Below are 133685 nucleotides of genomic sequence, written 5' to 3' on the forward strand. Positions count from 1 at the left end.
AATTGCCCTGAACTGTGACAACATGGTCACATAGCCACCGTCTCTCCAGCTTTTGCCACGGCCAGGCTGGGCTGTTTAATTCTGGGTAACTTAGAGAAGAGGAAGGAGCAGGGCTGGCTGCACCATGCAGAGGGATAAGGGGTGAGACTAGCCTCACATACAGATCTCAGTTCCATGCAAAGCTTCCCATGGTCCCTAGGGAAGGGCTCACGGAGGCAGCACCTGGCTGGCTGGACACCCTGCAATCAGATAGCTGCCCAGAGACCAATTCCACTGCTGCCTCCAGCACAGCTCAGCCTGGGACTCAGCAAGGCCAGGCTTTGGGTAGCAGAGAGAAAAGGGCAGCTGCTTGTTTGCTAGCCAGGGGGTTGGTTGGAGGGCCCAGCCTCAGACAGAGTATGCCATCTAGTGGCTGCAACATGGGCTTTAGTCACTCTCTGAAGCAGCCCTGTTGCTGTGGCTCAGCTGCTGTCTCCAAGAGCAGGTTTGACAGGAGTGGGATGCACCTCATGCCCACTTTAGCAGCTACTTTGATGCTTTAGAACAGGTTAACTGCAATTGGGTGGCCAGTCCTTTTGTAACACCAGTTGGCGGCTGGCAGGATTGAACCTGGGGCCTCTGGTGCTTAGTGGATGAGCCTCTACTGCATGACCTAAAAGCCAACTAAGGCTGTAGAGCAAGCTCAATCTCTCTCTCTTTAAGTGGTCTCGGTGCCACTGGATGGGGCAGAACACCACACCCAGGTATGTGGGTTACTTTCAGCAATCAACGTGGCTACGCTGTGCACAGCGACCCTGACAGGGCTTTGGGGGTGGGCATTTTGCATGGACTCCAGAGCAAATCCAGGCCCACGGCAAGGAAAAAGGGAAGCTTTGTACAAGCACCCTGGGATCAGAAAACAGTTGGGTTCCTTGTGCCTTGCACATGGCCAGGCTGTGTGTCAGGACTGTGTTGTGCCACAGATGGGCATGATGCTTTGAGGGTAAAGATTCTGTCTGGGAACTTGAGCTAACAGTTCTGTGGCCATGCGAGCCAGCAGAGTATTGCTCTCCCCGTCCCCCCAGGGTCCAGAGCTCTACCGCTTCAGCTCTTTCATCTCCTGCAGGCAAAGGCAGAACAAGAGCCACTGGCTGGATACGGAAGCAAGACAAATTGAGACTAGAAATAAAGGTGCAAATTCTTAGCTCTCTCCACACAGATCCAGGTCACAACTGGCCCACATAGCAGCCGCAGCAATCGCTTCCATGCAGCGATTCCCCACCCCCAGCTCCTTGCACAGGCAGGCGTCAGGGGCTCTTCTTTATAATGCAGAGCCCATTAGCTGAGGGAGTAGCAGGCCCCACTGAAGAAGGAGACAGCTTAACCTGCCAGGCAGTGCGTTCCATCTCCCTCCCTGCCTGATCCCCACCCGACAAGCCCAGTATCCTCAAGACAGAGGTTGTCACACTCGTTTCACATGAGCTTCTGGCTCCCCTGGGTCACCAGTGAGCCGCCACCCTTTGGGCCGGGCTGCCCAGCTGCAGGGCTACATGTTGGGGGGGAGGCTCAGAAGCATGCCCAGATCTGAGGAACTAACAGTAGCTCAGCACATTATGCTCCCAGGTCATTTTGAAGCCCAGACATCTGGCAGCATGTCTGAACTTCTCAGAGGTGTGAGCCAAGTGCCACAGCGCTGCCAGCAAAGGCCTTAGTTCAGCCTCAGCTGTGGTTTTACCCTTCGCATGGCAGCCATAAGATCTGCCAGCAAGCAGACAGCTTGGCCAGGCTAAGCTAGGTCCCGCTAGGGCACCAGCAGAGCTACATCAGCAAACGGCTCCCGGTAGAGACGAGGCCTCGATCTTCCTGCTGTCACATCTCAGCAGCAGTGTGAATGATCACACAACACTCAGTGGCTCATTGTCCTTAGCACCGTTTAATGTAGTGGGTCCCTCGCTAGTCGCCTCCCTATGCCCCCGAGGTGGGAATACATACCTGCGGCCAGCGGGCTAGGGGACACTAACAAGCTCAGTAATCAACAGCTTAGAAAATACACGTAACATTGTAAAAAACACCGCTCAGGGATGCTGTACAGAGCCCACTGCGCCTTTAGTGTGTAGGAAGAACAGTGGTACACAAAATGTACATTAGCACATCCCTGTGCTGGGCCAGCAGTTGGGCTGGGCCATGCACATCAGGCAAAGGGGATAATGTTGTAGGCTTCAGGACTATAATAGAACAGCCGATGGTAGTGCCTGGCAGTCAGGATTATACACCAGGAGACCAGGCAGTGCGTGGCCAGCGGGGGCTCCGTGCTGTCCGACACTCACATCTGTGATTCCAAACACTGGGAACGTTCCTTCCCTCCTGTCTCACTGCCACAGTGAGGGCTTCCTGGCCTTCCTTAGCACATTCCTCACCCTACCTGCCTGCTAAAGCCTGTAGGCTGCCCATTGCCCAGCAAGGGCTCTGCAGATCCACTTTCCCTTCCCACTTGGACAGCAGTCCTAGGGCTGGTCTACACTAGGGGGGTGCTGATCTAAGATACGCAACTTCAGCTACACAAATGGCATAGCTGAAGTCAAAGTATCTTAGATCGATTTACCTCTTGCCCTCATGGCACGGAATCGATGTCCGCAGCTCCCCGTCGACTCTGCTACCACTGCTCGCTCCAGCGGAGTTCCTGAGTCGATGGGGAGCGCGTTTGGGGATCGATATATCACATCATGAGACGCGATATATCGATCCCCGATAAATTGATCGCTATCCGCTGATAGGGCAGGTAGTCTGGACATACCTCTAGTCTCTGCTGGCCAGGGGCTCCCACATCACAGCACAGAGCAGCAGCCATGGGAGTGAGTCCCTGCGTGTGATTTTCTAGTGGGCAATTGAAATAAGGCTCCCTGCCCCTCAGGGCTTTTAGTTAGGGTTATCTGAAGGCCTTTCCCTGACAGGCTCCTGTGCTGAACACAATTGCACATGGTGGGAGTGGAGGAGCTAGCCTAGGGGCTGTGGCCAGGGCCTGGGGTGCAGCGGGAAGGAGCAAAAGTGCGATTTGAAAGCCAATGGAGAGCCCTTTCCAAGCCCCGGGGCCTGCATGTGCACTGCAGGGACTGGAGCCTGGGGCTGTCAAGCCACTGGCCAGGAACATCAGAAACTGACTAGCAGCCAAACCACTACACCCACTGTACACAGGCACCCCAGGCTATCAGCAAGGGCACCCGTGTGCCCGTTGGCTGATAACGCACCACAACTCTTCCCTACACCCATAGGGAAGCCATAGGCCAGTGGCGTGGCACTTTGAGCTATACCTCCAGCTGCTCAAGTCCATAGCATGGAATTGTGTTGTGGGTCATAGCACCCTATGGCCTGTTTTTTTTACTGGGCCTTCAGGGAAGGGCAGACCACTAGCCTCAGACAAGAGCCTGTCTCATATACACCACATGGGGAAAGGACAGGCTGCAGGGGGATGAGGTGAAACTAGGCCCGGTCACTCAGCATGACAAGGATTTAACCAGATGGCCCAGCTGGGGCCTATGTGATTTGACATCATGCAATAAACCAGTGGTCTCCAAAGTTGGGTGCACACACCCCAGGGGGTGTGCAAGAGGATCCTTCAGGGTGTGAGGCAGGAGGAGCACTGCTTTGACAGGTTGGGCAGCTTTTTTTTTTTTTTGCTTGGGGTGGCAAAAATGGTAGAGCTGGCCCTGCGGCACGGCAAGGGGTGCGCGATCAAAAAATGTTGGAGATCACTGCAATAAACAATCACGTTTGCTAGCTTGTACACGTGGGTGTGTGTTGGGCTCTGGGCACATAAATGATTCATTTTCAGGCTCCAAAGGCTTTGGGTGGATTTAACCTTCCCTGTAGTGTTCGAAACTCAAATCAGGGCAGCCTTGGGTAAGTGCATGAAAATCAGGAAGTGAAATGGACAGTGTGTGATCTTGAGCAGGCTAGTTCCACTGTCTGAGATGAGTGAAGTGAAATGGGTCCAACAGCCTAGAGGGTGAAAAGTACAGCAGAGCTTTTAAATCTGTGTAGTGTTAAGGAGGCTTCCTCACTGCATGTAAGCAGTGTCAGAGATTATTGTTAAGTGGTGCCATGGCCCAGTTCCATTTCTGAACACCCTGGGGGAGGAGACTCTTTAAAGGGGGCTGTAACATAACATCTGCTAACTGCTCAAAAAGGATTCCAGGAATTTGATTCACATCAGAAATCCAGAGCCCAGCATGAAAACAATGGGATTTCCAGTTCGATATTCCTGTATTATTTCAGGAGTCTTCTCATCCCATGGCTTTAATCACCTCCTGGAGGCAACAGGATACCCTGCACTGAAACGCTGAGCTCCCTTTGCTGCATTTTCACATAACATTGTAATTACTCAACCTGAATTATTTGCAAATCAGTTGTTTATTTTTCTAAAGCAGCTATTTCCTCTTTGGCTACAGCCAGTTTTATTCAGGTTCCAAGGCTTGATTGGAAAAGATGCACGTGCAAATTCAGCAAAAAGCTTATGTCAAATTTCTTTTCAAGGGTTTAGTACTGGATGCAAGAGAGACCGTTGCAGGAGTGGCTCTTACTGCCATGAGCATATTGGAAACATCCCATCCTTGCTACAGTCTCTTCCTGGGTGGAGAATGTCAAAAGTTTAGCGTAGTTACAGTTAGTGTTAAGGAGCATTTGAAGAGATTAGTGTTTTAGCTATTCCCCCCGAATCGCTAGCTCAAAATCTTCCCCTTAAAAAGAGTGTGACCCAGATGAGTCATAAGCAAATGACCCATCCCTTTTTAAGTGCTATTTTTGTATCGACAAGGGGTTAGGTTATTTTCAATGTATGTCTTTGTTTTTATGCCTGTCCCCGGCCCACTCCTGGCTGAGGGGTGAGGTATCTCACTTGGTGCATGATCACATGAGGAATGGCACGTGATAGGGTGTCTGGCTACAGCTAGCTGCCCACTGCATGCCCTGCAGCTGAGTGGGAAGGGAAGGGCACAAGCCTGGCCCTGCTCTGACGTGGGGCCTGATCCCCCTTGGGCATAGAGCACCCAAAACCCATAGTGCAATGAGAGCTCAGCACCTCTCCAGTAGTACCGAGCCCTGATCTGTGTGGTCCCATTGGGCACACAACGTGCATCGGCCTATCCCAACCTCCCTGGATGGCACCATGCCAGGGAGAGTCTGGGAATGCATCAGGCAGGGAGGTGGGGCACTTTAAATGGGGGTTCCCTCACACTCTCAGATCAGAATATAGGCAGGACCAGGCTGTCTCCCAGTTTAGCTCCATGTCCTCCGACCAGCAGCTGCCCAAAGCTGTGGCCAGACCCTTGCACTTCTCTCTGACCCATGGTGAATGGAGTTGTGCCCCCTGCATGGGCTCTGCCTAGCACAGCTCCTGCCCATGGGAACAAGTGCTGTCATGCTCCTGTCTCCCTAGAGTTCCTCCTATACCCTACTCAACTCCAACCCCACTAGCATTTGCAGCAGAGCTGCCATCCCTGGTGTTCTGGGAACGTGCCCTCCCACCCCCACCCAGCTGCAGAGCTACAGCAGGGATCTCCCCCAGGGGCTGCTAGTGGGAGAGGCAGCCCACTGGTCAGGTTCCTACTCAGCTTCTAGAGGAGGGACAGACCCTCTGAACCTGCCAGAAAGAGAGAGATCCCAAGGGCTCTGCCCGGGCTTCCAGGAGCCAGCTGGGAGGCAGCATCAGTCTCCTCTCTGTAGTAATAGCCTAGGCTGGCTAGCGTCACAGATAGCAGGGCAGGGGCTCTGAGCCCAGGCGTGGGCCACGCCCAGCACAACACTGAGAGATTTAAGCAGCTAGTGGGTTTAGACTATTGTTCCAAACACAATGGAGAGGAAGAGGATGTCGGGGGCTGAGAATTTGTGGCAGGTCCCCAGCAAATTCCTTTGGTTACTTTAGAAGCCATGTGTGTTAGAAGAAGTGATTAACACTTTACGACCAGAAGTGCTGGAGTGCAGGGGCCGGGAGGAACAGACCAGCTCAAGTCCTTAATGCCAGGAAATCCCAGCTTGAACCTGCTTCTACAGAACTATAGGGTGCCATCGTGTCTCTATAGCTACAGTCCAGGTGCAGTTCTCAGGGAGGTAAATCCCAGAACAATGGCACAGGGTTTGCACCCAGGACAGACTAGGGTCTGGCTGCTTGGGCCACACTAGATGCCCAGACCCAGAGAGGGCAGCAAGAGGCTTTGGTTCCTGGGTTAGTGCTTTCTCCTGTTGCCTCTCATCCCTGAGCTACTTGCTCATGTGATATGATGTGTTTATAAGGTACGCTGGATGGCCAGAGCAGCTCCTATGGAGACTGGCAATCAGCAAGACAAGGGGGTACCCAACTGGGAGGCCTGTAGGGTCTGCAGCAGCACATTGCATCAGCAATCACACACTGAGAGGGAGACACGCTCCAGAACCCATTCCACTAGGGCATAGAACTCCACTCCGTGATCCCCCTGCAATTGGACAAGGGGAGCAGATGCCACCTGGATAGGCATGGTGGTGACATAGGGTCCAGAGCTGGGGGGGAGGGGGACAAAGCAGTGCCACACCTGCACCGTGCAAGAGCACTGGGAGGCTTGGAGACAGGAGCAGGGCAGGTGCAGATGGGACAGGTGCCAAGGGCAGCAAAGGAGAGTCAGTGCCCTAATGTGAGCAGGTGTGACAGCAGGGCCCGGACCCTCCCATCACACACCAAAGGCACCAGAGCTGCTGGCCACAGGCGCCTAAAGCTGCCCCATGGACAAACAGATGGGTCTCCAGCCCTCACATGCCCCAGGGCAAGGTGGACGCTGGGACCTGAAAGCCAGGGCAGGTGGCCACTTGGCACCAGGTGTCTGAGCTTATCAGAGACAGGATGGTCTGGGGAACGGGGTTTCTGCACAGAGCTCCCAGCTGCTTGCCAAGATGCCCAGGTGGCATCACCCCATCGTACAGCAGGCATGAGGAAGGCACAGACAGGGAAGTGCATATAGTCACACACAATCAGTGGGTGAAACGGGACGAGAACCAAGGAGTCCTGGGCTTCCATTCCCATGCCCCAGCCACTGCCCCACATGGTAATAGCTAGGGATGAGTCGCAACTGCAGTAGAATGTGGGTGTGAGCCGATACCAGGTGACCCTGGCCTGGGTTCTTGGACCCTCGTGGAATGGACTCAGAACAAACTGTAGGCAAGGGGCCCACACAGGGGGGAAGTGCCCCTCAGCTATACCTCAGGGGAGGGACCTGTACTGGGGAGCGGTGCCTCCCCAGCTAAACCCTGGGCAAGGAGCCTGCAAGGGGGGGGGGGGGGGGGCGTGCCTTCTCAGCTAAACCCTGGGTGAGGGGTCCGCACTGGGGGGGGCAGTGCCCACTCCTGGTGTGGAGCTGGTCTTGGCTACAGGAGGGGGAGCCTTCAGTGAAGAGCATCTTGAACCTGGCAGGAAATGCGGGATGTTCAGAGCCCCCCGTCCCCCTCATAGCCCTCACTGTTTTGGGTGAGGAAGAGCCAGGCAGTTTGGCAGCCAGCTAGAGGGCCAGGGGCTCATCCCATTCCCTGTCCCTTGGGGACTACTGGTTCCAGGCCCTGCTTTGGGTGGAACGTACAGTCCTAGCGCCATGGCTGAAAGCCAGGGCTGGGCAGGAAGTTGGCGGGGACAGGCTCTCCCTGGCGCTAAGGTCCCTGGCTCCTCCCCCACCACATGTGCTCCTCCCCCTTCCCGCATGCCCCTCTTCCTTCCCACAAGGCCCCTCCACAGGAAAAAAGCAACTTAAAAATACAAAAATAAATAACATTGGCAGGGATCTCACACACACGGATAAGGCACTGGTGCGAGATCCTCTTTGGTTGTGCCACCTGGGGTCATAGCAGTGGGGCAGCAATGTCTTCTGCCCCACCCTGGCACCGCACAATGGAGAGGGAGATCTTTGGGCAGGCAGCAGTGGGGACCAGCTGTGGGGCTCTCCCGGCTGGCTGTAGAACCTGCTGCAAACCTTGGCAAGGGCTGGGGAAGCGAAAGCAACATCCCCTTTGGCGTGTTGAAGAGTCCAGTTTCCTCTGGCTTCCAGTTCAGCTCCAGAAATCCCGGTCCGCTCTCCAGCAGAGCCCCTCCCACCCGGAGCGCTGTTTGCTTGGCTTTGGTGGCCCGGCCCATGACAGCTCGGTGCTAGAGGAGATAGCCAGTGCAGCCTCCCCCTCTTTGGGGCTTCAGGCCGTGGCATCCTGGGAAGGGCTGAACCCCCCTTTTGTGCCAGTGCCCTGCTGGATCTTGCCAGCTGGAAGGCACGTGACGGGCTCCCACTGAATCAGTGCATTGATGGAGAGGGAGAAGAACGACGCGCACTGGCACTATTCGCTTGGGTCACCAGCTGGGAGGCCACGGGGGGTGGCGGGATGCTCCCACACACCCCTCTCTGCTCCAGGGTCCTCCAGCAGCAGCCTGTGAGAAGGCTATGGCTGTCAGCTCTCGGCCGCACCACTGTGGAGGAGACCGTGGCCACATAGCCACCAGGAGGGTAGCGCTGGCGCTAATAATCTCTGGGCCCAAGCAGGAGGCTCTCCCTGAGACACCTGAGCTGCTCCTCCCCCAGCTTGATCTTCTCCTCCAGCTCCCGCTGCTCGATGATGAGGGCCGACTTCATCTTGACAAAGTGCTGGTAGTCCTGGAGCTGCTCGGCTGGCAGGGAGCGTGAGATGGTGCCGAACACGGCCCTCTCTCGCCGATCCACATGCTCCTTCAGATCCTTGGCATCCTCCAACTGCTCTGTCAGCTGACGCTTCTTCTCCAGCAGCGCCAGCTGTGGGAGGCAGAGCGGAGAGCAGTGAATGCACATGGCAGACCCACCACGGACTTGGGGGGTGAGACCCCCCCCACATCAGAGCAGTGTCCAAGTGAGACCCCGCACACAACAGAGCAGTGCCCAAGTCAGACATCCCCCAACATACAGAACAGGGAATTGCCCAGGTGAGACACACTTCCTCACACACAGACACAACAGGGCAGTGCCCAGGCCACATAATTAATTTAAAAATATCAGAGGAAACTGGATGTGGGGGGGAGACAGCACAGAAAGCTGGGGAAGCTTCCCCTCCAAACACTGTCAGTGTCTGTTTCAACCCACAGTCCCCTACTACCCCAGCCCTGAATTTCCATCCCCCACCACTCTGCCGCTGCCCCTCACTCCTGAGCCACAGCCTCTCCTAAACAGAGACAGAGCACCTGTTTGACCTGTGCTTTGCTAATGCAGCGTTGGGGTCAAAGCACTGCTAAATCTTGACCCATAGCCCTGGTGTTCCAACCACACATTAACCTGGGTAACCACAATCTGCTCCAGAAATTCATCCTGCGGGTCAGCTGAACACAGGATTCTACCCCACTTCTGCCTATAGAACGTTGCTGTGCATTATTAAATGCCCTACTTCAGAGGTGCCTGCATGTCAGCTAAGGGGGTGGAGGAGGACAGATTCCTGGGGATCCTGTAGGATCAGACTTTTGTTGCTGCTTGTGAACCACCATCCTGGTGCCCAGGCTAAGGGGGTGACGTGGACGAGCTGGCACATGCATACCAATACAGAGGATTGTGCCCCTCCCCAGAGCATCCCCCCACATACCTTCTCATCCTTGGTGGCCTCATGGTCCAGACTGTTGAGGGCATTCTCCACCCGGGCCAGCCGCCCCGAGAGTGACAGCAGCAGATTTACCACCTTGTCCAGGTCTCCGATGAAGAGACGGAACTTGTCAAATTCATTGGGTTTGCAGACGCCCTTCACCTGGCACTCCACCTCCTCCCCCAGTGCTGCGTTGGCGTTGATGTCCTCCTGGAGGCCCCGCTGTGCCTCCTGCAGCACCGTCAGCTTCCTGCTGATGCTCTCGATGAGCTGCGCCTGCGGAGGGAGAGAAATGTGGGGCATGGGGCAAGAGCGGGGATTAAAACCCAGGGGTCATGTCAGGTGCCATGTTCATGACAGGTGGAGTAGGGGAGTCTGGGAGTCAGGACTCCTGGGTTCTGTCTTTGGCTCTAGGAGGGATGTAGGGGCTGGTGGTTAGAACAGGAGGGACTGCGAGTCAGGACTCCTAGGTTCTATTCCTGGCTCTGGGAGGGACATGAGGGCTGGTGGTTAGAGCAGGGGGGCCTGAGAGTCAGGACTCCTGGGTTCTATCCCTGGTAATATCAGGTCCAAGAGACAGTGCACAATCCCCATAACCTCTGTCCCACTTTACCTTCTTCTGTGCTAGCTCGTGATCCACCTCCTCCTCCTCTGAGGTCCCCTCCGGCAGCTCCTTCATCTTGTTGAGCAGCTCAGCTTTGCCCGCCGAGGTGTTGTAATAGGCTGAGTAGGAGGTGGGGCTGACAGCGCCTCCCAGGGGAGAGGAGATGGGCTGGAACTCCTCCCTGCACACATACAGCACACGGGGTCGGACACAGCCCAGAGTGGAGGGAAGCTGAGCTTCCAGTTGCAGAGTGGGGAAAATTACTGTCAGGGACACGCAGGGCCACCCAGAGGATTCAGGGGGCCTGGGGCAAAGCAATTTCAGGGGCCCCTTCCATAAAAATATTGCAATACTATATTCTCGTGGGGATCCCTGCAGGGCCTGGGCAAACTGCACCACTTGCTCCCCCGCCACGGGTGGCCCTGGGAAAAATAAACCTTCCGCATCTCGGCACAAATCCAGTTTTAAGAAAACTTCTTTACAAGGTATCACTTGTTCTCAGCATCAGCTAGTGCTAAAAGGCACTAAAGCTCATTAAAAGGGTTGGACAAATATTTTCCGTCCAAACTTTTTTTGGATCGAAAACTAGGGGTTTTTAAAAAGCAGAACAAAATCACAGACAATGCCTGCTTTCCTTCAAAATTTGTTGTGTTTTTTTTAAATTGAAAAGCTGAAATTAGTCTGCCAAAACCTGAATATGGTTTAGGGTTTCAGAAGTGTGTGGCCAAATATTTGCTGCTTGCTTTGTTTGATTGCTTAAAGAAACAATAAAAAAAATTCTGCTTAAAAAAAATCCAAAACTTTTGAACCACCTCAGCTTGTGACCAAACGCCTAAGCCCATCCAGAGATTTTTCCAGGTTTCTGATACTCTGCTGGCTTCCTTGACTCATATCTGTCTCCATACCTTTGGGTTCATTTAGCCTAGAACATAAGAACGGCCATACTGGGTCAAACCAAAGGTCCATCCAGTCCAGTATCTGTCTACTGACAATGGCCAATGCCAAATGCCCCAGAGGGAGTGAACCTAACAGGTAATGATCAAGTGACCTCTCTCCTGCCATCCATCTCCACTCTCTGAAAAACAGGGACTAGGGACACCATTCCTTACCTATCCTGGCTAATAGCCATTAATGGACTTAACCTCCATGCATTTATCCATTTCCTAGACTGACTCCATGGGGTCCCTCACAAACTGGAGACGGTTACTGTGGGTTTGTCTTTAGTATAGACTATGTACTGTGACAAAGTTCCTCCTCTACCTTGGTGGGTCCTGCGCTTATTGGCAGATTTTGCTCACCTCAGTGATCTTCCCAACTGTCTGGATCAACTCCCCCTGTGTCTGATCAGGAGTTGGGAGGGGACCCGGGCCTGCCCTCTACTCTGGGTTCCAGCCCAGGGCCCTGTGGATTGCAGCTGTCTATAGTGCCTCTTGTAACAGCTGCATGACAGCTACAACTCCCTGGGCTACTTCCCCATGGTCTCCTCCAAAGACCTTCTTTCTCCTGGTGTCTGATAACGCATATACTCCTTAGTCCTCCAGCAGCACACCCACACCCTCTCAGCTCCTTGTGCCTCTTGCTCCCAGCTCCTCACACGCACTTCCTCTCCTCTGGCTCCTCCTTGCCTGACTGGAATGAGCTCCTTTTTAAACCCAGGTGCCCTGATTAGCCTGCCTTAATTGGCTGCAGGTGATCTAATCAGCCTGTCTGTCTTAATTGGTTCTAGCAGGTTCCTGGTTACTCTAGTGCAGCACCTGCTCTGGTCACTCAGGGAATAGAAAACTACTCATCCAGTGACCAGTATATTTGCCCTCTACCAGACTCCTGTATCTCACTGGCCTGGGTCTGTCACAGTACATACTCCACAAAATGAGCATTTGAGCTTGTTCCAGAATCTGCGATGAGCCTATGTTGTGAAAACTGAAATGCTCAAAATAGCACATGCATGTGAATGGACAAAGGGTGTTAAAATTAAATTAACCCAGGGGTTCTCAAACGGGGGGTCGGGACCCCTCAGGGGGTCACAAGGTTATTACTGGGGGTCGCGAGCTGTCAGCCTCCACCTCAAACCGCTTTGCCTCCAGCATTTATAATAGCGCTAAATGTATAAAAAAAGTGTTTTCAATTTATAAGGGGGCAGGGGGTGTCGCACTCAGAGGTTTGCTGTGTGAAAGGGGTCACCAGTACAAAAGTTTGAGAACCACTGAACTAACCCCTCTGAAGCCTCAGGGAATGCAGGGGAGGGGGGGTCTCCCTTGGTAGGGTTGGGCAGGATATTGCTCTTCTCATGTGATCCCTCCCCTAGTGGCTAAAGAAGCTACTCTCCCCTGACATGAATCTCCCTATGGCACTGAAATTAAATATAGACTATAATTTGGCATTTGAGAAGTGAAAGGGATGGTAGCCCTAATGGAAAAGCTACCAGCTTGCTCTTCTGCAAGCCTCAAACTGCTGAATGAGCTTTAGGGTAGGGAAGGCTGTGCCTCCCAAACAGCCTGGCCCTGCCCCCTATCTGACCCCCACCCACTTCCTGCCCCCCAACTGCCCACCTCCCTCAGAATCCCCGACTCATCCTGTTCCTTGCCCCCTCACCATCCCCCCGAGACCCCCCACCACCACCACCCTGGGACCCCACCCCTGCTCCCTGTCCCCTGACTGCCCCGACCCCTATCCATCCCGCCGAGTCCTGACAGACCCCCGGAATGCCCACAATCCAACCCCTTCATTCCCTGTCCCCTGACTGCCCCCCCAACCTCTGCCCCCTCCCTGTCCCCTGGCTGTCCCCGGGACTCCCTGCCCCTTATCCAACTCCCCTGGCCCCGGCCCCAGCCCCAGCCCCAGCCTCTTACCCCGAGCTCCTCCTATCACCAGGAGCCTCAGCGCGTAGCATCCAGGAGCGTCCCTAAACAGCGGTGCAGCGTGGCTCCGGCTGGGCCTGAGCTCCCAGCCCCACTCCCTTACCATGCGGCTCTGAGCAAGGTGGAGCTCAGGCTCCGCTGGAGCTTGCAGCACCGCCCCCTTACCATGTGGCTCTGAGTGGGGCAGAGCTCAGGCCCTGCTGGAGCTCACAGCCCCGCCCCCTTACCACACGGCTCTGAGTGGGGCAGAGCTCAGGCCCCACTGGAGCTCACAGCCCTGCCCCCTTACCACACGGCTCTGAGTGGGGCAGAGCTCAGGCCCCGCTGGAGACACGCTGTAGCTGTTCAGGGAAGCTCCTGGATGTGCTGAGGCTCTGGGAGAGGAGCGGGGTTGGGCCGAGAGCCTCAGCTGTTCTCCTGGGGGCCGCTGCGGAGCCCGTAGCCTGGGGCAAATTGCCCCACTTGCCTCCCCCTCTGGGCGGCCCTGGGGACAAGGGGGAATCTGCACCTGAATCCCAATGGCTGCTAATTCCACTAGGCTCTTTGAACCCTAAGCATGCAGTCTCAGGGCACCAGATCCCCCAATCCCTTGGCTCCAGCTTGGGGACAGAAGCGGCATTTTGCCAGATGGGGGGAGGCAGTTAGACATTAGGGGCTGAGATGCCTGTCACAGCCCGTGGGTTTGCTAAGCAGCCTCAGGAGAGCAGGAGCTGGACCTGGCCAGACCCCCAGCAGGCTCTTCTGGTGCCACATGGTGCAGGTGGGTGCCAGCACAGACGGCACTTTCTTCCTGTTCTGCCTCCTGTGTCAGAGCAGCAGCAAAGCGCTGATAGCTGCCTGTGCCCAGGCCCCATGCCCATCCCTGTCCCTGCCCCTGCAGGGTCCAGCCCAGCATCTGCTAACTGCCTGTGCCCAGGCCCCGCAGCCGTCCCTGTCTCTGCCTCCACAGGGCCCAGCCTAGCATCTGCTAGCTGCCTGAGCCCTGGGAGCGGGTGTGAAATTCCCTCTCCCCGCATTTAGAACACAGGGGGGGATCCCTGCAGTGCCCCCATGCCATTGGCACCCCACTATGGGCGCCCTGGAGTGGTCTCCTGTCCCCAAGACCACATGGAATGACCCGCAGCTGAAACGGTGCAGAGGTGACCCTGCAATGTTCAGCAAGCCCAGGGGCTGCTTGGCTGCGGACACAGGGAAATGGGCAACCGTGGGACAAAACCCAGAAGGAGGGAAGACGCTGTGATTGCTTGGGGCCGTGCAGCCACCCCGAAGGAACGTGCACAGAACATGCAACACCCCCAATGCCCCAGTGGTTGCACCAGCACCCATGAGCTATTTACACATCAAAATCCGGGCCCACCCAGGAAGAGCCAAGACAACTCCTACCTTTCCTGAGCCTCAGCCTCACTCTGCTTCTCCAGCCGCCAGTCCTGCTGGAAATGGTCCTTCCACGAGTGGCGGTCCCCCACCGAGAAGAGCTCTCCCATGACCTCGGCGGCTGTCACCATGCTAGAGGCTGGGCTCAGCACACCTGCCAGGGAACGATCCCTGCCCGCCACGTCTCGCATCAGTTCCTCTGAGGTCATTCGGCAGGGCGGCTGCCGGCCCAGCCGGCAGCTCTCCACCTCTGCAATCTCCTGGGCCGACTCCACCTCCTTGGGGGCTGCAGGAGGAGGCAGGGAGTGAGCGGCCATGTCTGCCACATGGGCCCATGCCACGGGAATTCACAGAGAAGGACCACTCACCCAGGCAGGGGGGGCTGGGCCGCAGGCGCTCCTGGCCCCAGCTAATCACTTGGTATTGTTCATCCTTTACAGACTTGCCCTTATCCCACCGTGGCGTCTCCTTCACCCCCACCTCTGACAGCCCATCTGGCCTGTAAACAAAATCCCAGAGGAAAGGTGTTAGTAGGGAGCCTAAGTAATGTAGCAGCACCCAGAGCATCCAGCTCTTGGGGTACTGAGGGAGCTGGAACCCCCCCTACCTCAGGGGGCAACTTTGGGCCACTGGACTCAGGGAGCAGCCTTGGCTCAGGGGCCTTGCCACAAGCTTGAAAGGAGTGTGTGCTGGATCACAGCACGTTCACGGGAGCCAAAAAGGCAATCGCACCTGGCCTGGCTTTCAGAGGGTTCGGTCAATGTCAGAGGAGGCAGACGGGAGAATTTCTCCCTGCAAGCTCAGCCAAACTCAGTCAGGTCCCACCCTCCCCTGCCAGCATCCAGGGCCATGGGGACCAGGCAGATGTGACATTTAGCTTGACACGCCTTGCTGGGATTTTTGGTTAAAGAGCCCCTTGGACTCAGACATCCAACATGCACTTGGGAGAAGGGATCTCAGAGCTAAAGGTCCAGCATGCGCCCTTCAGTGGGGGACTGAGACACTTCCAAGGATCCCTCCTGCAGAGATGGGGAGGATCACGCTCTTTACTGCTGAAATACCAAACAAGCAGAGGAAAACACACCCCAGGGCCTGACCCTTCTTCTCTGGCCTTTCCAGGCACCCCTGCCATCAGGCTGGACCCAGCAGGTGATCCACCCACCTCCCACCCCTCCCCGCCTCTGGACATGGACAGCCTGGGCCAACAGCTCTTTGCTCCGGGCTCTTGTGAGCCATGATGGGCCATGGGCCAGGGAATCGGCAGGACGAACAGTCAGTCCAAAGCTGCCCCAGAGAGACAGCGATCGTGGGAAAGGGAAACCCACACCCCCCACACATGGTACGAGACCTGAGAGCTGAATGGGGGGCGGGCGAAGGGGGGGCCATTCCTCAGTCCCTGCTTGCCTCTGGTGCTATGGGAATCAGCATCCCAGGGACAAGCCTGCCCTGGTCAGCCAACCTGCTGCAAGCACAGCGGGGATGCCAGCCTGGCTCCTGCGCTGGAGTGGGGTGTGTGTGCTGGTGCTGAGCTCAACCCCCGAGCTGCACGGAGTGACCCCACAGAAGGGCCTAAGATGGCCCCAAGGGCCATTGGTCTCTTGCTCGCCTTAGCTCAGGGGTGGTGGATGGTGCAAGGCCTTGCCAGCTCAGCAGCCTGCCTTACATGTGGCCAATGCCCACCAAAGCACTCCAGCCATTGGCACAGCCCCCTAGCCAGCAACTCCCAGCGAGGATGGGGTTTCTCCTCAGCAGAGAGTGGGGCAGGTGCAGCCCCCTGACATAGGCTCAGAACAAGATGCATGCCAGGAGCCCATTACAACACCCGGGATCGGGGGCAGCATCCAGCGGCAGTCTTGAGAGGGAACAGATCATGGTACGGAGGTGAATGACACCCCTCAGGGGCAAGGGGGCAGTGACGGGGCTATGGGCCCCGCCATCGGGGCAATGGGAAAGTGGGCCTGTGGGCCCCGCCATTGGGTAAGAGGGTGGTGACAGGGCCATGGGCCATGCCATCAGAACTGGCGGACCAGGGGTACTTGCCTGGGAGTGTTCCTGGTGGCCATGTCCAGTGCCAGTGGCTCCCGAGGCGAGACGTGGCAGTAGTAGTGATGGTTGTTCCCCTGCTCTGGCAAGTGCCTGGTGTCCAGGGATTCCTGAGGGAGGGTGCCAGGCATTTGAGGCTGTGAGATGGCCACAGGCTTGACCGAGTCCCCAGGGAGCTTGTCCAGGGGAAGGCTCTGGGAGCGCTGCCTTGCAGTCTCCACGCTGCCACCGCCTTGGTAGTGAGGCTGTCCCAGGGGCACTGCGAACAATGCTGCGCCGGGCCCGGTGGGCTCCAGTGGGTAAAGGTGGTGGTGGGAGGCCCGGCGAGTTCTGTACTTCTCCCAGTTAGGGGGTGGGGGCCGGGGAGGGGGCGGCCCTTTCTTTCTGGCCGGACACGGAGGCATCGGGTGCATCTCATCTAGCTTGGCTAAGAGGGCATCTCTCATCTCCTGGCCTCGGGTGCTGGGCGGCTCCATGTTGAGGTGGCTCTCGGAGAAGGCCCTGCCCCGGAGCGGGCGATGGAGTGGCTCGCTGGGGCTCTCTGGCACACGCCGCTCGGAGTCCCAAGAGAGATCGAGAGAGGACGCGGCCCGGTAGCAAGGAAGCCACGTCTGTTCAGAGCTCTCCAAGCAGGGCCGGCAGGGACCCTCCTTCTGGAAGCCAATCTCGTAGTGTGCCAGCTCGCTGGGGAAAACATTGGGGGGCAGAAGCCCCCGAAACCCATTCAATCCCAGCCTGCTTCCTGCTTGGCCTGAGGACAGCCAGCGCTGCAACACCAGCCAGCCACAGGAGCCAGCAGCCAGGGGTCAGAGAGAAACCCCTTCTCTATGGGCCAACTGCCCGTTGCTGTGGCAAGCCCACCCTGGGGCAGTTTCCAGCCCCAGGTAGCCAGCGCCCAGAGTCTTGGCCGCTCGCTAAGGTACTTATCCGACTCCACCCATAGTGTCTGGGCCCCCCATCTGTAATGGAATAGCCGTCTCATGCCCCTGGGCAGGGGTGGAGGCAGGGGAATATTCTCCCCACGGCATGGATGGGAAAAGGAGCTGAGCTTGGATTTCCAGAATCCTAGACCCCCACCACTGAGCAGTTCCTCTGCCTCCCCTCCCGCTGCGCTGACGATGATCCCTATGATACCCCCCCATGGAAAATCCTTCCATGGAGGGCTAGACATGCAATTCTCAGCATCTCTGTGTAGCATGTCATGTTCCCAGCTCTCAAGGACTGAGAGTGGACAGTCCCTGATCCCCTGGCCACGCCTCAATCTCACATTCTAGCTACTGCCAGACCCTCCTCTCAGCACAGAGTGGTGACAGCATCTCTCCGGGCCTTCCCCCACCTTCTGCTCCGTTCCCTGCTTGCCTGGGAGCTGCTAAAATAACTGGCTTGTTTCCTCTGGAACCGCCCTGCTGCATCCTGCCGGCTGCCTTGGGAACAGGGGCAAGTTCTTGGAATGAGGGGCAAGTTCAAAAAGAACGCTAGGGGCAGGGAATCCCCGAGGGTCGGGGCTGAGATCACCAGGGCTCGGACCAGCCTTAGGAAATTCCTGACTGGACAAGGCAGAGAGCGGGCCCATTTCAGAGAGGCACGCTGACCATGCAGTGTAACATACAACAGCCAGCCCCACTCTAGCCTGCTTTGGCTGCGCTTCAACCCCCAGCTTGTGCACAAATCCAAATCCAAATCCTGCTGGAGCCAGATCAAACGCCTGCTTTGCTGGGGCACATGGAGACGTGGTTCTCAGCTACAAGCAGGGCAGAGCTGGAGAGAGGAAAAACTAACCCTTCCAGGAAAGCTAGCAGCAAGCCCGGGAACGCAGCAAGGAGGGGACACCAGCGGGGCCTACCTGGAAAAGCCTAGAAATGGAGAGGCAAAGGGACTCTGAACTCCTCTGCTGGTCTCCCCTGTCAGGCAGCCTGGTATCCTCACCTCAGCCATCTTCCCCACTGAGGCCTTGGCGACGCACAAACCTGACTGATTCCTGCCTAAGTAACCTGGCCCCACAGTCACAGCTGTAAATGTGCTTACCCCACATGGCTGGCTCCACAGGGAAGCAGAACAGCTGTACCTGAACAAGGCACTTTCTCCCAGTACAACAGTGTCACTCTAATACCAGCCTTAGTGTGAGTATCAGCCCAAATCTCGGGCACAGTACCCAGCGGCGATGCCCCCAGAGCACAACAGACTCGCCTGGCATGTGGCTTCTGTTCCCTGGATAGCCTGCCTAGCCCTTTGAGCCTCTCTGCTGATGCTGCCTCTGGGAATGTACTGTACCGCCTCAACCCCTTGCCTCATCACAGCCCAGACCCGTCCCGCAGTCTAATTCAAAACCCATGGCATGGCCACCTCTCACTAACCTGCCCCCCTCTCCTTAGTCCACTGGCTACTCCAGGGTAGGGACTGACCCACCACACCGCCTGCCGCATGTGACATAATGAGTGTAATATAATATCTCACTGAAAGGTGACAGGACCAGAAAGAGTTAATTAACTCACAGACGGACCTGACCCATGGGCGAACTTTAGAGACTTGTTAGGAAGATCTGTAAATGAATAGAGCTTTGAAATGCTAGTCTGCATTGTTAGAGGTAGAAGGGTAGATGTTTGCTCAGGTCTTGTGATGTAACAAACAAGTCTTGTCTATCCCTGTGGCTTTGATTCAAAGATCAAAAAAGGAATATTAACATTGAGTGAAATAGTATTATTGTCTATGTTGTAGTAACCTGTATCTGAACTGTTTAATGGATAAATTACTCTGTGCTAATTGCCAGGATGTTTGGGAGAAGGAGTTAAGCCTATTGTTTTCTCAGGCCAGAAGGCTGCTGGACACGATCCTACTTCATCTCAGATCTGCTTTGGATTTCAAGAAGGGGAAACCTTAAGCCATAAAGATTGAGATCCCCAGTCACTGACTGGAGTCACCCTGAATATGGACATTGGACTATAACCTATGGACTACTGCTAAAAGGACTTTTGGCAACTGCAAGCTCACCTCTACTATGTATCTGAACCTCAAGAACTGAATTCAAGTTTGTATGTATATTGATCTTTTAACCAACTCTCTCTCTCTCTCTTTTTAATACATTTTAGCTTAGTTATTAAGAATTGGCTATAACGTGTATTTTGGGTAAGATCTAAGTTATAATTGGACCTGAGTGTGTGGCTGACCCTTTGAGGTTGGAAGAACCTTTTCTTTTATATGATGAGATAAGATTTTCAGTAATCATCATCATCATCATGAGGTGTGTGTCTGGACAGAGGCCTGAGGCTGGGCACTTTAAGGGAACTGAGGTGTCTGAACTTCTAAGTAACCAGTGAGGTACTGTAGAAGCTGTTCTGTGCTGGCTTGGTAAATCTAAGTATTTGAATAACCACTAGCTTCTGGGGTTTGTCTGCCCCGTTTTGTTTGCAGTTCACCCTAATTGGGTGACCTCAGCTGGCTCCCACGGGCAGCACCGTCACACCGCACCAAACACAGCTCAGTGTGCAGGGGCCAAAAGGGCCTGTCAGATCACCTAGCCGGACCCCTGTAGATCTCTAGCCAGCTCCCCTGGACAAAGCCCAGTGGCTTGTGTTCAACTAAGGCAGATCTGTGGGGCCCCAAGGCGTGCCTGTGTGAGAAATGCTGCAAGGCGGCCAGCACTGACCAGATATGTTTCATCATTACTTTCAAACTGTTGAATATGACTTGAAAGGCTCAGCCCTGGCCCTCGGGTCTTAGCAGGGTCTGCGTGGGGGGAGGCACAGGGCAGAGGACGGGCTGTTTGCTTTGCCTTAGCTTGGCTGTCCACAGTGTCTGCCGAGCATTTGGGATTTCGCTTCCAAAACAAAATCAGATCTGGGAAATTTAGGACAAGATTTTAACCAACAGATGCCTAAACCTCAGCCCCTCCAGAGTTCGGCACCAAAGCTGGTATCTTCACAAGACTTTCAGTGGGACTCCTGCTCCTAAATCCCTAAGGACAATCTAACTCCTCAATACCAGGGCTGATTTTAGCCAGCCTCTCTGGATTACAGTCTATCATCTGCCTTGCAGGGGTACTTGGGAGGCCCTTCAGAACCCAGGCTAACGGAGCAGATTGGTGCTCTGCACTCTTGAAAATCAGCTGTTATTCAGGGACCAGATCCTCAGATATTTTGGTACCTAACTCCCACTGATGTCAATGGAAGTTAGAGGCCTAAGTACCTCTGGGGATCTGGGCCCAGGCACCGCGATAGGATTTGGGGGACTAAACTGTGGATTGCCCTTTTGAAAATCTTGGCCTGAGATGACAACTTTTGCAGTGTTTCCCTGCTCAGCTGTGCAGCCTTCATGTGCTCAGTGTGGGGATTTACTGGTGCTCATCTGCCTGGAAACAGCAATTCAGGCACCTCCTTGATGGGTGGAAGCTCGCCACAAATCACCACAGCCAGAGCTGTACTGAATGGCTATCCTGGCAGGGAATCCTGGCGACAGAAACCAAGGCCTCTTGCAGCAGCGGCACCCTGGGAAGACCCAACAACCGGCTGCCTGCCTGTCCCAGACACTGAAACAGAGTGGCCCTAGTTAGACTTTGGTGATGCTATGGATTGTGAATGTGTGTATACGGGGACATGGACTCCTCCGGGCTCCTCGGGGCTGGCAGCTGGGCCGGGGGTTAAAAAAGGCCTTTTGGAGCTGGCAGAGAGGCTGCAGGTTTCTCTGGCCATGTGCCCAGAGCTTTGTTATTGGGTTCATGCGAGAGGCAGCAGCACGACCCAGGTGCAAACCCTGTGCCCTGGCCCGTAGCGTCGCATGCAGAGCAACTCCCTGGGCACTGTCACTGCCACGGGCCAGCTGGAGATCCAGGGAGGATCTATGGGCCTGGAAGCCAGGTTTGCTGCAGTGTCCACCCTGCCACCTCACTGCTCTGGCAAAGCAGGAAAAAGCTTCCTCTGAGCCCCACAGTGCAAGCCCCACTGGCTGCCTGTGCAGGGAGGTGCTGGCTGCTGGAGCCTCCTGTGCTCTGGATTGGCCCAGGCACGCTGCTTAAGAAAAAACACCTTGAGGCTGTCAGTGCAGCTGGGCGGATCCCTGGCTTGCTGCTGCTAACAAACCCTGCTGTGCACTCCTGGCCCAGCCCTGCTCCATGTCCCTGGTCCCTGCTCCGCTCCAGCCCTCCAGCCCAGCCTCAGCTCCATTGACCCTGCTTCAGCCGGCTCACTTGGCTCCAGCCTGGTGCAACTCAATGACCTGAGTTCAACCTGCTCCTACAACATGGCACTAGCATGGGCTGCTGCTCCTGGCCTGGTCTGGCCCCCCAGCCTGCACTCAGACTGTGTCCCTTCCACACCAGGCTCAGCTCGACCCGCTCCCCACAGCTGGGGCCCTGACACCAGGGTCATAAGGGATGGCCCCTGCTCCAGCACAGCTAAAACATGCTGGGAGATACCCCCACCTCTTGTGCAGCCCCCACCACTGCCTGCAGCACATGGTACCCACTGCCTCTTCTCCTGCCCGAGCTGCTAACTCAGGAGCCCAGCACTTTCTGGGGCTTCTTTATCAGGGCTCTCATGCCCTTGTCCACCTTCAAAGCCTTGAACTACCGCAGCTGATCCCTGCTGGCCAGGAGGGAGACCTCTCCCCCAGCAGCAGCGCCCTGGAGGGGGGAGAAGGTAGGAGCCTGGGCTGAGTGATGGGAGCAGCCCCCTCACATAGCCCAACTGAGCAGGTATTGCAGGGCAGGACCACGGCCCCACCCGAGCCACCTGGCCACCACCTGGAAGTGGCAGCATCCCAGCAAAGCATCTGGGTGAGCTGAGTGCTGGGGACCCCATCTGAGGTGCATGGGGCTCTCCATGAGATCCAGGCAGCCTCTGCCCCCTTCGCTGGCCGGCCGGCCATTTTATCGGTGACCCCCCCGCCCCCAACTCCGTCCCCATATCAAAGCCAAGTAGGCTTCCCCCCCCTCCCCCCCCCCGCCATGGCTCTTACCTCACTGACTGGCTGCCCTTCCTGTTTATCACCCCAGGCTCCCACTCCTCCAGAGGAAATTCCTGCAAACAAGAATCAGAGGAGTGAGATGGCCAGGATGAGCCGCCCATCCCTCCCACCGATGCTCTCCACCCCCACTCCTCCCGGCCCCTCACATCCCAGGAGCAGGACAGGGGCAGGTCAGGGGCTCTTTTCCGCTCACAGCCCCATGGCCACAGCAGAGTCTCAGCAAGGAAACGCATCCTCCTGACAGCCAGCTTAGCGCCCGCCCCCGCAGAGCCACAAACCTGCTGAGCCTGTTTGCCCTCCTGCTGTGGGGCTGGGCTGCAGGGCTGGTTCCCAGCTGCGGCAGAGGGACTGCACTGAAGAAGGCTACCGGGGCAGCTTCGGGGGCTCGTGCTGGCTCATGCAGGCAGGTCCAGCCGCCAAAGTGCAGCAGGCCAGGCAGGTCCTGTCAGAGCCTGACAGATACGGAGCTGGGCGGGGCGCGAGCAGGAGGGTGTGAGCGGGACAGCTGGGTGGGCACCAGGGCCTCAACCCAGCCCTCAGGGCACGCCCCCCTTGGGGTCTGAGGCCCTGCCAGGAAACGACACCCCCCATCCCTCTCTTCTCCAGTCACCCCCAGCCAAGGAACACCAACGCCCTGCCGCTGCCAGCAGCCTGACAGCAGAGTGTGATGACCCCGGGAGGGACGTGTGACTCAGCAGGGCTTGGCCACGAGCAGGCCACTGGCAGGATGGTGCAAACTGGTGCGCACATGGGGATGAGACTATTTTTCGCTACTATTTTGGGTGGCAGAGGGGTGGGGGGATAGTGGGGCAGAAAAGGCACATTAGCCAAACAAAAACATCCTGCAGAAACTCTCTGGGGTCCAAGATGGAATTTGGGAGACACCAGAACAGCCAGCAGCCTGGTGGGTAGGGCATCCACCTGGGATGTGGGAAACCTGGGTTCAAGTGGCTGCTCTGAATCAGGCATCCTTGAAGGTGGGTCTCCCCGGTGAGCGTCCTGAGGCCAGGCTGCGGCTCTCTCAGGCTCTGGTTTGCAGACAGCACTGGGTTTAACGGAAATAAACACCAACCACAATGCTTCATGTGCCAGAGTCTCCTTCTCCAGCCAGCTCTGCCAGCCAGCAATGCCAAGGTGCCCAGCGGCTACATGGGCTGCTGTACAGCCCTCCCCCCTGCTCATGCCACCCCAATGGCATGGGGACACATGGCAGGGTGGGAGGAGGAAGGCTGATGGGCACAATGTCACTGTTTGTGAGTAAACCCCGGCTAATGCTTCCCAGCTGTGCCCCCAGGCCAGGAGAGACAAAGCTCCATCCTACCCTGGCTCAAACCCACCGCTGCCCTCCCCAGGCTCCCGCTTCCCTGGCCCACAGCTAGCACTCTGCTGGCTAGGAGCCTGACTCCTCACCCTCCCCTCTCCACCAGTGTAGGAGCAGCACTGAGGGGTGCCAGAGGGACACCAGCTGGCTGCTCCAGGCCTGGCAGGGGCATGTGTGGCGGGGGTCAAGGGGGTACCCGTGGCACATTTCTGGAGAAGGTTGAGTTCAATACAGATGGCAGGGGATGCCAGTCACTGTCCTGGCAGAAGTGGGCAGGTCTCAGGCAAGGGGTACATGGTTCCTCCCACACACACCAGGCATATGCCAAACAGGCACACAGAGCCATAGGCAGAACCCCTTCCCTGAGCTGGGGAACCACTGGGGATCCAATGCAGCCACACAAAACACAATTTACCCTGTTCCCTGTCACCTCCCAGGAACTCTGCTCCCAGCCGTGCTCCCCACACACCCTGCTCTGACACCCCCCACAGCTTCGAACAGCCTGGTGGGGGACTGGTGCCTCCTGGTGCCAGTGGCTGGCATGAGGCAAAGGGGGCAGGGTGAAGGAGGCAGCAGCTCCTAGTGTTTAAGCAGGGTTGGCTCCCCATCCCCAGGGACAGATAGACAGACAGATCCCTCTGACAACCTCCCCCTGCACCTCTTCACAAGCTGGTACTCAGCCAGGCCAGGCTCAGCCACGGGGCCTGCCCACCTGGCACCGGGGGCAGCTTGAAGGGAGGATCTCTTACCGGCAAGAAGGCCTTCCTCCCAGGCCAGGGCTCTGTCTCCTCCAGGGCCTTGTGGGGAACAGAGCAGCAGCAGTCGGAACACCGCGGCACCCAGGGATGGGGGTGGCAACGATAGCCATGGTGGCTGGGCTGCATGTTCCTCTGCAGCAGTGCGGGGCACATGTCACCAGAGCAGTAGAGGCAGGGCTCGCGGAGCACCGGGGCTGTCCCGGCACAGGCCCGGGCAAAGGGCCGCAGGTACTCGAACTCGCCATGATGCGGGAGGCCAGCGTAGCACACAGGCGGCTCCAGGCAGCACTCGGCATAGGTGGGGAGATTCTGCCGCCCCGGTGACAGGGGCGGGTAGGACTGGTCCACGGAACAGCGCCGCAGCTCCCGACATTCAGTGCCCAGCGGCTGAAAGGCATGCGACTCGGCTGCCTTTGGCCGAAAGCTGGGGGAATTGCTGTGCTGGGCTGGGAGGTGCGCCACGCATCTGCTGGTCTCCTCAAAGAACTTTCTGCGGTCAGCAAAGGGTAGCAGGACGGCATCCTCTGCCAGGCGCAGTGAGGAGGCGGGCGCCTCTGACCCCTTGGCGTACGCCTCCCCAGGGCTCAGGGCCCGCTGCAGCTTGTGCTCTGGAGACCACCGCCACCGGCCCCCAGCCCCCGGAGCCCTTTGCTTCTCCCTGTCAGGGGCACGGGTGCTGGGGCCTTTCCGTGCAGGCTCGGAGGTGGGGGCACTCCTGTTGGCTGGGCGGCCGGGGCTCCTGCCATGTTCCCCAGCAGGCGCCGTGCCCGGTGTAGGGCTCAGGCACTTGGCTCTGGCTTGTGCCATGCAGACAGAGCTCCTGTCCCCTGAGCTAGGCAGCCTGCCCTCTGGCGGGGCTGAGGGACTGGGGTGGTTCTCGCCTGGCTCGTCCGTCTCCTCCACTGGCTCTTCCCCACACAGCAGAGCCACAGAGCCCTTGCTCTTCTGCAGCTGGGCCTTCCTCCTCTGGATCTCATTGCGCAGGTTGGTAGCGAATCGCTCACTCCGGCGCCGCAGTTGGGCTGATCGCTGATGGGAAGGGCCCGATTTCCTGGCACTCGGCCTGCTCTGCCCAGACTCCTTCCCCTCCTCCACCAGTGCCTTGGAGCTGCATGCGGGGGTCAGGCTGGCAGACTGTGGTGGCATGGCTGACTCGCTGGGGGTGCTACAGGATCTCTCCAGCTCTGGGTAACACCTGTACGGCCCCTGGCTATGGCAGGAGTCCTGGGCCTGGCCAGGGGAGTGCTGTGCTTGTGTGGCATGGTCATCAGCACGGTCTGTGCCCGCGGCCGGATCCGCGCACGGCTGCTCTTTGGCATCCTCTGTCTGCTGGCCAAGTCCTGGCTGCTCCAAGTGCAGCGGGTTCACAGTCCATTGATGCCTGTCCTGCAGCTGGGTGTCCCAGTGACTGCTGCCCATGGCTACATTCAGGGAGCGCAGCTGGGGTGCAAGCAGCTGCTCAGGGGCACTGTGCCGGTGCCCCTTCCGAGGAGACTGAGGCGGGTCAACGTTGGCGCCTGGCTGTCCTTCATGGGCACCGTTATCCTGGCACTTCCCCTGGGCAGCCCCCTGGGGATGGTCTGTGCTCTCCCCTAACAGTGGCTCCATGCTGGGCTGACATCTGTCCAGGTGGGAGCTCAACATGTAGTACTGGTCGGCAGACAGCTGCTCCTTCGGGTGGCCTCCCACCCCCTCAGGCTCCTTGTCTCGCAGGCACAGCGAGGTGTCTGAGGTCCATCGGCCTGGGAGGTGCAGAGCATCAGCGGGGGCAGAGGCCCGGCGTCGCTCGGTGCCAGCCGGTTGGGGGTTGGAGGCCCGGAGGCTGTCCCTCCTAACGGGAGGCTGGGGAGGGGCGCCTGATTTGGCGGAGCCCGACAGGTTGCTTTCATGGGGGCATGAGGAGGGCCTGGAGTTGGGTGCCAAGTGCCCACACAGCTGGCGGGAGACATCTGCCCCCTCGCTACCCGTCTGCAGGTAGCGCCCCTCATGGGCTCGGCTGGGGCCCAGGCCCTGGAGGATAGAGTCTGTGGAGGAGGTCTCTTCAGGGCGCAGGGACAGGGCATAGTCTGAGGCATTGGAGCTGGCCGAGAAGGAGCTATAGGCAGAGTCCCGCTTGTTCTGGTACATGCTCTGGTCAACAGGCGAGAGGCTGCCCTCATAGTAGGTCTGGCCAGGTGGGTCCAGGCTCTCCATGCTTCCGATGGAGCTGCTTTTCTCCGTGCTGCAATGGCGAGACAGCTGGACCCACTGCAGGGACAGGTCACTGGAGAGAGATACACCAAGTGTGAGCAGCACCAGAAAAACACCCTCCCGCCCCCGCCCCACCGCCATGGGCAGATCCAACCCAGCCTGTGTCGTGCGGTGCCATTCACAGGCCAGGTACAGACCAGATGCTCCTTAGCCCAGTGCACCCCTCAAACACTCCAGCCCTGCAAGCTCGCACAACACTGGCAAACTCCTGGGCAGCTCCCTCGCTATGATCAGGAAGGAATCGCTCCCCTGTGGGCATTGCACTGGGGACCCAGGTGGCAGCAGAGCAAGAAGCTAGTGCAACAAGGGCTGGGGCCTCTCGCCTGCCCCCGCTGGGGACAGTTAGTCCCAGCCTTGCCCTGGCTCCACCCTGGGCAGGGGCTGAGTACATCAGGGGATCGCCCTGTACAGTGGATTCAGTAGTGGGCAGAGCCAGGTGATGCTCCCCAGAGAGGTGAGCTGTCAATCCCACTCCACTTGTCTCACTGTCCCTTTGCCCAGCCCCAGGATGCCAGTTCCTATTCTGAAGTGATGGGCGGGGGAGGGTGTTGCAGCCAGAATAACCGCATGTAAGCAAGGGCAGCATTTGGCCAGGGGGCGGAGGGTGAGCCCGCTGGGCCTGCAGTGTGTTCTCGCCTGTCCTCTGGGACTGGGGGCAATCTGGCATTCGCAGCCTCTAGCCCCTCACTTGGCCAAGAGGACTGGAATTTGTTAGCTCCATGCTCGCAGTGCAGCCGGCTCTGGCCCACCACCCTTCCTGCTCAGGAATCGGAGCTCGGCAGAACAAACCAAAGCTGGAAAAAAAGGGAAACCGTCCCCAGGGAAGAAAGGGAGACTCAGCCATGGAGAGGGGCAGCTCCTCCCTTCGGAACAGGCTGAACGGGCCCTGTGGCAGTGCCAAAGGGCCCCAGTGGGAGGCGGGGCAGCAGCCAATCAGGCCAGCAAAGAGAAGAACGTGCTGGGCTTGGAGACAACCCAGCCCAAGGCGGAAAATTCCAGGGTGAGACATGCACTTGTGCTGGGATAAAGTGCGTCTGTAGAGCCAGCAACGGCACATCAAAGGGCCATGTGGCCCTCTGGTCCGAGCCCTCCATGTCTCAACAGTACAAGGCTGCTTTCCCCACAGCCGAGGCACAGAGAACGCTAAGGCAGAGATCAGCCAGGGAACTGAAAGGCTAAAGACGCGGTGACAGGCGAGTTACATTATCCCAAGGGCTAGGGTGAGAGCAAAGCTCAGATCTAAGGGAACTGCACTCGAGCAGCTCTGGGGAGCATGGCTGGCCTTAACTCTGCCCTCTGCAGTCCATCAGGGAAGATAAATGAGCCCAAGCCCAAAATCAGCCTCAGTCAACCCGGGGCCACCAATGCCTGGCTGACAACCAAGTGGCCATTGCTGGGCCCCGGCCCGGCACTGGAGGCCCAGAGGCGGCCCAATGCAGGGGTTCTGAGGTTGGGGAGCAGCTAGATTGGGGCTGGGTTGCTCCAGGAAGGGGGCATTTTAGAGCCAGGCACCTGCCCAGGCTTCTCCACCCGGAGGGCTCTCGGGTGCCCCAGGGCAGCGAGTCCAGGCAGAGCTACACCCCAGCTGCTGTGGGACTCACCTGGAGTCACATCCTGAGTGCCAGGACAAGCTGAAGGCATCAGAGGGACAGTGCATGGTGGCAGCCTCGGTCCGGACCTCGGAGAGCTTGGCCAGGTGCCAGGAGTGGGGCCTGATGACGGGCACGTTCCTCCTGCCAAGAGCAGCACAGAGCCGAGAATGGAGAGGAAACCAGGCTGAGGCACTGGGCTGAGCTCACTTCCTGGAGAGCTTCCCGTCCCATCCCCCGCAGGGAGGCTTCCTTAGCAGGACAGAGGGGACATCCCGGAGGACTTTCCCATTAGCTCACTGGGGTCTTTGGGGGCCATCTCCCCCACGGCCACGCCTGCCCAGCCCAGAGAATGGCATCCCACGCTCCTCTGAGCGAAGGGCTGGGAGCTGCTGACACTCAGGGGTCGGGAGCAGGTGCCTTGCACCAGGAGGATGAAGCCACAGAGGACATGGACTGGCGTGAAAGCCCTTTCTCTGGGCTGCCCCTTGCAGCACTCCCCACTCCTGCCTCTTTGCCAACAGGGGCAAGGAGCAGGGATCCGCCCCCCCACTGACTGAAGCAATGCAGAGACCTCTTCCCCCCATGACATTCCAATAGGCAGAGGAGGGGCCAGCGCTATGGGGCTAAATGCTCACATCCACACACTTTGGCTGATGAGGATTTCAGTCCCCACCGTTCCCATGCACTGCACCCTCCCTTTCCAGCACAGTACCCCAAAGCCTGGGATATCCTCAAGCCCCAGCTCCCAGAGTCATGGGATTATGCTCGGCCCTCAGTGTGGGATTTTTAAAAAGCAGGTCTCTTTAAAAAGCAGGTACCCTGGTGGCTGGGGAGAAGAGCTGGTGAAGGGGCCCCACCAGGCTCAGACACCAGGAGATGGAGGAACCAGCTTCAGGTCTAACGCCTGAGTTTTAAGCCAGTCTCATGATTTCTGGGGGCCTGACTCACACTGGCTGAGTGCTGGGGATTAGCCAGGCAGCCCCACCCCCATCCTCTATGGGCATCGCTCCAATAGGTAGGACAACTTGGAAAGTTCGACTCATGCCAGGAAGCCAGGGCAGGGCCCTAAATAAAGATCCCAGCCACATAGCACTAGCCCAGGCCTGGCTCTGCTGCTGGCTCTGTCTGGATGGAGTGGGGCAGAACGCAGGCAAGCCCCCCGCTCCAGTAATTCACAACCTTGGACGATCCCATGGGGAGACTGGGAGCCCTCTGACTGCCCCTGGGCTACCAGGGTAGGTAGCCAAACTGTCACCCCCAAGAGCATCCAGACTGGAAGCACCCTGCCCCCACAGAGCAAACAGGGGCATTTTAGCTGGGCGTGGCTGCACACACAGGCTTCCCATCACCCGTACAGGGTCCTGCATCGCACTCACAGGCCAATGATGGGACTCGACCCAGGCTCCCAGAGCCAGGCCAAGAGATTCCCTGTGATGGCACGTTACCGCTGCCCTAGCTTCAGTGTCCCAACAGTTGGGGAATGAAGTAGCATGGAGGTAAGGAGTCAGGTTGGCAGGTGGCAGAGGAGTCAGCATGAACTATGCACTCACTGGATTGGCTCAGAGCCCTACACGGCAGCATCACACTCTGGCTCAGCACAAGCCCCACGGCCCAGGCTGGACTGAACAGAAACCAGAGTGAGGGGAAACTGACACCAGAGGGACAGGGCTGGGAGCGGGAATCAGTCAGGTTCCCAGCACAGGGTTGCGCGGTGCTGCTGGAGAGAGCAGCCAGGGGGGAGAATGGCTTCATGCCAGGGGCAGCCCGGCCCCTCAGGAAAGAAGTAGGCTCTGCAGAGCCATCTTCCTGCTCTCAGGGGTGAGGGATTTGGGACCCCAATCCTGGAGTCCCTGATATGTAGGCAGTGCCCCGGCGAGAAGTGCAGAGGAAGCTGTTGTGTAAGGGTCAGGGACTGCACACTGATAGCACGGCAATAACGCCAGGATTTATGGGCTCCACAGGGTTGGTGCCAGGCCAGCACAGCAGAGCTGCACAGTTGCCTGCTCCTATGGGGAGACACATGCCCCCGGCAGGCACCCTACATAGGGGGTTGGAATCACCCCCAGGAAATTCAGAGAGCAGGCTCAGTTGTACCATGTGATCCCAGTTCTCTAGAGGGAGTGTTGGGATGTCGTGGCCCCAGGAGACTAGTCAAATGCAGTGAGAGCCAATGCATCCTCGGTTCCCCTAGGCCTCTCGGCTGGTGAGATCCTTGGAGCAGTGCCCAGGGCAACAGGGGCCCAACTCCACCAGCAGTGCAGAGACCCCAGTTAGGCCTGGGGCCCTGTCTGGGTGTGGGATTCACCCCATCCCTGCCCAAGAATTCACAGTGCCCTGATCCAGCTGTCCCCTGGCTCCACAACCTGACATTGGCCGCTCCCCAGCACTCAGAGCCCCTTCTGAAAGGGTTGCAGCAACACTCACTCAGACACGACTCCTTGCACCATGGCCTGTCCTTACAGAAGCTAGTTCCAGTGCCAGGATGTGGCCAGAACACCAGGGTTACAGACAAGTCAGGGCATTAAAGTGCTCCGGGACCTTAGTGACAGCAGGTGGGCAGGAATCCAGGTTTTATCGCTCCTCTGGAAGACAATGCTTCAGCAGCACAGCGCCCCTCAGCACCACACTGCGGTCAGCTCTGGCTCTGAGGGACCAGGGCCACCATGCCTGCAGGGGCTAGCTGCAGCCTGCCATTCTGTGGCAGCCCAGTCCAGCAGCAGGAGCCCAGCTCAGCGAGGGATGGACACAGGAAACTGTGCCAGACCACATGGTGCCATGGAACAAGAGCTGGGGGCCCAGACCCGAACAGCCCTGACCAGTCCCTGCAGAGCCCTGCACCAGCACCATTAGCTGGCACTGAGCACAACCCCTGCTGGGACCTGGCCTGGAGCCCCAGTGCTGTCCCCAAGCCCCTGGCTCCCCCAGGAGCAGCCGCCTAGTCTAAGCATCTCCAAGCAGCTGCGTGCCCCATACATTGCCTTTGGTCTGATCTGTGAGGGCAGCCCCTCATCCAGCTGCAGCCCTCAGTTGATAAGGCTGGGGTGCCAAGTCAAGGGCAGCACCACAATCACAAGGGGTCTTACTGAGCCCTGCAGGCTGCACCCTGAACGTGAGGGGAGACAGAGATGACTGCAACAGCTGGCCACGGGGGAGCCACAAGCCCCCTGCCAGGCCTGAAGGGACGGGGCACAGTGCAGGGGAATGTGCCACTTTTCGGGAGACCCTGACTTCACCCGAACTGGCATCGAGTGAAACAGACTTCAAAAGCCTTAGGAACCTCAGGGACTTGGCTACATCACAAAGCTGTCCCACGACTGGGCAAGACCAGCTGCTTGTGTTGTGGGAGGCAGGACTGGGACAGAGGGGTGGTGGAGAGGGGGCCTGGGTTCTGACAGGGGGCTGGGAGAGCAGGGGCTATGGGTTGGGACAGAAGGGCACCGGCAGAGCTGTGCAGAGAGGAGCCCAGGGCTGGGACAGCAACGGGCTGCAGGTCAGGAGTGAGGGGCACTGGCAGAGCTGTGTGCTCAGCGTGGGAGTCACAGGAGGCAGACGTTCTGTCAGGATTCAGGTGAACTCCAGTGGGAGAGGGGGCAGGTGCTATGCAGGACCCCAGAGAAGAGGTGTCTGAACCCTACAGGATGAGCAGTGCTGGGGACAGAGGGGCAAATGGATGGCATGCTCTGCTCTGGCATGGGCAGCAGCACCGCAGGTGCTGGGGAGCCCAAGCTGTGCCCCACATCTCCTGGCAGAAGTTGCCACCTTCAGCAAGGCACAAGCCGTGGAGCATGGCATCCATCCTTCCCATTGTCCCACTGTGCCTGGCTCCCTCCAGGGCAAACCAGGCTGCCTCCCAGAGATGGGCTGTCAGCACTGGGAGCCAGTGGAGCCCCACCAGCTCAAGGCCCCATACTCACCATGGATGGGGGATTCCAGAGAGATCTGGGCTGGGCGACCCCAAAGACTAGAGCGTTGCGTCCCTTGTAGCTGACCTGCTGCTCCAACGCCTCCCACAGAAGCACAGCCCAAGCCCTCCGTGCTGTGGAGCCACGAGCCTGGGTGCCACGTCAGACTGCAGAGATGGTGCCCTTGCTGGCTGGCTGCACCACACCGGGCAGCCTCTGCTAGCACCGTGGCTGCTGACCTCGATCCCAGTGCTCTCCCAGAGTCTTTGCCGGTTCTGAGAGCCCCACCCCCAGGCCCAGCAGCCAATCGTCTACCTGCTCCCAGGCAACCGCAGCAGCCAGGAAGGGAGCGAGGAAGCGATGTTCAGGGGAGATAAGCTCCGGACAGCAAGGAATTCGCTGCCACTGGGAGAGAAAACAGGGAGGGAGCTGGCTGGGGCTGGAGAGCAACCCAGGGCTTCCTGGCTCAACGAGCAGTCACAGAGAGGAAATGGGATAGCAGGGCCCCGTTGGGCACACTGAGTCAGCCCTGCCCTGCCCCTCGCAATGGACTCAGATCCCGAGCATCATTGGCACCCCGGAGGAAGGGGGACGACCCCTGCATCCGCAGGCTGTCCTGGGGATCAGGGAGCGTTTCCAGTTGCAGGGGAGAGCAGGGCCTATGCCTGGCCTTAGTGCTCCCCTCCTCCCCCGGTAGCTGCACAATGCCAACGGCCGCTGGGCTAGAGAAGGGGTCTCCAGCTGGCATGCCCAGGGGTGCCTTTGCCAAGTCTCCCACAGCCATTCACAAAGGGCCATGGCTGCCCCATGTGGCAGCATGAAGAAGCCAGGTCACCACCCAGCCAGCCAGGTCCTGACATTGGGGTGCACCCAGCCCCCTGTCCTGGGCAGACCCCAGCCAGGGCTGGGCAGAGTGGGGGAGCCTGTGGGATCCGTCCAGGGGCTCGCTCCACAGTTAGTGCTGATTGCAACCAACCACAACAGCTGCAGCTGCTTCCCTGCCCTAAGCAGCTGGGCTTGGCCGTCCCCCACCCTCGCACAGGAAGCCGTGGGAAGAGCCCAGGAAGAGGGAGATCACAGGGGGGGGTAGAGATGGGAAGAGATCAAGGGGAGGCGGGATAGCTCAGTGGTTTGAGCATTGGCCTGCTAAACCCAGGGTTGTGAGTTCAATCCTTGAGGGGGCCATTTAGGGAACGGGGGTAAAAATCTGTCTGAGGATTAGTCCTGCTTTGAGCAGGGGGTTGGACTAGATGACCACCTGAGGTCCCTTCCAATCCTAATCTTCTATGAATGGACAGCCCTGCAACCTCGGTTCTGGGAAGGGCCAGGTGGGTTAGGGAAGCCCTGGCTGGGGGCTGCGGCCAGGAAACACATGGCTAGAGCCTTAAAAGTCAGCTCAGCTCAGAGCTTGAGGCCAGGGTCATTTCATCCTCCCCCAATCTCCTAGCCCCACATGAAACTCCCCGGGCAGAGCCCCCGGCCCATGTCGCTGGCACCAAGCGGCCTCACAGCCGCAACGAATGCCAAGTTCTGCGGGCTCATCAGGGAGACCTCCTGGAGGGAGGAGGAGGAGGGGCCCCGTGCTCAGAGAGCTTGGGTCCCCCGGGGCATCCCCTCCCGGCCAGCGTCTCATCTCTACAGCCACCTCCCTGCCTGCATTTGAGTGCTGGGGAATGGGGATCCAAGCTGTCCTGGCCCTGGCACGAATAGCCAATGGGCTGCCCCAAGTCCAGGGGCTCCTCTCCCCAAGCAAGTAGCCTGGTTGTTGCAATGCACAGGAAAGGCTCTGGATGGAGGTGGCTATTGGGCCAGAGATTCGGTGCCAGGCCCTCCTGGGAGTGCCAGGGTATAACCCCCCTGGGGAGGGGAGAGGGTCTGGGGCTCAGCATGAAGCCATCCCAGACACCGCTAGGGCTCTGGGGCCAACAGGCTGTACTGTCCAGGGCTGCCCACACGTGGAGGGCAAGTGGGGCAATTTGCCCCGGTCCTCACAGGGGCCCCCACGAGAATACAGTATTCTATAGTACTGCAACTTTTTTTCAGGGAAGGGGCCCCCAAAATTGCTTTGCCTCAGGCCCCCTGAATCCTCTGGGCAGCTCTGGTGCTGTCTCCCCGCCCCATGCCCTGAGTCCAGGCACTTCTGACCAGCAGAAAACAGACACATTCCAGCCACCAGAGGGCAGCAGCAGCTCAGGCTGGGAGCACCACAGGACAGCAGGGCCCATGTCCCCCAAGTCCCCGCCTGGAGCGGGTGGGAGGAGGGCGGGTTCCCTACTGAGCCAGGGCCCCCTACAGCCAGGAGCAGGGGCCTTTCCTGGGTCTCCGGCAGATGGGAATCCACACCCAGCTCAGCCTCTTCTGGGGCCCATCACCTGGGTATCTGGCATCGCAGGAGCAGCTGAAACAGTCAAAAGGCTTTAGGGCTCCCTGCGACTGCACAGCCCAGAGCCCACTGTGTCCTGGCAGGGAGCTGTGGGGGCTGCCCCGGCAGAGACCCAGCTGTGCCCCCATGCACCAGAGCTTGCTGCTGGAGCTCAGCCAAGGCTGCCTCCCAGGGGCATCAGGAGGCCCAAGGAGGCAAAGGGCCCTGGTTCCAGCCAGGCCTCCTGCACATGTCCTCACACTGCTTCCCGCGCCTGTCTGCTGTCAGCTCGACAGGGACGGGGTCCCCTGCCCAGCTCCCTGGACCCTTGCCCAAGACAGTAAGACCCCCCCACAGCTAGACTCACCCACCCCGAATAGTTGGGAGATAAACAGGGCAGGGCTCCAGGGGTCGGGAGATAAGGTGGTGCTGGGGATTAGTCCTGGGGCTCTCAGGGCAGAGAGGAGCCAGACACACCTGACTGCTGGAGGAAGGGGTGGTCCAACCCCCACTGCTTCCCCTCCCTGGGTTTGGGGGTCAGGTGCCTCCAAAGACACAGGTTGGGGACGGGGGGAAGGGCTGTGGAGAGTCCCTGAGCTGCCCCCAGCTAGCAGGGGAGTCTGGGCCTGATGTGGGGAGCCCAGTAGAACCAAACTGGGGCCAGGAGGCTCCACGCCCAGGGGAGTGGTCCCCCATCTCATTGCCCCTCTGCGAATGGGGAAAGCTCAACACACACACACACACACACACACACACACACACACACACACACACACACACACACCTGCCCTCAACCCTCTGCCCTCACCTGCTGGGACAGTCCCACTCAGAGTGTCTCCTCCCCAACCCCTGGGTGAGGCAGCATGGCAGGGGCCAGCAGAGAAGGGAGACAGGGTCCCATGGCCCCCCCTGCACAGAAGGCAGCGAGCCAGGCAGCCCCACTGGCCTAAGCTCCCAGCCAGCCCCAGATGCAGCCTCTAGCCCTAACTCTGGGTAGCGAGTGCCAGGGGTCTGAGGCTGCTGGGGAAACCCCTCTGCTCTGTTCTCTCCCTTGACTGGGCCAGACAGGGCCTGGCAAGACCCAGACATGCCAACCCGCGGCCCAGTCACCTCAGCCCCTCGCTGCCCCCCAGCACCTCTGGAGCGGGGCAGACCCTTCCTCAAACTGCTGCCAACAGGATTCTCCTGCAGCTCTCCCCTCTGCCCACAGGGTGGCGCCCTCCCCAGAGCCTTGGGACCCCCAGTGGGGCTGACTCTAGGACAATTCACCCCCTCTCCAGGCGAGGACAGCCCAGTCAGGGCCCCACGCTCCTACCTCCTGACAATCATCTTCAGTGTGCGGTAGGAGCCTTTGATGAGGACGAGCGCCTCCTGCCGGGAGCCATACAGTGGGGTGCCATTGATGTTCACCAGCTCGTCCCCAGGCCGCATCTTGCGGGACAGGGCTGCCTTACCCCCATCTTCAACCTAGGCACAGATCCAAGACAGCCGGGTGGTCAGATGTGCTGGGCGCTGTGCTCACACGTGCCCGCGCACAGAGGGGTGTGGGGCAGCCAGGCCCTTGCTTTCTGGGGATGCCCCAGAACCCTGGCTAGTGACGCAGGGAACCTGTTTCAAAACATCCGGCTGTCCAGCCCTCGCCACACCTCCCCGCCCCTGGCATCCCATCTGCCTTTGAGGGGAACCCCAGGCCCAGGTACTGCGAGACAGAGGTCTCATGGGATTGGGGGTGCACCAAACAGTGGTGGTGCTGGGGCCACAAGTCCAGAGCTTGGAACACACCATGCCCATAGAGATGTCCCACAAGGACCCTGTAAGGCAGGGAGCATGGTGCTGCATATATTGTGGAGGCTGGAAAGTTACTGTGGGAGTCAGGGCATGAAGGCCTCCCAGCACTGCTGACCAATCCGTTAAAAGTTCGTTTGGCCACCTGCAGCGGGGCAAGCAAGGTGCCTGCCCGGCTCTGCGCAGCTCCTGGGAAGCGGCCAGCATCTCCCTCTGTCTCCTATGCATAGGGGTGGCCATGGAGGTCCATGCGCTGCCCCTACCCTGAGCGCTGGCTCTGCAGTTCCCACTGGCTGGGAACTGCAGGGGCGGCACCTGCAGGCGGGGCAGCGCATATTGCTGCCTAGCTGTGCCTCTGCCTAGGAGCCAGAGAGAGATGCTGGCCACTTTCTGGGACCTGCCTGAGACTAACAGCGCCACCTGGAGCCCACACCCCACCCCTCCTCCCACACCCCAACCCCCTGCCCTTGCCCGGAGCCCCTTCCTGCATCCAAACTCGAGCCTGGAGTCCTCTCCTACACTCCAACCCCCTTGGCCCCAGCTCAGAGCCCGTACTCCCAGCCAGAGCCACACCCTCTCATTGCCCCAACCCCCTGCCCCAGCCTGGAGCCCCCTCTCCCACTCCAAACCCCACGGCCACAACTCAGAGACCCCTCCTGCACCCCAACCTCCTCATCCCTGGCCCCAGCCAGAGACCTCATCCAGTCCCACATCTCTTCCCCAGCCTGGTGAAAATGAGTGAGTGAACAATGGGGAGGGGGATGGTGGGGCCTCAGAGAAGGGGCAGGGAAAGGGCCTCGGGGAAGGGCAAGAGTGTTTGGTTTTCTACAAATAGAAAGTTGGCAACTCTACCCATCCATCGCCAACAAAATCCACACACACCCCCACATTCCTCTTCCTCCCCCCTCCTGGCAATGACATTCAGCTCCTCTCCCTGCCTCCCCACCTGCTTGCCAATCCAAGTTGGGGATGGGGGAAGACAATTTCCCGGGGTGGAGGCAGCAGCAGGGCCCCCAACCCATGTCGCCATGACACAGCACTTGGAGACCAGTTGTCTGGCAGCAGGTGTCTCGGCCTGGCTGACGCTGGGGCCTGGCTGAGCAGCAGGTAGGCAACAGCCCAAGGGTAGCTGGAGGGGACAGGGACCCCCAGCTGCAGAAGCTCTGAGCCAGCCTTCCAGCCAGGCCCCACCACGGAGCTGCTAGAAGCACCCACCCCTCAAACAAAGAAACCCAGGGGAGCCAGGTCCACAGAACGTGTCTGGAATCCAGCCCAAATGGTGCATCTCTCACACCTGGTGCATCCCATCACACTGTGCGCGCACACCCCTTCCTAGCATGCCGCACAACAGGCCCATTCTAGTCTGAAGAAAGGCACCAGCCTTGCACAGCCAGCAGCAGACCAAGACACATCTGGACTGGTTAGGCTGGACACCCTCCCCGCCCACAGCACCCCCCTCTGGCAAAGGAGTCCAGTTTCCTCTTCCTCAGCCCTAGGTTTTCCCTCAATCCCAGTCATATTTGGCTTGAACCTATCACTGAACCTGGCACACAAGAGGTTAAAAGGCACAGCAAGCAAGGGGGAGGGGCAGCAGCTGGCTCCCTCCTCCACCCAGCTGACTGAGGGGAGACGGCCCCTCTGGCTGATGGGGCACTAGGCTGCCATTTGGGGGAAACCTCTCCTCCGGTTCTGACAGGACAGGCCATTCTTGAGTGCTCCCCTGGGAGCATGGCCAGCCAGGAGCATGTGGCTCCACTGAGTGTCACTCAGCAGATCCCCTTACCACCCATGCCCCAGGGCATGGCAGCCCAGCACCAGCTCCCAGGCTGGCTGCTATTAACCCCAGCAAGCTCAGGAGAGAGGGTGCCCCTGCCGAGCCTCAGCATCCTGCCTGGAGCCATGACACAGCTGCTGGGCAAGGCCCGAGGCTCACAGCCCAGCTCCTAAAGGGGCACAGTCCACACCACCAACACCGTCTCTGGCCTCCCCTGTGCAGGTGCCCGGAAGGAGACTGAGCTAGAAGGGGCCACAGCCACAGAGCTTCCATCTCCATCTGGGACAGCCTACACCAGCCATCTGTTCTGGAGCCAGATGCCATGGTGATGGTCCACCTTAGGACAGCCTAGCTGGTGACATTCACTAAGGAAAATCACCCTGCTATGAGCCTCAAGAGAGGATTGCTGGTGCGATGGGGGTCTTGGGTCTCAACCCAGCTTTCTAGGGGATGGGGATTTTTGTGCTGGATCAGAACCCAGAGCCCAGCTCAAACTGCGGCCAGGAACAGTGGCTGAGGAGAAAGCTGTAGGAACTCCCACAGCCATCAGCAACACGCCCCAGGGAGCCTGTCCAGAGCTGGCTTGTGGCCTAAAGTGGATGGGGGTCCCGGCCGACATGGAGCTGCTACCCCCCAGCGAGCTGTGAATGCTCACATTACTTCCCTCCTGCCCTGCCCCCACTATAAGCCCCAAGCTCCCAACCAGCCCACTCTGCCACACACAGCCCTTGGGGGACCTTGCTGCCAGCACCTGACCCTGCCTGGCCCTCAGGAACCAGGAACCTGGCGGGGAGAACATGGATGCAGTGATTGCAGCACAAACAGAAAAAAAACAAGCAGCCTCAGAGCAAAGCCCAGGGCTCCCGCCCCAGCGCAGTCAGCCTGAGCCAACGTGCCGCATGCCCCAAGGCAGACCGGGCCCCTAGGCCCCCTCACTCACACTGGGTTACCCATCCTGGCTGCCATGGAGCCCCCTGCCTAACACCAGTGTGCATGGGGGCGGCTTTGTGCCCAGTCATGAGGCCAGCACAATACTTAGCTAGATGGGCATGCTTCAAAGAGCCTGGCAGCTTGGCAATGGCAGCCCAGCCCCGCATGGCACTCCCACCTGAGGACAGCAGCTCCCTGGTCTGGCTGCTGGGATTCCTGAGCTATGGATCTGATCCGACTCTGGCTGCTAGCAGCACCCAAGCTCGCTCTGGCAGAGAGAGTAACCCTGCGCTAGGGCTGTTTAAGAGGCCAGCAAGCTAGGCCCACCCGGCCCCAAGTGCCAGGGTCACAACCTTGTACTGCCTTCCCCACCCCCTGGGAGAAAGGCCATGCAGAACACAGCAGTGACCCTCCAACCCTTTGTGCCTGGGCTCAGCCCCACATGGCTCCTGGCAGCCTGGGTGGCAACACACCATCTTACAGCACCATCTTGCACTGCTAGGCACTGCCTCTGTGCCCATCACCATGGCAAGTGGGCACCCACCATCCTTCGAGTGTTACCCTATTGGCCCTCCTGACATGCTGCACCAGAGCAGCTGGGATTCTGGCAAACGCTGGAGAAGCCAGAAGGTGCCTTGAGTCCTAGCCAGGGATCGGCTCCGCGGTGTGCTCCTGCTCCCCCAGGGGGCTGTCAGGGCTCTGCAGGAGACCAGAGCATGGCAGGTCTGCTTCGACACAGCCCCGGCAGTGCCAAACTTCAGACCCTGGCACCGCCCCAGGACTACAGCCCCCTCTTCCCCAGCACAAGCTGCGCAGGTTAGACAGGGCAGGTCTTCCTGTCCCAGCCCTCGCTGTGCACGCCCCAGTCTGGCCGGATCTGCCATTTACCTGTGGGGGATGCCCAGGCTAACCTCCCCTGTCACTCCACATGCCGCCCCTGCAGGGGCACAGACCCTGCCCACAGCACAGTGCCCATATTCCAGCCTCCAAGGAATACACAGTCACGGCCCAGGCCCCTTCTCCAGCCCACCGCCAAGCAGGAAAAGGGCGGAGTTGTGCCCATCCCCCATATGCCCCCTTCTTCACTCATCAACTTGGCACTCCTATCCCCCAAGACTTTAATCTTCTTCCCTGCTGGGAGTACACCACAAACTGGACTGATCCCAGGTTGGGACCCCCCACACACACTCTACGGACACCATCGGTGCTGCTCCTTTATCTGCAAAGTGGATCAGCCATCAATGCCCCTTCTCCATCTCAATGCCCCCAGACCCAACTAAGTCCCCCTTCCCACCCCCCGACCCAACCCTGCCTGGTGGGCTTAAAAACCCCAAGCAGGAAAGCCAGGTTCCCCCTCCTCCCCCCTCAAGCAGCGCACTAGGGACCAGGCTGTTGTACAGCAGGGGCGCTCGTACCACTTTCCGAAGGGTCCAGTGCTTCCGGACCCACAAAACCAACCTGGCTACAGCTGGAGCTTGGCCTGGGGCGGCCATCGAGTCAACCCTGGGGGATCCACTGTGGGAGAGGAGGCTCCTGCCCCAGGGGGCCCAGGTGTTCCCAAGACAGACCAGGCTGGAGTGGAGGCACGCTGAGCCGAGCAGCCCAGCTGGGCTTGGCGTGGCCTCCCTCCCCCATCCCGGTCACATGCATCTCAACAGCAAAGAAAGGAAGCTGAAAAATGTCTCTCACTCTCCTCGCAGATTCCCCAGAGGCGTCGGGACAGTACAAGAGCCCATTGTACGGCTGAAATGCCAGCGCAGGGTCCAGCGCTCCCAGCCACCCTGTCCATGGCATCAGCACATCCACCTCATGGTGGGTGTAGAACAAGAGGCTCTGTGGGCGAGGGGAGCTGGGCATTCCAGCTCCTGGGCATTGCCAGCCTAGATCAGTGGCTGAAAGTGCTGGTCCTGACAGCCCTGTTCGCTGATCAGAGGGCAGAGCAGACTGGGGCCTTGGCTCCTTGCCACTGCACAGAAACCGCCCTCACATTGGTACAGACTGGTTCTCAGTGCTGCCCATCTCCACAGAGAGGCCAATGACTACATGTGCCTTGGAGGCAGGACGCCTGCCGTCTCCTGCATGGGAGCCCCTCGAGCCCAGGGCATCGTCCAGGTATGTGTGGAGGGGATGCCCATGCTGCACCTGCTCTGGGGAGGAGACTGCCCCTGGGGCTGGGAGACATGCACTGAAGTAAACGAATGTACAAATCCCTGGGCAGGATGAATCCACAGTCACAAGGTGGCCGGTGGCTCCCTGCACAGAGCAATGGCATTGGCAGGAATGTAGCAAAGGCATACTGGATCTCACCAGTAATAGATGCATGGAGCCCAGCACAGAGGCGGAGGCTAAAGGGGGGCACAAATTGGAGTCCAAACCAGGAGCATGGAGCTAGAGGAAATGAGACTGGGACAGAGCAGCTGAGAGCGTTCCCAACACAAGGGGAGAGCTGGCATCAAACCATCAGGGGTCAGGAGACAGCCCAAAGCCCTCCCCACTCATCTGGGCAAGCAACTGCCTGCTGCTGCTTCAGCAGCTTTCCCAACCTGGATCGCCTGCCAGATCCCACTGTGCTTTTTCCCATGCTGCCCATTCTGCACCAGGAAACTCCTGGATCAAACTCAAACAGCTGTTACGGCCTCCACCTTCAGATCCCTCCGTAAGGGTCCCTGCAGCCATGATGCTGACAGAGCCCTGCCTCCTGACCTTGGGGTTCAGCAAGTTCCCCTAGAGCTTCTTGGAAACGGGGTCTGAACCTCCCAAATAAAGCAATTCCAAATGCCCAGTGGTGCCTTATGGGCACTGGAGTTCACAGGATTGCTAACTCTCATGATTTCTCCCAGCGATATTTGGTGCTTTTGGTTAAGCCCCAGCACCTGGAATCCTGTGACAAAGGGAGAATCTCAGCCTTCATTTTAAACCCGCCTATGCGTCTAGCTCTCCTAAATGCAGGGCAAATCTCGCCAGACCAGCCTGGATGCTCAGCAAACAGCAGCCAAACCAAGAGAGCCCACCTTTTACTCTGCCTTCGAAATCTCCTGGCTTTGGGGGCTGACTTGTGATGTCTGAACACTTGGGGTTGGCCATGCTGCATCCAGACTACATCTCCTATGATGCACTGAGGTCAGGGGAGTGGGCACATGACAGGCACCCCTTGCCGCACCATGGGAGATGTAGTCTGTCCAGAGCACCTGATCCACAGAGAATGGGAACCAGCAGGACCTGAACTACAACTCCCATGAGGCACTGCGGTGCCATTTTCATGGGAAACGGGAGCCATATGGCTCCTCCCTGTGGCCAGCAGAGGCTTCTTGTGACAACAACAATTTGACTGGAAAACTTATTCCCGGCTCTATGTTCCCCTCCCCTGCCCCCCAGCATGACCTCCATGGAAACCGCCACCTGAGCTACAAGTCCCAGAACTAGCCAGGCAGGGCCAGGTTTCACCCAGATGCATTGACTTGCATCCCTTTCCCAGCCCACCTTTGTCCTTTGGCTGGAGGCCCGCAGCGCACCGATGGCCTCCTCTCTGCGTTCATACAGCACCCAGCACAACATCCAGCGGGGCGTCTGAGCACCACCATGCTATCACTATTATCTGCGCCCACTGCAAGCCCTGAGGCCACTGTGCCCCTGGCAGGAGCTATCATGCCCAGCATGGTGCATGTGCATCACCAGAGGATGATGTGCAGGGGAACAGAAGGCGGAGAAGCCAGCCCTGACACAGCACCATCAGCTCAGGGACTTAAAGCACCGTAGACAGGCAGGAGTGTAGCACTAGCCCCACTGCAGCAAGGGAAGCTGAGGCACAAACAGGGAGGAGCTTACCCAATGTTACAGACACAGAAAGAGTCAGGAGTCCAGTGCCCTACTCAGTTTCACGGCCTCTCTGGGTACAGCGGCCCCCACCACAGGACATCCAACACCTCCTTCCAGGTGAGAGGCCTGTGTTTTGGTCTCCGGTTCTGTTCCCCTGGCCTGCCCTGGATCTCCAACAAGCCCAGCCCCCTTTGGGCAGGAAGAGCACCCTGCCCACCCAGCCCAGAAGGCCAATTGTCCCCCAGGGTCAGCTCCATGCCTCGTCCCACGCTCGGTGCCAAAGCCAGCCGATGGACTCCAGCACAACAGCAGCTCAACTCTCACTCGCTACCCCCACCCACTGGGCTCCATCTGGAAGGGCAGGAGGTGGGGACGCCCCACGGGCCATGGCACAAATGGGGTAAGTGGGGAGCTTCTGAATGACCTGCCCATGCCCGGTTCTGGTGCCAGAGCACCCACATCAGCCTGCTCCTCCACAGCTCATTCATGGGCACTGCCAGGGAGGGACAGGCTCAGCTCCCCGCCACTGGCTCACATCTAGGCTCATCCCTAAACAGGATGTGGTTGAGGCTGAAGATCCTTTTCCAGCTGATGGAGCTGGGTAAACCAGCTCTGCTCCCACAGGGGCACCTTGCCTGAATCCATCCCGGGAGGGGCAGCACAGGGCCATTCCAACACCCCTCGCTACGGCACCCCCACATCACTGACCCCCTCAAAGTGACAGCATAGCTGCTGCAGGCTCTGACCTGTGGTCCCCAGCACTGCACTGAAGGCCAGGGCACCTACCAGGCCCTGCTCTGTCACGAGCTGCAAAGAACCTGAGCTGGGTTCCCAAGCCCCCTGGGAATGGGCTGTGGGGCCCCTGCTTGACAGAGTCCAATGCAGGGCTTGAGGATGCTGAAGGCCAATGCAACCCCCATAGAGCACATGCTCCCCACAGAGCCAGGTGGGCCTGGGGAGACCCTGCCCCAGATCCTCACCTGGTGCTGCCAACGGGGGCCCAGGGTAGCTGACTCAGAGGTACGGTGACCAGACATCCCGATATTTGGGTGGCTGTCCCACGTCCCGAAGATACTTCGCTCCACTGGCAGCACTGGTTGTTTGTTTGTTTTTTCGCTCCGTCAGCGGACACCCCCCCCCGTGTTCCAATGTTTTCTTCATCTCATCTGGTCACCCTACTCAGAGGGGAGCGCACCCCCTACGAGCTGCCCATGGCAGCTCCTGCACGCATGCCAGCCGTCCCTGGGGACAGCAACTCCCAGCCAAGGAGGTACCAGACATGGCCCTGCTTAGCTAGCAAGGCCCAGCAGGAGCTACAGCTGCAGAGGAGCCAAGGAGACGAGGTGTGTTTCTTGTCACTTCCTTCCCTGCAGCTTTGGCCGCGTCCGCTCCCCAACCCCACGGCCCCCAACACACAGTGGGCTCCCCCAGGCGCTCAGCAGGCTCCTCCTGGGGCCCCCACCGGACATGCAGCGGCTCCCCATGGGGCATCCCACAGGTGCACAGGGGCTCCCCATGGGGCCCAGCAGGCTCCCCCCACCCTCTCAGAACAGACTGGGTTCCCCTGGCCCCCTGGCACGCAGCGGGCTCCCCACAGCCCCTCCGCAGCCTCCCCCGGCCTCAGGGCCCCTGGAACACAGCAGGATCCCCAGGCCCCAGAACACCCAGGGCTTCCCAGCAGGGCCGGCTTTAGGACGTGCGGGGCCCAATTCGAAAGAGCTGCCGCTGAAATGCCGTCAAAGACAGTGGCAATTTGGCGGCAGCTCAATCACTTGCTGTCGTTTCTGGCGGCACTTTGGCGAAGGGTGCGGGGCCCCTCTTCTGGATGCTAAGGGGCCCTCTTGGGCGTGGGGCCCGATTCCCAGGAATTGGGGGAATCGTCCTAAAGCCGGCTCTGCTCCCCAGCGCTCACTGACAGAGTGCAGAAAGTCACAGCCTCAGCACAAAGTCCTGATCCACACCAACCGGGGCAGAACTGGGATTTGGAAAAGAAAATAAATATAGCTCCAGTTCCCAGTGCCAGATTCCTGCCATCTCTGGCATATTGCTGAAATAGAGTCCAGATGAGGGGACGGCCCAGTACAGCTCCCACCCCATCCTTCAGATCTCAGACAGGGAGGAATTTCAGAGCCTGGAGGGAGGAGCCAGGAGGGAGCTGCACACCAGCCCCAGGTAACGGAAGGCACCGGGCTCTGTGCAGCCCACAGAGAGGGTCCCAGCACCGCCATCCCTGGCACACATGGCACAAGGCACCAGGGTGCTGCCCCCAGGTGTTGCCCCCAGGCACTGCCCGCTTCGGCTGAGCCACAGACCAGAGATCGTAACAGCACAAGCTCCCCCCAGCCAGGCTGCCCTGGCTGAACCCCTCAGGGGAGAGAAGGGCTTGGTGGGGGGAAGATGGGTTCCCTGGGGGGATAGGGGGGCTCCAGCTCACCTACTCTGTGTCCCCCCTGCTCAGGCTGCAGGCCAGGAAGCACCCCACAAATGCCTGGAGGCCAGGAGGGGCTCGGAGATGCGCCTGTGGGCAGGCAAGCAGACACAGGGGTCAGGGCTGACTTTGGCTCATGGAAGGTGGTTTATCTAAGGTGTCTCTTCTCTTGGGCTGGGGGTGGTGCGAGGCCAGTGCCAGGCCCAAGGGCAGGAGAACTGATGGGGCTGGGCTTGGATTTCTCTGCCTGTCCTGGGCAGGGGTGGGGATAGAACACAGTCAAGCCTCCCATTCATCCCCCTACAGGGCTGCTCCTGGGAACAGGGAGATCCAAGGACATTAAGCATCACTTCAGCAGATACAGTTCAGCCACCAACTCTCCCAGAATGGCTGGAATCACTAGGGGGTGGAATGGGGGGGAAAGACATCCCACCGATTCCATAGGACCCCAAATTGGAGAAGAGGAGCCAGTATCAACACACCCAGAGGGGCTGCAGGTTGGGACTAAGGGGCAACGGTGGAGCAGGGGGAGTGGGGAACCCAGGATTGGGTTAACAAGGAGCTGCAGGTTGGGAGTGAGGGGCATGGGCAGAGCTCAGACTTTAAAACCAGAAGGGACCATCGTGACTATCTAGTTGTGATGAAGTGAAACTGTCCTTAATGTTTCTTCTGAATACTGTCTGGGTGCCTCAGTTTCCCCTAGGCATTTCTTAAGTCTCTAGTGTGCATAAATGGATGACATTCTGTATCCTGGCAACAAATGGCTGGGGCCCTTCCCCCCTGCAAGGAAATAGCTAAAGGTGAACAAAGAGATCAGGTGACCTCCTGGCCCGGGAAAAAGACAAAGGCCAGAAAGGAGGGGCTGGAGGGGGTTTCAGTTTGGAGCTGGCTGGGGATGGGAAGTGAGGGCAGACGGGGTTGTCTGCCTCGCTGGGCCCCAGAATGGACCCAGCTGAGGGGTCCTGTTCTCTGTACCTACAAGCTCTGTTTTAGACCGTGTTCCTGTCATCTAATAAACCTCTGTTTTACTGGCTGGCTAAGAGTCACGTCTGACTGCAAAGTGGGGATGCAGGACCCTCTGGCTTCCCCAGGACCCTGCCTGGGGAGACTCGCTGTGGGAAGCACACGGAGGGACATATGATGAATGCTGCAAGGAGAGACCCAGGAAGGTGAAGCCATGCGAGCTTCTTGCCTTGAAAACAGTCTGCTCCGAGGGACAGGAGGCTCCCCAAAGTCCTGACTGGCTTTGTGGGGAGCAGTTCCAAAGCATCGCCCAGGGACTCCGTGACACTAGTCTGACCTCATGCACATTGCAGGCCACAGGACCTCACCCTCCCACTCCTGTAATAGACCCTGAAACTCTGGCTGAGTTACTGACGTCCTCAAATAATGATTTAAAGACTTCAAGTTACAGAGACTCCACCTTGACACTAGTTTAAACCTGCAAGTGATCTGTGCCACAGGCTGCAGAGGAAGGTGAAAACCCCAAAGGGTCTTTTTCAATCTGACCCAGGGGAAAATTCCTTCCTGACTGCTAACCTGGTGACCAGTTAAACCCTGAGTATGTGGGCAAAATCCACCAGCCAGACACCTGCAGGGGGAGCCCAGGGTTGGGTTAGCGGGGGCTGCCAGGTCGGCGGTGAGGGGCACTGTGGGAGGGAACAGAAGCAGGGTAGATTGTTAGCCAGCAGGGGCTGGGGCAGTACCATGCCAGTGAGCATGAAGCACCCACCCTTCACTGTAAAGGCTCATTTGGCATGAACTAGCGGATGAGTGGGCAGGGGGTGAAACAGGCATCAAAGGGAGCTGGTAAATGGTGACACCTCCAGAGGGGACAGAGCCCGGCATCCTGCTGCCAAGCTCTTCAGGCTGGACATTGGACCAGTGCCCCACATTGCCCCCAGAGGTGCCAAGGGAACCACTCTCCAATAGGCAGAGTGCTCCCACAGGGTGGGCAGTGCAACTCTGTTTGTGGGCAGAGAGCAGAGACTCCCTGTCACCCCCTGGGCCCCACAGGGGATGGTTCCAGGGCATTGCACCCAACAGGAGCCCCCAGCACAGCCTGGGGCCTCTTCTGCTGTCTTGGTGGCTGTCCCCCAAGAGGCACATGCACTGTCGAGCATGGGGGCCCATGCGGGATCCTGCCCGTGGGAGAGGCCGGCTCTGAGCCCTTCACCAGCATGAGCAGCAGCATGCACATTCCAGCCCCACTGCAGGAAAAGCAGGCACCATCTTTTCTGTAACTGCATGGGGAAACAACAGCCATGCATCCCTTTGCTCTTGGTGTCAACGGGAGGCTGCTCCCCCTCCAGGGCTCTTTCAGCAGCAACCCACTGGCTGCCAAAGCCCTCACTCTCCCTCTGGGGCAGCATCCCCAGCTCACTGTGAGAGAAAGCGACTCCCAGCATCAGAAGGCTAGTGACGCAGCTAGGGACACAGCCTGGCCTGAGGCAGCTTATGCTCTGCTCTGACCACTAGGAAACAGCAGCCCAATGGCCCCATCAGCCCAGAGTTGGGAGAGGAGCAGCTGGGTGCAGCCACAGGGATGCACTGAGAGTGGCAGGACAAGGAGCAGAAGCCTAGAGGAAGAGGCCCAAGCCAGGCACTCACAGCAAGGGCAGGGGAGGGCCTGGGATGAGGAAGGGCAGATCTGGTCAGACTGGGCTTTACCGGTGCTGTTAGATCTTTAGCAATCCCCTGCCCCAGGGATCCCGGTCTCACACCCCCACCCCTCCCAGGCTTTGCATGGGTAAATAGAGGCACAGAGGTCACGTGGCTTGACTGAGGTCACCTATGAGCTGCAGCCAGGAACCCAAACTGGGATATGTGCCACTCGCTGGGAGCCATGGATCGGATTTCACCCTGCACCCCATCAGGAGCACTGCACAGGAAAGTGGGCACTGGCCAGCAGGAGCAGCTTTTGGCCTCTGCTCCCCGGCTCCCACTCCTGAGTGTCCACATTGAGGGCAGAGAGCATGAGCTGCCCTTCAGCTTGGCTAAATAGGGAGCCCACTCAGGTCATCACAGAGCCACACTGGGACACAGACTCACGATTCCTGGGTTCTTTTCCTGCCTCCTCGTCAGGCCAGCCAGCTGACCTCCAGTCCCTCCCACAGCTCTGCCCCATTCTCGGGAGCACACCTCATAAGAACATAAGAACAGCCGTACCGGGTCAGACCAAAGATCCACTAGCCCAGTATCTGTCTACCGACAGTGGCCAATGCCAGGTGCCCCAGTGGGAGTGAAGCTAACAGGTAATGATCAAGTGTCAAGTATCAGAGGGGTAGCCGTGTTAGTCTGGATCTGTAAAAGCAGCAAAGAATCCTGTGGTACCTTATAAACTAACAGACGTTTTGGAGCATGAGCTTTCGTGGGTGAATACCCACTTCGTCAGATGATCAAGTGATCTCTCTCCTGCCATCCGTCTCCATCCTCTGATGAACAGAGGCTAGGGACACCATTCTTTACCCTTCCTGGCTAATAGCCATTTATGGACCTAGCCACCATGAATTTATCCAGTTCCCTTTTAAACAATGCTATCGTCCCAGCCTTCACAACCTCCTCAGGTAAGGAGTTTCACAAGTTAACTGTGCACTGTGTGAGGAAGAACTTCCTTTTATTTGTTTTAAACCTGCTATCTATTCATTTCATTTGGTGACCCCTAGTTTTTGTATTATGGGAATAAGTAAATAACTTTTCCTTATCCACTTTCTCAACATCATTCATGATTTTATATCATATCCCCCCTTAGTCTCCTCTTTTCCAAGCTGAAGAGACCTAGCCTCTTTAATCTTTCCTCGTATGGGACCCTCTCCAAACCCCTAATCATTTTAGTTGCCCTTTTCTGAACCTTTTCTAGTGCTAGAATATCTTTTTTGAGATGAGGAGACCACATCTGTACACAGTATTTGAGATGTGGGCGAACCATGGATTTATATAAGGGTTCTCAGTCTTAGATTCATAGATTCTAGGGTCAGAAGGGACCAATGTAATCATCTAGTCCGACCCCCTGCACAAACCAGGCCACAGAACCCTACCCATCCACTTCTATAACAAACCCCTAACCTATGCCTGAGTTATTGAAGTCTTCAAATTGTGGTCTGAAGACCTCAAGCTGCAGAGAATCCACCAGCAAGTGACCCATGCCCCATGCTGCAGGGGAAGGCGAAAAACCTCCAGGGCCTCTGCCAATCTGCCCTGGAGGAAAATTCCTTCCCAACCCCAAATATGGCGATCAGCTAAACCCTGAGCATGTGGGCAAGACTCACCAGCCAGCACTCAGGAAAGAATTCTCTGCAGTAACTCAGATCCCATCCCATCCAACATCCCATCACCAACCACTGGGCATACTTATCTGGCGATAATCAAAGATCAATTGCCAAAATTAGGCTCTCCCATCATACCATCCCTTCCATAAACTTATCAAGTTTAATCTTAAAGCCACTACTCCCCTTATTCTCTATCCCCTTTTTAATGATTCCTAACATCTTGTTTGCTTTTTTGACCACCTCCGCACACTGCGTGGACATCTTCAGAGAACTATCCACGATGACTCCAAGATCTTTTTCCTGACTCATTGTAGCTAAATTAGCCCCCATCATATTGTATGTATAGTTGGGGTTATTTTTTCCAATGTGCATTACTTTACATTTATCCACATTAAATTTCATTTGCCGTTTTGTTGCCCAATCACTTAGTTTTGTGAGATCTTTTTGAAGTTCTTCACAATCTGCTTTCATCTTAACTATCTTGAGTAGTTTAGTATCACCTGCAAACTTTGCCACCTCACTGTTTACCCCTTTCTCCAGATCATTTATGAATAAGTTGAATAGGATTGGTCCTAGGACTGACCCTTGGGGAACACCACTAGTTACCCCTCTCCATTCTGAGAATTTACCATTAATTCCTACCCTTTGTTCCCTGTCTTTTAGCCAGATCTCAGTCCATGAAAGGACCTTCCCTTTTATCCCATGACAGCTTAATTTACGTAAGAGCCTTTGGTGAGGGACCTTGTCAAAGGCTTTCTGGAAATCTAAGTACACTATGTCCACTGGATCCCCCTTGTCCACATATTTGTTGACCCCTTCAAAGAACTCTAATAGATTAGTAAGACATAATTTCCCTTTACAGAAACCATGTTGACTATTGCTCAACAGTTTATGTTCTTCTATGTGTTGACAATTTTATTCTTAACTATTGTTTTGACTAATTTGCCCAGTACCGATGTTAGACTAACCGATCTGTAATTGCTAGGATCACCTCTAGAGCCCTTTTTAAATATTGGCATTACATTAGCTAACTTCCAGTCATTGGGTACCAAAGCCCAATTTAAAGGACAGGTTACAAACCTTAGTTAATAGTTCCGCAACTTCATATTTGAGTTCTTTCAGAACTCTTGGGTGAATGCCATCTGGTCCCGGTGACTTGTTAATGTTGAGTTTATCAATTAATTCCAAAACCTCCTCTAGTGACACTTCAATCTGTGACAGTTCCTCAGATTTGTCCCCTACAAAAGCCAGTTCAGGTTTGGGAATCTCCCTAACATCCTCAGCAGTGAAGACTGAAGCAAAGAATCCATTTAGTTTCTCCACAATTACTTTATCGTCTTTAAGCGCTCCTTTTGTATTTCGATCATCAAGGGGCCCCACTGGTTGTTTTGCAGGCTTCCTGCTTCTGATGTACTTAAAACACATTTTATTACCTTTGGAGTTTTTGGCTAGCTGTTCTTCAAACTCCTCTTTGGCGTTTCTTATTACACTTTTGCACTTAAGCTGGCAATGTTTGTGCTCCTTTCTATTTTCCTCACTAGGATTTGACTTCCACTTTTTAAAGGAAGTCTTTTTCTCTCTCATTGCTTCTTTTACATGGTTGTTAAGCCACGGTGGCTCTTTTTTAGTTCTTTTACTGCGTTTCTTAATTTGGGGTATACATTGAAGTTGGGCCTCTATGATGGTGTCTTTAAAAAGGGCCCATGCAACTTGCAGGGATTTCACTTTAGTCACTGTATCTTTTAACTTTGTTTAACTAACCTCCTCATTTTTGTATAGTTACCCCTTTTGAAATTAAATGCCACAGTGTTGGGCTGTTGAGGTGTTCTTCCCACCACAGGGATGTTGAATGTTATTGTATTATAGTCACTATTTCCAAGTAGTCCTGCTATAGTTACCTCTTGGACCAGCTCCTGCACTCCACTCAGGATTAAATCTAGAGTTGCCTCTCCCCTTGTGGGTTCCCGTACCAGCTGCTCCATGAAGCAGTCATTTAAAGTATCGAGAAATTTCATCTCTGCATTTCGTCCTGAAGTGAAATGTTCCCAGTCAATATGGGGATAATTGAAATCCCCCACTATTACTGGGTTCTTAATTTTGATAGCCTCTCTAATTTCCCTTAGCATTTCAACATCACTATTACTGTCCTGGTCAGGTGGTCGATAATAGATCCCTAATGTTATATTTTTATTAGAGCATGAAATTTCTATCCATAGTGATTCTATGGAACATGTGGATTCGCTTAAGATTTACACTTCATTTGAATCTACATTTTCTTTCACATATAGTGCCACTCCTCCCCCTGCACGACCTGTTCTGTCCTTCCGATATATTTTGTACCCCGGAATGATTGTGTCCCATTGACTGCTCTCAGTCCACCAGGTTTCTGTGATGCCTATTATATCAATATCCTCCTTTATCACAAGGCACTTGTCATAAACAGATAGCTAAGGGTTAATGTTCTTTTACCTGTAAAGGGTTAACACAGGGAACCAATCAGGAAACAAGACTTTTCAAATCTGGGTGGAGGGAAGTTTAGGGTGTGAGTTCTTTGTTCTTTGTCTTGTGTCTGTGCCCTCTCAGCTATGAGAGTGATTTTTCTATCTCCTGGCTTTCTAATCTTCTCTTTCCGAGTTGTAAGTACAAAGATAGTAAGACAATAGGTTTATATTGTTTTTTTTTGTATTTACATGTGTGTAGTTGCTGGAGTGTTTTGAATTGTATTCTTTTTGGATAAGGCTGTTTATTCCTTTTTTCCCTTTAAGCAATTGACCCTGTATATTGCCACCTTGATACAGAGACTATATATTATGTCCTTTTTCATTCTTTTTATATAAAGCTTTCTTTTTAAGACCTGTTGGAGTTTTTCTTTAGTGGGGACTCCAGGGAATTGATTCTGCAGCTCACCAGGGAATCAGTGGGAGGAAGAAGTCAGGGGGAAAATCTCTTTGTGTTAGATTTACTAAGCCTGACTTTGCATACCCTCTGGGTGAGGGGGAGAGATTAGATCTCTCGGTACTTGTGTTTCCAGGACTGGAAGCAGAGAATCTCCTAGGGTCGTCCAGGGAGGGGAGCCTGGGAGGAAGTAACCAGGAAACAAGGGGAGGGGGTTATTTCCCTTTGTTGTAGGACTCAAGGCATCTGAGTCTGGGGGTCCCCCAGGGAAGGTTTTGGGGAGACCACAGTGAGCTAGGCACTGTATAATTCCTGGCTGGTGGCAGCTTTACCAGGTCCAAGCTGGTAACTAAGCTTGGAGGTTTTCATGCTAACACCCATATTTTGGACGCTAAGGTCCAGATCTGGGAAAAAATGTTATGACAGCACTCTAGTTCACCCATATTATTTAGACTTCTAGCATTTGTGTACAAGCACTTTAAAAACTTGTCCTTGTTTATTTGTCTGCCCTTTTCTGATGTGCCAGATTCTTTTTTATGTGACTGTTTATCATCTACTCCGACCCTTACATTATCCTCTTCCGTCCTTTGTTCCTGACTATAACCTGGAGATTCTCTATCATTAGACTCTCCCCTTAGAGAAGTCTGTGTCCGATCCACATGTTCCTCTGCAGCAGTCGGCTTTCCCCCATTTCCTAGTTTAAAATCTGCTCTACAACCTTTTTAATGTTTAGTGCCAGCAGTCTGGTTCCACTTTGGTTTAGGTGGAGCCCATCTCTCCTGTACAGGTTCCTCCCATCCCAAAAGTTTCCCCAGTTCCTAATTAATGTAAACCCCTCCTCTCTACACCATCGTCTCATCCATGCATGGAGACTCTGAAGCTCTGCCTGCCTACCTGGCCCTGTGCGTGGAACTGGGAGCATTTCTGAGAATGCCACCACAGAGGTCTTGGATTTCAGTCTCTTCCCTAGCAGCCCAAATTTGGCTTCCAGGACCTCTCTCCTACCCTTCCCTATGTCATTGGTACCTACATGTACCACGACCACCGGCTCCTCCCCAGCGCTACACATAAGTCTGTCTAGATGCCTCAAGAGATCTGCAACCTTCGCACCAGGCAGGCAAGTCACCATATGATTCTCCCGGTCATCACAAACCCAGCTATCTACATTTCTAATGATCGAATCTCCCATTACTAACACCTGCCTTTTCCTAGAAACTGGAGTTCCCTCCCCCGGAGAGGTAACCTCAGTGCGAGAGGCAACCCCAACACCATCTGGAAAGAAGGTCCCAACTATGGGAAGGTTTCCCTCTGCTCTCATTGACTGCTCTGCTTCCCTGGGCCTTTCATCCTCCTCAACAGCACACAGACTGTCTGAACGGAGTTGGGACAATTCTACAGTGTCCTGGAAAGCCTCATTAACATACCTCTCTGCCTGTCTTAGCTCCTCCAGTTCCGCCACCCTGGCCTCCAAAGTCCGTACGTGGTCTCTGAGGGCCAGGAGCGCCTTGCACCGACTGCACACATACACCACCCGCCCACAGGGCAGGTAATCATACATGCTACACTCAGTGCAATAAACTGGATAGCCCCCACTCTGCTGCTGGGCTTCTCCCTGCATTGTCTCCTAGTTAATGAAAGGGTCGGTTTAAAGAAAGGGGTTTTGGAATATGGTTTGGAGTATAGGTTTTAAGGGGACTACAGGGGAAAAGGTAGGACCGACAAGGGACCCCCATTCCCTCCCCACTCCCCTGCCAAACTCCCTTGCGAAACTCCGTTAGCAGCCCCTGGTCACAAGCTCCCTGGTTGCTTGTGCGCGGCTTTATAAAGCCCTGGCCTGAGTGAATGCCCGCTCACTGATTAAGGCTCAGCCAATTACCAGAGGCTTCAAGCTTTCAAACCTTCCTTTGAAGCTCACAGCCTCCAACTGCCAGCCACAGCACATGCTCCTTCAAACAACCAAACAAACAAATGAACAAACAGACTGACAAACACAAGCACAACACACAGCAAGTAACCCCCAAACACAAATACACACACACTACAGATAGTCACTTACCCCACAGATGCTGTATTTGCTCCTCCTTCAGCTGGAGAACACCCTTGCGAAACTCCCTGTTAGCAGCCCGTTTGCACAGTGCTACCAGACCTCAGTGCTACCAGGCCCCTCCCTAACAGTGCCTGGCAGAGAGCAGGTCCCCTGGGCACAGTAGGGTGCAGGGCCAACACCTAAGGGCCCATGGCAAATGGAGACAGTCCCCCAGGGATGGAGCACAGGCATGTGCGGCAGCACAAGCACTGGCAGATCTCACGTGGGCTTGTAAATGGTGCTTCACACAGGGCAGCCAAGGGGGCTCAAAGAGCAGCTGCCAGAGCTGCCCATCTTCTTGGGCCCCGGCTGCTGGCGAGTGCCATCCCTAGGGTGACCAGACAGCAAGTGTGAAAAATTGGGATTGGGGTAGGGAGTAATAGGAGCCTATATAAGAAAAAGACCCAAAAATTGGGACTATCCCTATAAAATCAGGATATCTGGTCACCTTAGCCCTCCCCCCACCACACACTGCGACTGCAGGGGGGCAGAGCCAAGGAGCACCTGGGACCTGCAGCTGGCTGGTCACCTAGAACCACTCCAAGGGCAGCTCCCAATGCCCACGGACAAGGCCCCCTGACTCGGCCCTGAGCACTTGAGTGAAGACGGAGCGGCAAAGGGGGGCTGCTCTGCGGTTTGTTTGCTGCATGCAGGGAGCCAGCCATCTCCGCCAAGGTGCCGCTCACATGCCGGCCTTGTCTCTCTGGATGCTGGTGGGGGTCAGGAACTGGCCAGGGGTCACTGGACCCCCTTGAAACAGGCAGGACTGAGGCAGCCCATCCCCCACACCTGCTGTGCTCACAGGTGTTGGAGCCCCACCAACATTCGTCTGACCCCAGAGATCCGCTCCACTCAGTTCTCCCATTGCTGGGGGAACTGGTCCTCCTGCTGTGGCCCAGCCCTGCAGACCAGCCTCACCCTAGGCACCACAAGCTGGTGTCCCCGAAGTCAGATCATCCCAGGCCATCCACCACCCCCGGCTAGGCTACCTGTGCTGGCCCCAGGTGGTCATGTTGGTGCCAGCTCATACACCTCCCCCAGCCTGGCAGCCAGCACCCATCACGCCTCTGCCTGGTGTCCCAGCTGCACCGCACAGTCCATGTCCCACTCCAAACTGAGCCATGCCAGGACCTGGGGCCCTGCATCCTATGCCACAGCCCTGCGCACGCCCCACACAGCTCAGTCATCGTCTCACATCCCCCTCCATTGTGCAGGGCTCGTTCTCGGCAAACACAGCTCAGGCCACCTGGCACAGGTCAGTACAGGCTCCCCTGCACTCCCTCCACCCCCATCTGCCATATGCCACTGGCAAACACACAACCGGGCCACGCCCCTCCTGCTAGAGCAGAACTGACGAGGCCACCCAACAGGCTCTGGGGACAGAATGGCTCAGCCATGGGGCACACTGGGTCCCCAACAGGCCCCAGATCTCTGCGGTTATAGCCCTCAGGCCAGAATCCCCTACCCCAAGGCCTTGGGACATAGGGAGGTGGCTGGGAGAGTGACTGGCCCAGGCCTGGCTCTGGCCAAGCACAGCCAGTGGCAGTCGTAGTGGGACACAGTGAACAAGGCAAGTCTAAACACTGCGCTGACGTCATCACCAGGGTTTTCTCTGGTGACCTGGGAACTGTGTAATTCAATTACAGCCAGGCCTAGCAATCCTCCCAGCTGGGAACTGGGAGGAGAAAGTGGCTTTGTCTTAATTAGGGTGGGTTTAAGAGCTGATCTCCTGCAGCTCTACATGCTCCCCCACACCCCTTCCGCCAGCCAACCCCAGACTCTCAGCCACGGCTGGATTTGGGCAGCGGGGAACGTCAGCAAAAAGGGCTCACTTTCCAGGGGAGTAAGGAGCCCCAGTCGCTTCACAGCCAGCCTGGCAAGGGCCAGAAATGCAGCAGGGAGTGCTCTTCACTTCGAGACAAAAGGGCGCTGAGCCAGACGCACTGCCTTCCTGGACAGCACAGCAGGGAGTCCCTAGCGCACATAGACTTTTAAGAAACAGCCACAGGCGCTTTGCACCTCCAAAGCTCTGTTGTCTTGACCAGACTCCAACTTGGGTAGGTGGAGTCCCCCTGGATCATTCACTTCCTGTCAAACTGCTGTGCAGCATTGCTGGGGGCTATTAAACAGCTGCCACCTTCCAGCCCAGAGGTGGTTGCATTTCAGTGATGGACAAAGTGAGTCTCTGTACTGAGCAGAGAATTACAGTAGCCAGAAATCCTTCAGTACGGAGGACCCCCTCTGGCTTGAGTGACTGTGCAGGCAGGTCACTGCTATCTGCGCATGCCGCATCCCCTTTACCAAGAGCCCAGGTATAGTCCCTGCATTCACAGGCCCCGACAGGTCATTTCAGAAATGCCCATCTAAGGATTTCTTCTGACCAGCCCAGAGCTGGGCTGAGTGCATCTCAACTCAGACCCGAGTCCCCAATCCCTGCCCCATGCCCACTCAGCTCAGAGCTGCTCCTTCCAGTCCAGACAGCAGCGCCAGCCCTGCCCCCAGCTTCTCCCTGACCTGAGCAGAGGGCGCAGGGGGCTATAAGCAAGAAGCCAAGTAAGGGGAGTGGAGCAGAATCCTCCAAGCAGGCCCAATCTGGCCCTGGATCCCAGTGGCCAGAGACTCCCACAGCCCCTGGCATTTCACCAGCTCCCTAGGTGGCTCTAGCTGGCTTGTTCCCCAAACTCACTGGTCACCCTGCCCGCGGCACTGCAGCCTGCTCATTTCAGCACAGCGGATCCCAGTTTACTTGCAATTCCGGGAAAGAGCAACTTCCCAGCATCTCCGGCTCTGGGCCAGCCTCCGCCCCACTTCCAGGCCCTGACAGGCTTCAGCCATGCCTGGGGGGCACTCCCGCCCTCCACATCCACAAGCTCGCTCAGTCTGCCATGTCCTCTGAGTGAGTAAGGATCTCAGCCCTATCCACTAACCCAGACGAGCAGAACGCAGCTCCTCACGGATCCCACTTCACCCCACAGAATAGTGTGGCTGAACCGATCAGCATTCTTTGTGGGACCGCTGTCTCCAGTCAGCCACACCAAAAGCACAGCTAGGGCCGTCTAGCAAGACCTCTGCACTTCGAACCCTCGGGTGCTGGCTGCAGAGCCTGACAGAGGGGCTATAGGAGCTCACGCTCTCCCAGAAGACATGATCCCGTGGTAGAGGGAGAGCTTCGGCACACAGATCTCAAGAGATTGGGAGCCAAGTCACCCGACAATACCCCGCACAGAACCCACACACTGCCCAGGGTGCACCCCAGCCAGTGCCCCTCCCAGCCCCCGACAACTAGCCATGCCATCAGCAGCCCAGCTCGTTCGTGTTGGAGCCCCTGAGCAAGTTCCTAGGGAAAGCGAGACCCAACTCCAGAGCCAGTCCCACCCCTGGGACCCTGAACAGAGAGCAAGCTAGTGGCCTGCAGTGCTGTAAGGCTTCATTCCAGAGAGCCCCTCTCCTGCAAAGCACAGCCCCAAATGCCCTACACAATCCAGCAGAGTTGGGAGGGGAGACAGGCAGCTGAGATCTCTGTGGGACTAGAGTCAGTCAATTCTGTCCCTCCTCAGTGCTTCCTGTCACTCATTCAGATTAGCCCCCAGAGCCCTTCCCCCACCAGGCAGCTGGGTATCATCCCCCCACACTGTACAGATGGGGAAACTGAGGCCCAGATTGGGAATGCAATTTGCCTGAGCTTCCACAGCCAGTCAGAAACAGGAACAGAACCCAGCTCTTCCGGACCCACCAGTTCTAGCACTGAGCCACACGCCCTTTGCTGAAGCAGAGACGCAAGGCGGCAGGAGCCGCAGAGCTCCCAGCGGTAGGACTGCCGGGTGGGCAGTGGGGGGGGCTGCGATGCGGGTTTCTACAAAGGTAAAGGCTGAATCCTCAATACATGGGGAGATGGCAGGACATAACAATGGACAACTGGGTCACACCAATGGTCCATCCATCCCAATGTCCTGTTTTCCAATAGTGGCCACTGCCAGATGCTTCAGAGGGAGTGAACAGAACAGGGCAATTTATCAAATCATCCATTCCCTGTTGCCCACTCCCAGCATCTGGCAGTCAGAGGCTTAGGGACATCCACAGCATGGGGTTGCATCCCTCACCATATTAGCCAATAGCCATTGATGGATCTATTCTCCAGGAACTTCTCTAAGTCTTTTTGGAACCCAGTTATAGTTTTCGCCTTCACAACATCTCCTGGCAAGGAGTTTCACACGTTAACTGTGCATTGTGTGAAGAAGTAATTCCTTTTGTTTGTTTTAAACCTGTTGCCTATTAATTTCATTGAGTGACCCCTAGTTCTTGTGTTATGAGAGGGGGTAAATAACACTTCCTTATTCACTTTCCCCACATCAGCCATGTTTTATAGACCTCTATCATATCCCCCCTTAGTCATCTCTTTTCCAAGCCAAACAATCCCAGTCTTTCTAATCTCTCCTCATACAGAAACTGTTCCATGTCTCTGATCATTTTAATTGCCCCTTTTCTGAATCTTTTCCACTTCCAATACATCTTTTTTGAGATGGGGGGGACTAGATCTGCACACGATATTCAAGATGTGGGCGTACCATGGATTGATATAGAGGCAATATGATATTTTCTGTCTCATTATCTATCCCTTTCCTAATGATTCCCAACCTTCTGTTCGCTTTTTCAACTGTCATTGCCTGTTGAATGGATGTTTTCAGAGAACTATCCACAATGACGCCAAGATCTCTCTCAAGCGGTAATAGCTAATACAGACTCCATAATTTTGTATGTTTTAGTTGGGATTATGTTTTCCAATGTGCATTACTTTGCATTTATCAACACTAAATTTCATCTGCCATTCTGCAGCCCAGTCATCCTGTTTTGTGAGACCCCTTTGTAGCTCTTCAGTCTGCTTTGGACTTAACTAACTTGAGTAATTTTGTATTGTCTGTAAACTTTGTCACCTAACTACTTACCCATTTGTCCAGGTAATATATGAATATGTTGAATAGGACTGGTGCCAGTACAGAGCCAGGGGACACACCGCTATTTACCTCTTTCCATTCTGAAAATTGAATTTATTCCTACCCTTTGTTTCTTGTCTTTTATCCAGTTACTGATCCACAAGGGAACCTTCCCTCTTATCCCATGACAGCTTACTTTGTGTAAAAGCCTTTTATGAGGGACCTTGTCAAAGGCTTCCTGGAAGTCCAAATACACTATATCCACTGGATCTCCCTTGTCCACATGTGTATTGACCCCCTCAAAGAATTCTAGCAGATTGGTGAGGTATAATTTCCCTTTACAAACACCAGGCTAACTCTTCCCCAACAAACTGTGTTCATCTCTGCATCTGATCATTCTGCTCTTTGCTATTGTTTCACCCAGTTTGCCTAGCACTGCAGTTTGGCTCACCAGCGTACCAGCTTTCCAGGGGACGAGGGGTCTAAGGCAGCCAGCCCTTTCCAGGGGGCTAAGCCACACTCACATTTCTCTGCACAGCTGAGGAGCAGCAAGTTACTAGGTGGAGGCATCCAGCATACAGAGCCCATGTTCTCCTCTCCAGCCACGCTGCTTTACTGGCCCTGCCGCTGCCCCCGAAGCCAGCTGTGCCCAGCAGCAGGGGGACAGAGCCCACTCAGGAGCAGCAAGACCATTTGGCAGCTCCCCTGTTGGGAACATAGCCAGCCCGAGTGCCAGGATGGGGCACGGCGGGCAAAGGCCTCTCCTCTCACACATGTGGGGTGGGAGGAGGGGGAGTGCTCGCTTTACGACTCCCTAAGGTTGCTGCGCCAAAGGCCCCCACCCAAGGGCTATAGCAGTAGAGGAGCAGGTGTCACATGTGGCCAGCCAGAGCCCTAGGGACAGAGGGTCACAGACAGGAGGTGGGAGCCAACAGACATTCCCCTAGGTAGGGCTGCTAGCCCCTTGGGAGACAATGACCTAAAATCCCTTGGTTATCTACCAGGCAGTACTTTCCCCTCTCCCGGCTGCTGTGCCTGGCTGGCTGCTGCCCTCCACCCCAGAGGTGCCTGCATTTCAGCGGTGCTGCACTCCTACCTGGACTGGGGCTATGTGGATCTCATGATCAAAGGGAGGCACAGTCAGGTATAGTAGACACAGGACCGTCCCTGTGTTACACCTGTTCTGATAAGCAACGTCACCCAGCGACCAGTTGCAAGGGGAAGGCAATGGCCACCGTTTGGGTAGGACCTACTTTATTTCCTAGTCTGCCTGCAGAGTGTTGATGTGTGCGCACATACGGGGAGATCCTCATTTCCTGCCAGGTGCACCGTGCTCATGGAGGGCAGGTAGTCAATGGGAAGGGGCAGGTGGGAAGAAAGGAGCCCTAGTGCCTGCCCAACATTTTCCTAACTAGGGCAGCAGAGAGGTTGGCACCTGCTGGGAGGGCCAGGGCAGGCCTTATTGGAATCCTGGGAGGTGGGCGGGCAGAGAACCTGGACTGTGCCCACTGCTCCTCAAAGCAGTCTAGGGAGCCAGTGGACACTGCCCAGAGGAACTCTGCCTGGATGCGTGAGACCAGGGAGGAGCGGAAATAGGCAGGCAACTGGCCCTGCACTCGCCTCCAAGGGCACAGACCCATCAGAGAGAAATACCAGGATTCCGACAGCTGGAAATGAAGGTTATTTGTGCACAGATGGGCAGGGAGGGCAGCTGGAACCTAACGGGACTGAGTCATTGGCTGTTCCAGCAGGCTGGAGAGCCCAGCCCCAGACAGGGCCATCCCTTTGTCTGGCACGTTTCATGAGGGCTGTGTGCGCTGGGTGAGGGTCAGGGGCTAGCACCCCTGCTGCAGGGGCTGATTCCGGTACAAATGGGCTTGTTCTGCCTATGCCACTAATGCCCTCAGTACTGAAGGGAAGAGGCTTCCCAATGCAGGCCTGCTCCCCTGGCCGCCCTAGGCCAGGGAGAGACATCCCCCACCCCTCAGCCTCTGTCCCAGGCCTGCCCTCACGGCTGCAGAGAAACTCTTCCAAACACAGCACAAGCATGACCACAGCAGGGACACCTGCCAGTACCCCGAAACGACTCACAGATGTGTTGATACTGAAGCCTAATAATGCCACTTTAAAGAGCAGAGCCTGCTCCCCCAGGAGTCAATAGCAAAGTCCCATTGACTTCCCTGGCAGCAGGACCTGGCCCTGCATTTCAGTATCCACATTAACTGTTTCACTGCTGACCATAGTGGTGGGAGCAGGTGGCTAACATGCTCATCCTGCGATTCCCAGGGTCCCAAACCCTCCAGCCAAGCCCCCCAGGCAGTGTGGGGGTCACGCTACAAACACCCAGCAGCACCGAGCCCCGAGCACCCAGCTCCCCAGCCTGCAAGGGCAATTCGGTGCCACTGTGCAAGCTCAAGGCAAGAACCACTCTCTGCTCCCTCCCTTCCCAGGGCCCCTCCCACAGTGCCTGCCATTTCTCTGGGCTGCTCACAACCATCAGCCCCAACTCAGCTGCCAGCTCGGCTAGGCAGAGATAGGGGGCCCTAGAGAAAAACCTCTGCCCAGAGACCTGCCCACTGACAGGGCGCCCTCCCCAACAGCATGCAGACAGACACACACCCCACCCCTCTGCAACATGTTCCCAGCGCACAACCCCCCTCCCCCAACATGCACCCGGAACTCCTCCCCCCTCAGCAGCGCTGCACAACTGCATGAAAAGCGTCCCGGACGTGCTGTTGCTAGGGGCAGTCTGAGGACTCAGCACACACCCAAGCCCCCCTACTGGAATTCAACCCTCTCCCCCTTGAGCTGCAGGATCTTTCATACCGACCCCTAGGATCAGCTTCACAGCTCACCCAAAGCATGGTTCAGCACAGCGCCCCCTACCACTGCCCTGGGATGGGGCGCCCCTCTCTGCACCACTATGGGCTCCCTGACAGGTCTCCTGGCCAAACACCAGCCAGCTCCAGCCCCCAGAGCCCGAGTGAAGCGGAAGCTCCCAACCCCATCCTTACCCACCATGCCCAGCGGCCAGAGAGCCAGGGCATCACCAGGAAGTCAGGGGAGCAAGCGTTGCCAATGGCCCCTCACCCTGACGCTGGGCCTCCCCACAGAGCTGCCAGTGATTTTGAGTGGAAAGGGCTGAGTGTGCCAGACACCTACAAGGCTGGCCCTGCCCCCTCCCACACACATCACATCTGCTGCCCTCAGTGCGCGTGTCCCTGCTGGATGCAGGCAGAGCAGTGCTCTGGAATTCCCGGGGCATGGGTGTGCTCCCCACCTCCATCCCCACAGTGGGGACACTCCAGCCCAGGGAGAGCGGCTCCGGCTTCAGCTCAGGGATGACTCACAGCGCTGAGCACCTAGCTCCAGGAGACCTTGTCGCAGCCCCCCTGAGCAGATCCAGTCTCTCTCCACTCCTCAGCACAGCTGTGCCCCAGGCCTGTTCCTGCTGGCTTCACGCACATCTAGAGAACAGCGGAGAATAGCATTACTGGAAATGGAGACCCCTAGCCAGAGCTGCCAGGCACATCTGGCTACACTGGACGGGGCTACCCATCATCCCTGGCACAGGCTGACAGCCCCCAGACTCCCCCACCCCTCTCCTTTCGTCACTGTCAGCAGGTGAAATCACTCCCAGCCAGCACAGCTCTGGCCTTCAGTTTGGCCTCCCCATCTCCCCCCACCCCCACGACCCCAGCACCAGGGGAAGTGGCACAGGCAGACATGGCATGAGACCAGCATCATTGCAGCCACTCAGTGCTCCCCAGCACAGACTCCTGTGTGCCAGCACCCCCAGGACCAACTCTCCACCAACAGGGGTGCAAAGAGCCACGGCTGGGCAGAAGTGGGACAGCGCTGGGCACGCAGCACAGAACACAGTGGAGACAGCTAGGATCTATGCCCAGCTCCAGCCCCGCCACAGGGAGTGAGAGCCGACTCTGCCCAGGGAGCTGCCAGGAGGTAGCAGTTCCACCAAAGCCCTAAGCTGCTCTGGAGGGCCCCACACTAGCAGAGAGCCACAAAGGAACCAGATCTTTTCAGCCCGCAGTGCGGCACTTCCTCGCAGACACGACGAAGGCCACCAGCTCTACACCAGGGCTGAACGCTGGGCAAGGGACAAGCCTGGGAGAGGGCTAAGCCCCCAGCATCACAGAGGACCAGCACCAGCCCAGCAGAGCTGCCCAAGGCTCCTACGGACAGGACAGCCTGCACTGATGGAGCAGAGCACCTGGGGTTACACTAGCCATAGGCCACTCATAGGCCACCTTCGGCTCTTCTCAGGGGACTCATTTAATAATGGAGGTCCCATGCCAGGCAAGCAGGGCCCAGAAGACAGACAGACAGTCCTGACACTGGGATGGAAGGTGCTGACCCCGAGCCCGGGGTTTGCACCGTCCACCACAACCCCTTTTAGAATGAAGAGACCATCTCAGGGCTGGGCCACAAGGGATCTGAGTTCAGTCCCTGGCTCAGCCACACACAGACTTCCTGAGAGGTCACTTCGCCACTCTGTGCCTCAGTTTCCCACCTGGAACAAAGGGCACATGCACAGCAGTGTTGGGGGGACTCACTAGTGGCTGCCAGGTGCTCAGATACTGCAATGACAGACCATAGACAGTACCCCTGCTGCTGGACAAATGCAGCCTGACCCCACCACCTCCCACTGCTTCCCAATCCCCCAACCTGCCTAGGGCTGTTGCCGAAGTACCTATGGCCACATGCCCCTTCTCTGTACCAGAGGGTCCCGTAGCCCCCTGCAAGAGGGTGCGTTAGGAATGCTGGGGAGTTCCTCCTCCAGAGCAGTGTGAAGAGATATCACCTCTGTCCAGTATTCACAAAGAGCAGGAGCCAGGCCAGTGCCACCCGACAGCTCTGCACAGCCTGATGGGGGTGGGTGGGGAGCCAGGGTGCCTGGAGGGAATTCTGCACCGAATACACAGTGCTGTTACAAGCGCCCTTTGTTCACTAGCACTAAGCCACGCGCAGCAAGAACAACCAGGCTCTAGGTAGGGCAGAGGTTTCCTGCACTGACCTTCCATCTCCTGCTCAGGCGCTGTTCCCAGGTTACAAATAATAATGAGATTTGTCCACAGCACAAAGACAAACAGTTTGAAATGAACGGCAGCCTGTGCACAGGAAACGCCTGGGAGGCTGAATGTCAGGATTGAGGGGCACCAGCAGAGCTGGGGGGGAAGCCCAAGGCTGGGATAACAGGGGCTGCAGGTTGGGTCTGAGGGGCACCAGCAGAGATATATCTGTTTGGAGTCACAGGGCCAGGACACAGCCTAGATAAACAGTGACAGATGTAAGCATGCTGGAGCCAAGAGACCCCTGGAACTGGACTCAAGGGCCCTGCTTCTAACTGGGGTGAGCTGAGAAGGAGGCAATCACCAGCTGAGATGATCAGCACAAGCAGCCAACATGCCCAGGGTTCTTCTCCAGCAACTATCCTAGAGGGAGCAGCATCTGTGCAGGACATGCTGCCAGCACATCAGCCCAGAGCACTGCCCGTGCCCACAGGGCCAAGATCCTGGGCCAACTGCCAGCCCATCACAGCTGTCAGTTCATCCCGCAGCATGGCTCAGGGGAGACGCGGAGGATGCATCCTGCTCTGGCAGTCAGGAGACCCCAGGGCAACACACCCCACCTGAGCCCAGAGCAGCTCCTCTGAATGAGGCAACAGCTTCCCAGGGGAGGAGATGGGTCCCAGTCGCCACAGTGCGTCCAGGCTAAGCCTGTGGCAGGGCAGGTACTGAATTCAGACCTGAGTTGCCTGCATGCCGAGATCACACACACACCTCGGCCTGCAAACTTCCTTCCTCCCTGGAGGCCTCTGGCTCTCATTACCAGCAAGACGGAGGGAAAGTGTAACTGGAGCCAGAGGCAGCTGGGAGAGGCTCCTCTGGCAGTCAATGCTGATCGCTCACCCAGCCAGCGTAGGGGGATATCACACTGGCTCTGGTTAACCTCGCACAGCTAGGGAGCCTGCAGCTGGGTTACAGACCACAGCCACGCTGCCAGGGGAGAGGGCCACGGAGCTGGTGGGGGGCGGGGACAGCAATCTCTGTCACACCAGGAGCAGGGGTGGAGGGGTGCAGCAGCAGCATACTGGCACAGGAGCCCTGGATCACCCCCATGCGAACATGAGCAGCCTCCTCCCACTACAGCACTACCAACATCTGCAGGGGCTCTGAGGAGCTGCCCTGGCCCTCACTACTGCCAGTCACTCTTGTGTTCCCACTGCCCCCTGCCTTGGGAGCTCAAAGAGAGGGCAATGCCCCGCTGCTCAGCACAGCCATGGGGAGGGCAGGAGCTGGGCTCCTGCAAAAATTTCAGACCCCATAGGTCCCAGGGGGAGAAGAACGGTCTGGCTTTGGAAGGACCCTAAGAAACCCAGAGTCCTACAACAAGCCCATGGCTCCCCAAGACCTGCAGGCACCCATGTGATTTTCTCCCAGTCCTGTCCACAGGACCCCTTCAAGTTCTGGGAGCCTCACAGGACAATGAGCCCCTTAGCAATTCAAGCCCCATGCTGCCTGTACCTGCCAGGGAACTGGCTAGCAACCCTTGGGTCTGCAATACAGACATGCGAGAACTACAGGGCAAGCCACTTCGTCACCAGTGAGGCTCTGAAGAAAGGGCCCATGATCCTGTACTCCATGGATTGGGGCTCAGAGCTCGGATCTTCTCAGTGGTCAAACACTGGAAGTGCAGGTCTGGGGAACTGGCCCACAGGATGAAAACCCAGCAGAATCCCGAGCCCGCAGAGCTCACCCTGGGCCCCACACTACATTAATTTCACAGTGCACTTCCAGTCAGAGCTGAACGCACTCAATCCAGTTGTTAGCTGTGGGGGACCCCACCTGAGGAAGTCCCCTTTGCAAGGCCGCTGGCAAGGACAGCTGCTGTCACACCCAGGGCAGCAAACACAGCCAGCGAGAAGCAAGGGCCAAGGCTGCTGGAGAACAGGCAGCAGCTGCCTGGAGCCTGGGGCCCATCCATGCCTGCAGGAATGCTGTACCACCCAGAGGAGTTTAACATGGCCTGCAGGTAATGGACTGTTAACATAGCCAGCAGCTGGCGTGGAGGGGCCGCAACACAGTCAGCAGGGATGTTTCTTGCCCCACTTCAGCTCCCAGAGGCAGCACCAGGGGACATTTCCCCATCTGAGAGGATGCTTCCCTGACTAAGTGCACGATGGAAGCTCTTGCCCTTCCCCGGAGCTGCGAGGCATGCAGACAATGTGGCTGGCTGGACATTGTCCTGTTTCATTAGGACGGCTCCCACAAGGATGAGGGTAAGAGCAGTGACGACACGGCTCAGCGCAGCCCACCGTGAACCGGAATGGTTTGATATTCAGAACCACTGTGGCCTCCTCCCCAATCCCAGCCCTGCTCACGGGTCCCAGGCATTTCAGTGTGTGCCAAAATCCTGCCAGACTGCCCCCTGGCACCACCACCTTAGGCAGCCGAGAGCAGGGGCAAGCTCCTTCTCTACCCCACACACAGGCCAGGAGGACCACACTGTTAGCCTTAACCTGGGGCAAGAGGAAGGGGTAACTCCTGGGGAGAGGCCAGACCACTGTCTAACAGATCTCTCGGGTAACAATGTTTTCCTGAGACCCAGCGAAACTGTTCCCTTTTTTCAGCTTTGTGCCATTCCCCCGTCACACCCTCTAGCCCAGACCAGTCACCTAACCTCCTTGGGGATTTCACTTTTCAGATGCTTGTCCACGTTCAGCTTCCTGTCACTGCCAACCCAGCTTAGGAGGCACTTAGGGAGCTCGACATTCACACTGGGGCATTTTCCACCCCAACTCCCAGATCAATCCCTGTAGCCTCCTCTGTCCCTTTGTTCTCAACTCCCACTCCTGCGTGCCCGCATCTTCCTCAGATCCAGCAGCCTAGAGACCCCTGATACATGCATTCTAGACAGCGCGGCCACCGGGTGGACCTATTCACCCTGCTCTCTTTCGCATCCCCGGGGCGCTGCACTTAAACAGCCTGACCTGCACTATAGCCTTATGCATTTTAAAATAGTAATAAAGAAAGCTCAAGTTTCAGCCAGCTGGAACGGTTATTGGTAGGTTTGGCTATTTCCACTGCAAGGGGGAAAAGCTAGCCCAGCCCTGAATGCAGAATTAACATAGTCATGTGCCCACCGCTCCAGGAGCAGCATTCGGGGTTTATTTAACCTCTCTTTCAGCACCCTTTACGTAAGTTTCCACTCTGATCAGAGGCAGCTTCTCATTACAATCTGCAAGGAACTAATGTTGAGGAACCACGGGACCAGATTCCTAAATCTAAACTTTCCTTTAAAAAAATAAACAAATAAAGCTGCAGGCCTGATAGCCAAAGCCCCATTTCACATATGAGCAGAGCTGAGCAGAACCGGATGCAGTGCTATCTTCCTGAGTCTGCAAACAGCCCCATTGCTTCTGCAGCACCTCATGGCTTTGCCACATTTGCAGTGATGTTAACAAGATGTTGGTCAGTTTCACTGCTGCTGTTCACAGCCACCTGGGATGATCAATGTTACCCTGAGGCAGCTGGTTGGGTAAGGCGTAATGGAGTTTATCCATTCGAAGGCCTGAAGGGACCACTGTGATCATCAAGTCTGTGTGTAAGACAAGCCAGAGAATTCCTTGTCATAATCCCTAGAGCAAATCTCTTAGGAACACACCTAGTCTTGATTTAAAACTTGTCAGGGATGGAGAATCCACCACAACACTTGGTACATTAACCAGTGGAACAATCACTTTCCTCGTTACAAAATTACACCTTATTTCCAGTCTGGATTTCTCTAGGCTCAACTTACAGACCATAACAACTTACAATCATGTTAGATCAGTGCTAGGCAACCTATGGAACACATGCCGAAGGCAGCATGCGAGCTGATTTTCAGTGGCACTCACACTGTCCGGGTCCTGGCCACCGATCCGGGGGGCTCTGCATTTTAATTTTATTTTAAATGAAGCTTCTTAAACATTTTAAAAACCTTATTTAATTTATATACAACAGTAGTTATATATTATAGATTTATAGAAAGAGATCTTCTAAAAACATTAAAATGTATTACTGGCACGCGAAACCTTAAATGAGAGAATAAATGAAGACTCGGCACAGCACTTCTGAAAGGTTGCTGACCCCTGTGTTAGACTTTCCTCTGCGAGACTGAAAAGCCCCTTATTAAGTAATCATGCCCCATGTAAGTACCTTTAGGCCAGGTCCACACTACGCTGTACCCGTCCACACTACAAGGCACTTAAAATTGATTTTAAGGGGTTTTAAAATCGATTTCTGTACTCCAGCTAAACGAAAGGAGTAACCCTAAAATCGATATTACTAAATCGATTTAGGGTTAGTGTGGACGGAAATTGAAGTTATTGGTCCCATTCTTTTACTGAGCTACCCAGAGTGCACCGCTCCGGAAATCGATGGTAGCCTGGGACCATGGACGCACACCACCGAAGTAATGTGCCCTAGTGTGGACGCATAAAATCGATTTTATAAAATCTGTTTTATAAAATCAATTTTATTAATTTCTATTTTACTCTGTAGTGTGGACGTGGCCTTAGACTGTGATCAGCTCCCCCCTTAACCTTCTTTGTTAAGCTACCTTGATCAAGCGCCTTGCATCTCTTCTCTACAAGGCAGGTTTTTTAATCCTTTTCTAATCTCTGATCCCTCTCTATTTTAACTGGAATTGCAGGCACCAGAAGGGGGTGCACCAATGCCAAATACAGGGGTGCAATAACCTCTCTGCTCCTAATTGAGATTCCCCTGTTTATGCATCCAAGGATCACAATAGGTCTTTTAGCCACAGCATCACACTGGCAACTCACATTCAGCTGATTATCCACCACACCCCCAAATCTTTTTCAGAATCAGAAGTTAGGCACATGGAGAGGAGGACCCACAATAATGGTGAGGGGGGTGAGTAACAAGAGACCCCTATTCCCTCCAAGCAGCTAAGATCTAGAGGAGGAAAAGAGAAAAAGTCCCTTCTCCACTTCAGCAGCTAAAGCAGCTCAGCTTCAAACACTGACTAGCCAGAGGGACTCATCAACGGACAAAGCCCCGACGCAACAAGCAGAGATGAGTTCCTGATTCCTAGGCATGGGTGGCGGGGAGCAGTCCCATCCACTCCACCGCGGCCTTCTGCATCCACTCCTGTGCTCTTCACCCTTGCCTCTGGTAAACTGTCTAAGCCCCAGGGAGCTAGACAGCAGCCTGCATGTGAGACAGCTACTGGCAACCATCTCCATGCCTCGCAATGGCTCGCACAGGACGGAGAGGAGGGATTAGTCTCTCTTAGCTTTTCCTCCTCCCGTGCCAGACACACACTGTTCCCAGCGAAGCTTGTTTTAAAATCTGTCGCTCACCCACATTCTGGCCTTGACAGGAGCTTAGACCTGGATCTTCAGGGCACCCACCCCAGCTCCTGCTCCCTTCTTCCCCCAGAGGCTCCGAAAGGACAGAACACTTTGGGTTTTGAATTTTTTTGCCCCGTTAACAGGGAGTGAAGCGCAGCCCGGTGCCACTCAACCCCAGGAAGCCTTCCTCCAACCCCAGTGTCCCTAGCCCTGCGGCCAGCCCAGCCCACCCTGCTCTGCACAGCCCCTGGCACAGCTCTCCTATGCGGCCGCCCCTCCACTCTCAGCTCGCCCGCATCCTGGCTCGGGGCTGCCACAGCCAGCCCAGGGGGATGGGAAGCCGGGCACGGCTTCGGAAGGGTGGGTGATGAGTCTCTTCCCCGCTCCCCCAGAGCACAGAGCCAGCGGGGGGGGGGGGCAGAGGGTCCGCCTGGCCCACCCCAGCGCCGGGGGCTCCTGCCTGCCGTACAGCGCCTCCCTGGGCGCTCGGACTGGCCTGCTCCCCGCGCCACCAACGCTGCATCAAGTGCGGAGCAGCCACTAGCCTCCCCCGCCCCCAGCCCCAGCTACCTGCAGACCCGCCTCCGGGGCCGCTTCCCTCCTTCCCCGGCCTGTCTGATTGTCCCGGGGGCCACTCCCGTCCCGAGCCTCCTCCCGGCGCCCAGCTCTGCAGGGCGACCCCGCGTGTTCATATCCCCAGCCCCGGCCAAGCTCCCTGCTCCCCCCCGCCTGGAGCCCGGCCCCGCTACAGCCCGCGCTCCCGGTGCGCCCAGGGCGCCCCGGCCAACAAAGCGGGGCAGGGACCGCGGCTCCCGGCGCAACCAGCTCCCAGCCCCTCGCGGCGGGAGCCCCCGCCCCAGGGTTGCTGCAGAGCCGCTTTTCCGCCTCTCAGACAAAAGTTTCCAGCAGGCGCGGCCCGCCGCCCGCCCCGGCTCCCTGCAGCGGGACAAGGCCGCCCCGGCGCCTCTCGGGCTCAGAGCGCCCCCTGCCGGCCACACCCGGCTGCCTCTTACCTTGGAGACGATGAGGGGCTCCCCGTGCTCCAGCCCCCCCTTGAGGGTGAAGCCCCAGGGCGCGCCCCCCTGCAGCTGCACGTGCACGTACTGGAAGGAGACCAGCCGGCTCTCGGTGCGCTCCTCCGGCGGCTCCATGGCCGCTAGCGCCACATCCCTCGGCCAGCCCGGGCTCCAGCGGCAGGAGGAGGAAATGACACGGAGCAGCCAGCAGCGTGACGGAGTCGGGGGCCGAGCGGGGGCTGGGGCAGCCCCGGGGGCCGGCCAATGAGGCGCGGCCGGGGTGGGGCGCGGGGCTGGCCCCGGCCTCACTGTTACACACTTTCCGCTTGCGGGCGTGGACTGGGGTGTATTTACATAGGGAGCTTTAGCACACGTGTGATGTGTGTGAGTGCATGGCCATGTGTGCATGTGGCTATATGTACCTGGGCACGTGGGTACCTCCTTATTCACACTGATCTGTGTGGGTACGGCTGTCTAGGGATGTATACTGCAGGATGTATGTGTGTGTGTGTAAAAATCAGCCTTGCACAGCTCATGAAACATGCCTAATCCCCCTGTCCTGCCTTTCTCAGGAGAACTGGCCATAACCAGAAAGCCACTGATATTTTATTCACTCCTCAGAACAATTCCTGGCCCTCTCCAGTGCCCCATGGGCTGCACCCAGCCTCCAAGGAGAGAGCCTGCATCTCAGGGGCACGTGGCACGCACCTATAATGCTGCCTCCAGGTGAGTAGAAGTTTGACAGGTGACTGTGTACCCCCATGGTGATATATGTGTATAGATATATAGAAACGCCTGCAGCTATGTGCTTGGAAAACCAATCTCCGCTTCATATACAGTCCAGTCTCCACCTCTGGGAAGCAGGCTCAGTCATTGTTCAGTGACTAGGGCAGGCAGGGGCAGAAGGGACTCAAGAGACTTGGGGCTGGCTAATCCTGACTCTGCCACTGACTTGCTGTGTGTCGTTGGGTAAGCAATATCACCTCTCTGTGCCCTGTTTTCCCTCCCCCCTTCTCATTAGATTGCAAATACTGCAAGGCAGCGCCTGTCTCTGGCCAGGAGTGACATCCTGGCCCCAGGGAGAGCTTTGATGGGGCCAAGATTCCTCCCCACATGTCTGCAGTGCCTTACACAATGGAGCCCTCACCCTGATTGAGGTCTAGTCTAAGTGCTACTGGAATGCAAATAATGACTCAGTCCCAGCTGCCAGGCTGGCCGCTCATATGGTTTTACAATGGCATGTTCACTGTCTTGCTCAGAATGTCCTGCATGCGCATGTCCCAGCTGGCCATGAGCACGGAGTGAAACAGAACCAGCTGAAAGAGGCAACACCTCGTCTGCAGGCTACCTTTCTGCTGTGGTATTCTAAACATGGCCCTTACCTGGTAATGCTGGGTATTTTTGCTTCTTGGTCAACTTTTAATTGGTGAGTTTCAAAAACAAATCCTGACTGGAGAAGGAAATAAAGCTGCCCAGATCCCCTAGACAGGCCATGCTGCACCAAACCTCCTTCATGCTCCTCTGATCCTGGGCCAGCCAGCATAAATTAGCTGCTTACCTACCCAGCCCCAATTCGCATAGTACCTGCCCTCCCTACTGCCAAGGATTCATTCTCCCACATCCCTGTGAAGTGAAGCCGGGCCATTGTCTCCATTGTAGAGCTAGGCAATTAGCCCACAGGCACACCGGCTGCCTGTGACAGCACGGAGCTGATCCCAGGTCACTCAACTCACAGACAAGGGCTCTAACCACTGGACCATCCTTCCTCTCTAACATTAGTGCTGCCTCAGGGGCTAATGACTCTATGCTGTTGCCATAGTTACCAGGACCTGTTGCCTGGCCTTTCTGCAATTTCTTTTCAATTAAGTTTATCATTTTTGTGAGCTAGGATCAGATGTGCCCCTGAACAGGCCACCTTGAAAACCACTGGGTTGCTCCCCTGCGGTTTAACTCTCTGCTGCTGGCTGCACAGTGCTTCACTTCAGCCCTGCCTGGAGTCACTCTCAGGACACACCAAGCAATTGCCTCATCCTGGGGCTGTCAGGGCAGCTGGAGCAGCCTGAAAACTTTCCATCCTTCCTCCTGAGGTGGAGTGAATCCACTTTGCCCTGGGCAACAGGCTGCAAAGGAGCCAGAGGGGTGAGCCACACACTAGCAAAGCTGCCATGGGCACGGGCCTGAGCATCTCCAGCTGGGCTCTCTGGGGATGTGCTGGGCCCTTCCCTGGGGTGGAGTGCGGGGGAACCCCTCAAGCCAGCAATCATCTCCCTCTCCCCAGAGTGCCTGCTGAGCATGGGATCCTAGCACGTGGCTCTGCTTTGGCTTCAGGCCTGAGTGACTGGCAGGCAGGAAAGCTCCCACAGTGGCCGTACCCTTTCTCAAAGGCAGAGGGAGATGGGGGGAGTAGGGAAAGTGCTGGGGGACATCATCCTGCACAGTAATGTTTTCAAGGTGGCACATTCAGGGGCACATCTGCTCCTCACTTCAGTTCAATACCCAGGAGGATCCGGGCAAAAGGGAGACATCACCAGCTTGAGCACACTCCACGCCCACCCCAGAAGTATTTACTTCCAGTCCCTCTGACGTGGTTGATCCACCTGCGTGCATCCTTCGTGGTCACATTAGCAGGGGGTTGGCCAACTGAAAGCATCTGACAGGTCTCTGCCCTTACCTCACTGAGACCCACATGCCAGCAGGGGAAGAGCAGCTCTGTGGAGCCACTCGTGGGCTGAAAGCCACAGGGATAGGATGGAGCAGGTCCCAGCACATGCCCTAGGTGAATTGGGATCAAGCCACACCCTCCAGCTGACAGATCACACCGCTGGAGCATAGAGTGCCAACTCACCATGCTGTGCACTAGCACAGGAACATGACCAATGATGTATTGGATGCACTGAAGGTCCATCTCCATCTCTTGGCTCTGACAGTGGCAAATGCTAGGCCCTTAGCAGAAGCCGGAAAAGCCTGTGATAAATCTTCGGGGTCAAAATTCCTTCCTGAGCCCATCAGAGGATTAGGGCATACCCAGAAGCATGAAAATTGAGAACTTTTGTAACGGTTGTCCTAGCAAGGTGCTGCTCTCATTCACAGGAATATAGGAATTGCCAGGCTGGATCAGACCCAAGGGTCATCTGGCCCAGTATCTACAGTGGCTGGTACCAGATGCCTCAGAGGAAGGTATGAGCCCCCTACAGTAGCATATGTGGGATAATCTGCCCTCTATGTTAGAGATGAGAGCCCTCTGGTAGCAGATCTGCCCCTGACAGTAGGTCTTATCCTAGTCTCACACAGACTGGCTTAAGCCTGAAGCATGAGGATTAATACCAGATCAATGTCTACGGCCAAATTCTCTGCTGGTGTAATATAATTGAGGTCAATGGAGTTTCACCAGCAAAGGATTTGGACCCTAATCAATCACTGTCTATCTCAGGGGTTGCTCTAGTGCCCATAGCATATGAACACTGCCCAGGTAAATCATATCTGTCTGGCAAGGTCTCAAGTGGAATGTGGTACTATCCAGCAGCAGCAGATTCCACAGGTGAATTCTACCAGTATTTCCTCTCTGATTCTAGGATTTCTTTGATTCTAATCCACTGTCACCTTTTCATTTTGCCAGCTGCCCCTTTGTACATTGTGGGATGAGGGTAAATAGCAGCACTCAGCTCGCATTTGCTGTGCCATTTATTAGTGCATATATGGTTCTCTCAGACTTCATTCATAAATAATAATCCTTTGTCTTTCTCTCAGCCCTCTCAACAGAGCATCTCAGAGCACAGCCCAGACATTAGTTCGTTTATCCTCACAGCACTCATATGCGGGAGGTCAGTGTCATTATCCCCATTTTCTAAATGAGGAAACTGAGGCACAGAGCAATGCTCAAGCCACACAGTGAATCAGTAGCAGAGCCAAAGTCCTGCCCCCTGCTTGTTGCTCTTACTCATTTCCTTTCCAGATTAAATAGGCCAAGGTTTTGAAAACCTCTCCCCATGCAAAAAGGGGCCCAGCCTCATGTGGCCCATTTCTGTGTTCCCCATCTTCAGGGTAGATGGGTGTGCATGGATACACAGAGTGCCCCCTACTGGCTAGTGGGTGCTGTTGTCTCCCCTAGTGCCCCTGGTCAGGTCACTGCATTGTCATTAACACTCAGGCCTGTCTGGTTCTCATGATCTCGGCCAAACCATGGGGAAGTGATGAAACCATGTTTCTCTTCTGACGTTTCTTGGGTTGACGTGTCAGACGTCAGGCTGAGAGGAATGCATGCCCGTGTGTGGGAGACCACAGGGGAAAACGAATCTGGTCCTGCAGTCCTGCTGCCTTGGGGTGTCTCGCTGTTAGCTCTCGCTAATTATGCAATACCAGGACTGTTTAGTGCTGGGACAGGAGGCCACTGGGAAATCCCCAGCTGCTGCAGGACATGGTGTGAGTGACTCAGCAGGGTGCTCCTCCCTCTGAGTCAGGCCTGAACCCACCACCCAGCCCACTGCTGGGAGAGGCTGGCTGTCCGGGGATACCAAAATCACAACCTGTCCAGGTATGGTAATTCCAGACCCCAGGATGCTTTTCACAGAGCGACCTGCCAGCCCAGGTTTCCTGGCTAGTCTGATCATTCCCTACAGCTTCTGCAGTTACACCAAGACACAGATTCTTTATCCTGGTCCTGCCCCACTGCATGGTGTTGCCGTCAGATGGCTAATGCCTTTCACACGAACATGGCCCCTAGGAGGGGGGCCCCAGCCAGCTAACCAGCAGTGTGTGGGGTTAACTCCCAGCAGGAGGTTCAGAGACCCAGCGGGGAGGGGCCCCCACGCTGACCCAGTCAGGTGCAGCTGGGCCTGCTAGGCTCAGGCCTGTAGAAGGTGCCTAGGCCATGCTCATGAGAGGAGTGGCAGGGGTGTTCTCCATAGCTGCATATTTACCCACAAGAAGGCCAAGCACAATTCTTTTCTAGTGACAGGGAGTTCGGGGGTGTAGGTCAGGCTCCTGTGCACACCCTGTCTCCGCTCTCCTGGGCCTCCCTGACAATTTTGGCAGCCCAGTGAAGCAGAGGGGTCATGGCTGCGGAGGGAGAGACCGCAGCTCTCAGGTAACAGGGGCCAGTCCCATTGATGAGCAGGGCAAAGGCCAGGACATGGATCCAGCAGTGTCGCACCTGGGGGACATCTGATGAGCTGCTGCAGGTTGTCCCATCTGGAGCTTGTTCGGGCTACAGTGTTTACGTCCTCAGAGTGACAAACTGCTGCCCAGACGCCATAGTGTCTGGCTTTATGGACAGACCAGCTACTGCGGTTGTTGCTTTGCCCTGTTGGATGCTGTTTGTTTGGAGGGTACGGATGGCAAAGCTACAGGACGGGGATGAGGCTAAAGATTCTGCTACTTTGTGTCCTCTGGCTGGAGGAGAATGCTGTACAAAAACCAGAAGCTGCCAGAGGGTCATTCTGCATAGTGTGGGCCACTGACCTCTGGGCCACAGGCTTCTGTCTGTTCAAATGAGTGCCCTGCATGTCTTCTGGGCATGGGAGTGGAGGCTTGCTGAGCATAGGGGCCTGGAGGAGAGCTATGCTGCTTCAGTGACTTGGCCTCCCTTACTGTCTTTCTGTCTCATGAGCCTCCTGTCCACCCCTCCAGTTCCCCACCTCTACCCCTCCCCAATTCCTACTGCTCCCGCTGTGTTTTTAAAATAACTCGTCTACAGCCCCAGCATCTCATGGGTGTTTTTGTGCTGTGACAGCTGGTATCTTGCTGGAGACAACACTCACTCCAACTCCAAAAACACAGGCCTCAGCCACTTGAGTCTGAGCAGAATCTCCTTGGGTGCTAACAGGATAGGGCCTATGACACACAGCTGAGCAGTTCCACATACACAATGGCCAGTGTAATGCAGTGCTGTCGTGCACAGAAGTTGTGGCTGGGTCAGAGGTTTAATAATTCTCTGGAAGTGTGGTGCAGAGACAGCTGCACAGAGCCACTGCATCATGCCGAGTACCATACAGCAGTCATGAGGTCCAGCTCCAACCTCACATACACATGTCATGTCCACCTTGGGACAGGAGGAAACTCAGGCTTTTTAGATAGCTGCATTCATGTCTCAGATGCCCTGTGTCCTGCAGTGTGATCAGCCCAGCTCGGCAAAGGCTGTGGCCAGTGAATGAAGAACTTAAACACAGCTCCCTCAGCAGGGCCCCTCAGAGGAGGGAGGCAAGTGGGGCAATTTGCCCTGGGCCCCACAGGGGCCCCCATGAGAATATAGTATTCTATAGTAATGCAACTTTTTTTTATGGAAGAGGCCCCCGAAATTGCTTTGCCCCAGGCCTCCTGAATCCTCTGGGCAGCCTTGCCCTCAGGTGATGACAGCCCACTGCAGGGCCCTTCCCACCCCACCCACAGACACTGCAAGCCCTGAACAGATTAGCTCAGCCATCAAAGCAAACCTCACCCAGCTCCTGCAGCGGGCTCTGATCTCTGCTCAGGAATAAAGGTGACTTTATTTCAGGACCTAGCCCTCCAAAGAACAGTCTTGACTTCAGTGCAGCTCACTATCTTGGGCGCAGGACTCCTTGTGTGATGGTCCTGAATCTTTTCATCCTTCACCATCTCTGCTCTTGGCTGACTCTTCCTCCTAGGCCTTTGATTGCTTTGCCCCATGATAGGCTTGAACCAAGGGCCAGAGATTAAAGGTTAGTCCTTTGTGCACAGCACTTTGAAACCCAAGGGATTGTGGCAGTTCTCAGATACTCAGTGTTGAAACCAACTGGCTTCCAGCTGATAAACGTTCCGTCTGCAGCTGCATTTACAAAGAGACAATGGGTTCCTCTCCCCTCACTTGCAGAGACAACATTGTGCACCCTGTGCTTTTGAAGACAACTGGAGACACAAGACATCTCGCTTCTGTGCATCGCCAGCAGGCTGCAGCCCAGGATCTCAAGGCATCTTAGCCAAGCTCTGATGTGCCAGTTGGACAAATGCACATCAGCAGCAAGCGCACTCACACCTGTCCCTGTGTCTCTGTTCGCTGCCCATGTCTGTATAAAGGTCTGGGAGCTAACTTAGGAGGTTCCTCATTCAAATCCATCCATGGCAAGGAACGGAACGTTGCATCCTGTGGAACACTGATTAGAGAGCTGGAGGGCTCGACTGATGGGAAATATCAAACTAATCACACGGGAGTGAACCCATGTGGAACTGCCCAGACTTTTAGGCATCTGCAAGCTGCAGTCAATACATCCTGCAGCAGCAATACATGAAGATCTGTATGCTGAGGCCAAGGAGATGTCCTTCCGGGGTATATTCGGGACCAGCGCTAGGGGTTTGAGTGCCCTAGGCAGACGGCAATTTCACCGCCCCACACGCTGGTCCCGCGGCTCTGCTGGAGCTGCCGCAGTGGTGCCTGCGGAGGGTCCGGTGCTCCGTGGCTCTGCTGGAGCTGCCGCAGTTGTGCCTGCGGGTGGTCCACCGGAGCCGCGCAAGCAGCCGACCGTCCACAGGCACCACTGCGGCAGCTCCACCAGAGCCATGGAGCACCGGACCCTCCGCAGGCACCACTACGGCAGCTCCACCAGAGCCGCCTGCCGCCCCCTCCGGCAAAACGGCGCCCACCATTTATTTTGGCGCCCTAGGCGATTGCCTAGGCTGCCTAAATGGTAGCACCAGCCCTGGGTATATTGGATGGATAAGCAACACTGGCCCAGGGTATCCCCATGCCACTCCACAGCTTGAGGAGCTCACTGGGATGATGCCTGCTCTTGTTGCTCCGAAATGGCATTGTGGCATGTGAAGTGCCAGCCCCAAGAGGGAATTCTGGAACGGGAGCACCATGCGGTCTAGGATGGCGCAAAGCCGGGAGTGGGGCAGACTGCAACTTTTCCATCAGGCAGGGGATGGCCGTTGTGTTCCATCTCAAAGCTGCATGGCCTGGGAGAATCATTTGGCTGCATCCCCCGCCGTTCCCACTTCTCTAGCTCAGCTGAGGGCTTTTGAATGCACTTTATCAAAATGTCTGCCATACACTGCAAGCCTTGTTTATCACTCTTCTGTTCAGAGGCTTTAGGAAGCTGCAAACTGACATTGGCTTCCTTTACCAGCTTCCCCCCCAGCACAAGTACATCTTTGCTTGGTACTGTAGGCCTGCTCCATGGGATAGGTTTCTTATTCTAGGGCTGTCAGGCTTGTTATTTCAGGGCTGCTCATGAGGCAGGTTTGTTATTGTAGGGCTGCAGGGGAAGGCAGGTTTGTTATTGTAGGACTCCTCATGGGGCCGGTGTGTTAATGTAGGGTTGCCAGGTGTGTTAATGTAGGGCTGCTCCGTGGGGCAGGTTTCTTACTATAGGGCTGCAGAGGAAGGCAGGCATATTATTGTAGGGTTGCCAGGTGTGTTATTGTAGGGCTGCTCCATGGGGCAGGTTTCTTACTGTAGAGCTGCAGAGGAAGGCAGGCGTATTATTGTAGGGTTGCCAGGTTTGTTACTGTAGGGCTGCTTTGTGGGGCAGGTTTCTTATTGTAGGGCTGCAGGCGAAGGCAGGTTTGTCACCATAGGGCTGCCCGGGAAGGTGAGTTTGTTACTGTAGGGTTGTTGAATCCTTCTTGCCATGGGCTCTGAGCTCTCCCTGAGGTCCTTTCCTGGTCCTTCTTGGGGATGCCTCTGGCACAAAGCTCTGGTTTCCCTGCCCATCCCGCTAATCTCTGGAGCCTGCTTCAAGGAAAGCAGAGCATGCAGCCTAGCAGGCAGGGGCCACAGCACAGAGCCCAAGGCTTGACTGTCTGACACCAAACCCTCTGGGGTATTGTAGGGCACCACTGTCCAGGGGAGCAAATTCTTGGCACCTTCAGCATCTTCCCAGCCCCATGCTGCTCCTGGGAGATGCATGTGTCCTGCCTGCTCTGTTAATTATCCCCCTGCGTCCTAGGGAGTTGGACTTTCCCCAGGTTTGCAAAGGATCAACAACAAGGGCAGTTTTATAACTGCTCCCAGTTGGTCCTAGACACTAATTAATAACTATGTGCTGCCCAGCGAGGGGTGACAGCACCCCCAGCTCCCTGCCCCACTGCCTGTCAAGCAGGAGAGGAGAGGCCAGGGGCTCCCACATGGAACCCTTGGCCCCACTCGCACCACTGTCACATACACACACACCATTAACTGCCAGCCACCTGCAGAGCCCTCCCCGGGTCATGAGACCAGACTAATCATTAACCCACCAGAGAGTCCAGGTGCTGCCGCTTTCCAGCCACAAGGCCCAGCTCAGCCCCAGGGGATTGCCTTGGTGAATGGCATGGCTGCCCTGCCCTTGCCATGCTCCAGCCAGTGAGTGCCAGCACATGGCAGGAGGCAGGTAATGTGGCCAGTAACCCCAAGGGACAGGGAGAGCCTGTGGGCAAGCTTTGCCTCTGTTAAACATTTGTACCCTGAGCAGTAGGCAATCCTGCTGAGAGGGAGGGGCTGGCAGTACAGTCCCCAAGCGAGTACGTTGGGGCTGCATGAGTTCCCCCAAATAGCTCTGCCGATTCACCTCAGTGCTGGCCCGTAGCAGCCATCCTACCATAGCCAGGGGCTTCCCCCTGCCCCAGGCTCAGTCAATTTCCCTGAATCCCAACCTGCAGCCCCCTGCTATCCCTCTCCCAGCCCTGGGCTCCCCTGCCATCCCCTCTCACCCACCCTATTCCCCTCAGTCCCAAAATGCAGCCCCCTGCTATCCTGGGCCTGGGCTCCACCAACCCATCTCAGTGAATTCCCCTCAATCTCAACCTGCAGCCCCCTGCTATCCCTCTCTCAGCCCTGGGCTCCCCCACAGCTCTGTCAATGCCCCTCAATCCCATCCCACAACCCCCTGATTTGCATCCTCACACAGCTCTGTCCATGTCCCTTTGCAGCATCCCAGTTATTCTAATGGGTCTCCCTGCCCAACGCTCTGCCAAAGTCGCCTCTCTCCCACTCCCAGGATGGGGAGTCCTCAGGAGCTGGCATTATTAGGGCTCAGATCCTCTCTGCTGATCCTTCGCCACGGAAAAGATGAAATCCCTTCAACTGCTTCTGTGGGATGGAGATGGCCATAGGGCAGCACTGTCCTGAGCCCCGCACAGGAACCTTCGTCATGGTTAGCTACTCCAGGCATGCACTGCAGGGAGCCCTTGAGCAAATCAGGTGCCAACCATGAAACACAGCAACCACCCCTTGGGGACACCAAACACCCCCATGTAACAAAGGGCTCCAGGGAACTGGTGTGTGGCGTCACCATGTTCCAGTGACAGAGGCCAGTGCCCCAGGGCCCTGATTCCCATGGGCTCCATGTGCACATACCCCAGGGCTCCGATTCCCCTGGGCTCCATGCACGTGCCCCGGGCCCCGATTCTCCTGGGCGCCCCGGGCCCCGATTCCCCTGGGCTCCATGTGCATGTGCCTCAGACCTCAATTCCCCTGGGCTTCATGTGCACATACCCCAGGGCCCAGATTTCCTTGGGCTCCATGTGCACATGCCCTGGGCCCCGATATGCATGGGCTCTATGTACATGTGCCCCGGAGCCCTGATTCCCCTGGGCTCCAAGTGCACATGCCGCAGGGCCACAATTCCCTCAGGCTTCATGTGCACATGCCCTGGGGGCCCAATTCTCTTGGGCTCCATGTGCACATGCCCTGGGGCTCAGATTCCCCTGGGCTCCATGTGTGGCCCTGTCAGGGTTCCCTCCCCACTCTGAACTCTAGGGTACAGATGTGGGGACCCCCATGAAAGACCCCCTAAGTTTATCTCTACAAGCTTAGGGTCAAAACTTCCCCAAGGCACAAATTCTTCCTTGTCCTTGGAACGGTATCGCTGCCACCACCAAGTGAGTTAGACAAAGATTCAGGAAAAGGACCACTTGGCGTTCCTGTGTCCTCAAAATATCCTCCCAAGCCCCTTCACCCCCTTTCCTGGGGAGGCTTGAGAATAATATACCCACCAAATAGGTTAACAAGGTGGGCACAGTTCAGCCTTTGGGTTTTTAGGGTACTAAAAACCAATCAGGTTCTTAAAAGCAGAACTTTATTATAAAGAAAAAGTAAAAGAATCACCTCTATAAAATCAGGGTGGAAGGTAATTTTACAGGGTAACCATATTCAAAACATAGAGGATTCCCCTCTAGGCAAAACTTTAAAGTTACAAAAAAATCCCAGGAATGCCTCCCTCTTAACCTGGGGAAAATTCACAAGCTAAAACAAAAGATAATCTAACGTATTTCCTTCCTATTACTTACAATTTGTAATCTTAGATGCTTAGTTCAGATATGGCTTTAGGAGATGTATTTTCCCTGTCCTGGTTCCTCGCTGACCCAGTGTGACAATGCGGTTCTGGCGGGACCCAACTGAGAGTGCCAATTCAGGACCAATTGCTCAAACAGGGCAGTCACAGCCTAAGGCTGGGTTCTTTCCACCTCTAAGGCAAACCAAACCAGCCAGACAAAAATGACTTCGGTTTCACCCCACTGGCTAACCACAAGCCACACACGCAATTCCCTGAGACACTCCAGTCTCCCCGTATCACCACCAGTGCCACTCCTCCTGGGGATGAATGGTTATGAAAACCAACACCCCAATAAAAGAAAAAGGTTCTCTTGATCCCAAAGGACCAAGCCCCAGACCCAAGTCAATATACACATCAGATCTTACCCACAAATCACACTGTTGCCAATCCTTTAGAATCTAAAATCTAAAGGTTTATTCATAAAGGGAAAAAGATAGAGATGAGAGTTAGAATTGGTTAAATGGAATCAATTACATGCCATAATGGCAAAGTTCTTAGTTCAGGCTTGCAGCAGTGATGGAGTAAACTGCAGGTTCAAATCAAGTCTCTGGAGAACGTCCCCCGCTGGGATGGGTCATTAGTCCTTTGTGCAGAGCTTCAGCTTGTAGCAAAGTCCCTCCAGAGGTAAGAAGCAGGATTGAAGACCAGATGCAGATAAGGCATCAGCCTTATATAGGCTCTTCCAAGTGTAAGTACACTTCTTTGTTCTTACTGTGGAAAATTACAGCAAAATGGAGTCTACAGTCACACGGGCAAGTTCCTGCACACCCTGCTGAGTTACAAAGGCGTATCTGCCTCCTCTCAATGGGTCAATTGTGTAGCTGATGGTCCTTAGTGGGCCATCAAGCAGGCTAGGCAGAGCTAACACCAACTTGTCTGGGATTTTTCCCAGAACTACAGCACAAATTTGAAATACAGATAGTATACAGCCAATACTCATAACTTCAACTACAAAGTGATACAGACATATAGACAGCATAATCATAATCAGCAACCCATAACCTGGTTTTAGACACCTTATATGACCCCCTTTACATAAGATTTGGTGCCACTATAGGACCTTGTTTGCAAACCATGTTCTATATGGTCCCAGTTTATATCAATAACGTCACACCCAGACAGAACACACAAAGAGGGCACAGAACAAAAACCTTCCCCCACAGATTTGAAAGTATCTTCTCCCTTTATAGGTCCTCTTGGTCAGGTGTCAACTAGGTTATTTGGGCTTCTTAACCCTTTACAGGTAAAGGAGGGATTTTATGCTACCCTTTGCTGTATGTTTATGACACGCCCCAATTCCCCTGGTCTCCATATGCACATGCCCGAGGCCCCGATTCCCATGGGTGCCAACTGCCAGTGCTCCAGTTCCCATGTAATCCAACCACCACATATTCCACGCCAGCATATCACCCTGGCAATCCCATATTCCATACAGCACCTTCCTCCCATGGGGCTCCAGTGCCCTGCACTTTGGTGATGGTGCTGCAGCAGATGTGTGCTGAGGCTGGGCTAGAGCTCCATATGCCCATCTCACCATTCCTCCCTCACAATGTAAGTTCCTATATTTGCATCCTCTAGTCTGAGTGATCCGCCCTCGGTCCCCACGTCACTGTACCAAGCTGGGGGGCTGGGAGCTAGTCTCAGAGCTAAAAAATGAACCCAATTGTTCCCAGACCAGTGCCAGGTGGCAGCAGGCTGCCACCCCTCCACACTCTGCCAGCCTGTTGAGAGCAAGGGAGCTGGGCAGGACCTTCCCCAGGCGGGTCCCTGCAGCAGAGGCCACACAAAGTCCTGTTGCTACGTGTACAGAGCTGAACCGTGCCCAGACTCCTTTTCTGCCCCCAGAAGCAGGCCTGGCACTATACACAGTCAGCACCAGGCCAGGCTGGGTCTTTGTAATACAGCCAGAGGAGCAAAGGGATCCCAGATGCTAGGTTCTGAGGGACTCCCTGACATGTCACAAGGCCTGGTCCCAGCTCATGGCAAGCAGCTGACAGGCACTGGCTGCTGCTCCATTACTAGCTGGAGAAACAATTCCACTGAGAATGGAGCCAGGCTGGTGAGCAGCATGAGCTGTAGCACATCTTGCCATGCCTTGCCCGATGTGCCCCAGCCAGCCACACCAGCCCCTCCACTGCTTCCTAGTGGACAGTTCTTAGCCAATGGCTGGGGAAAAGGAGTCTGGCTCATTGGCTTTCAGCACAGCTCCATCCCAAGTGCAGATGAGCCCGAGCAACCTCCCTTGGACAGGGCAGGCAGGACAGGGCTTGTGTCTTTGTTACCAGCAGCAAAAGAGGAGCAGGCTCACAGTCCATCAAAGCCTCACTGATGAGCTGGGATCTGGCCCAGGCCCTGGCTGCAAGGCAGGGGTTCCGGCCAAAGAGACAATGCTGGATTGGAGGAGCTACAGAGCACAGTTGGGGAAGTAGGTGGGAGGCACAGAGGAATGGGGAACCCCATCTGGAGCACATGTCCAGTCCAGAGTTGGGGGGGAGGGTGGCTCCAGGCCCATCCTAAACAATAACCCAGAGATCAAGCAGTTTTACTCTGGCATCAGCACCCCTTACATTCCTGGGAATGTGAGTTGAGCAGCTCATCCAAGCCACCCCCTCTACCCTCCCTACACTGGCCTGGGCCACCCCACTGCAGCTCTTTGGAGCCACAGTGAAATTCAGAGTGATAGTGTCCAGAAAAGAACAGACATGAAGCCCTGCTGGCCACTGGGTTCCTCAGCCACAGATCTCACTGCACTTATGGGAGGGAAGATCGATAGCTCCCTCCCACAAGTGGGGAAACTGAGGTGTGGACCTACCTGATTTATTTGGTGCTGGTCCTGCTTTGAGCATGGGGTTGCACTAGATGACCTCCTGAGGTCTCTTCCAAACCTAATCTTCTATGATTCTACCCCAGGTCACCTCATGAGTTAGAGCCAGGACTGGACCCCAGGAGGGTGAGGGACGGGGATCTGGGCTGGGGCAGGAGGTTGAGGTGTGGGAGGGGGTAAGGGGTGCGAGCTCCAGGAGGGAGTTTGGGTGTGGGAGGGGGCTCAAGGCTGGGGCAGGGAGTTGGGGTGCAGGGAGGGTGAGGACTGTGGCTAGGGGTATGACCTCTGGGGTGGGGCCAGAAATAAGGGGTTCAGAGTGTGAGAGGGGGCTCTGGGCTGTGGCAGAGGGCTGGGGTGTGTGGGGTGCGAGCTCCTGGAGATGGGGTGCAGGAGGTGCCTCAGGGCGGGGGCAGGGTGTTGGGGTGTATAGGGGGTGAGGGTTCTGGCTGGGGTGCAGGCTCTGGTGTGGGGCCAGGGATGATGTGGGAGGGGGCACAGGGCTGGTGCAGGGGATTGCAGTGCGGGAGGGAGTTTGGGGTGCAGGCTCCAGGCGATGCTTACTTCAGGCGGCTCCCGGGAAGTGGCCAGCTCTGGCTCAGGGGCAGCCAGGAGGCTCCATCTGTTGCCTGCACCCACAGGGCCACCCCTGAAGCTCTCATTGGTTATGGTTCCTGGCCAATGGGAGCTGCGGAGCCAGAGTTCAGGGTGGGACAGCAGGCAGCACGTGGAGCCCCATGACCACTCCTTCACCTACTGGCTACAGAGACATACCAGCCACTTATGGGAGCTGTGTGGAGCCAGGACAGGCAGGGAGTCTGCCTTAGCCCCACTGTGCTGCCAACCAGACTTTTAACGACCTGGTCAGCGGTGTTGAGCAGAGCCGCAAAGGGTCCCTTTTCAACTGGGCATTCCTGTCAAAAACCGGATGCCTGGCAACCCTACCAGCAGCTCATCCCCTTGAAATGCCTGAGTGGCCATCCTGGAGAGAGCTGTGCAGCTTCGGGCCCAGTATCAAGGAGGGAGAGTCTGGGAGTGGTTTAAAATCCTCATTTCTGCATTGTTCTATCACTGTAGTCTCCACTTCCTATTGTTTGTCTGTATAATCTCGGTCTGGTTCTGTAATTGTTTGCTGTATAATTAATTTTATTGGGTGTAAACCAATTAAGGTGGTGGGATATAATTGGTTAAATAATTATGTTACAATGTGTTAGGATTGGTTACTTAAATTTCAGTAAAATGATTGGTTAAGGTATAGCTAAGCAGAACTCAAATTTTACTATATAGTCTGCAGTCAATCAGGAAGTAAGGGGGAAATGGGAACAGGGAATGGGGGTGGGAGAATTGAAAACATGTTTCGCTAAGGGGGAGGGGAATGGGAACAGGGTCACAGGCAAGGCTCTGTGGCATCAGAGCTGGGAAGGGGGACACTGAGGAAGGAAACTGGAATCATGCTTGCTGGAAGTTCACTCCAATAAACATCAAATTGTTTGCACCTTCAGACTTCGGGTATTGTTGCTCTGTTCATGCGAAAAGAACCAGAGAAGTAAAAGGGTAAAGGAATAGGCCCTCTAACAGTTAAGGGCACCCCGATGTTATCCTCCCCGTTTCTGCAACTGCTGAGTGTTTGAGGGTGATGCCTCTGGGGCTGGCACAGAACTACTGGCCACGTGGCTATGCCTCTGGGGTAGAGTAGCTGTGTGGGCACATGGGGCATTAATGGGAAGGGGGTACCCAGGGGTTAAGTGCAGGCATTTAGGTGGCCATTCACTCCTAGATGTGGCCAGTGGGACTGAGGACTAGCATAGCCCCAGACAACTTGCCCAGGTTCATTTGAAATGAGGAAAACCGCTGCTGGTGGGAGCATGATTGATAGGTGATGGGCAGGACTCCACGCCAGGACACCTGGGTTCTCATCTATCCAGCAGTGTCACTGGCTCACTGGGTGAGCAGCTGCCCTCTCTGTGCCTCAGTTTCCCACTCTGGGGAATGGGCTGGTGATGCTGAGCTGGGCTGGGATCCATGGGACATGTTTGCAGGTGTGCAGGCATGAGAGACCTGAGCCCATACCCCCGATCCAAGCCTGATTAGCCCGAAGCTCAGGGGTATGGGAAGCTGTGGGTCAGCCTATCTCTGTTACTGTTCCTGCCAATTTCCTGGCTTATGGTGGCAAGGAGGGGTTGCGTGTGCCTTTGAGAGGCTGCTGGGAGAGCCCAGCCAGTAACCCTGGGGAGAGCACCCACAGGGCCTGCCCCAGCTCTGCCGTGATTTATGGCTCTATTGACGTTTTTATGGCCATTTAAGCAGCACACAGCACTCCTGCACGGCCTTCCCACTTGCACAGCTCAGGCCTGGCAGCATTGTCTGAAACAAGAAGCACTGGAGCCCAGGGCAGCCAAGCAGCCCCCATCCTGTCAGTACCAGCAGGGAGACCTGGACCCAGCCCCAGCCCCAGCCCCAGCCCAGCACGTGGAGTCCTCCAGGGGCTGAGTCAGCTGAGGAAACACTGCAGAATGGACTCAGTGGGTTAATTCACCCATTCCAAGGCCATGGGACCAGAATACCCTGTACAACACAGGCCAAGGAACTGCCCCACTCCCACCCCCCGATCCCAATTCCTAGGGCAGATCTCATAGGAAAACAGCCTGTCTGGATTTTAAAATGCCCAGTGATGGAGAATCTACCACACCCCTCAGAAAGTTGTTCCAGAGGCTAATTAACCTCACTTTAAAAATGTATGCCCCATTTCCAGTCTGAATTTCTCCTGCTTCAACTTCTAGCCACTGGATCATGTTAGACCTTCCTCTACTAGGCTGAAAAGCCTATGGTTAAATATTTGTTCCCCACATAAATACAGACTGATCAAGTCACCCCTTCACCTTCTCTGTGTTAAGCTAAATTGATTGAGCAATTTTAGTCTCTCACTATGAAGCAGGTTTTCTAACCCCTTAATCATTCTTGCAGCTCTTCTCTCAACCTTCTTCTTGAATTGTGGGCCCCAGAACTGGACACAGGATTCCTGCAGTGGTCAAAGCAGTGCCAAATACAGGGGTAAAATACCCTCTCTGCTCTTGCTAGAGATGCCCCTGTTGATGCATACCAGCCTCACATTAGCCCTTTTGGCCACAGCATCACATTGGGAGCTCATGTTCAGCTGATGAGCCCCCAAACACCATGGCCCCCAAATCCCCAAGTCTCATGTGAGCACTAACACATCACACACAACCCCGCACAACTACACACACACGCACACACCTTGCACCACCCCCAAACACACCCCCTTCTATAACCCAGCATAAAGACACCCACCGTTACACAATACCAATGCAGTTACACGCCCCCGCACACCAAGAGACACCCACCTTGCACAGCTCTCTCCATGCCATGCAAAGGTGCACAAAGCATTGCTCATACCTGCAGACACACAGATGCGTGCAAAGCCCCCCATTTTCCCCCAGACACACACAACCTTGGGCCAGGTCTATGCACTGGCCAGTCTCTCAGCCTCGCCACATCCACCCCATGGATTGACCCTCTTACTGCCAGCACATCCTGCTCTCAGTGGGGCCCACAGGAGCTTTGCCTCTGACCTCCCTGGCAGCAGCCTTGGGCTTGGTGCCCCACTGGCCATTTATACCCCCTCATTCCAGGGGTCAAAGCCAGCCCAGCAGGGCAGGAGCAGCATTCACGATATCATGCAGGTGCCTCTAGTTGAGCCCCAATCCTCAGCCTTTGTCTGCCAGGCCCATGTATCTCTACAGAGCCCTCCTGGTGGCCAGCCACGTACACAGCCTGAGTTAGGGGTAGGGAGAGCTCCCATGGCACCAGGTGAGGAGGAGGGGATGCTGCCCTACCACCGCAGTTGCTATAGCCTCTGAGAAGGGCTCCCTAAGGACCCAAGTCCAGGCCACCTGACTGGTTCATGCCGCACTCACTGCACGTGGTGCTCTGTCCCCTTCCTGGTGTGTGTCTGAGGGCACCAACACAGGCTGATGAGTCAACAGAGCGAGGTCTTTTCACTCACGCAGGAAATGCTCATGCTTTAAAATGCAGAGTTCCCTGGTTCAATCCACTCCCACAGAGTGATTCCTCACCCCGGGACCAGTTCTGGCTGCACTGCCAGCTCAGCCTGGCAGATACAGTTGCCTCCCAGCAGGGCCAGTGAGTGCGGCCGGGAGGCAGTGTGTGGGGGAGTGGGTTTCTTGTGGGGGCAGTGCTGGGCTGTGAGGGGGCAGGGAAGATGTGTGTGTTGGGGGGATGCTAGGGAATGAGGGTTCTGTGCAGGGTGCTGGGCAGTTGTTATGGGGCTGTGGGCAGGAAGACGCTGGACGGAGGTGGTATTGTGCAGGGTGCTGGGCATTTGTGTGGTGAGGTCTGGGGGGCTCTGACCAGGAGGATGTTGGATGGGGGGGCTGTGTGGTGTAGCATGGGCCTGCCCCCCAAGGGGAAGGGGCAGGCTGACAGTACAGGGTCGGGCAGGCCACTGTGTGTCTGGCAACTGCCAGTATGTAAATATTGCCCTCGCACTGGGCTGAGTGTAGCTGGGCCGCCCCTGCCATGCCATGCCCCATTGCCCCTGTCTGATCCCTCACTCTGGGGACTGACCTCCCCATGCCATGCTCCATTGCTCCCATGGGGGCCCACAAATAAGTTTGGTGTCGGGCCCACAAAAGGTTAATCTGGCCTTGTCACTAGGGCGTTTCTCTACATACAAAGCCACCACACCCTTCTTCAGCATTGAGTCTGCACCAAAGAGCCCCAGGGCTTGAAGAGTGGGGCCTGCTGCAGTCAGGACTGAGGGACACCAGCAGAGCTGGTGTGGGGAGAAGCCCAGGGCTGGGTTAGCAGGGGGTCTACAGGTCGGGACTGAGGGGCACTGGCAGAAGGGAACAGAGCCTGCAGGGACACGTGAGCCCACAGAGCTGTCAGGATCCCCTGTGCCAGGTGCCACTGTCAAGAGAGAGCAGGGCTACTGGACAATGCTACATGGGAGACCTCCTGACTCGAGGGAGATGCAAACTCTGCCCTCACCTTGGGGAGGAGGGAATTTTATATCTGTTCTTTCTTCCTTTCCTCTAATCCAGAGGTTCTCAGACTGTGGGTTGGGACCCCAAAGTGGGTCATGACCCTGTTGTAATGGGGTCATCACCAGAGCTGGCATTAGACTTGCTGGGGCCCGAGCCCAAGTCTGAGCCCTCGGTGGCAGGGCTCAGGTTATAGCTTTCCCCTCCTGCCCCTGCCCAGGGCTGAAGCCCTCAGGCTTCGACTTTAGTCTCCTCACCACCACCACCCCGCCCAGGGCAACAGGTCTGAGACAGGCTCAGGCTACAGTTCCCCCATCCTGGGGTCGTGTAGTAATTTTTGGTGTGGGAAAGGGTTGTGGTGCAATGAAGTTTGAGAACCCCTGCTAATCCAATGGAAGTCTGCACATGCAGGAAACATTGCAGCCAGAGCTAAAGCCACATGCCACCTAGTCACAAAGCTCTGAGGGGGCTGGAGCAGGCTCCCCCCTCAGCACTCCCAAAACTAACTCTCGTGAGATGCGTTTTCAGAGCAGTTTCTATCATCTTCTTCAGGGCTCATCGACTGGGGCAGAGAACTTACACCGCAACGTCATGGAATACTGTTCCCAAAATCCCCCTCTGCCCTCTCCTCTCACCCCATCACTGAAAATGTTTACAGTGACCTCTGCTGGAGAATCCGGTCAACTGCAGTCACATGGAGACCGATGAAACACTCAAATGTCCTGGAGCGGAAGACATCCCTCACCTCCAAGCTTGGAGGTAGTGGCTGCTGCTGGAGCTGTGGTTGGGACAGGCCTTAACGCTTAGGTTGGCCTGTGCCCTGACTGCAGGAAACAGTGACCCCAACCCTTAACCTGGCTCAGAGCATGTGAGACCCACCACTCTGCAGGCTGCCCCGAGTGTGACATGCTCGGGGGCTGGGAGCAGCATCAGAATTCACGTGGCTGCTGGGAAGGCAGCGCTGTCCCAGTCAGAACATGGTGACTTGCATGAACATCTCCCACCTAGTGTCAGCAGGACTGCGATGCCCTCAGACCCTGGCTATAGACAGTGAGTGGAGGAGAACTGACAGCTCTAGATGAAGGCTATGGGGGGCCTCAGATGCTTGCTTGAGAGGAGATGAACTGTGCTGGGAAAATCCTCCCTGAGTGGGTGAGGACCAGTCCCCAGCTCTTCATTCATGCTCTCCCATGGCCCGCCCCTTTCCCTTGGCATGAGAGGCCTGTGGCACTGCCCTCATTGCCTAGGGCTGGGGGAAGGAGGCTTGTGCTAAGGACTTCTCCAGGGAGCTTGTGGCAGCACAGATAATAATCTGCATGTCACCTCCACCTGAGGGGCATGTCTACAGATCCTCTTGTACAGCAGGGGAAACTGAAGCACAGTGTTTGCCCAGGCTCATGCAGAGAGTGAGTGGAGGGCTGGGAATAGAACCCAGGAGTCCAGACTTCCAGTGTAGTGCTCTAACCACTGGTTCATGCTGTCCCTGCCAGTCCTCCCATGGAAGCCTTGATTCCCTACCCACTGTGAAGCTGGAGGGATGGGTAGAGGGGGTCTGTGTGGGGAGGAAAACAAACAGTATGTGATGCCTCAGAGAGGCAACTGCTGCTGAGATGGGGTCTGGTGACACAGCAGTGGCAGTGGACCTTTGAGAGCAAACCCTGCCACCACCCCCTTCTTCGTGTGTTTGGCATCAGCCCTGGCACCAGCATGGGAAACCCAGCACCAGACTCACAGGCACTTGAGATCCTTGTGGGGAAGCTATATCCATGCACACTGCATCAGTGGGAGTGGGGAGAGGAATGGCAGCTTTGCTGCTTTCTGGGGCAGGGAACCAGGACTCAGGTGAACTTTTCTCAGCTCTGCCACGGACCCACTGAGTAGCTTTGGACAAGTCACTCCCCCTCTAGAAGGCCAATAACACACACCACTCTCACAGCACTCCCCCTCCAAGGATCTCCAAGCATGTTATAGGCATTGGCCCATCAACCCTCCTGACCCCTTGTGAGGTGCTCATAATCCTCAAACCCATGTTCCCAGATGGGGAAACTAAGGCACAGTGCAGGGAGGTGAGTGACTCACTGACAGTGGCTGAGGAATCCTGTGGCAGGTGGGGAACAGCACTGAGGTCTCCTTACCCAAGCTTTAGCCTCTAAAGATCCTCTCCCAGGTGCTGAAGAGCTGGGAGACCTTGTGGGGCAGCCCCATAAAAAGAAGTCAATTATTGTTAACTAGGCTGTCTCGTGAGCTGTCGCTGGCACCCGTATGCCTTTGGGACAATCTGCAGATGGCTGCCCCCATTGTACCAACTCCCTATGCAGCTCCTATAGTGGCAAAGCAGTGGGGAGCTCTGGCTAGTTAGAGTCGGTGGACCCTATTCTCCTCTACCTGGCACCTAATGTTGTAATCTAGATCTGTCTATCCCTCACCTGCCCCAGCAGAGCTGAGCATGGGGAGCAGGTGAAGAACAGCTCCTGCCCCTTTAAATCCTGATTAACACAGGGCCTTTAAAATGGATGTGAGGACTGAACCCTTCTTAACCCAGAGGACTGGGTCAGAGAGGAGGGAGGCTAGAGCTAGTCTAGGTCCTAAGGATTTTAACCTTCCCCCTGCTGAGTGCTGGTCCTGCTGACCTTGCTTGGCCCCCAGGCCAGTGGGGGTTTTAAACTGCATTCAGAGGAACCCCTTAGTGCCAGGTCCCTGGGGGGCTGGTTTTAATCCTAAAGGGTTTACCCTCAAGGGAGGGCAATAGGGCAGGGAGCAGAAATTGTCTGATTAGACCTCAAAACTTCCCTACCCCCAAGGAAGCTGCCTAAAGGCCCAGCCTGGGAACAGCTGAGTGAAAGCAGGAGAGCCCTGGGACCCTGCCCTTGCTAGGGAGAAAGAGCTTGCCTTTGTTGGGGGAGGGGGCGAAGAATGCTTTCCCCTACTCTGTGGCTCCCATAGCACCAGCCCTCTAGATCTCCCTGCCCACCACCTAGCCAAAGCCTGCTGCCCACCCCTTAGCCATGATTGCAGTGGGCCCTCTCTGCTCCCTTGGGAGCTTGTTCCTCTTGGCTGCACTGCTTCCTCTGGAGCTGAGTATGGGAGAGGAAGGGAAGGAGCCAGCTGCCCTGAGTGCCCTGGCTAGGGTGCCCTCCTTGCCCCTCATCCAGGTGCTGCTGGAGCAGGTCCCCAGTGTCTGGCCCTGCTGCCACCGGAAGCAGCTGACCAGCAGGCAACCACTGCGTTACATGCTCAACCTGTACCAGAATGTGGCAGACCAGGCTGGGCGACCTCGCCAGAACCGTAAGCTGGGTGCCAATGCTGTGCGCCTGGTCAAGCCCTTTGCCAAGACAAGGCAGCCTGGGGCAGGTGAGTCACTAGGCATAGGGGTGTGGGCAGGTGGGTCTCCTGGGGTTGTGAAGCCACCTGGTGAGGGGGATAACTGGAGCTGAGGGGGTCTGCTCTGTTCTCAGGAGGCTGGTGTTTGAATAAGGGGCACTGGGCTGTGTAGTGCCCAGGGCTTGAAGGAGATGGCAGTGGGAAGGGCAGCTGTGGGGAGCTGGGAACTCTGCTACTGTAACCCCTGACTGTGCCTGTAAAGGCATCAGTCAAGAGGATTCTGCTTCTTCACAAGAGCTCCCCACCCCTGGTCCCTCCCTCTCCATGCTGCCTTTAACTCCCTCCTGCTCTGGCCCATTGGCACTAGAACAGGAGAGCTGAGCTTCTGGCAGCAGATGGGGCCCAAGCAGCAAGTGGCCTTGCAGAGTCTTGTTGCTCCAGGCCTTGATGTGCAGAACTGGCCCAGTGGTGGGTTCTAGTGAGCCTCCCCCTGGCTTGGGGCAGGCTGGATACAGGGGAGTTCCCCCCTCCAGGGATGCTCTGCTCTGCAGTGGCCTGTACACTGGCACAAACAGCCATGTTAGTTACTGCAGGGTGTTGGCCCTCTCCAGCCCAAAGCACCTGCCTGCAGTCCCTGGTGCCTGGAGCTGGTTAAGCTTGTGTGCAATGGGAACTGTACCATACTCTTGGTCAAGGAGATGGACTCGGGACTTTGCCTTGTCCCCTCTCTGTGCCCAACTTCACTCCCTCCTGCACACAACTGCTGTTTGTTTCCACCCCTCCTGCTGTCTGGTTGCACGCGCTCAGGGACCCTGGTTACCTAGGGACTCTGGTTCTCATGGGCTTCTATGCGGGAGGGTGGAGCGTAATGCTTCACACTAAGACTGTCCAGTCTGCATGTCAAATGGAGCTTCGGGAAGGGGGTGTGTTCTGATGTCTGCTGGGGAGAGGACCAGAGCGGAGACTTGTTTCCTTCTTTCAGCTATTTATAGGGACAAACCCAGAGTCTGGGCTAGGAAGGACAGTGCTTCCTGTTAGCTCTCTAACTGGGAGCCATAAAGAGATATTGGGGGTGGGCTGGGTGCTGCCCTCTTCCTCAAGGACTGGAGCCTAGCCTGTTGACAGCTCTGTATCCCTTCTGGTCTGTGGCTGGAGAATGAGCGAGTCTGGCTGCTGTCTCAAATCTGTCAAGCAGAGCACCTGCTGTCCCCATTGCCAAGGAGGCCATGGAGAGCCAGGAGAGCTTAGCTGTTTCCCAGGCCTCTAGTAAAGGGGATGTGATCAGTCAGGCCATCCTGGGTCATGCTTTGCAGTGAGCAGGTTCCTCTCCCCACCAGTGAGGTGCTCCTGGAACAGCCCTGTGTCCATGCGGGGCAACAAGGCCCAGGAATGAAATTTTCTCAGGGTCACACAACCAGACCGTGGCATGTTAAAGAATGAAACCAAGATAGTCTGACTCCTGTCCTAACCACAGGCCTTACTGCCTCAGGTGGATAATGGTACATGTCTCCTCTCATGGCTGGTGTTCACATGCAAGGGGGGCTCAGGCTCAGCCAGAGGCCATGTGAGATGGTGCCTCAGCACTGGCTCAAGGGAAACTCCTGCCCTCTTGGTGAGGGCTGAGGTTCTTCCAAGCTCTGCCACAACCTTGTCTTGTGCCGGCAGGCATGCCCCTTCCCTCCCCATCTGTCTCTGCTCCTCCAGGCAACGCTGCAAGATGCTCTGATGCACTAATCTGGTTCTAGCAGCTTCCTGCCTGGGGCTTTGTACCTTCTGGACTTCTCTAAGGCCTTCCATATGACCTTGATGCTTCCCAAATCAAGGGGTGGGAGGGAGGAATCTTTCATGCACTCTGTCTCTGATGTATAAAGAGCCTGAACAATTTAGAAGGAATAAAGTCTTTCAGAAGATCAGGAATATGGCTCTGTCTCACTACAGACCTCTCTGGGGCACCTGTGGAAGCAGCCTGGAGACTTGATACAGAACATTCTTCCAACAGTTTCTTGGACACTTGAGTTAAATAGGCATTAACCAAAACAGCTTCCCCTCTCAGTCAAGTTGCAGTTCCTTGATTTCTGTAATCTTGTAAACATCTCCACTTGTCCAGCCTTCTAGGAAAAACCAGGTAGAAATTACCTGAATTTCTGACTTGAGGAAGAAAACTATTTATTTAAAAACAAAAACAAAAAACCTGTGTGGCCCTTTCTAAGAAGCAAACTGGGCAGAAAGTCCCTATCTATCCAGGTCATTCTTTATGCCTCTTCGAGGCCTTCGGGAGATGCATAGGAGTGTTCAAGCTACCTCCTAGATGGGTGTGGGCGGTTCCAGGAGGGGAGGGTGAAAGGGGGAACAAGCTGTTCCAGGAGCATGGGCACAAACTTACTAAAATTGCTTGTATGTAAGTTTGAGGCTGTTCTGTCTTGCTTTTGGGAAAACTAACTCCCATCTCCTCCTTCCCCCCACAGGTCCCTGGTACATGCAGACTCTTGACTACCACCTGAACGTCCAGCCAGGCATGGAACATCTGGTGAGAGCCACTGTGGTTTATTCAAAGACTCTGCTGCTGGCTCATGCCCAGCTCTTTTGTGTGGTTCAGCTGGATGGGGAGGCTGGGGTTCCAAAGCTCTCACCCCCTCGAAGAGGCAAGAGGAATGCCCTTGTCTCCTCTAGGATGGACAGCTGGGAGGAGAGGGACATCACCTCCCACTCTTTGCCCTGGGCCTGGGACTCCAAGAAGAGCCAGCTGCTCCGCCTTAGTCATGTGTGTATCCGGCTGGGACCAGCTGATGGCTCAGAGCCTGAAGTTGTCTGGGAGAAGACTGATTCCTTGAATGACCCTTTCCTGTTGCTCTACCTCAATGACACTCAGAAAGGCTTCCGGGCCAAGATGGGGAAAGCTGGCTTGAAGGAGACTCCTGATGGGCCAGTGCTGAGTCGCAAAGCTCGCCAGGCAGGCAACCTCATTCTGGATCTCCCCAGCTACTCGCAGAAGACCAGTGCTGAGAAGGATGAGTGTGCTCTCCGCTCCTTCCGGGTCAGCTTCAACCAGCTGGGCTGGGACCACTGGATCATAGCCCCCCATCGGTACAACCCCAAATACTGCAAGGGCACATGCCCCCGCATCCTGCGCTATGGCTACAACTCCCCCAACCATGCCATTGTGCAGAACTTCATCAACCAGCTGGTGGACCAGAGCGTCCCCCGACCCTCCTGTGTGCCCTACAAGTATAGCCCCATCAGCGTTCTGATGATCGAGCCTAGTGGCAGCATCCTCTACAAAGAGTATGAAGACATGATAGCAGAGTCCTGTACCTGTAGATAAAGCCCTCCACATTTGAACCAGTCATTATGTCTAACACCCATCAGTGCATGAAGACATGGTGATCCTTCACCCGGCCTCCCCACATCAACTCAGTCTTTGGTGAACCAGATGCCCAGCTGTCTGAATTAGTTTGCTCAATGTGCCTCTAAATATTTTTTTATTTTTTTTTGCATTTTTGACAGCCCCCTCCACACACACACACACAAAAGGATCTGGGTTTTTAAGAAAGGTTGTCCAATATTTTTTTTTTTTTGCTTGGTCCTCTGCCTCCACCCTCCATTGCACAATGGACACTGGGCTCTGCTGGGACATTTTACAAATGGATTTTTATGCAAATATTGTGGAATAGCAGTTTTTAAAGGGAAGAGTTTGCTGGGCCTTGTACTAAAGGACTGCCACTCTATATCTTCTCCTTGGGGCACTCCTCTTCCTGCTAGGAAGCTTTATGGGGACTGAATGGAAGCAAGACCAGTCAAATGGCTCAACCTTTGGCAGGGAAGTGAGATGGCATGACAATTGCATGTTCTCTAGATGCCAGTCTATCTGGGTTTTGTCTGATGCTCTTTGAGCTTCCACTTGTGAAGTAGAACTGAGTCCATCTTGTATGAAGAGACAGCTGTTCTCAAATGGAGCAATGTGGCCAGGTGGGAACTGGGCATGGCTCCAACACACTAAGGGGCCATGGAGAAGGTGGCAATGTGCCTGTTGGAACTCTCTAGAGGACTAGTAGCTAGGCTGGAGTTGTGGGTGAGATCTGGAGCTTGGGCCTCTTCTACTGAAGATTTTGGTGCAGTGAAGCTAAATCTTTTGCAGGCAAATGAAACCTAAAATGAGTGGAGCAGGGAGTGATAACACCAATTGGTTCTAGTGCTCAAAGGCTTCCCCCTATGGGTCAATGTCTCCCTCTCACCAGTGCTGACTTGGGTTCTGTGTGGGTCCTTCACTTTAAGGGCTTCCATATACTTAATTTGAGTTTAGGCTGGCACTGTCCTGTCACTTCTGTATCTGCTCTGTCTCTCTTCTCCCCCCGCACCCCAGCTCTGGTGTTAGCCACTAATCCCAGTAGATAGCAAGTACGCTTGACCTGTCCAAATAAATACCTTCGTAGTCTGCATCAGTAGCTTGTTGGGCTGTGTGAAATGGGGACTGGCCGGAGGGCTCTAGAGACAGTGCATGGGGGGGAGTGCAGGATCTGGAAAGTCACTTTCTCAAAGCCCTGTGTCCTTCTGGGCCATGGCTTTGGGGTTGGGGGGGAGGAAGAGTGGTTTTTACAAGACCTTCTCTATGAACAGAAAAGAACACTTCAAGTGAAGTGCTAAATTTTTTAAAGCTTAAAAAGGCAACTCCCTGCAAGGCCTGATGGAGTTGTGATGCAACTCATCTCCTAGCATGAGGGCCCAGTTGCACAAGGCCTCCAGCAAGTTCTGGCTAATCCCCTGTTACTGGGATCTCTAGTAAATTGCCCACCTTTACTAGACACTTGTGTCTTAGACTCTCTTGGAACTACCTGAAATGCATCACTCCCCCAGATCAACTTGGATGAGATTTTAGTCTTTAATGCAACCTTTCTTTCTTTTCTTTCCCTTTGGCTCAAAGCACCTTAGAAGCAGAGTCCAGAGACCTTTCTCCTAGTCTTTCCTCTTTGCCTATTGCTGCACCAACCTGAGTGTCCCTCAGTTCCACTGAACCCTGGTTACACTACTGCGTAGCTTTCACTTTCTCTTCTGTGACTGGATTGGAGCCTGCCATAATCTAATGAATTCCTGTTACAGCCTGGATCTTTTCTATTTATTATATGCTGTATTTAAGTGTTCATGTAAATAAATTGGTTTGTTTTGCTAAAGAGAATCGTAGCCTATTCTTGGTGGGGGCAACTTGTCCTCCTCTAGTGGCAGGTCTTTCTAACCACCCCTAATGTGATAGATTTCCAATGGGCAAGGAGTGGGTTAAGAATCCAAGTCTGGGGCAGACAACTTCAGGCAAGCAAAGCTCTATCTTGATCCTCTTAAATAGACCCCCATCTTGCTATGTAACTCCCATGGGCTGAGTCCAGACCCCTGTCTAGTCTTTCCCTTTCAGCATATTCCAAGGCTGCTGTCTCTAATTAGACACTAGTTAGTGACTGCTTCCCTGGCAGAGGGTCTGCTGAGCTTTGTGTTTCTGGAAGTGGAAGCTGATTTGGGTGGCACTACTCTTTCATCTTCCTAGAGGTCATTGGCATGGGGACTTTTGGCCACCATTTCAAGGCTGTGCCATGGAATGCTATGGCAAAGATCCCTACAACACACTGTTCCTCTGCAAGTGAGGGGATTTACTCCTGGGATAGCTAGGAAGGCATGGCAGCTAGCACATAGACCAGGCACAGTGACATGCCCAGCAGCTGGAGCAGAGGGGTGCCCCTATTATGCAGCACCTGGGAAACAATGGTGGCTACCCACAGACTGAGGGCCAAGTTTCAAAGCTCATATCCAAAGCTGGGCTATGCCAAAGGATCCTCTGGATCAATGGCGGTGCTGAGGGCAAGAGTGGCTCTGAACCTGCCCACAGCCTCTCCCCAGCAGGATGGGGGTGTCTCCTCAACTGTGAAGAGAGCCAGGAGATGGACAATTGCAGAGATAATTGGTGAGTCTGAGTGGGGTGACATGGTTTGCTAAGGGTGACTCAGATTCCTTCTTGCCTCACATGCCCAGGATAATCTCTATTGCTAGCCCTTGGCCACCTTAAGGAAATGCAGAAGAGCCTAAACAGTGTGCATTGTACAATGGTGCTAGGCCCTGAGCTGCCAGCCCTGGAGCCTGCCGTTTTCTGTCCCTCCGAGCAGAGGCAACAGTGAAGTATCCCTGTGCTCCACTCTGTGTGCAGCAGGCTTTCCCTGAGCTGCACCCACGCAGCTGTGAGTAGAGCTGCATTCAATGCCCCAGCCAGTGTAGGAGGAAACTGGCTGCTTGACTAGATGTGGCAATGCCTGTGCAGAGGCTGGAAGGGGAGTCGCTGCTCAGGAGGCTATGGCTATGGCCCCAGCCTCTGGCTGCAGGCAGGGGGTAGCTGGCTTGCACAAGGCTGCCCCTCCCTGGGTGGAATTTCAGTACCCATGGATCAATGGGTTTTCATAACCCAGAGGTGGTGTGCAAAGTCATCCCAGCTTTCGGGGGGGCTGGTTTTAGGCAGCTATTGAATGAGTCATTGAATTTCTGAAGATTCAACAAACCAGTATTAATGCAGAGGTGTGTTGCTGAGCTCTGGTCTGTCAAGCTGGCATGAGTCCTGAGTGGCAGTGCTCGGTCAGAGTGCTTTGGGGCAGCAAAACTGACCAGCAGAGGCAGGGCAATGCAGGTGTACAGCTGGACAAGGGAGTGACACAAATACCAGCTCTCCTTCAGAGTGAATTGTTGAGGGAGGTGGGAGAAGAGGATCCTATTTCTTTCCCCTTGGCCAGGCTGGTGATTTTGGACCCAGAACTGTGCAGGGGAAACTCCCAGGGGCACTAGCACCCAGATCCTCAAAGGTATTTAGGCTTGTCACTTCAATTAATCTGCTCCTAGTGTCCCCCAGACTCTGTGGTGGGGGGGTGTCATGTCTCTCCTCCCCTTTGCCATGTGGCCCTGGAGGGAAAACTGCAGAGGAGCCAGCCTGAGGCTTGATCCAGCAAGCAGAGACACAGCCAGTGCAAGGAGCTGGGGACACTCCACTTCAAAGCAGCAATGTTTCTCCAACCCTTTCACTCTATCCTGCCTGTCCTTCCCCACTTCTCTTCTTTCTATGTAGCTTATCCCTTGCTAACTAACCCCTCCAACCCTCCCACTGTGGAACTAACCTATCCTTTGCTGCCATCACATTGGTCACTTGCTGCTGTGTTCTCCCTCTCCCCCAGCTCTGTCTGATCTGTTTAGATGTCAGTTTTTCATTGTATTCATCTCTTGTCCTATAGCTAGATTGCAAGCTCTTTGGCACAGGTCTTTGTACAGCACTTTGCACAACAGTGACCTGGGCCGTGATGGAGGCTGTTTGCTGCTATAGTAATATAAATAATAATAAAGATCCATACTGCTATAGCTTGCTCATAAGAGGTGGCAGACTATTGCTTTCCATTCACAAAGCACGCATTTCCCATCAAGGTGGCTTCTATGCTACATTAGGGAAAATGGACAAAGGAAGAACAAATACAGTGCTCCCCCTCAGCTGGAGACTTGGTATCTCTTGCATGACAATCCTCGTGGACAGGGTTAAAAGGGGAAGTGCCCAGGAACAGAACCTGAGCTGTGCATCCTGCAGGTGTCACTCCAACCCTCTGCCAATAGGGGGTATCACAGCCCTTACGGCCTCAATTATGCCAATGAAATGGATAAGTATGAGAAAAGGGCGCTGGTGTATTCTAGGACCACAGATTATAAGGCCAAGTGGCTTTCAGGGAGGGAAGACTGTTTTCCCACTGCTGAAAATGGGTGCAGACAGGCAATCCCCACCCTGAATGGTGGGGAAAATCTACAGTAAAATCCAGGAGAAACTAATGATCATGTTCCAGGGTCCCAGCCGGCTGCTGATGGTTGGGAAGGAACTTCCCTTAGGCACAGGTTATTCTGGTGTCATCTGATCCAAAAGGGGAATTCTTGCACCTTTCTGTGAAGCAGCTGGTCTAGGCAACTGCTGGAGCCATCACACTGGTCTGGAGAGGCCCTGGTTAGCCAGTCCTAGGTTTACACAGGCACTCTGTGCATTTCACATGAATGGGGTGGTGACCAACTGTTTAGAAAGAGCTGGGAGGCTTGGTGAAAGGTGCTGCATTGAGAATGTTGGTGTCTGAAGCAGCGGTGTATTAGCTCCTAGGCCTAGGGTGGCAAATTTGCTCATGACCCCTCCCCAACTCTGCCCCTTCCCAAATCCCCGGCTCGCTTCCTCCCCCAGGTGTACTGTGCTTCCCTCCTTCTACCTCCCTCCCAGGCTTGCCACGCGAAAGCACTGGGAGGGAGAAGCGAGTAGCGGTGTGCTTGGAGGAGGCAAAGCAAAGGTGAGCTGGGACCCGCAGGCGTGGGGAGTAACCCAGGGGAGCCAGGAACCACTCTCTGCCCCAGCTCACCTCCATTTCACAGCTGCCATCCCCTGAGTGCACCACAACTCCCCTTCTCCTCCCTCCCTCCAGGCTTACCACGGGGGAGCAGAGATGAGCTGAGGGGGGCAATTTTTTGAGGGTCTAGGGGTGCCAAATTTGTTAATCCACCACCGGTCTGAAGTCCTATGTCTTCAGAATGATGGACCAGAGCCAAGCAAACTGCCCAACCCACGCTACGATTATCAGTAGCGTGCTATTAGTGGTATAGCACTGCACAGACATAGGATGCAGGGCCTGCATGGGCAATTACAGATGAAAACCACACCACAAGAAATGGGACTGAGTCTGACCCATTGCCAAGAGACCCCCCCAAGCATCTGTCATATGGGACCCCTTGGTCCAGGGCAGGTCATCAGAGTGGGTGTCAGGACTCATGCCACTGACTCATGATGTAACCTTGTTACTTCCCCTCCCTTTAACTCCATTTCCTTTTCTGTAGAAATAGGGATAATGATTGGTATCCACTTTGGTAAAGTGCACTGAGATCTTTGAAACACGAATGGACAGGTTTGAAAGAATTGTTTAGATAATTGAGTAGACAGGATTACAGCTATACATGCCAGTTACACAGGTATCTAGTTTCAGAGTGGTAGCCATGTTCGTCTGTTTCAGCAAAAAGAATGAGGAGTACTTGTGGCAACTTAGAGACTAACAAATTTATTTGAGCATAAGCTTTTGTGGGCTAAAACTCACTTCATCAGATGCATGCAGTGGAAAATACAGTAGGAAGATATATATACACAGAGAACATGAAAAAATGGGTGTTGCCCTACCAACTATAACGAGACTAATCAATTAAGGTGGGATATTATCAGCAGGAGAGAAAAAAACTTTTGTAGTGATAATCAGAATGGCCCATTTCCAACAGTTGACAAGAAGGTGTGAGTAACAGTAGGGGAAAATTAGTTTGGGGAAATAGTTTTTACTTTGTGTAATGACCCATCGACTCCCAGTCTTTATTCAAGCTTAATTTAATGGTGTCCTGTTTGCAAATTAATTCCAATTCTGCAGTTTCTCATTGGAGTCTGTTTTTTAAGTTTTTTTGTTGGAGAATTGCAACTTTTAGGTCTGTAACTGAGTGACCAGGAGGTTGAAGTGTTCTCTGACTGGTTTTTGAATGTTAAAATTCTTGATGTCTGATTTGAGTCCATTTATTCTTTTGCGTAGAGACTGTCCGGTTTGGTCAATGTATATGGCAGAGGGGCATTGCTGGCACATGATGGCATATATCCCATTGTGCTACATTGATGACATCTTCATCATCTGGACCCATGGAAAAGAAGCCCTTGAGGAATTCCACCATGATTTCAACCATTTCCATCCCACCACCAACCTCAGCCTGGACCAGTCCACACAAGAAATCAACTTCCTGGACACTACAGTGGAAATAAATGATCGTCGGATAAACACCACCCTATGCTGGAAACCTACTGACCGCTATACTTACCTACGTGCCTCCAGCTTTCATCCAGACCACATCACATGATCCATTATCTACAGCCAAGCTCTACGATACAATCGCATTTGCTCCAATCCCTCAGACAGAGACACCTACAAGATCTCTATCAAGCATTCTTAAAACTACAATACCCACCTGCTGAAGTGAAGAAACAGGTTGACAGAGACAGAAGAATACCCAGAGATCACCTACTCCAGGAAAGGCTCAACAAAGAAAGTAACAGAATGCCACTAGCAGTCACCTTCAGCCCTCAACTAAAACCTCTCCAGTGCATTATCAAGGATCTACAACCTATCCTGAAGGATGATCCCTCACTCTCACAGATCTCAGGAGACAGGCCAGCCCTCACTTACAGACTCCCCCCCTCACCCCCACCAAATACTCAGCACAACCACACAACAAAAACACTAACCCAGGAACCTATCCTTGCAACAAAGCCCATTGCCAACTCAGTCTACATATCTATTCAAGGGACACCATCATAGGGCCTAATCACATCAGCGGCTTGTTCACCTGCGCATTTACCAATGTAATATGTGCCAGCAATGCCCCTCTGTCATGTACGTTGGCCAAACCATACAATCTCTACATAAAATATCAAGGTTGGAAGGGACCTCAGGAGGTCATCTAGTCCAAACCCCCTGTTCAAAGCAGGACTAATCCCTAACAGTTTTTTTTTTTGCGCCAGATTCCTAAATGGCCCCCTTAAGGATTGAACTTACAACCCTGGGTTTAGCAGGCCAATGCTCAAACCACTAAGCTATCCCTCCCCCTGAAAAGAATAAATGGACACCCATCAAACATCAAGAATTATAACATTCAAAAACCAGTCAGAGAATACTTCAACCTCCTGGTCACTCAATTACAGTTGCAATTCTCCAACAAAAGAGACTTCAAAAACAGACTCCAATGAGAAACTGCAGAATTGGAATTAATTTGCAAACTGGACACCATTAAATTAGGCTTGTATAAAGACTGGGAGAGGATGGATCATTACACAAAGTAAAACTATTTCCCCATGCTAATTTTCCCCCTACTCTTACCCATACCTTCTTGTCAACTGTTGGAAATAGCCATCCTGATTATCACTACAAAAGTTTTTTTTTCTCCTGCTGATAATAGCCCACCTTAATTGATTAGTTTCATTATAGTTGGTATGGCAACATCCATTTTTTTATGTTCTTTGTGTATATGTATCTTCCTACTGTATTTTCCATTGCATTCCTCCAATGAATTGGGTTTTAGCCCACAAAAGCTTATGCTCAAATAAGTTTGCTAGTCTCTAAGGTGCCACAAGTATCTAGGAAGCTCCACAGGTGAATATTCAATTCAGGTACAGTCAGAGATTCAAAGTGCCCAGCAAGTTGCAGCTTCTTTAGGTGCACAAAAGTTACCTGTCCAGAGTATGGCCTATAATTTCCATGTGTAACTGAGTCCATTGTAGAAGTGTTTAGGCACGGGGTTTAAGCCCCTTGACTGTTGTTCTCCTAAGTAATGAAGTAATGGTTTGCCATGACCCCTCTGTCATCGAATGGGCCCTGGGATTGCTTGAGTCAAGCTGCATTTTGTTGCTTAGCTTGCATTTGCAGAAGTATTTAGAATAATAGAATATCAGGGTTGGAAGGGATCTCAGGAGGTCATCTAGTCCAACTCCTGCTCAAACCAGGACCAATTCCCAACTAAATTATCCCAGCCAGGGCTTTGTCAAGCCTAACCTTAAAAACTCCTAAGGAAGGAGATTCCACCACCTCCCTAGGTAACCCATTCCAGTGCTTCACCACTCTCCTAGTGAAAAAGTTTTTCCTAATATCCAACCTAAACCTCCCCCACTGCAACTTGAGACCATTACTCCTTGTTCTGTCATCTGTTACCATTGAGAACAGTCTAGATCCATCCTCTTTGGAATCCCCTTTCAGGTGGCTGAAAGCAGCAATGAAATCCCTCCTCATTCTTCTCTTCTGCAGACTAAATAATCCCAGTTCCCTCAGCCTCTACTCATAAATCATGTACTCCAGCCCCCTAATCATTTTTGTTGCCCTCCTCTGGACTCTTTCCAATTTTTCCACATCCTTCTTGTAGTGTGGGGCCCAAAACTGGACACAGTACTCCAGATGAGGCCTCACTAATGCCGAATAGGTGGGAATGATCACATTCCTCATTCTGCTCGCAGTGCCTCTACATATACAGCCCAAAATGCAGTTAGCCTTCTTAGCAACAAGGGCACACTGTCAACTCATATCCAGCTTCTCGTTCACTGTAACCGCTAGGTCCTTTTCTGCAGAACTGCTTCCTAGCCATTCGGTCCCTAGTCTGTAACAGTGAATGGGATTCTTCCGTACTAAGTGCAGGACTCTGCACTTGTCCTTATTGAACCTCTTCAGGTTTCTTTTGGCCCAATCCTCTAATTTCTCTAGATCCCTCTGGACCCTATCCCTACCCTCCAGCGTATCTACCACTCTTCCCAGTTTAATGTCATCTGCAAACTTGCTGAGAGTGCAGTCCATGTCCTCCTCCAGATCATTAATGAAGATATTGAACAAAACTGGCCCCAGGACCGACCCTTGGGGCACTCCGCTTGAAACCGGCTGCCAACTAGACATGGAGCCATTGATCACTACCTGTTGAGCCTGATAATCTAGCCAGAATTCTATCCACCTTATAGTCCATTCATCCAGCCCATACTTCTTTAACTTGCTGGCAAATATACTGCAGGAGACAGTATCAAAAGCTTTGCTAAAGTCAAGGAATAACATGTTCACTGCTTTCCCCTCATCCACAGAGTCAGTTATCATCTCATAAAAGGCAATTAGGTTAGTCAGGCATGAGTTGCCCTTGGTGAATCCATGCTGACTGTTCCTGATCACTTTCCTCTCCTCTAAGTGCTTCAGAATTGATTCCTTGAAGATCTGCTTGAAGATTTTTCCAGGGACTGAGGTGAGGCTGACTGGCCCGTAGTTCCCCGGATCATCATCCTTCCCTTTTTTAAAGATGGGCATTACATTAGCCTTTTTCCAGTCATCTGGGACCTCCCCCAGTCACCATGAGTTTTCAAAGATAATGGCCAATGGCTCTGCAATCACATCCACCAACTCCCTCAGCACCCTCAGATGCAGCGCATCCGGCCCCATGGACTTGCGCTCGTCCAGTTTTTCTAAATAGTCTCGAACCACTTCTTTCTCCACAGAGGGCTGGTCACCTCCTCCCCATACTGTGCTGCCCAGTGCAGCAGTCAGGGAGCCGACCTTATTCATGAAGACAGAGGCAAAAAAAGCATTGAGTACATTAGCTTTTTCCACATCCTCTGTCACTAGGTTGCCTCCCTCATTCAGTAAGGGGCCCACACTTTCCTTGACTTTCTTCTTGTTGTTAACATATCTGAAGAAACCCTTCTTGTTACTCTTAACATCTCTTGCTAGCTGCAACTTCAAGTGTGATTTGGCCTTCCTGATTTCACTCCTGCATGCCTGAGCACTATTTTTATACTTCTCCCTGGTCATTTGTCCAGTCTTCCACTTCTTGTAAGCTTCTTTTCTGCATTTAAGGTCAGCAAGGATTTCACTGTTAAGCCAAGCTGGTCTCCTGCCATATTTACTATTCTTTCTATACATCGGGATGTATAGCCAGCTCTCCTGGACTCCTTTCCCCCTCATTTTATTCTCCCAGGGGATCCTGCCCATCAGTTCCCTGACGGATCCTTTTCTGAAGTCCAAGGTCCGTATTCTGGTGTCAGGATCCTGAACTCGACCATCTCATGGTCACTGCTTCCCAAGTTCCCATCCACATTTGCTTCCCCTACTAATTCTTCCCGGTTTGTGAGCAGCAGGTCTAGAAGAGCTCTGCCCCTAGTTGGTTCCTCCAGCACTTGCACCAGGAAGTTGTCCCCTACACTTTCCAAAAACTTTCTGGATTGTCTGTGCACTGCTGTATTGCTCTCCCAGCAGATATCCGGGTGATTAAAGTCTTCCATGAGAACCAGGGCCTGTGATCTAGTAACTTCTGCTTATTGCCTGAAGAAAGCCTCCTCCACCTCATCCCCCTAGTCTGGTGGTCTATAGCAGACTCCCACCACAACATCACCCTTGTTGCTCACACTTCTAAACTTAATCCAGAGACTCTCAGATTTTTCTGCAGTTTCATACCAGAGCTCTGAGCAGTCATACTGCTCTCTTACATACAATGCATCTCCCTCACCTTTTCTGCCCTGCCTGTCCTTCCTGAACAGTTTATATCCATCCATGACAGTACTCCAGTCATGTGAGTTATCCCACCAAGTCTCTTTTATTCCAATCACATCATAGTTCCTTGACTGTGCCAGGACTTCCAGTTCTCCCTGCTTGTTTCCCAGGCTTCTTGCATTTGTTGTATAGACACTTAAGATAACTCACTGATTGTCCTGCTTTCTCAGTCTGAGACAAGAGTCCTCCCCTCTTGCACTCTCCTGCTCGTGCTTCCTCCTGGTATCCCATTTCCCCACTTACCTCAGGGATTTGGTCTCCTTCCCCTGGGAAACCTAGTTTAAAGCCCTCCTCACTAGGCTACCCAGCCTGCTTGCGAAGATGCTCTTCCCTCTCTGCGTTAGGTGGAGCCCGTCTCTGCCTAGCACTCCTCCTTCTTGGAACACCATCTCATGGTGAAAGAATCCAAAGCCTTCTCTCCGACACCACCTGCGTAGCCATTCGTTGACTTCCACTATTCAATGGTCTCTATCCAGGTCTTTTCCCTGCACAGGGCGGATGGAGGAGAACACCACTTGCGCGTCAAACTCCTTTATCCTTCTTCCTAGAGCCATGTAGTCTGCAGTGATCCGCTCAAGGTCATTCTTGGCAGTATCATTGGTGCCCACGTGGAGAAGCAGGAACGGGTAGCGATCTGAGGGCTTGATGAGTCTTGGCAGTCTCTCCGTCACATCGTGAATCCTAGCTCCTGGCAAACAGCAGACCTCTCGGTTTTCTTGGTCGGAGCGGCAGATAGATGACTCAGTCCTCCAGAGGAGGGAGTCCCTGATCACCACCATCTGCCTCCTTATCTTGGGAGTGGTGGTCATGGACAGGGCCAGTGCAACCATTTAGGTGACCTAGGCGGTTGCCTAGGGCACTGGGATTTGGGGGGCACCATTTTCTTTGGCAGCGACCACGGCAGCTGGATCTTCAGCCGTGCCAGTCACCGCCGGCATTTAGGCGGAGGGAGCTGGGGCAGAAGAGTGCGGGGAGGGCCGCCTGCAGCAAGTAAGGGGGGGTACGCAGGGGAACTCCCCGCCCCACCTCCTCCCTGCCCCACCTCCTCCCTGAGCACGCCATGGCTGCTTCACTTCTCCTGCCTCCCAGGCTTGTGGTGCCTAAGCTGATTGGAGCCGCAAGCCTGAGAGGTGGGAGAAGTGAAGCAGCCACAGCGTGCTCGTGATCGTGCGCGGAGCAGCGGTGAGCTGGGGTGGGGGGGGGTGCCTCAGGGCAGAGGGGGGGTGCCTCAGGGTGGAGGTGGAGACGGAGGCACAGAGGGGGAGAGGACGCAAGGTGGAAGTTTCGCCTAGGGCGCAAAACATCCTGCACCGGCCCTGGTCGTGGAACCCCCATCCCTTGGACAGTGCATCACATGCCTTCCAGTTGGTGGAGTCTTCTTCTGCTCCCTTCCCTCAGATGTATCATCTAGTCCACTCTCCGCATTAGTTCCTGTGGAGAGAACATGAAAATGGTTGCTCACCTGTATCTCCATTGCTGGTACGTGGACCCTCCTCTTTCTTCTTCTGTATGTCACATGCTGCCAAACTTCTTCACTGTCCCTCTCTTCCCTCTGCACAGCCTGCTCCAATTCTTCAGAACGTTGTACCCGTAGAAGCATATCCTGACGTCTGTCCAGGAAATCTTCATTTTCTCATATGCAACGCAGGGTCGATACTTGTTGCTCCAGACCTCAAACCTTCTCTTCCAATATGGACACCAGCTTGACTTTGTACAGACAAAGTCGCTTCTGTCCTATGGAAGAAAGTAGTACATAGTCATATCTCCAATGTGAGTGTTGTGAGTCAGGGCTTGGTGATGCATTTCGTAGTGGCTATGAGGTAGTGCCATGGACTTTCATCATGCTGATTGCTGCTGAGTTTTTCTGAGCTATTATCCAGGAGGTTCAAGGAGTTTGGATTAGAAGAAAATATATGTATGGCAGCTTATCTACCCCCTGCCTGCTCAGAGGAGGATGGATGCACGAGCCCGCATGTTGTGTGAGGATGATCATGTTGAAAATCCACGTGCTAACTTCCCACTGGAAATCTTTGCATGCTGGGAAGACTCTGGAGAATATTAGCACAGCATTAAAACTGGCTTCCCATTGCTCTATTTCAGCTTTATTCAGTGCCCAGGGAGTCTGGTACTGCACAAACACCCTAGAAGAGACAGTCCTTACTCCCAAAGGGTTTACAGCCAAAACCGGTAAAGCAGAGAAAGGGTGGGAGGGGAAAGTGATGTACAGAGAGGGGCAGGCCCAGCTCTTCAGAGATATTGAGCCTCCTAACTTCCATGAATCTGTGTGGAGTGACTTCCTAGGAGACCATACTGATATTTCGCTCTGTCAGCAGCACTGGGTTTTTTTTTTGATTTTTTTATTTTTTTTTCTCTCCGCCGGCAGACTCCTCCCCCCATCTCATCTGATCACCCTATAATTTCCCCATGATCTCTTGGCTGCCAGTGCAGGGCCCTAGCCACTGGGCACAGTTCACTGGCCTCAGCTGGCAGGTGCGTGGGGTTGCCAAGGGAGAGTGGAAGGGCAATACTGCTACAGCTGGCCATATCTGTGGCAGCTGAATGGTTGGATCTATGGTTCAGATGATTTGGTGGGAGGCTGGTCAGATTGTCCTGCTCCTACAGGGCCAAGAAGCTGTGGGAGGATCCAAGGACATGGTCAGGAATGGGGTCAGACTGGGTCTGTCCCACCTTGCCAGCGGTTTGGCTGGCATGTGGGTAGAGGGAGAGGGGGGCAGTCTGCAAAGGGTGCTGGTTTCAGGGACACAGGAAAAGTACCATCTGTGGATGTTGAGATCCTGTCACTGCCAGCTAGGTATGCCAGGGAGCTGCTCACTGATATTCAATGAGGTTGAGGAGCCAGTGCCCTTCTATCCCTGCACAAATGTAGAGCTAGCCATGGCATCCTTTATAGCAGGGAAGTGCTGTAGGAAGCATGAGCCTGTGAATGGTGCACTGGGCTGGGGCTCAGGACATCTGGAATCAAGTCTTGGCCCTGCCACAAGTTCAGTGGGATCTCAGCCAAGTCACTTGAGGTCTAGTTCGTCCCAGCATGCAACCACAGGGAGGTAGTTTGCCAATGGGCAGCTGCAGGGGCCGAGAATCACTGAGTACCCTGGCCCACCCCAGCGTGCCTTCCAATGCCTGGGCTGCTCTAGCAGAGCTGTGTGCAGGTCCATGCTAGGATCCTTCACTCAGAGGGGCCCATGCCTCCCCTATGGCCCCTTTGTGCCAGTGCAGGTGGTGCAAATGGACTCCAGGGCGACAGTGAATCCAGCCCTTAACTTGCTCCATGCCTCAGTTTTCCCCATCTGTAAAATAGGGATAATAGTGTAATACCTCCTGGGTTACATTCAAGACTATGTAGCAGTGCTCAGAGGAGTGAAGCGGAGAGGAGAGGGCCCTAGCAGCAGAGAGAAATGCTAATGGTCATTACGGTTAACTGGGGCTGGATCCAGGCACTTCAGCCTGAAATCACTAGCAGCAGCTCCCTGCGGGGTACTGCACCCAGTCACTCCCTGCCAGAGGGACAGCTGCCTGCAGTAATCCTGACCCTGCCCTGGTAACCAATGTGTCTAGTTCATGGCTTTGTTTGGTGTTAGCGGGAGGTGGCTCTCTCACCCTGCTGGGCTCTAGTGGGAGAATTGATTGCTCTGTTTCAGGGAAGGCTGAAGGGCAACCCTGCAAAGGGTCTGATAATCCTGCAAATCGCCATGGAACAAAGCAGCTCCCCAGCGCCCCCTCAAGGTGATATTCACTCCACAGCAGCCTTCTCCCAGACATGTGCCTGTTCTGAAGGCTGACAGATTTGGGCTATTTTAGACAGGAAGGAGGCAAGAGGCCCTCAGGGAGAATTCTAACATGAGGGGCCCTTGGGGAGAATGCCCTGACAGCAGCTCCCAGATTGTTGCCTCTTGGCCTGAGCAGTTTGCCAATATTTAGTCCTTGCTGGATTGTTTCCATTAGAAGCAGAAATCAGTGAAAGGAGGTGGTTATTTTGTGTGCAATCCTGTTTATTTATAGTGGCGGTTCATGCAGTCCTGGTCCCCTGAACACAGCAGGAACAAACAGTAGCAGGCAGTTTCCTTGCTCACAATTTCAAAGCCTGCCTTTCCAGCCAGTCCTGTGCCCAAGGAGTTCTGTCTCCTAGCTTTCTTTCAGGGCCATGCTTATGACTGCATCTCTATCTGGCTTTCTACCTCTCACACCCAGCTAGCTTGCCAAATAGTCCCTGCCAGCTCCTGCATTTGCAGCCAGTTCAAGGACACTCTTCAGACCACATTGCTTATTTCTGCTCAGGATGTGCCATGCAGCCAATTGCTGTGGGCAGTGGCTTTTATTGTCTCCAAGCTGTCTCATACCATAAAGGGGCATTTAATTGCTCCTTCCATTCAGCTTGAATGAAGGATGGTTAGCACACTCCTCAGTTTTAACCATGTCTATGGTTGTCGATAGATCAAGGTAGTAGCTGACATCTTCTAACATAGCAATATTGGGGGGAAGATCCTGAGATGGAGGGAAGCGGGAGCATGGTCTCGGGAATATAGATCCTAACTGTGGGCTTTGTAGAACAAAACCAACACCTTAAATGCTGCTCCCCCAGCAGCCAGTGCAGCTCATGAGCAGGCTAGCAGTGGGGCACTCCCCTTAGCAGACAGGCTACCACTATGTTCTATACCAGATTCAGCTCCCAAATGGATTGATGCTCCTCACTCATGCTCTCGTTCTCCTGCCAGCTAGGTATCTGTGTTACTGCCCAGCCTGCTCTACAATCTTACTGGCAAGGGCTGCCCTTCCATCCCTCCCATGAGTCAGCATTGCAGCCAGACATCATGATGATGGGCTCAGAGAAATGCCTCAGCCTCAGTGGGGGCATCTCTCTATCAGTCATGCTGCTTCTTGGGCACCCAGCAGAGGTGCCACCCACACTGTGCTCTTTGGTGCCTCCATTAGTTCGGTTCCCAGAGCCCCCGGGGGGGTCAGCCTGTTTGTTTGTAGTGAGCTCAAGGGCTTACAGGATACAGTGATGGCCACTCACCTCCCACATTACAGGGCTTGTATGAGCAGGAGAAGGGGCCTCTCCTCCACTTCCCAGAGACTCACTGAGTGGCTGGTTTTTATCAATAACACAATAACATCTAAAGCATATTTAGCGTGTTTCATCCAGCAGTCTCTTTACACAGAATCCAGTGTCATTATCCCTATGCTACATATGGGGAAACTGAGGCATACAGTGGGGGAAAGCAGCAAAGTCCTGTGGCACCTTATAGACTAACAGATGTATTGGAACATGAGCTTTTGTGGATGAATACCCACTTCATCGGATGCAAGTGGGGGAAGCGACTTACCCAAGGTCTTCCAGTAGCCCAGTGGCAGAGTTGCAAATAGAACCCATAGAATCTAGCTGCTCTGAGTACTAGAGCTCTGTCCACTAGGCCAATGGTTCTCAACCTGGGGGCCATGGTCCCCTGGAGGGCTGCAATCAGGTTTCAGGGAGGCCACCAAGAACTGGGCTTCAGCTCTGGGCAGTGGGGCTGGGACTCAAGATTCAACTCTGTGCAGCAGGACTCGGGGAGGGAATGTCACCTCCAACCCCTGACTCACCCTAGCAGGCCACCCAGCCTGTCTGGTTGGGGGGGCACAACCAAAAATTGCAGCGTCATTACAGAGAGAGCTCTTCCTCTGCCATCAGAAGGGGTTGCCTCGCAATCATTGACTGCATGAGCAGACACAGCTAGCTAAGGAGACACCAATGCTCTGTCCTGCTACAGCAGCCCTTCAGGGAGCAGAGCTAAATGGAAGGCAGCCAACTGGGGGTGCACATGCCCCGCTGAGTCACTCCCCTATGTCACCTCTGGTGGCGGTGTGCAGATTTGTCTATTGAAGTTAAGGGTAAAAAAAGGTTGAGCACCATTGCCCTAGGCCAAACTACCCCTAGGAGGACCTCAGTTCTGAGCTAGGCCCCCCACTTTGTGCACCTCCTGCAGCATAAAGCAGCAGCCTGCTGATTTAACTGGCCACTGGGAAAGATGTCAGCTTCCTTGGGTGGAGTACAGCAGGCAGACAGTTGTGCACCCCTCACACCCACCCAGTGTAAGGGCATGGCCCAGGAGAAGGGGCATGACAGGAACATGCTGCAATCAGGCAATTCCCAGCTGCAAAAACAGCACTAGCAGGGCCTGAAGCTGAGTGTTAGCCCTGGTCTATACTACAGGATAAGGTCGAATTTAGCAGCGTTAGGTTGATTTTATAATGAATGAGTCTACACAACCAACGCCGTTCCATTGACCTAAAGGGCTCTTAAAATCACCTTCTGTACTCCTCCCCAGCACGGGGAGTAGCACTAAAATGGACCTTGCTGGGTCGAATTTGGGGTAGTGCGGACACAAATTGATATTATTGGCCTCTGGGAGCTATCCCAGAGTGCTCCAATGTGACCGCTCTGGACAGCACTTTCAACTCCAATGCACTAGCCAGCTACACAGGAAAAGCCCTGGGAACTTTTGAATTTCATTTCCTGTTTGGTCCGTGTGTCGAGCTCAGCAACAGAGGTGACCATGCAGTCCCCCCAGAATCGCAAACGAGCTCCAGCATGGAGCGAACAGGAGACACTGGATCTGATTGCTGTATGGGGAGAAGAATCTGTGTAGGCAGGTGTCATGGTATAAGTCCCCAATCTGAACCTTAGAGTCCAAAAGTTGGGGTATCAGCATGTATTCCTCTAAGCTTAATTACCAGCTTAGTACTTGTAGCACTGCCACCAACCAGGAATTCCAGTGCCTGGTACACTCTGGTCCCCCCAAAACCTTGCCCGGGGACCCCCAAGACCCAGACCCTCTGGATCGTAACACAAGGAAAGTAAACCCTTTCCCTCACCGTTGCCTCTCCCAGGCTTCCCTTACCTGGGTTACCCTGGAAGATTACTGTGATTCAAACCCCTTGAATCACAACACAGAGAAATCAGGTTTGTTTCCCCCCCCTTCTCTCCCCCCTCCCAGGCGTTCCCTCCCTGGGCTATCCTGGAGAGATAGACAGATTCAAGCTCCGTGAATCTAAACAAAGGGATTCCCCCCTTCCCCCCTCCCTTCTTTCTCCCTGTCTCCCACCACTTTCCTGGTAAGTACAGACTCAATTCCCTTGAGCCTCAACAAAGGGAAAAAAATCAAACAGGTCTTAAAAAGCAAAACTTTTAATAGAAAGAAAGAAAAAAAGTAAAAGTTGTCTCTGTAATTTGGATGTTACAGGGTCTTTCAGCTTATAAACACTAGAGAGAAGCATCCCCCCAGCAAAATACAATTTAAAATACTTCCAGCAGAATACACATTTGCAAATATAGAAAACAATCAAAAGACTATAACCGCCTTTCTATTTTATACTCACTATTCTGAATATATAAGAGACTGTAGCAGGGAGATTGGCAAGAAACCTGGTTGCACGTCTAGTCCCTTTCAGGACCCAGAGAGAACAACACAAAACTCAAAAAACACAAACAAAGGCTTCCCTCCACCGAGATTTTAAAGTATCTTGTTTCCTGATTGGTCCTCTGGTCAGGTGTTTTTGGTTCCCTGTTTGTTAACCCTTTACAGGTAAAAGAGACATTAACCCTTAACTATCTGTTTATGACACCAGGACTCCGATCAAATAGAAGAAATGCTAATATATATGCCAAAATTGAACAGGGCATGACGGACAAAGGCTACAACAGGGACACACAGCAGTGCCACGTGAAAGTCTAGGAGCTCAGGCAAGCCTACCAAAAGACAATGGAGGCAAACGGTTGCTCTGGGTCATAGCCCCATACATGCCGCTTCTATGATCTGCTGCATGGCATTCTAGGGAGGGACCATAACACTACCCCACCACTGTCCGTGGACAACTGCAAGGGGAAAATCTCAAGCAACGGGGAGGAGGATTTTGTGGATGAGGAAGAGGAAGAGGAGGAGAATGCACAGCAGGCAACTGGTGAATCCATTCTCCCCAGCAGCCAGGACCTTTTCATCACCTTGGAGCCAATACCCTCCCAAGGCGGGATACCCCATCTTGAAGGTGAAGGCCCCTCTGGTGAGTGCACATTTGTAACTACACTACAGGGTTTAAAAGCAATAGTGTTTAATGTTTGATTTGCCCTGAAGACTTGGGATGCATTCGCGGCCAGAACAGCTACTAGAAGAGTCTGTTAACATGTCTGGGGATGGAATGGGAATCCTCCAGGGGCATGTCCATGAAGGTCTCCTGGAGGTACTCTGAAAACCTTTGCAGAAGGTTTCTGGGGAGGGCTGCCTTATTTCGTCCTCCATGGTAGGATACATTACCATGCCAGGCCAGTAGCAAGTAGTCTGGAATCATTGCAGCACAAAGCATGGCAGTGAATGGCCCTGGGTTTTGGTCGCATTCAAGCAACATTCGGTCTTTATCTTTCTGTGTTAGCCTCATGGTGACCTGGTTGAAATAGGGTAATTTTTGTAAGGTAACAGTAAAAGGCCCCTGTTCATGCTGGGCTGTTTGTGCTTGGTTAAAAGGGATCATCTCTGAGAACACATGCACCAACTTTCCCTGGCGCCGGTGGGTGCTCGAACCCCGTCCCCGGCCCTGCCCCGACTCCACCCTTTCCTTGCCCTGCCCCATTCCAACCCCTTCCCCAAAGTTCCCGCCCCAACTCCCTCCTCTCCCATCCCCTATTGGACTCCTTCCCCAAATCCCCACCCTGACCCCATCTCTTCCCTGAGTGTGCCGCATTCCCCCTCCTCCCCTTTCCCTCCCAGCTGCATGAAACAACTGTTTTGTGGTGCAAGCGCTGGGAGCTAGGGGGGAAAAATGGGCATGTGGCGCACTCAGGGGAGGAAGCGGAGGTGAGCTAGGCGGGCGGGGAGCTGCCAGTGGGTGCTGAACACCCACCAATTTTTCCCCATGGTGGGGGGAAGGGTGAAGGGATCATCACAAATAGCCCTGCAGAGGGGTAGGGGGAGGGGTGTGCTGCACATCCACCTGAAAAATGCAGCCCCTCCTTTTAAATGGCAAACCCAACCAACATTGCTTGCTATGGGAAAGGAGGGTGCTGCAGTCTGAAAACATTCCCACATGTTATGAAGGCATTAGAAGCCAAACCGTGTACCCTTTGGCTTACCATGGCTGCCTGGAAACCAGATTCTGTTGCCCAGACATGTGTGATGTGTCACCATACCAGCAGACGCTCAATATAAAAGGCAAAATGCGACCTTGTACCTAACGCACATGCGCTGTCTGCTGTGAATTGCATGATTCACTGTGAAAGAGTCTCCCTTTCGTTCTCAGAACTGTATCATCTTTAATTTTACTCTCCCATTTTATCCCCACACAGGTGCAAATGTTCTGTGCTCCCCCTATCATCTCCGTCCATTAGGTTATCGCAGATTACAAGGTGAAAAAAATGCACTCCTGATGACATGTTTTCTGAGCTCATGCAGTCGTCCCGCACTGATAAAGCACAGCTGAATGCATGGAGGCATTCAGTGGCAGAGTCCAGGAAAGCATTAAGTGAGTGCGATAAGAGGCAGGATACAATGCTGAGGCTAATGAGGGAGCAAACAGACATGCTCAGGCATCTGGTGGAGCTGCAGAAAAGGCAACAAGAGCACAGACTGCCACTGCATTCACTGTACAACCCTCTGCCCTCCTCCCCAATTTCCATATCCTCCTCACCCAGACGCCCAAGAACGTGTCAGGGGAGGCTCTGGACACCCAGCCACTTCACTCCAGAGAGTGGCCCAAGCAACAGAAGGTTGTCATTCAAGCAGTTTTGATTTGTAGTGTGGCTACAATAAGCAATGTGGCCTTGTTCTCCCCTCCTCCCCCACTCCACCCTACCTCTCCCAGGCTACCTTATCAGTTATCTCCCCTTTTCTTTAATTAATAAAGAAATAACGCATGGTTTCAAAACAATAGTGACATTATTTCCTTTGCCAGCTGTGATTGAAGGGGGGAGGGAGGCTTACAGGGAGTTAAAATCAACAAAGGGGGCGGGTTTGCATCAAGGCAAAACACACACAACTGTCACACTTGTAGCCTGGCCAGTCATGAAACTGGCCTATCTGTGCTCTTCTAATCGCTCTGGTGTCTGGCTGTTCAAAATTGGCAGCCAAGCGATTTGCCTAAACCTCCTACCCCGCCATAAACGTCTTCCCCTTACTCTCACAGATCTTATGGCGCACACAGCAAACAGCAATAACAATAGGTTTCAGAGTAGCAGCCGTGTTAGTCTGTATCCACAAAAAGAACAGGAGTACTTGTTCCATTCTATGCATCCGAAGAAGTGAGCTGTAGCCCATAAAAGCTTATGCTGAAATAAATTTGTTAGTCTCTAAGGTGCCACAAGTACTCCAGCAATAACAACGGGAATATTGGTTGCGCTGAGGTCTAACCTAGTCAACAAACAGTGTTAGCGAGCTTTTAAACATCCAAAGGCACATTCCACCACCATTCTGCACTTAGTTGAACTGCTCCTTACTACTGTCCAGGCTGCCTGTGTATGGCTTCATGAGCCATGGGAACAAGGGGTAGGCTGGGTCCCCAAGGATAACTATTGGCATTTCAATATCCCCAACAGTAATATTCTGGTCTGGGAAATAAGTCCCTTCTTGCACCTGCTCAAACAGCCCAGAGTTCCTAAAGATGCGAGCGTCATGCACCTTTCCTGGCCATCCCACACTGATGTCAATGAAACGTCCCTTGTGATCCACCAGTGTTTTCAGCACTATTGAAAAGTATCCCTTGTGGTTTATGTACTAGTTGGCAAGGTGGTCCGGTGCCAAGATAGGGATATGTGTTCCGTCTATCGCCCCACCACAGTTAGGGAACCCCATTGCAGCAAAGCCATCCAGTGTTGCCTGCACATTTCCCAAAGTCACTGCCCTTGATAGCAGAATCTCAGTGATTGCATTGGCTACTTGAATCACAGCTAGGGCTGGCTCTAGGCACCAGCAAAACAAGCAGATGCTTGGAGCAGCACATTTGCACGGGGCACCATTCAGATCATCCTTTTTTTTTTTTTTTTTACTCACTTCCTCCCCTCTTACAACCCTGCAGATGTGGAGCACAGAGTAGCTGGGGATCCAGCATGAGAGCTAAGAACCCATGGGACCCTGGGAGCTGTAGTTTCTTGCCTAGCTCCCTGCCTATAGAGCCAGCCCTAGAGCAGGAAAAGAACTACATTTCCCAGAAAAAGCAGCAAAGAGTCCTGTGGCACCTTATAGACTAAGTTTTGGAGCTTTTGTGAGTGAATACCTACTTCATTGGATGCATCCCACGAAAGCTCATGCTCCAAAACTTCTGTTAGTCTATAAGGTGCCACAGGACTCTTTGCTGCTTTTACAGATCCAGACTAACACGGCTACCCCTCTGATACATTTCCCAGCAATCCCTTGGCAGCTATCAACAGGAAAGGGAAGGGGAAGGGAGTGAGATAGCTGAGCCATGCTGCAGCTTGCTGTGAGTCAAGAGCTGCTAGAAGGGGGTGAAACTGTGAATGGGGAACAACTATGCCCAAGGAGTAGACTTTGCCCCAGATATCCCCTTCAGAAGACTTCCTCAGATTGGATTAGGGATACTGGGGTGACCTCACCTTGCAGCCCCCAAAGAAAGAATTGGGTGGACTAAATGGACAGTGCACCTCTCTATATGAAGTCGAGCAAGGGAGGTATGTGGATCCCACTAGAATTTAAAATGAAGAGTAAGGGAGAGGAGGCTCTGCTAGGGGACTTCGGCAGTTTTAGATACAGTACCAGGCACATAGGAGTATTTCCACTTCTGAGGCATGGAAGCAGAAATTGACTTTTCCTTTCCAGATTTAACTAATATTCAGAAAGGGAATCTAGCACCTGCCTTCCAGATTTGAACTCCTCAAAATTCAGGAGTGCTCAAGCTCAATTTGGGAAGCTGTTACTTCTTTTCTCTCAAATCAAATATACTGATCCACTGTAACTTGCTGTAGAAAAAGTAGGATAAAATTGAGCAAAAAATGCTTCCCACTGGTTTTTAGGACTGGAATTGCTATTTTCAACAGCTATTGTCTTTTTTTTTTTTTAAGTTTTATTTGTTTAAAAGGAAGACAGTGTATTGCATTGGCAAATTCCCCATAGAAACAAAGAGTGGAACAAAAGAATAATAAAGGCATCTCAACTTTTCCTCATTTATGTAGGACAGTCTTATAGATTCATAGATTCATAGATTCTAGGGTCAGAAGGGACCAATGTGATCATCTAGTCCGACCCCCTGCACAAAGCAGGCCACAGAACCCTACCCATCCACTTCTATAACAAACCCCTAACCTATGCCTGAGTTATTGAAGTCTTCAAATTGTGGTTTGAAGACCTCAAGCTGCAGAGAATCCACCAGCAAGTGACCCATGACCCACGCTGCAGGGGAAGGCAAAAAACCTCCAGGGCCTCTGCCAATCTGCCTCGGAGGAAAATTCCCTCCCGACCCCAAATATGGCGATCAGCTAAACCCTGAACATGTGGGCAAGACTCACCAGCCAGCACTCAGAAAAGAATTCTCTGCAGTAACTCAGATCCCATCCCATCCAACATCCCATCACCAACCACTGGGCATACTTATCTGGCGATAATCAAAGATCAATTGCCAAAATTAGGCTCTCCCATCATACTATCCCTTCCATAAATTATCAAGCTTAATCTTAAAGCCAGATATGTCTTTTGCCCCCATTACTCCCCTTGGAAGGCTGTTCCAGAACTTCACTCCTCTAATGGTTAGAAACCTTCGTCTAATTTCAAGTCTAAACTTCCTAGTGTCCAGTTTATACCCATTCGTTCTTGTATCTACATTGGTACTAAGCTTAAATAATTCCTCTCCCTCCCTAATATTAATCCCTCTGATATATTTATAAAGAGCAAGCATATCCCCCCTCAGCCTTCTTTTGGCTCGACTAAACAAGCCAAGCTCTTTGAGTCTCCTTTCATAAGACAGGTTTTCCATTCCTCGGGTCATCCTAGTAGCCTGTCTCTGAACTTGTTCCAGTTTGAATTCATCCTTCTTAAACATGGGAGACCAGAACTGCACACAGTATTCTAGGTGGGGTCTCACCAATGCCTTATATAACGGTACTAACACCTCCTTATCTTTGCTGGAAATATCTCGCCTGATGCATCCTAAAACCGCATTAGCTTTTTTAATGGCCATCACATTGGCGGCTCATAGTCATCCTGTGATCTACCAATACCCCAAGGTATTATATTATTCTAATATGCATCCAGATATCCTCCAATCACACAAGCTGAAAATTGTTCCACTTTACTGCAGTTCTGTAACCATATGGGAACCAATCCTGTCTGTGTTCTGTGCACATCCAAAATTCCTGCTGAATAACCCACACTGGGAGCGAGTTACCAGTGATCCAGGGCTGGGACAGCAGGAGGGTGCAGGTTGGGGGGTAGAGCCCAGGGCTGGGGCGGCAGGGGAGTGTGAGTGGCACTGATGTGGGGGAAAGGCAGGAGCCCAGTGATAGGGCAGAAGGGGTAGGGGGAGAGCCCAGGGCTGGGGCAGCAAGGGAGTGCGGGGGGGGAGCCCAGGGCTAGGGTGGGGGACAGCCAAAAAATTTTTCGCTTGGGGCAGCAAAAAACCCAGAGCTGGCCCTGCTCACAGCAGTCCCCACAGTAGACTTGCAACTCCAAATTGATTCCTGACTGACTGGTAGCACTCAGACTTTGCAAGCTGCCACAGGGCTATTGCCACTTGCTTCTCAACTGTCAGGGCAGCTCTCATCTTAGTATTCCTGCACTTCAGGGCAGGGGAAAGCAACTCACAGAGTTCCAGGAAAGCGGCCTTACGCATGCGAAAGTTTCGCAGCCACTGGGAATCATCCCTGCAAAACTATGCGGTCCCACCAGTCTGTGCTTGTTTGCCGGGCCCAGAATTGGCATTCCACTATATCAACCAGCCCCATTGCCGCCATGATGTCCCAATTGCCACATTCTGTGCTTTCAGGAAGGTCTGTGTCCATGTTCTCCTCACAACTGTCCTCGTGCTGCCATCTCTTAGCCAGGTTCTGCACATACTGCAGTGTCATGTTCGAGATGTTTACAATGCTCGCAACAGCAGCAGTGAGCTGACAAGGCTCCATGCTTGCTGTGCTATTGCATCTGCACGGGTAACCCAGGAAAAAAGGCACGAAATGATTGTCTACAGTTGCTTTCACAGAGGGAGGGAGGGGAGACTGACGACATGTACCCAAAACCACGCGCGACAATGTTTTTGCCCCATTAGGCACTGGGAGCTTAACCCAGAATTCCAATGGGCAGCGGAGACCGCGGCAACTGTGGGATAGCTTCCCACAGTGCATCACTCCGTGAGTCGATGCTAGCTACAGTAGTGAGGATGCACTCCGCTGACTTAATGCGCTTAGTGGGGACATACACAGTAGACTGTATAAAATTGATTTCTAAAAAGCAGCTTCTATAAAATGGATGTAATTTCGTAGTGTAGACATACCCTTAGTTGCTTAACCTGGTTACTAACAATTGATTGTTGCTACCAGCTAGTGGCTGTTTGATAGCTCATGGGGAAGGAAGTACAAGGGACGGGACAGGCATGACAGGGCCTGTCTGAAGTCTGTGTTTCTCAGCACGGAAGGGGCTGGGTGCTATGGGGGAAAGGGGAAGGAATGGAGCCAGCTGGGGAGGAGATGGGTCTGTGGACTGTCACATATGGGAGGTGAGTAGGAAAAGTCTATGGCAAAAGCTTGGCACGAGTGTTATCCATCAGGCCAGAGAAATGGAAACAAAGACATAGTCTGGGGACCTGGACCATGGAAAGACCAGGCGACCCCCAAACTAGATGTGGGCTCAGTCCTCAGCTGGTCTTTGATCAGTGGAGGGATGGGGCAAAGGTGGATTTATGCCTAGGTCCTGGGGCAACCAGGGGACAGTCCAGCCCTGGCACAACCTAGAGCAGCCTTGGGCTGTTCTGACTTATGTCTGAAGCCATTCTGTCAGCTGGAGATCACTGAAGAGCAGCAGCATTCTGGCCATGGCACTTTCACTGGCTGCACCCCTGTGTTCACAGAGCCTGAGGATTCCCCTGGGCTGGGCAGATCACAGATCAGCCCGTTAAGTCACAGTAGCTCAGCGCAGCCAGAGTAGGGGCAGGATCTGGCTCTTTCTTTCCTCTGATTCCCAGTTTGGGTGTTGGGGAGGGGCTCAAGGAGTGCCCTACCCTAAATTGCTTGGACTCCCAGGAGACCTCAGCTCTGCTTGAGGGTTTGATCTGGTGCTGGCTCCTGGTAAGCAGATGTCTTCCTTGACAATCAGTGCAGGTTTGTGCTGTTAGTGGTGTGGGAGGGCAAAGATTGGAAACGCCTTAGCGATGCCCATCAACACGCTTTGGTGGGCCTGCAAAACCCCTATCTAGGCTGCAGCTGTGCACCTGAGTGCTGTCCAAGGCCCCATGCATGCCCATTGCGTGGCTATTTATGGCTATCCAGACTCACAGTGATGTGATCTCAGCTTTCTGTGGCTCTTTGAGAGTTAGTCCAGCGGCCAAAAGCCCAAACCCTTGCCCCATCCCAGTCACATGGCCTCGGGTCAGAGCAGGGGAAGAAGATTAGGGGGTTTTTTTAGCCCCAATGATCTCTCAGTGGTAAATAAACCTGTTCTGATAGCAGATGAGGGCACAGGCTGGGAACTGGCCTGGTCAATTATTAAACAAAGCATATTGAATCATTTTGACCAGAGATGGTGCAACATGCTAGGTCTATCCAGTCCCAGCTCCAAGCCCAGCTCTGGTGTGAGCTGGAGAGTTGGTCCAGTGGGCTCTGGGCTTGGCCTTTTCAAATGCAAGCCACGAGTATGGGAAAGAAAGGCTATGCCCGATCTCCAGATGCTCCATTCCTTTTTACAGGACACGCTCTCTTCTGTGTTGTTGGCAGCTTCTCTGGAAAGCGACTGTAGGAACAGCTCCTGCACAGCTCTGTCCCAATATGTGGCAGGGGCAGTGCTGCTCCCTGTAGCTGTCAACCCGGCAGAGTCAGCACAGCTAGAGCCAGGGAGCCAGAGTGTAGCCTGGTTCACCATCAGCTTCATTACATAAATCACCTGGATACGTTCCAAGTGTAGGGGAGACTGTGACCTCGGGGCAGCTGGGCAGCTTTGTCCCTGAAACCCACGGCATTGCCCAGGGAGCACCATCGGAGGGTGAGGGGGCTCCCTGGCTGTCCTTAAGGACAGACTCCAGCCCGACTTGCAGAGAATTTCAGTGGGGCCATGTCATTGCTGTCCCAGTGTCGGATGTTGGGTGGGAAGGCATTGGCGATCATAACACTCCTGAAAGCTGCCAGGGCACCTCTCTGAGGTTCAGCCAGCCCTCAGCTAATGACAGGAATGGGAGTTCACAGTCCCAGGGCCAGACTCAGCCCTTAGTGACACAGCTGCAAATCCTGAGCAAGTAATGCTACACAGCAGAGTCTGGCCCTGGGCTACAATGCAAAGGCCAGTTGGGTCCTTTCACATCCAGGAAAGGAGCTTGCGCAGTGCTAGGTCTGTAATGGGTATGTTGAATGGGGAAAGAGCAGGGACATGGCCATGGGGAGAAAGCTGAGCTGCAGGTGGCATGCTCTGCCCTCTGGGGCAAGGAACATGCTACCAGGAAGTCCCACACTGGGGCAGCACAGCAAACTCCTGCACTGCAGTGAGAATAGCATCATGGGCCCTCAGGATGGAGCACCTGGAGATTGGGCATCACATGGTGCCCAGCCACCCAACCATCTGTCTTGTAGATGGATGAAATAGCCTTCAACCTGCTGTTTGCTACAGCCATTTAGTCCTGTATCCCTGCCTAGGGGAGGACAGGCAGGGTCACAGTGACTGGGTTCTGGATTTCCTGGGGGCCTTGGGATGCTAGGTCATGACTCAGCATCATGTGGTGATGTTGCATCTCTACAAAGTAACTTTTCCTGTGGAGGCTGTTACTCAGCACTGAGTGCCCAGCTTAGCAGGGCAGGTGGGCACTGCCATGTGCAGGGCTCATAGAAGTTCAGTTCCAGCACTACCTGCCCACTGGGGCTGCGTGGCTGGGGCAGCAGCAGAGCTTCTTCAAACCACATGACCCTGACCCAGAAAGGGAAGCCCAGTGGCAGATGTTCAGGATCAGTTGGGACACTCAGCTGCAGAGCTGGAGGTACCCCTGGTCCAGGCCATGACAGGACCACTTTTGGGCTAGGCAAAACCTAGGTGGGGCTGCAACCCTTTATGCCAGATCACACATCCACTCGCAGATTTGGAGGGGATGGACATAGGGGCTCACAGGGTTCAAGCTGCTGGAGCAGAGGTGGCAGCTCCTGAGAGGGGAAGAGGACAGTTGGTGCGAACCAATGGCTCCCAACTTGAAATGGCTCTCTGCAGCCCCTGGCTGGACTCTACCCCTTTTAGCTGCATCTTGGGGTCTGGTTTGTGGCCCACAGGTAGCAGGTGGGTGGGTGGGCTCCTGGATTAGCACCCACGTACTGCTAAATTAGAAGCTCACTTTAGAAACACTTGTTGCCTTCCAATGGCCAATACTCTTGGGCCTCCTGAACTGGCATGGGTGGTGGCAGCTGGGCTCTCAGATGAGCTGCTGGAAATGCCAGCTCAATCCTCAACTGTCCCTGTAGCACTCAGGGCCCACCATGCTGCCCTGGCCTAGGGATTCCACATGCTACACTGAGGAAGGTTTGGGGATTTTAAGCCATGTTTGACCTTTGACCCAGCATCAGCCCCAGTGTTGCTAGCTTAATTGCACTGATTAATTCCAGCTTGGGAACTGGCTTATCAAAGTCAGTTAAAGTGGCGAACCAAACCGGGGTCAGGTCTCTGGCCTGTGTTCTGCAGGTTAGACAGACGATCACAAGGGTCTTGTATGGTCTTACAATCTATTAACTCTACCCCACTGAGCAGCCTTTCCTGAGCTTCTGTGCAAGGGGAGAGGGATGTGGAGCTGGGCACCCCTTGTGCCCCTGGCCACAAGTAATGCCCTAGGGAATCACATCAGTTTCCACCAGGTCAGAGCTGGGTCTATTGTCTCTAATTCCAATTTGTGTGACAGTCACCCCGAGTTGGCCCAGCAGCTGTTGTGCTGGGAGCTGCACATACAGCTAGTGAGAGACAGGCTCTGCCCCAAAGAGCTCATGGGCTAAATAGACAAGGGGTGTGAGGGGAAACTGAGGCACAGAGCAACAGCAGAGCTGGGACTATAATCCAGCTATCTAGGTGCCTGGCCCAGTACCTGCTCTGCTAGGCCTCACTAATTCTGTTATAGCATGGAGAGCATTCAAAGCCTGATCCTGCTGCAGTCACCGAAGCACTGCCCCCCAGACTCCCTAGCCTGATGGGAGAACAGGGCCAGAGCCAGGGGCTGAGGGGGCATGTGTGCTCAGTGGTGTGGAGTCCAGGAGCACTCGGGCTGTGTGCCCCCCATGGTGGATCCTCATCTCTCTGGGTTGCAAGGGGCTGACTGGGGATCTGGCCTGGAGCCTTGTGGATTCAGCCACAGGGGGAGGGATATCAGGGAGGCTGGATAAAAGGCAGGGGCAAGGGAGTTACCAAACAGCAGGCACCTGTCAAATATTTGATCACAGGGGAGACGGGTGCCAGGAAACCCAGGGGGACGGAGGAAGCACATAGGAGCCCAGGGCTAGTGGCTGGTGTGTGCTGGGTGGGTAGAACCAGGGCCGTAACCACACGTACCCAGCCGTGAACACAGGTAGCATGGCCAGCGGGCTCCCCTCTATGCTGTGGGGTGCAGGCACCAGGAGGGCACTGCTCATCTGCATCCTGCTGCTGCTGCTCAGCTCCTGGCAGGTGAGTTCAGCCTGTTTGCACAGAGCATGGGGGATCAAGGGCTGAGTATTGCTTGGGAGACACCAGTATGAATCTGGAGCCACTCTGGCTCTGCAGTGGAGCAGACTGCCCTGGAAAGGGGTCACCAGGTATTAATATCAATTTGTGCGCTGGGTGATTGCCAAGGGAGAGCATCGCCACCTGCCCCCAGCCCAGAGCTTAGTCAGAGGCTTAGACCCACACAGAGAGCCAGAGCCTCAGTGGGTGAGGTGGGCACAGGGTGCTATAGGCCTGGGCACTGCTTAAAGGGACTATTTTTCTGCTGTAACAGTGGGGCGAACACATGGGCGAAGCGCAGTGCAAGGAGGGATGGCTCCCCCAGACAGGGATTCTCAACATGCGGTCCCAGCGCCCTTCAACAGCAGAGTGTAGGGGAGAGGGCACCACCCAGCAGGAACTGGAACTGAGGAAGCTGTAGCCAGAATGGAGAAGCTGGAGCTCCACAAGTGCTGAACTCCTTTGTATTTACACCAGTGCCGCTGAGTGAGAGCAGGATGGGGCCCACTCAGATATTTAACTGCAGGCATTTCTATGGGACTGATCCCCAGAGAGTCCCAGTGCTGTGCAGCCCCACACCCATCAGGGAGGGCAATACTGTTAGCCCCACGTTACAGTGAAAACTGAGGCACAGATTGGGGAGGGGACTTTCTGGGTCACCCAGGGAATTTGACTGAGGCAGGGGTTGAATCCAGAACTCCCAGCACCTGCTCTAAGCACAGACTATCCAGGCAGGCTCACACAGGGACCTGGGTAACCAGGCACACACTACCCAAATCTGGCTGCAGTTTTACCCAGGGATCCTCAGCAAACAGCAGCACAGAGCTCAGACAGCCCCTTAAGGCTCCTTCTGTTTTCCCTGGGACTGGTCAATAGAGGCAGCCTGGGGCCAGGGGTTCTTGTGGGGTTCCAAGTCACTGCAGCAGAACCCAGAGGTTTCGACTACCTGCAAAGATATTGCATGAGGGTCTGATGCTATGAACCCAGCTCCTTTTCCTAGACTGCTTCTCCCACAGGGCACTATTGGATCCTACCTGTGTCTGTGAGAGACTGTACTTTATGGGCTTTCCACATACAGTTCTGCTGGTGACCCTCAATTCTGACTCACAGCCCCTTGCTAACCCAGCCCTGGATTCCTTCCTTCCCACCAGAGCTCTGCAGGTGACCGTTAATCCCAACCCATAGCCCATTGCTATTCCAGCCTTGGACTCCCCCATGACAACTCTGCCAGTGCCCCTCAATCCCAACTTGTAGCCCCCTGCTATTCCAGTCCTGAGCTTCTCACCCATCTCCGCTGATGTCATAGAATCATAGATTAGGGTTGGAAAAGATCTCAGGAGGTCATCTAGTCCAATCCCCTGCTCAAAGCAGAACCAACGCCAACTAAATTATCCCAGCCAGAGCTTTGTCAAGACGGGCCTTAAACACCTCTAAGGATGGAGATTCACCACCTCCCTAGGTAACCCATTCCAGTCCTTCATCACTCTCCTAATGAAATAGTGTTTCCTAATATCCAACCTAGACCTCCCCTACTGCAACTTGAGACCATTGCTCCTTGTTCTGTCATCTGCCACCACTGAGAACAGCTAAGCTCCATCCTCTTTGGAACCCTTGTTCAGGTAGTGAAGGCTGCTATCAAATCCGCCCTCACTCTTCTCTTCTGCAGATTAAACAAGCCCAGTTCCCTCAGCCTCTCCTCGTAAATCATGTGCCCCAGCCCCCTAATGATTTTCGTTGCCCTCTGCTGGACTCTATCCAATTTGTCCACATCCTTTCTGTAGTGGGGGACCCAAAACTGGACACAATACTCCAGATGTAGCCTCACCAGTTCTGAATAGAGGGAAATAATCACTTCCCTCAATCTGATGGCAATGCCCCAACTTATGCAGCCCAAAATGCCATTAGCCTTCTTGGTAACAAGGGAACACTGCTGACTCATATCCAGATTCTCACCCACTGTAATCCCCAGGTCCTTGTCTGTAGAACTGCTGCTTAGCCAGTCGGTCTCAAGCCTGTAGCAGTGAATGGGATTCTTCCATCCTAAGTGCAGGACTCTGCACTTGTCTTTGTTGAACCTCATCAGATTTTTTTTGGCCCAATCCTCCAATTTGTCTAGGTAACTCGGATCCTATCCCTACCCTCCAGCGTATCTACCTCTCCTCCCAGCTTAGTATCATTCGCAAACTTGCTTAGGGTGCAATCTATCCCACCATCCAGATCATTAATAAAGATGTTGTACAAAAACGGCCTCGGGACCAGAGCCGTAACAAGGAATTTTTGTGCCTGAGGCAAGGGCCGGCTCCAGGCAATTCGGTGGCAATTTGGCGATGGGTCCCTGAGTCCCTTTTGGAGAGAAGGACCTGCTGCCGAATTGCCGCCGAAGAATGAATGAAGTGGCGGCAGCAATTGGGCGGCAGGTCCTTCCATCCGACAGGGACTCAGGGACCCACCACCGAAGAAGCGGTGGTGGTAAAGCTGCTGCCGAAGCGCCGCTGATCACCCAACCGCTTTGTGCACCCAAGGCAAGTGCCTCACTCACCTCGCCCTTGTTACAGCACTGCTCAGGACCAACCCCTGAGGCACTCTGCTTGATACTGGCTGCCAACTAGACGTCAAGCCGTTGATCACTACTCGTTGAGCCCAACAATCTAGCCAGCTTTCTATCCACCTTATAGTCCATTCATCCAAGCGATACTTCTTTAACTTGCTGGCAAGAATACTGTGGGAGACTATATCAAAAGCTTTGCTAAAGTCAAGATATATCATGTCCATTGCTTTCCACATATCCACAGAGCCAGTTATCTCATCATAGAAGGTAATCAGGTTGGCCAGGCATGACCTGCCCTTGGTGAATCCATGTTGACTGTCTTTAAACCACGATTTGAGGACTTCAGTAACTCAGACATAGGTTAGGGGTTTGTTACAGGAGTGGGTGGGTGAGATTCTGTGGCTTGCATTGTGCAGGAGGTCAGACTAGATGACCGTAATGGTCCCTTCTGACCTGAAGTCTATGAGTCTATGAGTCCCTCCATCCTAGGCTGAAATGGGGCATGGAGCTCAGAGTTTAGAAAGACTGAGAAGCCATGGAGATGGGACAGGAATGGGAGCTGCTCCTGCAACAGGGCTTAACTAAGGAAAGCTCATAGACCAGTTTGTCCAGATTATTCCCCAACTCCTGCTCTGACCTATCTGCCTTTCCTCTTGCTGAGCGACTCCACACTGGGGCTACATCCTCAATGCTGGTATTTAGATGACTAACTCCCCTTACTCCCTTTGAGGCTCTGGCTGCATGTGTATGGATCAGTGCCACGTGCTGGGGTCTCCCCACACAGGGCATGTCCATGCCCACAATCCCAATGCAAGACACTTTGAAGTGGCAAGTGAATCCTGGCCTAGCAGTGTGAGTGGCCTCCCGGCCAAGGGTCCCAGCAGTCACACAGCTCCTCATCCTTGAGAAGAGATGAGTCTACCTGACTGAGAAGGGGAAGAGCAACTTTGCGCACCAGCTCGCCACCCTAGGGAGAAGGATTTTAAATGAGGTTGTAAGGGGCAGCTGATAAAAGCTCACAGGTCAGTACCCACCTTAAGAGAAGGTTAGATTTTGGGGGAACATGGAAAATTACAACAAGGTCATAAAAACAACAAGAGGGGAAAGAGTGGGGGAATCTGCTTGACATCTTAGATGTCCGTACACAGAGGAAAGGCATGTGGGCAATAAACAGGAAGAATTGGAAGTATTAATTTTGTAAGGTAAATTATTCATTAATAGGCACCACAGAGACTTGGGGGGATAATCTCATGACAGAAATATTGGTATAGAGGGGTACAACTTGTTGAGGAAGGACAGGCAGAGTAAAAAGAGAGGAGAGGTTGCATTGTACATCAAGAATATATACACCTGTTCTGAGGTCAAGAAGGAGGTGGAGGCAATCCAGTTAAGAGCTTTGGAGTAAAGATAAATAGGGTAAAAAACAGGAACTACATCATGGTAGGGGTCTGCTACAGACCACCAAATCAGAAAGAGAAAGTGGATGAGGCATTTCTAGAACAGATAACAGAATATCCAGCACGCAAACCCTGGTAGTAATGGAGAATTTTAACTATGCAGACATTTGTAGGAAAAGTGATGTCAAAACAACAAATTTCCAATAAGTTCTTGGAGTGTGTTAGGAATGACTTCTTGTTTCAGAAAGTGGAGGAAGTAACGAGGGATACAGCTGTTTTAGACTTGATTCTGCCCAACAGGGAGGAACTGGTAGTGAATCTCAAGGTGGAAGGCAATTTGGGTGAAAGTGATCATGAAATGATAGATTTCATGATTCTAAGGAAAGGAAGCATGAGTAGGGTCACCAACCCTCCAGCATTGTCCTGGAGTCTCCAGGAATTAATCTTTAATTCAAGATTATGTCATGTGGTGAAACCTCCAGGAATATGTGCAACCAAAATTGGCAATCCTGAGCATGAGAGCTGCAGAATAAGGACTTTGGACTTCAAAAAAACAGACTTTAACAAACTCAAAGAACTGGCAGGTAAGGTCCTGTGGGAAGAAAATCAAAGGGAAAACAGAATTCAGCAGAGCTGACAGTTCTCAGGGAGACAATACTAAAGGCACAATTGCAAAGTATCCCAATGCGAAGGAAAGATAGGAAGAACAGGAAGAGGTCAGTATGGTTCCATCAGCTCTTTCATGACCTGAAAATCAAAAAGGAATCCTACAAAAAGGGGAAACATGGACAAATTGCTAAGGAGAAACAAAACATGTAGGAACAAAATCAGAAAGGCTAAGGCACAAAATGAGTTACAACTAGCAAGGAACATACACGGCAATAAGGAGAGACTCTTTGAATACATTAGGGCAGGGGTGGGTAAACGTTTTGGCCTGAGCATATGGGTATGGAAATTGTATGGAGGGCCATGCTCACAAAATTAACAATTCAGTGATGTAGAGTTTATTTCTGTTTTAAAAAGATACATTAGGATGTTTCGTTGAAAAATGGTGACTCAAATTGTACTCCTTGAACACCGTGATGCTCCCCTAACTTCTGCCCTTATTTCAAACTGCTGTTTTACAAGATTGCACACACTGTGAAAAAAATGGACCCGCTCTGTAGCCTGGATTTGTTGGACGTCAGCGCCCCTGACAATTTTGAACCATAGCACTCTAGCCCAGATCCGGTATGGATGGACGAGAGGAGACAGAGACAGGTGTAAACTCACTTGTAACTTTATGCCCCACCCTCCTCCCAAAAATGGTGTATTTGAAGCAGTGAGGTGAAGTCGCACCTGCGGTGTGGCTCTGTGTGTGCAGAAAGATGGTAGAATTGTGAGTCAGGGGCTGAGGAGTGCCAGGCAGAGCGGAGCAAGCCCCCAACTCTGGCTTCCTGGCCGGTGCACTGGGTGGAGCAGAGCAAGCCCCCAACCCTGCTCCCCAGCCAGAGCGCTGGGCTGAGCAGAGCAAGCCCCCAACCTTACTCCCTAGCAGGAGCTCGAGGGCCAGATAAAAAGGTCTGCTGGGCCAGAGGCAGCATTAGAGGCAGGATTAAAATGAAGGAAAATGTAGGTCCTCTAATTGGCAGGGAAGGAAATTTAAGAACTGATGACATCAAGAAAGCTGAGCTGTTTAATGCCTATTTTGCTTCAATCTTTACTAAAAAGTTTAATGGTGAACAGATGCTCTACATAGTTAATATTAACAAGCGGGAAGGGATGCAAGTCCCTTGGGGGGAGGGATAGCTCAGTGGTTTGAGCATTGGCCTGCTAAACCCAGGATTGTGAGCTCAGTCCTTGAGAGGGCCACTTAGGGATTTGGGGCAAAAATCAGTACTTGGTCCTGCTACTGAAGGCAGGGGGCTGGACTCAATGACTTTTCAAGGTCCCTTCCAGATCTAGGAGATAGGATATCTCTATTATAAAAGTCAAATAGGAGAATAACAGGTTAAAGAGTATTTGAATAAGTTAGATGTATTAATGTCAACAAGGCCTGATGAAATTCATCCTGGGGTATGTAAGGAACTAGCTGAAGCAATCTTGGAACCACTAGCAATTATCTTTGAGGGAGGTCCCAAAAGACTGGAGAAGGGCAAATATACCTGTCTGTCTTTAAAAAGAGGAACAAAGAGGACCAGGGAATTATAGACAAGTCAGTTTAACATCAGTACCTGAAAGATATTGGAACAAATTATTAAACAATCAGTTTGTAAGCACCAGGAGGATAATGGGGTTATAAGGAATAGCCACTATGGATTTATCTAGAACAAATCATGTCAAATGAACCTAATTTCCTTCTTTGAGAGGATTACTGGTGTAATGGATGGGGGAATCAGTAGATGTGATATATCTTGACATTAGTAAGACTTTTGATAAGTCCCACACAATATTCTCATAAGCAAACTAGGGAGATTTGGTCTAGATGAAATTACTGTAAGGTGGGTGCACAACTGATTGAGAGACTACTCAGGGACTAGTTATCAATGGATAGTAGTCACACTGGGAAGGTGTATCTAGTGAGATCCCACATGAGTCAGTCCTGGGTCCAGTGCTATTCAATATATTCAGTAATGGAGTAGATAGTATGCTTATAAAACATGTAGCTGACACCAAACTGGGATGAGGGATTGCAAGTATTTGGAGAACAGCATTAGAATTCAAAATGACCTTGACAAATTGGAGAATTGATCTGAATTCAACAGGATGAAATTCAATAAAGACAAGTACAAAGTACTACATGTAGGAAAAATCAAAAGCACAACTACAACATGGGGAATAAGTGGCTAGGTAATAGTACTGCTGAAAATGATCTGGCACTTATAATAGATCACAAATTGAATATGAGGCAATGAAGTGATGCAGCTGTGAAAAAGCCCAACACTCTGGGGTGTATTAACAGGAGTGTCATATGTAAGATATGGGAGATAATTGTCCTATTCCACTCAGCACTGGTGATACCTTAGCTGTACGGTGGCCAGTACAAATTGTCCAGGAGAAATTGGAGAGAGTCCAGAGGACAGCAACCAAAAAGATAAAAGGTTCAGAACACCTAATTTATGAGGAAACGTTAAAAACCTGGACATGTTTAGTCTTGAGAAAAGAAGACTGAGGGGAAACCTGATCACTGTCTTCAGATATGTTCAGGGCTGTTCTAAAGAGGACAGGGGTCAATTGTTCTCCATGTCTGCTGAAGGTAGGACAAGCAGCAATGGGCTTAATCTGCAGCAAAGGAGATTTCGGTTAGATATTAGGAAGAACTTTCTAACTCTCAGGGTAGTTAAGCTCCGGAATCAGCTTCCAAGGGAGGTTATGGGATCCTCATGCCACAGAGTGCACCTCAGCTTGTGCATCACTGCCTGGCCCATTGGAGTGGCCTCTTACTC

The 133685-nt window shown here is 54.2% G+C and overlaps 2 protein-coding genes across 4 annotated transcripts; one reads left to right on the top strand and one right to left on the bottom strand.

Annotated features, from left to right (window-relative positions):
* Positions 1 to 2562: 2562 nt before the first annotated feature.
* SHROOM4 (shroom family member 4) lies at positions 2563 to 71088 on the bottom strand. Of its 3 annotated transcripts, none has more exons than XM_030575294.1 (11): positions 70903 to 71088; positions 35914 to 36065; positions 28344 to 28475; positions 24484 to 26755; positions 22405 to 22466; positions 16453 to 17139; positions 14781 to 14911; positions 14422 to 14698; positions 10190 to 10361; positions 9580 to 9852; positions 2563 to 8765 (listed from the first exon to the last, which is right to left on the bottom strand). In XM_030575294.1, exons 1-11 carry the CDS (start codon positions 71038 to 71040, stop codon positions 8496 to 8498), a joined length of 4566 nt encoding a protein of 1521 aa, XP_030431154.1. In that variant the 5' UTR covers positions 71041 to 71088; the 3' UTR covers positions 2563 to 8495. The 3 variants fall into 3 exon arrangements, with proteins under 3 accessions (XP_030431154.1, XP_030431155.1, XP_030431156.1); XM_030575295.1 differs by lacking the exon at positions 70903 to 71088 and adding an exon at positions 40546 to 40928; XM_030575296.1 differs by lacking the exons at positions 35914 to 36065; positions 70903 to 71088 and adding an exon at positions 32249 to 32608.
* Positions 71089 to 93022: 21934 nt separating this feature from the next.
* On the top strand, positions 93023 to 96824 carry BMP15 (bone morphogenetic protein 15). The gene is made up of 2 exons (XM_030574214.1): positions 93023 to 93368; positions 95804 to 96824. The coding sequence occupies exons 1-2, from the start codon at positions 93023 to 93025 to the stop codon at positions 96658 to 96660; spliced, it is 1203 nt and encodes a 400-aa protein (XP_030430074.1). The 3' UTR covers positions 96661 to 96824.
* The last annotated feature ends 36861 nt before the right edge of the window (positions 96825 to 133685 follow it).

This window comes from Gopherus evgoodei, chromosome 9 (assembly GCF_007399415.2).
Source record: "Gopherus evgoodei ecotype Sinaloan lineage chromosome 9, rGopEvg1_v1.p, whole genome shotgun sequence".
NCBI lineage: Eukaryota > Metazoa > Chordata > Testudines > Testudinidae > Gopherus > Gopherus evgoodei.

Coding starts and splice junctions, on each gene's coding strand:
- SHROOM4 (XM_030575294.1), bottom strand. CDS start 71,040: ATGGAGCCGCCGGAGGAGCGCACCGAGAGCCGGCTGGTCTCCTTCCAG. Junction 17,140..22,404: donor AAGGGCAGCCAGTCAGTGAG/GTAAGAGCCATG, acceptor TGTTTTCCCCAG/CGAGCTGGCACACTACGAGA. Junction 14,912..16,452: donor GCCACCAGGAACACTCCCAG/GCAAGTACCCCT, acceptor TTTTGTTTACAG/GCCAGATGGGCTGTCAGAGG.
- BMP15 (XM_030574214.1), top strand. CDS start 93,023: ATGATTGCAGTGGGCCCTCTCTGCTCCCTTGGGAGCTTGTTCCTCTTG. Junction 93,369..95,803: donor GACAAGGCAGCCTGGGGCAG/GTGAGTCACTAG, acceptor TTCCCCCCACAG/GTCCCTGGTACATGCAGACT.